The sequence below is a fragment of the Sinohyriopsis cumingii genome, chromosome 3, assembly GCF_028554795.1.
Source record: "Sinohyriopsis cumingii isolate HCF-2022 chromosome 3, ASM2855479v2, whole genome shotgun sequence".
Taxonomy (NCBI): domain Eukaryota; kingdom Metazoa; phylum Mollusca; class Bivalvia; order Unionida; family Unionidae; genus Sinohyriopsis; species Sinohyriopsis cumingii.
In genome coordinates this window covers 54582945-54727123 of record NC_142963.1, presented here as the reverse complement: position 1 = coordinate 54727123, position 144179 = coordinate 54582945, and the positions used below count along the sequence as shown (strand labels likewise).

Sequence of the window (144179 nt, the reverse complement as noted above, 5' to 3'; positions counted from 1 at the left end):
TGGTAATTATTTCTAAGCGAAGTTTATCCTTCAAGTAACCTGTTCAATTTAACTGTATTTATATACCTGATTAAAATGTTATATTCTTCATACGGGGACCCGTGTTGTTCTACGTTATACTTCTGTTAAGATCTCCATTTATTCCATCTATAAATTTTATATTTTATTTTATTATTTGCTCGATCCAAGCAATAACACCAAGGTCGATCATCATCGGAGAGAGAGAGAGAGAGAGAGAGAGAGAGAGAGAGAGAGAACTATAACCAAATCAAACCATCACATAACATGGTGTTTCTTTCTTTCCTTTTGGTCTTTTCTTGGGATATTTGTTTACAGGGACAGTGTTACAATTGCTTGCTTATACATACACACAATTACTATAATTTCGTCCAGATTAATACAGCCCAGACCCCAACTCCAAATCCAAGACACCAGGCCCCAGACTCCACTATAACAATCCACTCTGCATTGTACACTGTGCCATTTCTGGACCAAACTGTAAAAAAAATCAGGACAAACCCTCGCACGTAGATTTTATTCCCGTTAATAAAAAGCAGTACTTATGTAATACTGCAAGTTTTATCACTGGTATGATGACCAAAGAAAGAGTACCAACAACAACCGGCAAGTAGTGAAGTGTAGTGAAGTGGGCCCACTTCACTACTCCGGCAGTACATTTATATGCCGCAAGTTTAAGGATTATGACCAGGTAAACTTCAGTGCCAACCTACATTCTAAACTCTCTTCATTTACTTATATATTGGATGATCTTTACTATATCCACTGGTCCTTTGAACAATGTGATCATAGATCATGTTTCTCTTAAACAGGAAAGACAAAGCTGGTACATCAGAAAAGCAATAACCAGGAAAGCCCAGCTACTTCATAAATACCAGAAATACAGAAGAACCACAAACCAAACAACTAGAAGGAAAAAAACAAAGGAATTTTGTGACCAAATTCAGACGTGAAGCCATACAAATTTACTTTTCAAAAACACCCCAGGCGAAACAAAAAGTACGGATTTCCGAATATCCTTAGTGCCTTTATGGAAAACAAGGGTGTTTTATGATAGAACTCAATTGTCCTACATGAAAATGATGAGATTATCTCAGATCAGGTCTTTGTAGCAGAGGTATTCAATGATTTCTTCATCAATGTTGCTAAAGAGAAGCATCCTGGCCATCATACATGCATTTAATATGCATACAAATTTTGATTTCTCTTATGTCACCGAAGACTTTACACATACAATCATATGAAATATCAGCATCAAAAAAGCCAATTGGGATAGTTATTTCAACGAAACTATTAAAACTTAGAACTCAGTCACTCATTGGTTATATAACTAAACTCACAAACTACTGACTTGACCAAAGCATTTTCTCCGCAAGACCCGAGGAAGCACAGGTTGTCCAGATATATAAGAAAAACGAGCCACTTGATAAACAAAACTGCCGTCCTGTCAACATTAATCCAACTATATCGAATTTCTTCAAACGAGCTATCACTAATTACTTCGACAATATCTTATACTCGTACTTTTCTGATTTCAGAAGGGTTACAGCAGTGAAACTACACGAATTCGACTTCTAGAAGACTTGGGCTTAGCCCTAGACCGAAACAAATATACTGCACTATTTTGATGGATTTAATTAAAGGATTTTCTTTTTTACCCCACAAACTCTCCTCCAAAACCTGGTAGAATACAGATTTTCATTTTTGACAGTAAACACCATGGCAGATAATCTCTTAAACAGAAGTCAATGTGTCAGATTAGGAAACTCAACTAGTTCATGGGCAAATAACTGTAATCGAGAACCCCATGGGTTAATTCTTGGACCAATAATATAATCTATACAACTATAACGATGACAACACACTTGCCTACGCTCGCCACGACATTAATGTTATGAAATCAAACCCCGATAAGTTCCAAGCTATTGCACTTGGAAAGAAAACCAACGAACAGCTTGAGGCTTTCTCCTTCAGCGGGGCTAATATATCTTGTGAAGACTCGATAAAACTACTACGAGTCACTTTGGACTTTAATAAGCAAATCACTGAAATTCGTCATAATGCACCTAAACAATTAAATGTGTTCAAATGAATTGGAAAATGCCTTTTCAAAGAAGACTTGCGGTGTACCACTCTTTCGTCATGGCAAACTTTAACTACTGTCCCCTAACCTGACATTTCAACAGTCTCACTAAAATGAACAAACTTGAAAAACTCCACGAAAGAGCTCTAAGATTTGTCTTCACTGGTTTTATGAAACCTTATTCTGAACTCTAGGATTTGGCAAACGTTTCAGCCTTCACATCGGGAAGAATACAGACCATGGCACATGAAGTTTACAAAATTGTAATCAATAATAGTCCAATATACTTAAATGAGCTGACCTCGCCCCAATAATTTACGAACACCTTACAATTTTAGATCTCTCTTATAGACCTGATCTGGTCACTTTATGTTATTTTAACCAGTATATTTAACACCACATGTAGAACATGTTTTTATTCATGTAAATTTACTTCTCTGCATTTAATTTTTAAACAGAAATGAATAAGTGGGGAAGAGGGTGGTATCTTAAGTGTGTAAAGATCAGCCATTAGGTATGTGCATTTTAAACGATATTCTTGAATGGATATATATATATATATATATATATATATATATATATATATATATATATATATATATATATATATATATATATATATATATATATATATATATATATGGGGGGGGAGAGAGAGTTGCGCAGTTTTAGCAGTGAATTAAAATTTTATAACCAGAAGAAAAATGTAATCGTTAGATATATCTGACTGTTGAAGCAAATATTTATATTATTATTTTTACAGTCTGTAAAATAGTTCCAACGAGCAAATCCTATTATGTAATACACTTTCTGCTCGAAATAAAATTATTTATTGACAGTAGTGAAAGGGGCCACATTAGCGACAATGGGAATTAGCATTACAGACCCCCGCTGGGCCACTTTAGCGACAATGGAAATTTAACATGGAGAAAAATCGTGGGCCACTTTAGCGACAAGGGGAATTTAACATGGAACTATAGTGTGGGTCTGTCTAGCGACAAGGGAAATTAACATGGGGGAATAGAGTTTGGGCTTGTCTAGGGACAAGGAGAATTGAACATGGGATTTTTTTTTTTTTAAAAAAAATAAAAAAAAGGGGTAGGCAATTGAAAAGTCATTCTCTTTTCGAGAAATATGGGTGGCCCTGAAAAGGGCCTTTGGGTTTGTGTTAATGTATCCATTAACATAAAGGGCACTGCATTGGTCTTCTTCTTGTCCTTAGGCTGCGTCTCACTGTTGGCCCGTAAATCAGCACTCTTTTGAGGCATCCTTGTCTTTCTACGTAGATCCTACGTATCCACAGACTGGTGTTTGTCCTGTGGACAACGGTCCACTTGGATCGGACATACATGAGCATGTCCGTTCTGAACATCATGGAAGACACAAGGGTGGATGATTCGACTGTGGTCCACATCTTGAAGCGACGAGAACAGGTGAATCAATGCAGTGAACTGCGCTTATTTATAGGTAGAGCTAGGATTGAAACGGATTGAGTTCATTCACCAATCCAACCACGCGTTACAAAATTCAGTCAGCCCACATCCAATCCGAAGAGAGCAGTCTGTGACGGCACGTGGTCTATATAGATTCGCTAGCGCTTGTGTACAGTCAATCTATGCGACAGTGATTCAACATGACGGAAACTCAGAAAACGATCCATTGGGGTGCACCAGCAGGGGAGACTGCCCAAGGGAACCCGGACTTACTTTCAGAAGAGGTGAATTGGGATTTTGTGGATTTTCTCTCCTCGCAAGAATTTGTTCCGGAACCTTCGTTACCTTCTTCATTACCGCAAGTGGAGAATTTTAGACAGAGACAGAAAGAAGAATTGGAGAAATTTATACAACGACAAAAGGAAGCCGAACAAGCTTTTCTCCTACAGCAGCAAGAAGAAGAGGTAAGAAAAAAACAACAGCAACAACAGCAAGAAGAAGTAGCAGCAAAGAAACAAGAGGGTGAAAATGAAACGGTCACGGTACTGTTGGACATTTTAGCGGAGTTAAGAAGTCTGAAACAAATGTATCAGACTTCTTTATTACGACCGAAGAGAATACGACCTTCCCGAGCTAAACACGTCAACCCTGTGACTAAGCCTACCGTACCACCCTTAGTGATTTCAACCCAATCATCATCATCAACATTACGCAGTCCAGAAGTAGGCCTTGGCCGTGGCAAAGGCTTAAGGCAGATAAAGTTGATTGCTTGAACTCACCCCTACACCAAAATAAAAAGGCCCTTTTCAGGGCCACCCACATTTCTCGAAAAGAGATAGCCTTTCAATTTGCCAATAACTAAAAAAAAAAACCCAACCCATTTTACCCCTATAGTACGTGTCTTTGTATGAGTGCGTGAGTGTAGCTTCTTATTTTAAAATCAAAACTCAAAGACACTTACCTTATATCATTAATTTATTCTTTTATCCCTTGTTACAATCCAATTCACAATTCACAACATAACACTTTAATAAAAAGTTCATTGACTTCTTCTTTCTCCTTATTTAGTCTCTCTCTGTGTTTTGAATTTCTTCACCGTCACACTCTTTTCCTCTTCTTCGTCCTCTCTTTCTTCCTTTCTTCTTTTCTTCTCCTGTTTCTTTTTCTTCACCTGTCTGCTTTCTTCCTCTGAAAAATCCCTCTCTTCTTCCGAAGAATCCCTCTCTTCTTCTGAAGAATTTCTCTTTTCTTCTGACTCCTCTTGTTTCTTTTTTGGGCAATCTGGAGACCAATGTCCTTTTTCTTTACAATAATAACAGGTATCTTGACTTTTGTCTTTTTTAGCCCCTGTTTTTGTTCTTTTTTGACGGTCTGGACACTCTGAAGACCAATGCCCTTTCTTCTGACACATATAGCAAGTATCTTGACTTTTATCTCGAAAGGAAGGAGAGTAGTCTGTCGGCTGGTCTGAAGAGAATTTTCTAATGACCCCTCGCAAAGCTCTGACGAAACGTTCGATTTGGTTAGTCTCTTCCATCGTTGTGCTCGGCTTGAGAGTGAAATGAATAGTGAAAGGACAAGACACACACCCTTTTATATACGCTGGTCTGCCATGACTATAAATTAGTCTATGGTGTTTAAACTTGAGTCATTTGACGTTTTGCACTCAAGATGAAACGATCCTATTCATTCGAGAAGAAAGAAGAAGAAGAAAGTAAGAGGCAGAAACGTGATCTATCGCCTCGTACCAGGGCTGAAATCTTGGCACAAATTCATGCCAGTGATTTTGAAGAGGACATGAGTGAACCAGAATTTGAAACCTCTAAACCAAGTTCACCACCCTTAGTCAACCCTGAAAAATACTATTCCATTCGAGAGACGGAAAAGCGCTCCTCTAGAAAATTTAGAACCACGGCTTACAAATACACGGTGAAGTTTAAAGATTTCAAGGCTGAAGTGCCGTTAGAGAAAGCAGAAGTGTTTATCACTGGGGTGTGGGATTCTTTGCTCACTGCACTCAAGCGACAATGTCAACCCAAAGAAGACGATCGCTTGAGACTTTCCATACAACACGACGGTTTGAAATCCCCTGTTTGGATCGAGTTTAGCACCCCTGCAGAATTGACCGCTTCCAGAGTCATGGACAAGATTCAACAAGTACAACAATCTAATGATCAGTTTGACATCACCGATGGTAAAGCTACACTGGACATGACCCACGTCTCTCCTCCTCAAGGGACTGGACGCAAAAAGATGTTATTGGTGGACGACCTTCGCAACACCAAAAAGAGTCTCGTCCGAATTAACAACACTCATGACCAGATGTGTTTAGCCCGTGCCATCGTGGTGGGACGAACCTATGCCAATAAGAACGACACGGTAGAATGGAAAAGAACCTGGAAAACTATTCAACGTTCCGATCGAGCCAAACAACGAAATGAAGCAGAACACCTGTTGCAACAAGCTGGCCTGTCCAAAGACACACCCTGTGGCATTCCTGAGATGCAAAAATTGCAAGATGTCCTAGCTCCACGATACACCTTGAAAGTGCACCCTCAAGAAATGCGCGGGCCTCTGTTGTTTCGAGGCCAAGATTTTAAGGACGGAAATTACATTCATGTTTATTATCACGATGACCATTTCGATACCATTACCACCATCACCGGATTCCTGGGATACAGATATTAATGTGAGAAATGTGATTATGGTTATAACAATCGAGAGCAACACAAGCATTGTGGAATGAAATGCCCAGGATGTTTGGCCTCTCCACCCTGTCTGAGCGAAGAACCAGTGCCTTGTTCAACTTGTCTGCGCACGTTTGTCAGCCCTGCCTGTTACCAACAACATTTGAAGACGCAAGGTTCACAGAAGAAATGTGCTTGTCAACTGCTGAGAATGTGCCCTACCTGTGGACAAGGCCTACGTACCAATAATGCCAAGGTACACGTATGTCGAGGAAAGAAAAAATGTCACATTTGTCACCACATTGTGGACTTGGAACACCAATGCTACGTGCAAAAATACCAACCCCCACCAGAGAAAGAGGACGGTCCCAAGAAGAAAGGCATTTTCATCTTTTTCGATTTCGAATGCATGCAAGAGACCGGCATTCACATTCCTAATTTCTGCGTGGCTCATCGAGCGTGCGAGAAGTGCATTCAAGAACCTATTTTCAGTCATTGCCCTCACTGCAACAAGATTCCTGGAGGGCGTGAAAAAATCTTTCGGGGACCGAACACGTTAGCCGATTTTGCCCAATGGGTTTTAGACCCCATCGACAAGACGTGGAGCCAAGAGGACATCGAACGTTACGGAGATTGTCATCGTCATGCCACGGTGATGGCTCACAATTTCTCCGGATACGATGGACAGTTTCTTTTGAAATACTATACGGAACAAGGCACCGAACGTCCTAAAGTGACTTTGAACGGAGCCAAAATCATTTTTATGCAAGTGGGACAAGTACAGTTTAAAGATTCGATGAGCTATTTGGCCATACCTTTGAGTCGAATGCCTAAAACGTTTGGAATGACAGAAATGGCTAAAGGGTACATTCCACACTTTTTCAATACGGAAGCCAATCAACACGCCGTTCTACCCCATTTACCTGAGGCTCACTATTACGACCCCGACAACATGCGTACCGAACAACGAGAAGCTTTCTACGCTTGGTACCAGGCTCACGCCTCGGACCCTTTCGACTTTCAGGAAGAAATGCTAAAGTATTGTCGTTCCGACGTGGACATTTTACGGCGTTGCTGTGGAAAATTTCGAGAACTGTTCATGGAACACGGAGGGGTCGATCCTTTGAAAGAAGCTTGCACCATTGCCAAAGCGTGTTCCTTAGTGTATCGACAACGATTCATGCCTGAAAACACCGTGGCTGTCATCAGCCCTCAAACGACCAACTTTGTCAAACGTCAATACTCGGTCAAAGCCCTGCGTTGGTTACATTACTTGTGCGACAAGGAAGACAAGTGGATTCAGCATGCTCGCAACGGAGGGGGTGAAAAGACCATCGGAACGTATTCGGTCGATGGTTGGGACTTAGAAAACCCAAAGATCGTGTACGAGTTTAACGGTTGCTTATTTCACGGATGTCCCGTCTGTTACCCTGATCGTAGCACTAAAAATCAATTTTTGCAACGAACCATGGAAGACTTGTACCAGGACACTTGTCAGCGACGCCTAAAATTAGAACAGCAAGGATACCAAGTGGTGGAAATGTGGGAACACGAGTACGATCACCGTATGAAAACCGATCCCGAGTTTAAACGTCTCGTGGAAAGTTACCAGTTCATGGACCCGCTGAACCCGAGGGATAGTTTGTACGGAGGAAGGACCAATGCCACCTGTTTGCTGTACCAAGCCGACGAAGAGAAAGGAGAAGAAATCAAATACTTGGACGTGTGTTCGCTGTATCCCTACGTGTGCAAATATTGTCGCTTTCCTGTAGGGCACCCGCAGATGTTCACGGAACACATCGACCTGAAAAACATTCGACAATACGAAGGCTTGATCAAGTGTAAAGTTTTGCCTCCCACGGACTTGTACCATCCCGTGTTACCTCACCATTGTCAAGGCAAACTGATGTTTCCCTTGTGCCGTACTTGTGCCGAAACGTGCAACCAAGACCAACCTTGTCAGCACACCCAGGAAGAACGTGCCTTGACGGGAACCTGGGTCAGCGTAGAATTGTTCAAAGCTCTGGACATGGGATACCAACTGTTAGAAGTGTACGAAATTTGCCACTTTCCCAAGACACAACAATACCACAAGGGTGATCCCAGTCAGAAAGGCATTTTCGCTGACTACGTGGATGCCTTTTTGAAACTGAAGCAAGAAGCCAGCGGCTATCCTTCCTGGTGTCACACTCCCGAAGACCAAATACACTTCAAAGAGAAATGCTATGAACAAGAAGGCATCTCTTTAGACCACATCGAGAAAAACGAAGGCAGGCGATCGTTTGCCAAAGTGATGTTAAATTGCTTGTGGGGTAAAATGGCACAACGACCGTGTTTACCCAAGACGGAATATTTGACAGAACCTTCCCGCTACTTCCAGATGATTCACGACAAAACCAAATACATGAAACACGTGGACGTCGTTCGAGAGGATTTGATCTTGGTCAATTACGAAGAAGATCTGGACTTTGTACAAGACGACCCTTTTGGAAATGTCATCATTGCGGCTTACGTGACAGCTCATGCTCGCTCAAAATTGTACGAAGCTTTAGAACTGTTAGGAGAACGCGTCCTGTACTTTGACACGGACAGTTGCATTTACATCCATCACCCGAGTCAACAGCACCCTAACATCGAAGGAGACCGTTTAGGAGCCTGGACAGACGAGCATCCCGACGACAAGATTCTAAGTTTCGTCAGTGGTGGTCCCAAAAATTACGGCTACTAATACCGGGACAAACAAGGAGAAGTGCACACGACGTGCAAAGTGAAAGGACTGACTCTGAATTATCGTACCAGTCGAGTGGTCAACTTTGGGGTATTGAAAGAAGCCTTGCAATCGGGAGAGGATGGAAACTTTAAAGTGACCACCTATCAACCGAACAAGATTGTACGTTTACCCACTCACCACATCGTCAGTCGACCCTTGGAAAAAGTCTATCAAATCGTGTACCAGAAGCGAGTGCGACTTCCCAATCATTTCACCTTACCGTATGGATACGTTGGTATAAAACATTGGTTGTAAGAGGATAGTCACACGCTAGAAGGATGACTTCGCCACAGCAAGAATCGAGTGAGAAACCCGATGAGAACTCCAAGTTCAAACCCTACCATTTTCCAGTCTTCTTACCTGACTATTGTGATTGTGCCCGTCGATTGGACACGTTTCAGAAATGGCCTACGGATAGGGAAGGATTACCTTCTTCGCATGTTTTAGCTAGAACAGGATTTGTCTACTTGGGACCTGAGTCAGGATTGGGATACGAGGTACAGTGTTTCGCTTGCGGACTGAAGTTACGAATGGATCTATGTATCTATAAAGATTCAGCTATTCTGGAACATACTCGATGGTCTCCGCACTGCCCTTACCTTTCTATGGCCTTTCCGCCCATCACACTACGGTACAATGTTGACGGTACCTTAGAGACGGTACCTTCCAGAACAAGACATAAAAAACATAAAAAAGGAAAGATGTACAAGCTGGAGACTGCATTGCGACTAGTATAAAATGGGGGCTATGGTCAAGATCGATAGTTCATTGTGACTACCAAGACCGAGCGAACAAGATGAATACTTTCAGAGAAACACAGAACAAGTTGTTTAGAAAGGCACAATTCAAGTGTGAGGCTTCTGAAGTGGAATGCGATTGTGAGCCTTCCGATGGGTACGATGCTGTACGTTGTGACCTTAGCGATGCCGTAAAGCATCATGGGAACTTTGTTCTCACTGCCCCTATCATGGAAAGTGATGCTGTGCGTGTCAAACCTGAGGGATGCGAAAGTGATGCCGCTCGTCCTCTTGGACATTTTACTGGGTTCCGTTTTAAAGGGGAATGTTCACCTTCACGTCTACCCCCCTACGGATGTCATCCAGCCCTGAGCAAACTCCTGCCCATGTCACTCAACCCTCATCGAAACGAACCTGTGAAAGACGAATATTCGTTTCCTGTGCGTTTGTCGGAATACTGCGACTTTGAAAATCGTCTTCAATCGTTCAAAGGAAAATGGCCTAAGTATCTGGGAGGACCGACCCCCGAAGAATTAGCCAGAGCCGGATTTTTCTACTTGGGCGAAGGAGATAAAGTTAAGTGCTTCAGTTGCGGTGTGTCACTTCATTACTGGGAACCGCAAGATTCGGCCTACGTAGAACATGCTCGATGGTCACCGAATTGTCATTGCTTACCCTTAGTGGGACCGAGACATTCAAGTAACTTACCATAATCTGTTCATGGATACTTTACAAGAGAACATTCGTGCTTTGCCTGTGGAGTTGAGAGAACGCATTTACCGAGAGCTGGTCAAAATACAAGTGAAACGTAAAGAACAATTGCATCCGTTACGTCACCGGTGTTTGAACCACTGGTACCTGAAGGCTATACAAGGACTGATTCAATTGAAAGTGTTCCATTGGACAGACATTGATCAACGATCCCCTGGTTTTAAAAAGGATTGGTTTGTTATGGACGATTCTATCTACTACATCATTGTAAACTTACTGCATCGAATTCCAGAGGAAGAGTTAACGAATTACCAACATCTTGAACACAATGTCAACTTAGTGAAAGAGGAAACTTCTGAACGAATTGTAATGTGTAGATTAGTGACTAAACGATTTAAATTCGACACTGAAGTAAAACCATGTTTGTGCAAAGAGTACATTTCTTGTGTCAGACCAAAGAGGATTTAGTATGACCTATTCATGGATACTTTGCTAGAGAACATTCGTGCTTTGCCTGTGGAGTTGAGAGAACGCATTTACCGAGAACTGATCAAAATACAAGTGAAACGCAAACTCAAAGTTATTCAACCGTTTTTAAATTATGCTCTGTTCCAAAGTACAAGAAGACTGATTATGAGTGGATATTACATCAGGCACAAAGTTAAACGAGGCTATTGGCCACCACCCAAGGATTCCAAAAACAGTGTATATACTTATGGATACTTTACAAGAGAACATTTTGGGCTTGCCTGAGGAGTTGAGAGAAAGGATTTACCGAGAACTGGTCAAAATACAAGTGAAACGTAAAGAACAATTGCATCCGTTACGTCACCAGATCTTTAACCACTGGTACCTGAATGGTATAAGAGGACTGATTCGTCAGAAATTTTTTCAGTGGTCAGACCTTATTGAACACTTTCAGTTTGTGAATGATGATGAACTAGACGTTCGTAATTTTGGTTACTTCGAGATTCACTTACTGCAACGTATTGAGGAAGACGAGTTAAAGGATTACCAACATTTGTTACATGGAATCTGCTTAGAGAAAGACGAAACATCTAGACAAACTCTGACGTTTCAGTTACAGTATGTAACATTTAAATTCCCTACTGGAGAACGAACATATTTAGTTAGAAATTACCTTTATTGCTTCCGAAACAAAGACACTATAAAATCAAATTGCCATGCCACGGATTATGTCACATATTATTGAACAGATTCCGTGGAATAAACTCAATGACCATATTCAAACCGTGGATCATTACCATCGATTATTACAAGAACTGTATCCATTCAATTTGGGTCGACAAGTGGTGTGTGTCTTAGTGACTTGTTTTCTGGGATTTCGTTTACCAGCCGATTCTTTGTGGACTCTTTACGATCAGTACTTACCACCTCAATGGCCTTAAATGGTCACGAAAAACTCCTTTTGCTCAAAGCCTTGCGTTTTCATCTGGATACTTCTCGACCTCAACAGGAAAAAAAGATTCGTCAACTTTTAGCTACTCAAGACGTGTATGACGATGTGTGTGTAGCTTGTGACTTACATCCCCATTGGACAGATGTCCGTGCCTGGAAAGAATGGGGTTTTGAGGCTTGGACCCAAGAAGTGGCCCAGTATGCACGAGAGTTGTTCAAGGAAAAAAGTTACTTTTCAACCCGTGTTTGTGACGCTGCCAGAAGAACCCGTCACCCAGATCTTTAACGGGACTGTCGTGGACAGGCCTGAAAGACCCTTTCGGGAGGACACTTGTGTGACCTTACCCCCTACTATAGAACTGGTTAGAACATTACCCAAAACATGTTGTTGTACAGACACTTGTGTTTATTCCACGTTAATGGTTATCATGTGCCTTTTATCCTTGTACTTAAGCCTTTGGCTTTTATGTATTTTTGTCTTTCGTATTCATGTTTGAAACATTCAATAAACGTGTTCTGAAAAAGTATATAAACTCTTGTCTTGTTTGTTTTCGTGTCACAAGTGACATTTCTCACACCATGGCTACCTCTGCTGTCTCTGCTCCCTCTTCCTCCACTGTCAAAGTCATCGACGAACACTTAGATCGTGCCAGTTGGGAGGCTTTGTATCTTCGCCATCCCTTTAACATGCTCATTGCTGGACCTAGCGGTTCTGGCAAAACCGAATTCGTCAAACGTTTGATCGAACATAAACATCATTTGATCGATCGACCCCCTCAGCGGATCGTGTGGTGTTACAAAGAGTGGCAATCGGCGTACAGCCTCTTGCGAGAAAGTCAAGGCGATTCCATCGTGTTTGTGGAAGGCATTCCTAAAGAAGACGACGGCATCGTCTCTGACTCCCGTCAAACCCATTTGGTTATTTTCGACGACATGTTAGGAAAAGACGAAGAAGAAATTAAACTGTGGTTCACGCGCAAAGGGCATCACCGTAATGCCAGTGTCGTTTGCATCACCCAAAATTTGTTTCAACAAAGTAAAGCCCATCGCACCATCAGTCTCAATGCGCATTACGTGGTCTTGTTTAAAAGCCCTCGAGACAAATCGCAAGTGCAAGTCTTAGCCAAACCGTTAGGAACGCCTTGGCTGACTCAGGCGTACGACGATGCCACTCAAACTCCACACGCCTATTTACTCGTCGATTTGAAACCTACGACCCCCGAGGATTTGCGATTTCGTACCCACTTGTTTCACCACTGGTGCCAAGACGGAGGGCCTGTCCTATATACCTCTCCGTCCTCGATTTAATTTCACTCCACAAAAAAATCTATAAACACCTCAGACCCTTTTCGTCTGTCTCACACATTTTGAACATGACGTCCCTTCAGTCGCATCTTCCCGTCAAATTGATTCGTGCCTTGTATGGCATCAGTCGAGAAAAAAATCCACAAATACAAGCTCGTGTCTTAGAAGCTAGTCTCAAAGAAGTCTTACGATGGTTCACGGTGACGGCACGTCAATTACTCCAAGGAATCATTCAGATTCCTCATCAAACCAAACGCTTTCTCGATCGAAACAAAGTCGCTTTGGTCCAACTGGCCGATCCCCGCATCGACACTCAAACCAAAAAACAAAATCATTTTGAAACCTGGATGGAGCGGTACTCTAGGAGGGGTCATCATTCGCTCACTCTTAAGATGGGATCCTAATGCCCCCAAAGAAAAAAGTCCAACGAAGCTCCAAGAAGAAAAAGAAAAAGACCAGGTCCCCAAGAAGAAAAACTTCTCCAGTGGCGGGACCCTCCTCTGACCAGACACCACCCCGGAGAAAGAAAAGAAGCCCCCAGAAAAAGAAACAGAGAAAAAGTCCCCAGAAAAAGAAAAGTCCACAGAAGAAAACTAGTCGCAAGAGAGGCACTTCTTCTTCGGCCAGGACGCAACCTTACACTCGCAAACCACGACCTGCCACGGCGGTGACTGCGTCTCCGGCAGCCTCACGTTCATCCACTTCTCCGTTGATGACACCAAGAACTGAAGAGTACTTGGAGACGTTGATCACACCAAGAACTTCTCCGTTGATGACCCCAAAAAGAACTTCCCCAGTGTCAGGACCCTCCAATTTAGTAGCAGTGGCTGCTGCTCACAAAGTACCTTCTCCCAAAATCAAAGTTCAAGAAAGATCGGGCATGTTACAAAGTTTACTGGATTTGTCCAAGCAAGAACTGGCTCGATTTAGTCCGTTACGTACCCCTGCACGACGTGTCATGCCTGTCCTCAAACTAATACGACGTAAAGACAATCAGTGGCGACGCGTTCCAGTATAAAAAAGGCCTGTGACCAAGTCGGGGGTATCAGTGTTTTTTGGTGCTCCTGAAGACTCAAAGATGTCACCCTCCAGAAAACCCCAAGGAAAGAAAAGGAAAGGACTACCACCACGTTTAGTCAAACATGGGGACATGTTATCTGTCCTGTCCAAAGCTTCTCCACCTCTACGAAAAAAACTCATTCAATCGGCCTCCAAAGAGGTCATCGATACCGTGTGCGAATGTTGTTTGAACGTTTTGAAAGGCACGATCCCTTTGTCCAAACACCAGAAACAATGCTTAAGCAAGCATCGTCACGTTCTTCGCCAAATGGTTCAAAAGAAAATTCCCATTCGTCAAAAAAAGAAGATGTTGGTCCAACGTGGAGGCATTTTACCCCTCTTGTTAGGCCCCATACTGAAAGGAGTCTTGGGAACCATGTTGGGAGGACTGGTGGGAGCAAGATAAAAAGGCCCTCGGAAGTCCCAAGATCTCAGAATCGACCCCTGACAACCCCAAGGAAGGACGAAAACTAGCTTTAGTGCCTTACAAACGATGGATGGAATACCATCGGTGGCAAGAACAACGCACCCCGCATTTACCTCCCAATCCCAATTTGAGCGATATGTCCCAGTTACAACACGAATTGCAGTCCTTGATGGATCGCCAAGATTTGTCCGAAACAGAAAAATCGCAAAAGTACGGTCAACTCTTGCAACGACTGCAACTCTTTCACCAGAAAGCTTTAGACGAAACAGCTCTACTCACTCTGAAAGATTTTAAGACCTTGATGAAAAGTCCAGCACCATCATCACTACCACCACCACCACCACCACCACCACCACTACTACCATCCCCAGGGGTCACCAGAGATGCTACCCCATGAAGACCTGAGGAAGAAGAGATGCGAGAAGTGTTTCAAACACCGTCAGCAGCTCCCATTTCGAGTAAGATTGCAGCATCCTTGTTGACCCCGTCCCCCACACCCCAACGAGAAGAAATGAAAGCTTGGGTTAAAAAGATGATGTCCACTCCTCCTTCGACAGAAGTGAAAAAGAAAGAAGGGAAACCAGAAGTGAAAAAAGAAAAGAAGACCAAAGCCATTCCATTGCCACCTCCACCACTACCTTCGACTTCTACTCCCGTAGCCCATCGGACACGTAAATCCGTTTCCAAACCACCCTTTCGACCCACCCAAAGTAGCATCACCGAAGAGTGGGTGACTTATTAACACACAAAAATGGAAAAAGTCTTAGCCAGCATTTACTACGATCCCTCCCATCCTGCAGGTTACGCAGGAGTTCAAAAATTGTATCGTGCTGCCAAAACGCGACTGAAAAGTCTCCGTTTACCTCAAGTGCAACGATGGTTACAAGAACAAGCTACCTACACTTTACACAAACCCATTCGACGCAAGTTTGCCAGAAGTCGCACCCGAGTGGAAGGCATCGATCATCAATGGCAAGCCGATTTAGCCGATGTCTCTCATTTGGCCAGCTACAATCGTGGTTACAAATATTTGTTTTGTGTCATCGACGTCTTTTCCAAATTTGCCTGGGTCGTGCCCTTGACTTCCAAATCGAGCAGCGAGTTAGTGCGAGCCCTGCAACGGGTGTTGAAACAAAGCGTTCGTCACCCTCTTCGATGGCAAACGGACAAAGGCACCGAATTTCTGAACCAAGCTTTCCAAAAAGAAAAAGAAACGTGACATTCATTTTCTTACCACCGAGAATCCCGAAACCAAAGCCAGCATCGTGGAACGTTTTCAACGCACTTTGAAAGAACGCATGTGGAAATATTTTACGCATCACCACACTCTGAAGTACATCGACATCTTACCGCACCTGGTGCAAGCGTACAACCAATCTTACCACCGAAGCATCGGACGTGCCCCGCAAGACGTGACTCCCGACAACGAAGTGTTCGTGTTTGAGGGCCTGTTTGGTACGTCCTCGACGAGGGCTGTCCCCAAGAAAAGTGGAGAGTTGGCCGTAGGAGATTGGGTGCGCATTGGCAAAACCAAACGCACTTTCGACAAAGGTTACTTACCTAACTGGACGACCGAATTGTTTCGTGTCACTGGACGAGTGCATGGCCGTCATCCTGCCATCTATAAATTGGAAGACATGAACGGAGAAGTGCTCAAAGGAACGTTTTATTTGCCCGAGTTACAACGTGTCACCAAAAAAGAAGACGACGTGTACGACATCGAAAGCATTCTCGAACGCAGAACCCGTAAAGTGGGCAAACGACGTGTCAAAGAAGTCAAAGTACGTTGGAAAGGATATCCACCCAGTTTTGATTCTTGGATCGACGCTTCGCAAGTCATCGACTATAAAAAGAAGTGACCATCATGCCCTTTCACACAGACGCAGCTACGTCGACCACTCCTCCTTCACCCAGTTCTTCTGTGCAAGATTTACAAAAACAACCCTTGTGGGTGTGGTGCGGAGAACGTGTGCCTAAAACGCAAATCGTCTTTTTCTGCCAAATCTTCGTGGTGTATCGTGTCATCAGGGCAGCCATTGCCAATTTGAGTTTGCAACAAGGAGACAAACAATTGTGGACCATTTTATTGAGCAGTTGCATCGGTTACCTGCTTCCCAATCCCTCCCTGAAATTCTCCTCGAACGGGAACCACGGGAACCTTGTGTTCAGTGCCAGTGTCAGTCACCACTCCAACAACAACCACAACCCCATTTTGGGCGGAGACACGCCTCTGACGTCCAGTAACCCCTCGGAGAGCCACAGAACTCTGGAATTATGAGTCACGAAAACCAAATTTACTTAACCTTACCCAGTGACAGTTCCATGGAAGTGTTTCCTAAGAACACGTTGTGCTGTTACACGGCCAAATTACCTCAAGCCATCCCCTTAGATCACGAAGCCCATTGGGAAGTGGCTTTAGTGGAAATCATTCACCCTACACAAATCCAAAACATCACCGAAAAGCAAAACTTTTTTGAGGTTGAAATCCTGAACCAACAATTACAAGACAACATAAATAGCATCGGGTTTTCAGGCGACATAAGACCAGCCAGCAATTCAGCCTTCAGTATCTACACCTTGAAAATTCCGGCAGGGTTTTATTTTAGTGGCCAACATTTGGTGGACACTATTGCGGACAGGTTCGAGTTAGCCTTTGGCAAAGCTCTGAACAAACAAAGTAAACGTGTCACCCTGGAGTACCATAAAGTGGCTCGTCGCTTACTGATGAAATTTCCGGATACCCAAACGTTGTCCTTCAAGTTCAATGGTAGTTTGTTTGAAATTTTGGGTGGACATCCAACAATGGTCGCAAACAATTGGAGCCCCAAGATCAACAGTAATATGGATTTTTACAGAGCTTTTGGAAAACCGGTAGAACTGAACCAAGGACTGAATTTGATGTTTGTGTTCTCCGATGTGGTGGAGTACAACGTGGTGGGACACACCTCTGTTCCGTTACTGCGTGTCATTCCTTTCAAAGTGGATAGTACCACAACCAGTGACCAGGAAGGTGGAAACACCTATCACGTCCACCGGGAATTTGTCCATCCTCATTATTTGCCGGTCAGCAAATCGTATTTGGACACGGTCAACATTGCTATAAAAGGAGATTTGGGACAAAATATTCCATTCACCAAAGGAAAAGTCACGGTGAAACTCCATTTTCGAAAACGGTTCTCTCACGATTCGTAAGTCATGTATCCAGTGTACCGAGGGGTTGCTCGACAGCGAGGACACGGTTTAAGAGACATGTTAAAATCAGCCTTTCGTTCGGTGGCCCCGGTGTTGAAACCGATGGTGACACGCGGATTGCACGCCTTGAAAGATGCGGCACTGACGCAAGGCAAAGAATTTCTCCAAAATGTCATCATCGACAAACAAAACCCTAAAGAAGCCTTCATGAGGGCAGGCAAAAATGTCTTGCTGCAAACGGGCAAAGACATTTTGGGTCGCCGAGAAACACCTATAAATGCCCTGCACGCTACCGAGTCAGGCATTCAGCAAGGACAAGGCAGAAAGAGACGACGCAGAAAACACCCTTTCACCAGACTTCAAGCTAGAAAGGCCAAGAAAAGAAGAACCGTTCGAGACTTAGACGTTTTCGATTATTGAGAAAGAACAAAAAAATGATGCACCGAGAGTCTTGCGCTTGTTCCAAGTCCGAACTGGATCTGTTTGCCATGCTCCCCACCATGATGACCATGCAATAATCCCAGTGGGTGGAATTTCACCCCGTCTCCTCTTTGACGGATTCCGCTCCCATCGAGTTTGAAATCAAAGGACAGCCCGAAGATTACATCGATCTGAATAGCAGTTACTTGTACCTGAAAGTCAAAGTTCTAGATAAGACTGGAACTGATATAGACAATGAGCCAGTAGCTCCCGTCAACAATTTCATGCATTCCTTGTTCAGTGGAGTGGACTTGTACTTGAATAACAAACTAGTCAGTAGCAGCATGGATACTTACCCTTATCGTGCCTACCTGGAAAATCTCTTGACGTACGGAATAGATGCCAAGAACACTCATCTTAATGCCTGTGTGGTATGGGAAGCTGACGAACCTACCAAGTTTGAAATATTGGAAACTGATGAAAAGAAAGACAACAATGATGGATTTCTAGAACGAAGAAAGAGAATCACGGGAGTCGACACAAGTTTAGAACTGATGGATCTTTTGCATTTGGACATGTGGTTGCAAGAAAAGTATTTGCTGAACGGGGTGGATGTCCGCCCGAGACTGAATCGTAGCAGTACCGCTTTCCATTTAATGGCTGATAGTGACGGTTACAAAACCAAAATCCAAGAAGCCAGACTCTACGTGCGCCGTGTGGAAGTGTTACCTAAAGTGGGAAACGACATCAGTCAGACGTTGAGCAGAACAACCGCCAAGTATCCCATACGACGCGTGGAAGTGAAAACCTTCACCATTCCCAAGGGACAGCGATCCATGATCGAAGATCATCTGTTCCAAGGACAGTTACCCAAACGTTTGATCGTTGGTATCGTCGAGAATACAACCTTCAACGGAGCTGCCGAAAAAAATCCTTTCTACTTTCAACACTTTGGCGTGTCCAAGATCGAAGTCAGTCGCGATGGCAAGACCTTGTGTACCCGACCTTTCGAACCTGACTTTAAAAAGAAGAATTACTTGAGATCGTACTTGTCCCTGTACGAAGCCACCGGACAGTTAGGAACCAATACAAGTCACGGTATTACGTACGAGGATTATGCAGGAGGCTACGCTTTGTGGGCTTTTGATTTCACTCCAGACCAAGGCAGCGACGAGGGACATTTCCACCCTATAAAATCCGGCCAGATTCGTGTGGAAATTCAGTTTAAAGACCGAGACCCTGATGAAACGGTGAACGTCATTCTGTATGCAGAATTTGACAATACCATAGAAATCAACAGTTTGAGAGAAGTCATTCTAGATTACTAGAAACCATGGAAGACTGTTATCCCTCTTTACCTAGTGGAGAAACTTTAGACATGAAATGTGAGGAGACTGTGGAAGAAGAAGTGATCATGATGAAGTCAAGATGGCCAGAACAAGAAGCCCATTTAGTCTGCTGTTTTGCCAAAGACTTGGTCGAAAAAATGACGGAATTTATCAAGAAAAATTGCTATGGATGTCAAAACGATCATCCCAGTCAAATTCAACACGATAAATGCCTGATGTTGAGTCAAGAAGAAAAATTGGACGAGTATCTGGACGAAGCTTGGAGTCTCATCTCGGACGAAGACGTGTTGCACCAGTGGTATAAAGACTTGCGTGAACATTCTTGTCCACCATTAACCACTCAAGAAATCCATCGTATCGAAGCTCTCCTGAATCAAAGTGAGGAGACGAAACGAAGAAACGGTTATTTGTCAGACATTTTCAAGTAAAAAGTCAGGATCGAATTGACGACTTATTATTACCTGTGAAGAAGAAAAAAACATGGATACCTGGGAACTTTATTACCTTTTGAACCACAGTTCGTATACGTCTTCTTGGAATCCTGTCGTCTGTGCTAAAGATGAACTCCCTCATCGCAAACCTAAAGACCATCTAGCTTACGTGATCAACACGGACGACAGTCATCTCCCAGGAACCCACTGGGTAGCCGTCTACTTTCCTCAAGAAGGATGTGTGGAATATTTCGATTCGTATGGATTGCCTCCTTTGGAAGACGATATCATTGACTTTATGAGAAGAAATGCTCAAACCACCCGATTCAATAATGTGAAATTACAAGGCACAGATTCCTTGGTGTGTGGACAATATTGCGTGTATTTTCTGCATCATCGCAGCCTGGGCTATTCCTTAGAACATTTAGTGACTCATTTTGATCCTCGTTCTTCTTCAAGAAACGATGTGAAAGTAGATCGATGGTTTTTGTGACCATTATGCTTATCTTTTGTCTCAAGCTAGGAAACGTAGTGTCCATCAATGGCCTAATGACTTCCAACAGTGGAAATCACAATTTCATTCACAACGTTGTCAGCCCTGTTTAAGGTAGACTGTCAATTGAGAAAAAAATGTTTGTCAATTCGAAAAATATGTTTGATGTTATCATGTTGGATTATTGTTAAAAATGTTAGAGATGTTTAGTGTTAAGTGATTTTTGAATAAAAATGTTGTGTTTTGAAAAAGTGCCTTTGTCTTTTGTTTGGCTATAAGAATGTTTGATTCATGCTCTTTGACTTCTCTCTATCCCTCTCATGACACTCACTGAACGTTGCGGCTCGAAAACCGTGTGGGGGATGTTTTCCTTCACGTCCGCGCTTTGACTTTAAGAACCGGGGTTGTTTCCAGTCTAACCATTCATTGTCGACCCATCCTCCTACGAAGATGTGCTCCAAACTAGTTAAGCTAAACGAAGCCTACGTGAATTTGCATAGGGTCAGACACAGTCTGATACCGAAGCCAGAAGAAATAGAGAATGTGAGAATGTTAAAAGTCACTGAAGACCTGATAGAAGAGCTCTTCAGAGAAGAAGTGAACAGGGAGAAAGAAGAATGGACAGAGAAGTACAGACTTCAGAGACAGCAGCAACAGCAGCAACAACAACAACAGCAGCAGCAACCTGAAGCTGACAGAGGCTTTGTCGATTGTCGTATCGACACCAAAGAGTTCTTCTTCTCTTTCTGAAGAAGCAGACCTATCGCCAGAAAGTCTATCCTCAGAGGACATCGCATTCTTAGAAACTAAAAAAGATTGCCATAGCAAACAAAAAACAAAAAACAGCCCTTTTCAGGGCTACCCCAATACTCTAGAAAAGAAATAACCATCAATTTGCCAATGTGTGTAGGTAGAGTAGTGTGAAAATAAACACTAACTCTTTTTTCAAAAAATGTGAGGGTATGTGTTTGTGTGTTTGTGTTTGTAAGTGCTAAAGTAAGTTGGTGAGGATAGTAGATTAAAATAATGTTTTTTGGTGTTTGGGGTTAGATTGGATTGCTTTGCGTATGTAAATAGTCTATTGAAGCGATTTATAAAAAAATTTTAAAATAGTGATGGGTAGCATAAAAAAGTGAGTGAGTGTTTCTTTTAGGTCCGCGCGTTGTTGTTTTTGGTCATGATCTAGGTAAGATCAATTTTATGTTTTTTAGGGGGATGTTTTCCTTCACGTCCGCGCTTTCACTATAAATTGAAACTCGTTCGGCAGTCCAGCTACCCTTGTTGATTGCTTAACACCAAAAATGAACACGAGATTGGCGAAACTGTTGGAACTTCATGTGCATCTGGAATATGCCAGGCGCATACTAAATGAACTGGCCGCGGAAGCCATTGTGGAAGAGGGAAGGATAAGAGAGGAGGAGGAAAGAAGAAACAAAGAAGAAGTGGAGAGAAGATACAAAGAAGAGGCGGAGAGAAGATACAAAGAAGAGGAGGAGGAGAGAAGAAACAAAGAAGAGGAGGAGGAAAAGGAGAGAAGAAGAAATTTCAGAATCCCAGAAACCGAAAATTGGGATTCTGAAGCCACATATCCTGCCTCTGCTCTCTCCCCCAAAAAAGTAAAAAGTAACTGGGGAACAAGATGTGTATGTGGCGCCAGGCCTGGAAGGTGCCACCATTAACCAGGTGTCCATGAAGTTCCAAAAAAACCCCAGCCCTTTTCAGGGCTACACAATACTCAAGAAAAGAAATAACTATCAATTTGCCAATGTGTGTAGGTAGAGTAGTGTGAATATAAACACTAACTCTTTATTAATAGTGCGAGTGTTTGTGTTTGTGTTTGTAACTGCTCAAGTAAAGTTTGTGTGAATAGTAGTTTCTTTATTGTTTCTTAGCGTATGTGGAGAGTATACTTTGGGTTTTATTATATGAAATGAGAAAAGTGGGGTATGTTTTCCTTCACGTCCGCGCGTTGTTTGGTCATGATCTAGGTAAGATCAAGATGAATTTAATTGCAGTATTTATTGACCTCGAAAAGGCATTCGACCTTTTATGGACCAAAGGCTTATTAGCCAAACTCAACCATTACGCAATCACAGGTCGAACACAAACCCCAATATTAATCTAACATTCAAAAATATCATAAGTTTTATACACGAATCCAATCTACTCAAAAAAATCTAAGAAAGTAAATCAAAGACCAGTTAAAAATATAACAAATCACTGTTTGGGAATTATGACGGCCGGCTCGGTCTCGTGGGTTCACAGACTGACACAGCCGTTCATAGCCCGAATAATAAAAACCAGTTAAGGACGAATATTACAAAATCACTGTTTGGGAATTATGACGGCCTGCTAGGTCTCGTAGGTTCACAAACTGACACAGCCGTTCATACCCCGAATAATACAAACCAATTAAGGCCACAAAAAATTAAAATAGGAAAATAGGAATTAATTAAAACAGGACTCCATAATAACATACAAACAACCATAAAACAAGTTTTCATTCCAAACCAATAAGATAGGGAATCAAAATAAATAAGGAATTCATGAATAAAAAAAAAAAGAAAACGAAAAAAAAAAAAAAAAAAAAAAAAAAAAATACTCCTAACCGTCTCCTTGTCTCTTAAACAACATCTGGCTGAACTTTTAAATCAAGCTTCCACAGCTATTTCTACTAACATACTCAGCCAAATCCAGGCAATGTTGGCAGACGACACTGAAGAATTTGAAACTTCCACGCTGGCAGCGGCCCTGGAAGTATCATCATCCAGCGGCGATGAAGCTGATGAACCTGCACCACCTAAACAGAGTGGAAAAAAGGAAGGCTCTGTCTACCGGAATATCGGACTGGGAAAGGCAATTGATGATATCAAAAAAGCGGGCCACTTCGTCAATGCCACAAGACCGGGTGTCCTAATGTGACGTCATCGCTGCCGACCAATCGTGGCGGGAGTCACATACTGCTTGGTTTGACACCTGGGGCATTTCAATCCAACTAAGAAACACGAGTGTGTGGTGTGACTATTCCCACTCATGTCTATTAGCCTTTCAGTCAGGTTGTTAAGGACTAGTTAGTCCTACACCTGAGTGGCTAAATTAAAAAGTACTCTTTGAGTACATAAAAGCCTGGGGGATGAGGCTCCTTTTCCTTCCCCCAGGAGTAATTAAAAATCACGCAGTGCGTGAATAAAAAAGTGGTACATGTTCAAAAGAACGAAAACCACTATAATCCAACTAACTAACTAACTAATTTCATGTTTTAGGGGGATGTTTTCCTTCACGTACGCGCTTTAAGTATAAGAACCCACAGTATTCGTCGTTCAAACCATTCTACAGAGAAGATGGCTTCGAACCACCTAGATAAATTTCAAACATTGCAAGACGTCCTTGACAATTTGGGCATGATAGAACAAATGCTAGTACGACTCAATGAAGACCACTATTCTTATAGTCCGCATAGAGTAAAAATGGAAATTAACAATTTAAGAAAAGCAAAGGATATGATAAGTGGTGTGATGAAGGAAATAAAGGAGGAGAAGGAGGATGAAGAGGAAAGGATAAGAATAAGAAAATGGAATGAAAAAAATGAAAAAGAAGAAGAAAATGAGAAGAGGAAGAAAGAAGAGGAGGAAGAGAAGAAAGAAGAGGAGGAGAAAAAAAAAAGAAGAGAAAGAGTGTAGGTGAGAAAATAAGAAGTTGGTGGAGAAAAAGAAGAAATTAGAAGCAGAAGAAGAAAAACAAAAGGCCCTTTTCAGGGCCACGCATATTTCCCGAAAAGAGAATGACTTTTCAATTGCCTACCCCTTTTTTTAATTATTTTTTTTAAAAAAAAATCCCATGTTCAATTCCCCTTGTCCCTACACAAGCCCAAACTCTATTCCCCCATGTTAATTTCCCTTGTCGCTAGACAGACCCACACTATAGTTTCATGTTAAATTCCCCTTGTCGCTAAAGTGGCCCACGATTTTTCTCCATGTTATATTTCCATTGTCGCTAATGTGGCCCAGGGGGGGTCTGTAATGCTAATTTCCATTGTCGCTAATGTGGCCCCTTTCACTAGTATTGACTATTGTCTGTTATCTAAGGAGTACTTTGTTTTGTGAAACGGTGCCCAGGAGAGTGCGCGATGAAGGTCAGTCGTGTTAACCTCTACATACGGTGATGGTGCCACGAGGACTGAGTGATACTTCTGGTTTCATGTGCGTTGGTGTTTTATAGCACATCATGCATATGCAGACTATGCAGACAACAAATAAAAAAGATAACATTTCGAACGTGCAATATTCATAGACCTCCATTAAACATTGAAGAGAAAATAATAAGAATCATGATATTCCATTAGCACCATACAGTATTCACGAGTAAACTAAAATTAAAGGTCACAGAGGGACTAAATGACTAGATGCGAATGGAAATTGAAGGTAATACTGCTGACATTAGTAAATGACATAGGTTAAATCCTGACATATATATATATATATATATATATATATATATATATATATATATATATATATATATATATATATATATATATATATATATATATATATATATAATGTAGATCTGAGAACCTTCGGATTTGTTAGCACAAAATATATGTAAAAAGTAGGAATACTTTCAAAAGAACATATATGTACGGAAGAAAGGGCTGAATTACGAGAAATGCGAAACCGGATATTGCATAAATATGTGATCATTGCGAATAATTTACATATTTAGTTGTATGGATAAATAGTATGCATGATTTATGATCCAACAGTATACATGATTTATGGTCCTATGGTATAAATGATTTTTTTATCTTAAAAAACGCGTGTACATTTTTATACTTATTGTAATAATTTATTTCCCCTTTGCTAAACATTATATAAAATGCACGTGTTCACTGTACGAAGGGTAATATGAATATCAATTTGAAGTGTAAAAATAAAGAAGAAAATCAGCACAGGTTATTTCAAAATAAATTTCCTCAAAAATCCATTTATCCAGGATTTTTAATCACATCTTTAGAGTAAACAGAAACGGCGAATCGAACGTGGGATACAGAAGCATAAAACTGGCATATTGCTCCAGGTGTTATATCACTGAGTAAATACCAAGTTAAGATCTGTGTGGTGAACCAAAACCTTAACAGACCAATAGTTTGCTAATGATGAGGACGGTCCACGCTATTCTGCATCGAGCACAGGTGCGCGCTATGCTGCATTTGACTGATTCCTTAAACGTGACTTGGTCGAATGCAAAAATTCTAAAATTGCAAGAATTTATTTTTAGCCCCTGAGTGTTACATCGTGAAGCTCCACGGTGACCGCTGAGTATTGATCAAAAAGTGTTTCATGGCAAGAAAAATAAGAAATTATTGTTTTGGAAAAGGTATGACTGTATTTGACTCGTGTAAAGTTTTCAAAGGTTGACGTAGGAATTATGAGATGGAAGCTATATCAAGAAAACTGTCTGATGGTGAGAGATAACACATTAAAGCATGGCATTTAATACAATAAGACTAAGGAAGTACGGATGATGACAGCCAACAGCATTGGCTGACCGGCAAGACCCGCCAGCTCGGCCTCTCTTTAGAATATTTGTTTGGGGCTCGTACATACTGTATGGTATTGTGCATGCATTGTATATGCTTGAGATTAACGACAGAGCATGTCATTTGTAAGCATGCAAAAAAAAAAAAAAAAAAAAAAATACGCACATTGTTTTATCTATTTATAATGTGGCCAGTCGGGGTCTTAATGAATATGTCTTACTGAAAGGTCCAACAGTAGTGATCATTCTGTTTGAGCTCGACCATATCTTGAAGATAAACCCTATTACAACATAAATTTTTATTCAAATAATTATATCACTGTCTTATCTAAACGAGTAGTGTTTCATTGTTTGTTATCTTGCTTTGTCTTGTCAGTGTTAATTACAGGAGAGAAAAACTCGATAGATCCACCTCCTCTCGCGTGTGTTGAATGCTCTGCTCAAAAATGTATGTGATTTAGAAATACTAGAATCATAAAACACTCTGGAATTTGCCCCTCTGAACAGTGGCGTAAAAATCATTTTGGTTTTAAGTGGTACCGGATGGACTTTGGTATTTAGAACTTTGGCAGTCGTTTTCGCATGCATTTGGCCCAGTTGTGCTTGTCAGGATTTGTGTGAAAGTAGACAGTTAGAATAGGTATGGGGGATATAGCAGAAGCACTTGTAGAATTACTCCGAAATGAGTGCCTTGCCCGGGGTTTCAATGGCATTAAAGGTTTGAGCGTGGTATTTCGGGCCATGGACATAGACTATTCCAAGAGAATAACTTTTGATGAACTTAAGGAGGGAATTAAAAAATTCGGACTTAGAATACCGGACAATTACGTACATCAACTGTTTGTAGCTTTTGACATAAACAAAAGTGGTGAGATTGACTTCTGCGAATTCATGTACAAACTACGACCTCCCCTCAATAAATGTAGGAAGGACGTTATTAATGAAGCATTTGATCGTTTGGATGCAAACAGTGACGGATCTATTAGCATTGAGGATCTAAAGGGTAAGTATCCTCACTTCCAGACAGATAATTCTGCTTACAATTAGAACTTTATGCAGACATAATATTCAAACCAGTCATTGGAAATAATACCATTTGTTAACACGTACATGTTATATATTAATTATACAAGTTCTTGTATAAAATAATCATGCAGTAACAATTAGCCATCAGTTGATCTTTGATACACTGGAATCGTAAACAGCTCAGGGGAAACCTCTAACCTTGTATTGATAGTCACTAAGCCTTGCCTGTGCCGGCTCCAAGATTAATTTCAGGACCTTATGGAAAGCGAACGTGTTACCTCTGCGCTATTTAGTACTTGATTTTGTATCCTATCTATGGCAGTTTAAAAGCAACTGAAATTGAAAATTTACTGTAACTGAGTGTAAATGTTAACAGGTTTACGGATGATGTGCGTAGTGTCTGTCTTCCGTATTATCTGCGTTGGAGTTGACTTTGAAATAACATTAGTCAGCTATACAATGCATACAACAATCTGGTAACTATAGAAACATGCTTCCAGTCATTCAAATTGGGATCACAAAGCAACTTCTCCAAGTTTAAATTTGACAACGTAAAATGGCTATACTGTTAAAGTATTTTGAAGATATCAAAGTTATGTGATATTGGGAATCAAAGGGATACTGCACACATACAGCACAATGATTTTTCTTTTTTTAAGGGGAGGGTCATGTATGCGATTTGTTACAATCAACAACATTCCTAGCATACCCTCCAAATGTTATTTCTATCTGACAATAACGTGAAAGAAATAGCTGACACATTTACTAATATCCAAGTCATGAAAGAAAAATATTTGAAAAATATTCAGTCACCATGTTGTACATTTCCTCCAAGTTATTTCAATCCATTCATTGTTTATGACTTATCTTCGATACAAGATGCGTCCTTTTTCAGACTGATAGCTGACATTTATTATAAAAGAGAATACATACACCTGACTGGAATCTAATGATATTGATGATCAATGGTAAATATTTGTCGCACATATGCAAATGTCATAGTAACTACAACAAGCTCCGATAGTAAAGTATCCACTGATTGTAATATGGAAGATAATATGTCTGCTTGAAGTCAGAGTACTTTTGAAACAAATTAATTTTATATGACCTTCTTGCTCATTACACCATATAGTTTGGCTTTATCACTTCTTGGTCATTACAGTGTATATTACACTATATATTTTGGCCATACGACTTCTTGGTCACTGCAACATATATTTTGACCATATGACTTCATGGTCATTACAACATATATTCTTGGCCATATGAGTTCTTGGTCATTGCACCATATATTTTAGTAATTACACCTTATAGTTTGGCCATAGGACTTCTTGGTCATTACACCATATATTTTTGCCATATGACTTCTTGGTCATTACACCATATATTTTGTCAGTTACACATTATATTTTGGCCATATGACTTCTTGGTTATTACACCATATATTTTGTCAGTTACACCTTATAGTTTGTCCGTATGACTTTTTGGTCATTACACCATATATTTTGTCAGGTACACATTATATTTTGGCCATATGACTTCTTGGTTATTACACCATATATTTTGTCAGTTACGCCTTATAGTTTGTCCGTATGACTTTTTGGTCATTACACCATATATTTTGTCAGTTACACATTATATTTTGGCCATATGACTTCTTGGTTATTACACCATATATTTTGTCAGTTACGCCTTATAGTTTGTCCGTATGACTTTTTGGTCATTACACCATATATTTTGTCAGTTACACATTATATTTTGGCCATATGACTTCTTGGTTATTACACCATATATTTTGTCAGTTACACCTTATAGTTTGTCCGTATGACTTTTTGGTCATTACACCATATATTTTGTCAATTATACCTTATAGTCTGGCCATATGACTTCTTAGTCATTACACCATATATTTTGACCATATGACTTCCAATGAGATTAGCAGGAACTATACATTGCAATTAATTTTAAGTGATTACAGTATTGTAAATACAAAATAAGTAAACAAAAAAATTTATCAGCTGCCACTTAAACATCCAATTTAACTTGTTGTAGTTTCGAAAACTTTACCAGAAAATGACAATGTAAAAAAAAAAACAAAAAAAAAAAAACACAACCCCATAAATATATATGAGATCACAGGCACAGGTGTCTTTACATCATAAAGAGAGGCCCCGAGTGGCCCAGTGGTCTAAAGCGCTCACCGTTCCAGATCACTGCCATCTCACCTCTGTCTGGTTCGAGTCCAAGGCTGGGCTAGGGTGGGTATGTGGGAAAGCCTGCCAGTAGCTTCTCGTGGGTCGGTGGTAGAACCCTGGGTTTTCCAGGGTTCTTTCTCCACCAGTTATACTGGCTGCCATGTATAGCCTATCTTGTGCTGAAAATGGCGTTAAACCCTAGAACAACAACAACAACAACATCATAATGATCGTGTATTACACATGTTAGCGGGGCCCCGAGTGGCCGAGTGGTCTAAAGCGTTCTTCGTTACGGATCACTGCCATCTCACCGCTGTCTGCGTGGGTTCGAGTCTCGGATTCGGCTAATGTGGGTATGTGAGAAAGCTTGCCAGTAGCTTCTCGTGGGTCGGTGGTTCTTTCCCGGGTTTTCCCGGGTTCTTCCTCCACCATTAATACTGGCCGCCATGTATAGCCAATCGCGTGCTGAAAAATGGCGTTAAACCCAACAACAACAACAACAACACATGTTAGCACCAGTCCAACCGTCATACATATAACACATACCATATTGCTATTTTATGCTGAATCTTCATATTCTTAACAAAACATAAACTGCTGTAGTATACCTGAGTTTGTGGGTATGTACGGACGGATGTATTAATTAACTGATGATGAGACAGTTGATTCAATCATATGCACACACCAGTCCATATCCCATCATGACTAAGCACACATCACCAAAAAACGATGCAACTAAGTCAGTGTTATATGCATTCGTGTGTAGCGAGTACGAAGAGCAGATTAGAATTCCGGAGTAAGGACCGGATGGTTCCTTTCCTGTATAACAAGACAGAGTGACCTACTCCGTTATTCAAGATTAATATATATATATATATATATATATATATATATATATATATATATATATATATATATATATATATATATATATATATATATATATATATGCAAAACTAGTATCTAACTTGCCTGAGCGCTTTCGACTCTTAATGAGTCTTTTTCAAAGAAAAATACAAAACAGTTGAAGTTGAAATAAACTATTCGAAATATAATACAATTAAAGGTTTAATTCCTGTAGAAATAGTCATGTAAAGTTTTCAAACACAATGGTTTTGTCTGTTTTATTTGTTTGTCTTGTCTATGTTTTGTATTTGCCTTTGAAAAGATACTAGTTTTGCACTGTTCGTTGTCAGTTTATTGCATTTATCTTAATCAATCCCTGACACACACGTAATCCCTTGCTGGATCCAGTGCACTGAAAAGGGCTGTTATTCGCCATACAATATATATATATATATATATATATATATATATATATATATATATATATATATATATATATATATATATATATATATATATATATATATATATGTGTGTGTGTGTGTGTGTGTGTGTGTGTGTGTGTGTGTGTGTGTACTATACTGCGTTTCTAAGTTTATAGTTAGGTAAATATTCATACTTATCTATCTGAAAATATATGTACTGAAGGGATTTAACTTTTGTGAGTCATATTTACACAAAGCCAATGTGTGTTAATAAAAGGCTAACTATAACGATTTAAGTGGACCCAAAAATGGGAGGGGAGGGATGCTATTTCCACTGACGTTCTAGATGTGCTAAATTGCGATCAGACGCAAGGCCAAGGCTGGTGACACCATGACTGGCGTTCTAAATATGGCGGCAAAAAGAAGAACGGTGTTGGCCTCCCCTTCAACGAGCCTCCAGACGCTGCGTAAACAATATGTAGATGCTGCAGTTAACATCTTAGACGAATACGTTGCCCCCAAAATGAGAGAAAGCTCTACAAGGCTGCCAAGAGCATCAATGGTCCCTAGAATATGGGTAAGAATATAATCATGTCCATAGCAGACCTGGCGGCCCCTCAAGATGCTGCGTCAAAATCATATTAAGACCATTACACCAACAATTAAGTTGGTGTGGATCCAACTATTCAGGGATCTCGAAATAATAATGCGAATAAAATAGTGGAGTCAGCTAATCATACTGAGGTTAAAGACATCGTAACCAAAAACTATGTTGATGTTTAAGATCGCGAGCTGGCTCTTTCTAGTGTGGTCAAAGTTGACAATACAATGTGGGGTCCACTAAGCATGAACAAGAACAGAATCGTGAATATGGGAGGAACTTGTTGGTCTAAAAGACGCAAACACCAATGCATAGGTTGATAGGCTTTATTTGAGCCCCCCCCCCCCCCCGGCACAATATGCACCACACTATTTAAAAAAGCTAATATTATAGTGGACGTAAGAAAGCACGCCGCTTCTCTTTTTAACGGATTTGGCTAGTTTCTCTGGTTGGCTTGAAAAGGCGTTTGGCCTGATCTTGCTTGTTCCAGAGGCAGTCACAGAATAACCACTATATATGGCCCTTACATTTCCATGTGCACGGAATGTGATGGGACCCAGCCTTCACCATACCGTTTTACGGTTTCACCGAGTGTCGTGTGGACACCTGATGGTAGTTTGATGTTTTACTTTTCAGCGCGCAGATAAGACCTCATCTCAGACTCACATATACTAACTTCAGCTTCTGCTAAGGTAAGGTCTGTTGGTGATCGATATTTTTATGTACTAGCTCTCGATATTCCATGCTCCGATGGTGCTCATGGGGTTCTCGAATATGTTTCATTGCTTAATGATGACGATATAAAGATGTCTGTCTTCGTATCAAAATGTATCCCTCGCTCCACAGCGTGACTCCCGAGGACAGCCTCCAAAACTTTACGCTTGAAAAAGATTGGCAATGTCAATGCTCATCACAAAGAGGAGATTGAGGAACGACGTTTCCTTTGCAAAACAATATGGACGAATGGTCAACATTGTTGATGGTATAACGGTGGCGTCAAGCACTGTAGTCATATACATCTGTTTGTGGGTATGGGGGTGTTTGCTAAAATGACAGCTGCTACTCTCTCATTTCCTCTGAACGATGTATCACTCGTGTTGAGGCTATCTTGCTGGTTGGGAATTTATCGTCTGACGTCTCCGTGCGAAGGTCCCCAAAGAATGATCAGGTTCAGAGTGTAATCTGAATTCCATCGCAAACTTAGTCTCACAGACCCTACTGGATGCCTCCCTATCCATGGATGAGTTCGCGCTCATTTTGGACGAGATAACAGCTATACGACCCTTAAGAATGACATCAGAGTTTTTGCCGCAAAGCGCATGTAACTGTGGCTATCAGCGATGCCGAAAAATGCGCTCCTGATCCTGCGTCGTTTTGATGGCCACGCGTATCTCACCAAAATGGTATGCGTGTCTATCCCATAGGATGCATCATCTATTCTTACTCTAGCCTGCCCAACCTCCCGGATGTAATTCCGATCGCTCCTCCTGCCTATGAACTTTAGCTGGTAAGGTCGATGCATTTCTTATCTGGCCCATTTCGCACGAATCCTCAAGACTATCAACACGCTCAATAAATTCTTCTTCAGAGACGCTAAAGAAACGTTCACGCAGAGTAACAATGGAAGGAGGGGGGATGGAATATCGCCATCGTAAATGATAAGTGTTGAGTAGTTCTATATAGTCCTCAGGTTTGTCACAATTAAACTTAATGCTTTCATCGCTAGACGACTTCTTCCATACGCTGTCTTTCCGCTGACGCTTTAGACTGGACATAAAGGTAACACACATACCCCTCACATCTCTAATAGGTGTATTGGTGATAGTTGCCCACCAGATGCTATGCGACCATGACCGTCAGAGGCCTGTCGAGACCCACCTTCCAACCAAGGGCTCACGGGATGTAGAAAAATATTGCTGCTCCGTGACTTAGGGGGCGCTTGCCAGTTATTATGTACTTTTGAGAGAGTGGTGTATGAAAGTTGAAGTTGTTTGCATTTGAAACATGCACAGTGGAGAGAATGTTAGCATACCTCTATGCTGCTTTGATGTAATGTGGCTGACATTTCTTTGGACATTGTACTTATGGAAAGTGTACATGATCTAAGCACACCGGTAACTAAAATGACTGCTCCCTTATGCTAAAAAATCAGCCTGAATTAGTCTAAAGTACATTATCTTTGGCGCCTATTAAAATAGGGAAAATTAATTTTGCCCAACTAGACAATTCCAGCTTCTGAAAGTGCAATGGATGAATTACTACATATATAAAATGCAAAAAAAGTTATCGGTTCTTTTTTTTAATTCAATTTACCTCTTAAGTCCAGGAAGTGAAAATGACCAAGAGGAACTAGCAGTTTTTGAAAAGATGCTTATTTGGAGTAAGGCCAAGTTGTATACTCTATAACCCATATTACACCCATCAATCATACACCAAAATAAAGGGAGTTAAAGGTTCTTTGAACATTACCTAAGATATATAATGTCTTTTTTTTAAATAGCCAGTATAACCAGTGAGGAAACCCGTGGAAATTCTTTCTCTTTAAAATTCTACCCCTATGCAAAATACGAAACTGTAGAGCGCCACCTTAGCAAATTGCTATTTTGTTCGTCTTAAATCCCCACATAACTACTACTGAAACATAAGGAGTTCTGTTTTTTCTTATCTTTTCCATAGTAACAAGGTGGGATGTTTTTATTTCGTCTCGAAATTGTCCCTCTCTTTCCAATACTCATGAACTAAATCAGGATTTTGCTCAGTGGGCTAAATTGATGAACTCGACCTAACCCGTAATCACTTCCTCTTCCCCCGCCCTACCGCTCTTATCAATGTCTTCCTTTAGTTTAATGCGGTAAAATTGAGCCACAAAACCGAACAACTTTTTAACTTCTCATATCAGTAATACTTACTTTGAACGTCGTCATCTACTTTGCATAGTAGCCATGTATTATGATAATATAATACGTGAACGTCTGCACTAAACTACACGTTATATTAAAATTTCGTACCAAGTCAAGTATTGACAGATTGGTTGTATGTATGTATGTATGTAGGTAGATAGGTAGGTAGGTAGGTATATAGGTATGTAGGTATGTATGTAGCCCCGAGTGGCCGAGTGGTCTAAAACGCTCACCGTTACGGATCACTGCCATCTCACCTCTGTCTGCGTGGATTCGAGTCTCTGGTTCGGCTAGTGTGGGTATGTGAGAAAGCTTGCAAGTAGTTTCTCGTGGGTCATTCGTTCTTTCCGGTGTTTTCCTGTTGTTGTTGTTGTTTTTTTTTTTTTTTTTGTTCTTCCTCTACCATTTATATTGGCCGCCATGTATAACCTATCTTGTGCTGAAAAATGGCGTTAAACCCTGTAACAACAACATGCATGTATATATATAATTTTCGACTGGAGGCCTACCTACCTACCAATATGTATGTATGTATGTATGTATATATATATATATATATATATATATATATATATATATATATATATATATATATATATATATATATATATATATCATGGCCTCCAGTCGAAATTTAAGTCAATTAATTTTAAAATCTGAATTTGTGAGATTTTAAAGTTGCATCACTGCACTTAGATATTTTTCATTGATTCCATTATGTTAAGATATTTCGTTCTAATATCATACAAAATTTGTTATTGTTCATTTTTTGTTTGTGTGCAATGTTGGCAAAATGACTCAATTATAAAGTGTGGTGCAACGACCCAGCTCGACCGAGTGTGGTAGAATAGGATCGCCACCATCTGTCAAATTACGTGAGGCAACGGGTTTTACAGATGTATCGCATTTCTTTTTTCAACGATATGCTCAATATCAACTGCTAAGAGAGAGAGAGAGAGAGAGAGAGAGAGAGAGAGAGAGAATAAAAAAGTGGTGTAAACGAGACAACATAGCCGAATAAGTAAATTTTACAGTGCGTTTGAAGGACCCAATATTCGGCTGGAAGTGGTACAATCGGATTGCATCGTGTCAGCATCTGTCAGATTATCTTAAGAAACGTTTAATTTTGTATTGCACATCTTTAACAATGACGTGATCAATATAATAAATGATAACAGGGAGAAAAACACTTTGTTTAGGGTGTCCATTGCTTGACAACTATCTCGTTTCTGTTTTTCACCCAATGTTAACTACTAATATTGAAGTCGGAGGCCTTTGAGATAGTGGACGTTGGAACATTTTTGTCACGAAGTTAAACTGGTGTGACTACCGTCAGCTGTACATTACAATTTTGATTTAGTAAGAAAAACAAAGAAACCGTAAGAAGCAAACTTCATTTGTTTATCTCGTCATGCCATAATTAAGTTTGTCTCAAGCTCAAGTGGTCCCCCCCAAAAAAAAATAAACCAAAAAAAAAAAAAAACAACAAAAACAACTGTTATAATATATGAATAAAATACAGAAGTCTTATTTTTTTTACAAATTATATTTTTTTATATTATAAACTGATAAATTATCTTATCAATGTGATAAATTTGGTTCAGGTATCTCTATAAATAAAAAGTATCTTGGTATGGTACCACTTTTAATCTAAAAATACGTAATTGTAATAACAGTGTTATGTAAACGTCGTGCGAAAAAATTATAATAAAATAACATTTTTGACATATTTTAAAAAAAGAAACATTTGTATGTTTTTATGCAATAACAATACATCTGTTCAAATTTTGCTTTAGCTAACTTTTCAATACAAATATCATTGGTTCGTGCAATTAATAAGCTCCTGTGAATAAGAACTGAGGATGTAAGTAATACGCCTCAGCAATCATTGAGTCTGTCTGTAATGCACCTCATTAATTATGGAGGATGTAAGAAACGCACCTCAGTAATAACTGTATTGAAATAATCAGATTCTTGAGGCCTTCTTGAATTTCACTGATAAATACAAGGCCAAGTGAATAAATGTTCCGCATAAATAACGAGAATACCTCAGTCCATAAATATGAGCTGAAAGCAAAGATACCATCTGATTATTGTTTGATTTCTGACTCGAAGATGTGAACATGATAGGCACCAATACCTTAGTAAGTATTTAAAACAAATATAATTTATGCATTTATAACTGTCAATTAACAGGCATGCGCAGAGTGCCAGTTTGTTCGGCATATCTGCATCCATAGAAAATCTGTGTTTTGAGAACATCTCTCATCAGAGAACCTTATTAATGTGAATGAACAGTGCTTACCCAAATGACGAACGGCAAGTCTCTGAGATACAAATACGTAAGGTGCTCTTAAATTTGCACGTGAATGGTTGAAAAATATAATAAAAGAGATCAACTACGATCCATACGCCTATTTTGTATTTAACTCTCCTGTCCAAAATGATGACATCCACCTCTACCCCACCCTACCCCACACCCTCCACTTAAATATTGCTCTTACTTTCCCAAAAATCCTCATTGGACTGTTTGGATAAATATCAGGTACATCGTTTGACGCTAGCACTCGCCCGTTGCTACATCCCTTGATGCAAGCATTGACCTGGTCGTTTTCATACTTTTTTTTCTGGTTTACAAACTTCTGTTAACCTTTACAAGAAATTTTGGACTCTCGTTAAGTTAAATTAGTGTCAACTAATGTCAGCACTTGAATCATTGAAACATACTGCATTTTCTTGAATTGTGGATAACTCCTATGTACAATGATCGCCACTTGTATAGTATTCAAAAATAATAATACATCATGCGGCAACTGCTTCTTTCAAGTGACTGTTATGTTCCCTCGGTGCTAATCAATAGACAGAAAATTCTTTCTTCTCTGAGTAATTCATTTCTAACTCTGAAATACGCATATATATAATAATCCATGGTTTAAGAACACTTAGAAATCACCACAAAAAGGTTATGTAAAGATTTGCAAACGCCTTTAAAATTGTAAAGTAGTACCCATCTCCTTTGATGAGAACTGTATGATAATTATAACCCTCTCTCGTAACTGTATTGGAGGCTATATTTGGATGGGCGCACAGCCTGACACTGATGAACATACATACAAGGAGCAATCTGCTTTTAACTGCACGTGACTCGTCACATTCTTACCATGAGAAATGTGTATTTGAAACTAGACAATAGTTTCAAAGGCATCGCACAATGGACAGTTTTTGGAATACGATATTTATCAAAACATAATTTTAAAAAATCTTATGTTCATTAAAACTAATAGGACCGTGGAAGGTTTGGATTAATTTATTGTGACACTGTTTTTTTCTGATTACAGTTGTACTTACTGCTCGAGTACTGCACAAGGGAAAACAACTTGGACATTGTCAGTTGCAAGGATTTTACTCCAGTAATGACAAGAAAGTGTTTCTTATGTCTGTCAAAATGTTCCCAGTAAAGAGCAGAATAGTGTACCAGTCAATAATGATAAAAAACAGAGTGTGTGTCCGACATTATTGGACTTTCGCACATTGATGCAACATGAAGTTATGGTATGATAGCAGACTATTGTACCCGACTCTCCCGAAGCAAAGAAAAAAAGCAGTGTATAAGATAAGGATATATTTTTTTTAATCGATAATATATAATGTCCTCTTTCCGCTTTCTGTGCATACATAGTATGTAGAACTGGTGTGACTACGGGAGATGTTGAAAGCAGAAGTTTTAGATCAAAATTAATGCTCTCAAACGAAACTAACAAAATAATTTGCTTAAAATAGATTAACTTATTTACTCAATGGACATCTTCACTCAGACATTGATTTTACATTGTCTCTACAAATACATCGGACACATTATTGGGTCGGCGGCTCGATATAATTATAGCAGCTAAAATTATGGGCGACACTTTGTTTTAGAAAGTTTCATAAATTTTACTTTAAGTTTATTCTTTTTTGTCCGATTCAAAATGTCGAAAAATTGTGAAGTCAAGATTGTGTTCAAGAACGAAATTTGTGTTAAAAGAAGGACAGTTTAGACGTTCTTAGGAGTTTCTACATTTAGAAACAGAGCAAGATTGTAAGTAGTAAGGTCACATGTATAGTCTGAGACACAGAGAGCATGTAGACCTGAAAATGATTTCACGTAAATTTTTGTGGTAATAGAAAACTGTTTAAAGCTGTCGCCCATTGAATGACATCGTTTTAATATACTGTAATGTGTTTCGTGAGGAGTAAAGACGTTTTCATCCACAATATTTAGAGCTATAGATAAAGCAAGACGTATGTTTTGTACTGGTATCATGCGGGTGATTGAGTGTTACCAAGTGAGCGTTTACACGAGTCCTCTCTCTGTCTCTGTCTCTCTCTCTCTCTCTCTCTCTCTCTCTCTGTGCAATGTATGTCAGCCACTCTGTCTCTTGTAGGTCAGTTTCCTAGATACTGTTGTGTGTATGGCCATGCGATTTCATGCATGCATTCATATTATCACTTTTGTTAACACAACAAAAAGTAAATTCAGTTTATAATAACCTACATTTCTTTTTACACTGCCTATGCCAAGTTTGTCGATTATGTGCTGACCTTCTAATTTGTATTTAGTCATGAACGCAAAAGATAACAATGTGTCATTTGATCTGAATGTATGTTTCATGCAATATTCAGGTCGTGTCTTCTGTGATACTTTTCTCAGCATGTTTTTTATTATTTTTATTAATGTTTTCCTAATTTCATGGTGTTTGTTTTTGTAATAATATTATTATGTTTTTTTTTTTATCTTATAGGTGTTGTATAATGTTGTAAAGCGCTTAGAGCTTGTAAAGATTAGGCGCTATGCAAAGTCCTCATTATTATTATTATTATTTACAGAAATACCAATTTTGTTCTTGTACATGTAATCTTTGACGTTGCCGTAATATCCGTGTTTAATGCGCACCCAGCTGTGAGAAGCGTCGACAAACATCTGCTGTCACATATCGTACTAGCAGATTATGATCCACGCTGATTGCTTAAAATTATAGATCAATTAGTGAAGATTATTTATCCATAATGGTTACTGAACGACGTTAGCTATCAGCTAGAAAACACGATATCCGAGTGAAGTCCGATCACCTAAATTACAGTAACACTATCTTGAAATAAGCATTGTACTCCACAATTTTTTTAATAAAAAAGTTAAATAAGTGCCATGATATATAAAATACACATAGTATTATCATACAGGTTTGATAATTTGTAATCCGTACTTAGCGGGTAAACGACACCCATCGCCTTGCCTGCACACACCAATCCATATACCATCATGACTAACGCACATTATCAAAGCACAATGATGCTACAGAATCGGTGTCGACATGGTAATTAATTTTCATCTATTTACTTAGTCATTCCGGATTCCTGCGATAGAAATCAAGGTATATAGAATTAATTATTGAGAATTACAATTATACGCCAAACAGACCGGAAAGTGCTATCCATGGATTCGATAGGAGAATGGTAGAATTAACGTAATATTTGATACAAGTAATACATTAACACAGGTTAGAGGTTTTTAATTCGTATTCTACGGTTCCGTTTAGTGCGTGTCGACAGTAGAGTTGGAGCGGCAAGGGTGGTCAAACAGGCAATATGGCAAATTTATCGATCGGTCTCCATTTTCTCCCCCAAGCAGGTACGTATGTGGCTTCAGTTTCACTGTTGGGCCTCTGAAACAAACAGGAGATCTCAGAATCTTTTTCTTGTTCGACGACAAGTGATTGTCGTTTGTCACCCTGAATAGAATAAAGAGAACGAGTAGTTAAATTGGATCATTATGATCAAAACACTTTCATTGATCCAAACGAGGAGTAAAAGTGACTTCATTAAAAGCCTGATCAATACATGTGTCCGTTTAATGAGTGATTTCCTGATCAACACCATTCTCAAGAGCTTTCTTTGACATAGCTTTAGTCGTTGCTCAAGCTGGGTATAAACCAGGGCTTTCATTTTTAATAGGACTGACTTTCTGATCAAAACAAGGCCTGTCAGTTGCACGTGAATTAATCAAAACCTTACCTCCAGCTAGGCCATTGACTATTAATCAACGAATACCCTCGCTTGATTAAAGACTACACTGTTCCGACTGTCACGGGACCTGAGACTACGTTTGATGATAACTGTACACAACAGAGACGAACATTAACAAAGCCCTACTCTACTCACTGAATAAGCACACTCTCATTAAATGAACACTTCTCAGAAAAAGGCAAAGTACCTGATATTAAAAGACTCTGAGAAACTTCCGTGTCTCATAAAATTTTAATAGAGATAGGATTGGCTGAATCATACAGGAGTGATATAGAACCGTTCGACATGATTGGTTCATAATTCTCCATAATAAAATCAGACTGTTGTTTGTTTGACCCAATAAATGTATTGCTTTCAATACATGACCGTAAACTTGGCCTCTCAGGAATCAGAAATAGCATGTTCTTTCTTCTTGCAATAGGTATACTTAGGAGACCATAAGAACTTCTAATCAGTCTTGTCAGAAACTTGATTTCTAAAAGTTGTGCCAGTTTGAGGTTTGGGAGTGCTCGTATTAGACTGAAATAGTTTCTTTACCAGAAGACTGCTTAGTGGAAAAATTATTGACGAAAGAAACGTTATGAGCTAAGGAATACTCGTCAGCTGTACGAGCAGCATTTTCTAAAGTTTCGACCTCATGCTCATAAAGTAAATCTTAACGTCACTATGGACGCAGTTCTTGAACTCTTCAACTGATATGAGTTGTCTGAGATTTTCGAAGTCTTGACCAGCTATCTTGGCTAAGAACCATCCCTCAAATGTCTGCCCTTTTTCTCTTGCAAATTCGACATGGGTTTGTCCACTTTTTCATAGCTACTAAACTTTTGTAGATAAGTCTCAGGTATGCATAACCCTTCAAGATGCATTTCTGAAACCAGATCATAATCAGTACTTTACTGTACTGACAGGGAGGTGTAGATGTCAGGAGCTTTGCTCTCCAATAGTGCACTTTGTAACGACAGAGTCCAATGCTCTCTTCGCCATTTAAAAATTTCAGCAATTTTTGTCAAAATGAGGAAAATATTTATCTACTTCTTTTTCCTTAAAAGGGGTACTAATCTAATATTTTTAGTTACATCAAAACTTGAATTTGTGTGTAAAGTGGATGATTGTTTTTCACTTGATAGCTCCAATCTAATTTGAAATTCCCTTTCTTTCTTTTCTCTTTCTCTTTTCATCTGCAATTGCATTTGCACTTGTTGCTCTCTCTCCTCTTTCTCCATTTGCATGTTTTTCTTTTTTCTGTAACTGCATTTGTTTCCCTCTCCTCTTTCTGCAACTGCATTTTCCTTTCTCTTTTCTCTTTATCTAACTACATTTGTCTTTCTTGAAGCTGAAGCTTTCTGAACTAAATTTCTTTCTTGTATTTTAATTTCTTAACTTGAAAGTTGGAGCCAAATGGAAACTGACTAAACAAAATCAAAATGCTTTTATCCAGAAATTCATTTCCAGCAATATTGGACCAAAATAGTTATTCTTATTTCTTGCTTCGTTAAAGAAGCATTTCCCTAAGACGATCCTATTTTCCGGCAAGCTGGTGCAATTCACCCTTTAAATGAAGTCAAACTGTTCATGGGTAGAACTTTAAATTAAGTTCTCCATTATAGATTGCATTGTAAAAGCTTGTTGGTTTCACTTAAAATTCTAAAATGTGCAATAAAACCTGGGACTAAGAAATTCCAAAACAAATTGAATTTACATTTCAAAAACAAAGTTTTCTGAAATATTTTAGAGAAATTCGTATCCCAAGGACGAGCCCCTAATTTTCTGTTACGAGCCTATGCTCTTAAGATAAGCAACAGAAAAGAGGGAAAATCAACAAGCTTTGTAAAAGTCAACAAATAATTTATTCCCTAGAATACAAAGTGTAAATAAAAAGAACTCTTGGTATTGCGAATTAGATCCCAAAATAATCTTGGAATTATAGACCCAAGTCATACAAATAAAAAAGTTCTGAATAAACTTTAGTGGAAATCCAAACTAAGTCCAACTCTGAAAGTATTGATATGCATGTGAAGGCTCGTAAAGTGTTGATGTGCCAACATATTTTTTGTTGGATCATAATAACACAGTCCAATAATTAAATCCGTATTTGAAATTTAACTGTAAATTCAAGTCTTTATTTCCGAGAATGTCTTCAGAGCACTTTTGTATTTCCAGAGAAGAAATAATTTGAATAATGCCAAGTCAGATACTATACACGACAATGATAACTTACTCAGAGGATAAAGCACGAATAACAAACTTTCGGCGAAAAAAACATGATATGACAAACGAACACAAAAACAAAACCCAAGATGAGGATCAAAAGTTCATTGTTCTAGAAAGAGCTTAGTTAGAATAATAAGGTCGCTCATCAAAATCACAATAAAACATACAACACTCATCATGTAATCTAGCTATTGTAATTCGGTTGAATTAAGCTTTTTCATTGACGTTTCTTTTTTTTTTGGTGGGGGGGGGGAGGGAGATATAAGCCCGCTGGTTGCAAAAGAATTTTTTTTAACAAGCTTAGTGGTTTATTTTATTATCGGTCATTTTTAAAACACTATGACTTTTTACTGGCGCCATTTGATTTCATTACTTTTCCTTCGCATGAATGCAACGCTTGAGACCATTCTAGTGTTACATGTTGTATTGTGACGTGTCATATTCTTGTGTTACACGTTGCATTGTGACATGGCAGTCTTGTGTTACGCGTTGCATTGTGTCATGTCTCAGTATTGTGTTACACGTTGTGATGTGATGTGATGTGATTTTGGATTTTTAACGTAGCTTTAACAATTTTTCAGTCATATCGCTACGATGTCTGCATTGTGGAAGTTTATAGTGATGTCTAGCACTGGGGCATCATGCCGCAGACATGTAGCATGATGTCCCATCCAGTCACATTATCCTGACACATTATCCTAACACTAACCTCTTAATGCTGAGCGGCAAGCGAGGCAGCTGTTAGTACCATTTTTGTAAGTCTTTGGTATGACTCGGCCGAGGATCGAACCCACGACCTCCCGCATCCGAGGCAGACGCTCTAACCACTAGGCCACCGGAGCGGTGTTGCGCGTGATATTGTGACATGTCTTATAAAGACATGTATATAAACATGCTTTTTATCAGAGGCAACTAAACCTCTACAGAACAAATTTAGTAGGGAATGAATAAAACTTTGTATTCCGGTTTGTTTTTTTTCCTCTCCGTTAACTAGGTTTCTCACTTTTCAGCTATGAATGAGATGTGCTTAGGTGTCATCTTATAAAAGAGTCTGCGTTGATGTGGCTTGACAAAACATCAGTAGTCAGTCAAAATGTCTTCATATCTATTACAATTACCACAACAACAACAACAACAACTGTATATATTTGTGTTCATTGTTGGCTTATTTTACTCTTTATCTGCAGGTCACATGCTCTGATTAATTTAATTGTACGAGACTCACTTTCATGTAAATTTCACATAAGAGTTCGATAATTTCTTTCGGTTTTCAGAGTAGAGGAGCTTTGGTGTATTATATTAAGGTTATTCTAATTAAACAAGGAAAACATGAGAAGGAATTATTCGGTTTCAAGAATATTTCGGCATACTGACCTATCTTGAGAGGTTTCATTGTACAAGAATAAATATAAAAAAGTACTTTAAAGGTGTACGTAAAGAAGCTACATTATTTAAAAAGCAAAACAAAACATCCCTATATTAATTAAATATGCGGAGATTATCAATTAATATTCAATACGATATCGACTCATACATTTTTTTAAGACAAAAATATCATTACGTTAATTAAATACTCGCACGATGCTTGCAAGGTCTGAAATAACGGTCATGCGGCGACTGTCAATTAATATCCAATACGTTATCGACCCATGTTTTTTTTTGAAAACTAGGTTTCTGATTGCAGCATTAAGTAAATATGAAAAATCAGGAAATGGTATTATATTGATTAAAGTGTTACTGACTGTATTACCTGTGTAATTCCTCTTTGTTTTGTTGTCATGGACACCCCGAAGCTTTCATGCTACTAAAGAACTTATAATCAATCACATGAATAAACTTTCGTGTTTACGTACTATATCCTTTGCTGGACCAATATATATAAAGTTACAGAGGAGGCAACTCACTTAAAGTGGAAACATGTATGGACTCATGTAATCAATAACAAACACAGACCAACAGAGCGTAACCCAAAGCCATCGTGTGTAAAGCTCATTTGCTGAGGAAACTCGTTCTATCTCCTCTTTTCGAAATTGAAGAAGATGGAGGATCGTGTCAATAGAATTATTACTATTATGAGAAAGAAGTGCCTTGCTGATAATTGTGGCGGTATTAAGAAACTCTCTGTCATTTTTCGACACATGGACACGGATTATTCAAGGACACTTGCATATGATGAATTTAAGACGGGTATTTGTTCATCGGGGTTGACGATTTCAAAGGAAGAGTTTCATCACTTATTCCGAAGATTTGATAAAGATCGGAGCAACGAGATAGACTTTTACGAGTTTCTTCACGAATTACGTCCACCGATGTGTCAAGAAAGATGCGAAGTCATAAACGAAGCTTTTGATAAGTTAGACGTCAACAAAGATGGTGTGATTGAATTGTCCGATCTTCAAGGTAAATATATTTCCCAATACAAGATAATCAAGTTTCGGTACGTCTTTCGTCAAATCTGATTTCTGATTGGTAGGGTTCTATTTACGATATCACGATATTTTAAATGTTTTCTTCCATCCTAGGGTCCGGTGACCTAGAGGTTAGAGCGTCCGCCTTGGAAGCGGGAGGTCGTGGGTTCGATCCCCGGCCGTGTCACACCAAAGACTTACAAAATTGGTAGTAACAGCTGCCTCGCTTGGCGCTCAGCATTAAGAGGTTAGTGTTAGGAATAGTCGGCCTGGTGTCAGGATAATGTAACTGGGTGGGGCATCATGCCGCAGACAGTGTTAGACATCACTATAAACTGCCACATTGCAGACATCGTATCGATATGACTGAAAAATTGTTAAAGCTACGTTAAAAATACACACACACACACACACACCTTCCTAGGGGGGCCCCGAGTGGCCGAGTGGTCTAAAGCGCTCACCGTTACGGATCACTGCCGTCTCACCTCTGTCTGCAGGCGTTCGAGTTTCGGGCTGGGTCAATGTGGGTATGTGGGAACGGTGGTTCTTTCTGGGGCTTTTCCCGGGTTCATCCTCCACCATTTATACTGGACGTCATGCATAGCCTATCTTGTGCTGAAAAATGGCGTTAAACCCTACAACAACAACAACAACAATAATAAATTCCTCCCATTCGATGCGGCGAATAGATAGGTCTTTACAACGTACATAATATATACCCGCCACTACTTCTACAGAAGTTTAAAACCAGTTTTACTTAATTAACCATCATACGCGTGTTGAATTGTTTTACCAAAGACCTTAATAATATTTGGAAAGTTATTTAAATGTATAATAGAATAAGTCCCGCAGAGTAAGGTCCCAAACCTGATTGCATGAAGGATAAAGACGGACTTTTCACCTCAGTCAAGTCACAAATGTTACAACTATTTGGTCTTAAACTAAGTAATAAAAAAGAACGAAAACCAAGTTTAGTAAAATGTAAAAAGAACCCACAGTATGGTAAATTAAATTTCAAATAATCCTAAAAGTTCTGTCACAAGTCTAAAAGTACAGAGTACTGCGAATGAATTTCAGTGGTGTTCACAATGAATTCTAATATAAAATGTGCTGATGCATCAATAGCTTGGAGTACTGTTCTTCTTCTCAAAGTAATCACGTCAATACTCATTTTTATGAAGATAGGTCTTTCAATCGTAATTTTACAGTGTTTTATATACAATAAGGATACCCGTACCCATGGACTATGAGGAGAAAATAATGTTTAAAGGGAGAAACAAAGGTATATATATATATATATATATATATATATATATATATATATATATATATATATATATATATATATATATGCGTTAAGCTGATAACGAACAGCACGAAACTAGTATCTAGCTAGCCTGAGCGCTTTCGACTCTTTAATGAGTTTTTTTCAAAGGCAAATACAAAACACAGACATGACAAACAAATAAAACACAAAAACGGTTATGTTTGCGAAACGTTAAGTAGCTGTTTCTACAGGAATTCAACCTTTTAACTCTATTATGTGTCAACTAGTTTATTTCAGTTTGTTGCTGATACTGGAAAATATTTGTATTGACTTAGAAATTTATGAGCCATAACAACGTCTGTTATTTTATGTAAATTTATGTAAGCGCAAATTATATACCCGAAATTTCATTGTCATAGTAGTCACAGGCTATTAAGCAAATTTAGAGAATTATTTAAAAGAAAATGAGTCGGCTGCAAAGATAATTTTATATGTGCATGGTTGTCTATTTCTAGTCTTCTTGGTTTAAACCGCTTGGTTTCAATACTCTAAGACGGCGTATAAAGTAAGATTCCTTTTCTTTCCTGGTTTTGGGACTCCATTTGGGGTTGTGAGCAATTGCAATAAGTGTTATATTACTAAAAGTGTGGCCAGGGGAGGAGAAGTGTTCTGCGACAGGGCTTCTGTACAGCTTCTTTGTCATCTAATCAGATCTCTGAAGGTTGATCCTTTTGTGTAGCTTTTCAGTTTCTCCGACATACTGAAGGTTACACTTTCTGTGATATAACACTCATTGCAATTGCTCACAAGTAATTTTCATATCGATTTAATGCATGTATCACTCGATCTAACAACGTTTAAAGTTTGCTAGGCCATCCGGTAAGCGGCTACGCTTTGCCACCACCATGTTGGCCTCTTGTGATGCTAGATAGGTTTTCATTTCATTCCTTCCATGTAAGGAAATATATGGATATCGAGCTGACTTTGAAAATAAAAGTCTACTAGACGAATCTAATCCACTGGACATTTGGATTGACTGGCATATATGTTTATTCCAAGCAATATTCTGGTTAGAACTCGATAAATTTACCTCACGATCAGTTTAGTTACGACTCAATTATGTAACACTGGACAACAAATTTTTACAAAAGTCATGTTACTGAAATAAAATTAGTCAATTCTTATCAATTTTTATGTGCTGAACACGAATATGACAGTCAAATTGCAAAATTGGCTCTAGTTTTTTTGTAATCTGCAAGAAATTAATGTTTACATAACGAAATGCATTCCAATAGTAAAAGGTCAACTGTAATAGCCTACCTATAAAAAATCAAGTCATTGACTACATCTTAGATTTCTTCGCCTGTCTCTTGTACAGCTGTTCGGGAGCATCTCTGAGGAGTGTCCAGTAGTAGTCAGCCAGCATTGTAGTGGACCATTTTCCCTGGTATCTTTGTTCCATTGTTGCGATATCTTGATGAAAACGTTCGCCGTGTTCATCACTAACAATACCACAGTTGCTAGGAAAGAAATCCAAATGGGAATGAAGGAAGTGAATCTTTAGAGACATATTGCAGCCAAGTTTCTTATACTTCATCAACATGTCTTCTGCTAGTTCCTTATAGTTTTCTGCCCTAACATTTCCGAGGAAGTTTGTAGAAACTAGGCGAAAAGCATTCCATGCTTGTTTCGCGTCACCTTCCAGCAAGTTGTTGAACCGGTCATCTTTGAAAAGCTCTCGAATCTGAGGACCCACAAAAACTCCCTCTTTAATCTTTGCTTCGCTGAGTCGAGGGAATTTTTCATGCAGGTATCGGAATGCTGGCAAAGTCCGGTCAATGGCTTTCACGAAGTTCTTCATCAAACCTAGTTTGATGTGAAGGGGTGGTAGCAAGATTTTCTGAGCCTCAACCAGAGCTGGGTGTTGGATATTCTTCTCTCCAATGGCTACATTCTGCCTGTGAGTCCATTCCTTCCTCATGTAGTGCATTTCCCTTGCTCGGCTATCCCACTCGCATAAGAAACACATGTATTTTGTATATCCTTGCTGCAGTCCCATTAAAAGGGCAACTACCTTCAAATCACCACAGAGGTGCCAGCTGTACTTGTTATACTCAATGGAATTCAGTAGCTGCCTTAAGTTATCGTATGTCTCTTTCATGTGGACAGCATACGCTACTGGAATAGATGGAAGAATGTTTCCATTGTGCAAAAGCACAGCCTTGAGACTCAGTTTCGAAGAGTCCACAAATAGTCTCCATTCTTGTGGGTCATGAGTGATTTTTAAAGCATTCATGAGGCCCTCAATATCGGAACAGAATATCAGATTACTTTCCTTTCTGAAGAAAGGCTCCAATTGCTGGTGGCGCTTTCGATATGCAGTAATTGTGACATCTTCTTCTAGAAGATTCCATTGTTGGAGTCTTGATCCTAGCAATTCTGCCTTGTTCTTTGATAAGTCCAAATCACGAATCAGGTCATTTAGTTCTTCCTGTGTTATTCTGTGTGGGGTTGATGATGCACCACAGTGAAAATCTGGATCACTGCATGCTGATGGACCAGGAGAAGAACAGGTCGACTCACCTTTGTCTTCGTCAGATGAATCAAGAGAATATTCTGCTGGAGGTTCTGGAATAGGAAGTCCCTCACCATGTGGAACTGGTCTCAATGCAGACGGAATGTTTGGGTAGACTATTCTCGACTTCTTTCGCTTCGTTATTCCGCCGGAAAGAGGAGGAACCAAGCAGAAGTAACAGTCATTTAGGTGGTTGCTTGGCTCTCTCCACACCATTGGGACTGCAAACGGCATTGATGACCTTTTGCAATTCAACCACTGTGAAAGCTGTGTTGTACATGTAGCACAGCATATATGCGGAGCCCAAGGCTTGTCTTGGTCACCAACCTTGCAGCCGAAGTAAAGATGATATGCCTTCTTCACTTGAGAATTGATACTTTTCTTCTGGTTGGCAAATGTCACTTCCCCACAAATATAGCAAAAATTGTCTGCGGTATTAACACACTTTCGAGGCATTACTGTTCTTTATTGTACGTAAATGGATAAAATAATAAGTTTTATGTAACAGTAGCTTGAACTGTCTCGCACAACGTCTAAAATATTTTAAATGCTGAACCTATCTGATTGGGCTTTATATAGTACACTGCTTACGTCAGCTTCAGCAGCCGCCTGGCATTAGTATAATAGGCCTACACATGTATAGTACACTGCTGACGTCAACTTACTTCAGCAGCCGCATGGCATTAGTATTGCATTGCATCAGAAAATGATGCAATCAACTGTGGATGATGTGAGCATGATGGTATTATGCAATGTTACATCATTATTCCGGATGTTGCTGCAGTCCTACTGGAGAAATTTACACAGTGAAACATAGAAAATGAGGTATATGAATATCTTCAAAACGAGAGCCAATACAAATTTTTCACGGTTATATTCGTGTTCGGCACACCAAAATACTACAGATTAGGGCCTTTTCAAGTCAGTAATGATTTCACTGTTGACCAGTGTAATTGTTTCGGGCGTCAAGTGGTGACAGAAAATTCTCGGGTTTTTCCCGACTTTTATCAATATTTGCGAAATTCAAGGACATTTCACAGTCGGGAAAATTTTTTTTAATCATTTCTCCCGACTTTTTCCCGATTTCCCGGTAGCGTGGGAACCCTGTATATAGGATTATAATGGTTAGGTTTGCTCGATGGCTCCAACCTTCGGAAAGCGAGGTTGATCCCAAAATAGTATAATGATAGTATGTTCGCTTTCTCTTCATGAAGGTCTATAGAAAACTGACAAATGCACCCTTCAGTTTCTATAGAAAATTGCCTCTTGCAGGCCCGTGGTTTCTATAGGAAATTGCTTTGCAAACGATTACATTCACAGGAAGCTGCTGTAATTTAAAATGTAAAGGGAAAGATATTGATCTCATTCTCTCTCTCTCTCTCTCTCTCTCTCTCTCTCTCTCTCTCTCTCTCTTTATATATTTGGAATAGAAAGCTTCACTTTGCCTGATTGACCCGACTTTCGGAAGAGATCCGATAACATTGTCATTGTCATTGCTACCGGCAGTCAGTTCAGAATGCATCCCAGTGTGTGTTTGAGAGAGAGAGAGAGAGAGAGAGAGAGCGTTTTCACAGCGGTTCTGTCCTTTTCTGCTCCATGCAGGCCTGTCGTTTCCATAGAATATTGCATTCATTTAAAATTAATGTGGGAAATATATTAATCTCTCTCTCTCTCTCTCAAAATCTGAGACCTTGTAAATGATACGATATGACCTGGAATATATATGAAAATAATGAGACTTGTTATTTATAAAAAACTACGATCCGCGTAATCCACTATAACTATTTTACTTGTAATATTGTCCATAAAATATATCCGCTCGTTTTCTATTCAGGTTTTAATTTACCGACTTCCACCACAGTCCACTATCATCTGTACTTATAAATAAACCAATCTCTGAATAACACAAGATTTCCATACTGCTATAAATCGTCGTCGTTTTAACCGTCTGTGCAGGCGTGTTGCACATTTGGGTCACTACTGTGCAGGTTATACGTCTGAATCACTACTTTACAGGCTTGTTGTACGTTTGATCACTACTGCATATGTTTGTTGTAGTCTGGAGCACTACTGTATAGGCTTGTACATTTGGATCACCTTTGTCCAGTGTTATTTAATTGTCAGTGTTATTCAATACTAAGGAAGCCATCAATAAAAAAGACAGCTAGATGAAGAAATGTACCTCGAACCACTCATTTATAGTTGATTGGCTTATCTATAAATGGTTGGCTCATTTGATGACATTATCAAAATAGGTCATTGATCTAAATAAATTTTACTGTTAGCTATTTGTCACAAAAGATCCTAGGATCTCCAACATAACAAAAAAAAAAACAAAACCCGACCTCATGCAGTCACGTTTTGATTCAGAGTCAAGTATTTAGTGAGGGGTCAATTGACATCAACATTGATGTCAGAGGTGGGGGAGGGGAATAAACTCTTAACGGTGAACTGCATTCGTGGTTTCTGTACCCTGTTAAAATGCAACACGCGAAGCGACTAAAATGCAAACTCCGACAGCTCACGTTCATAGCAAGGCGAGAGTACTTGCATGTTGTACTGCCTACACTTAACGTAGACAGCCAACTATAAGGCATGCTATTCTATTTATATTTGTATGTATGTCTAAACAACTTGAATATTTAAAAAAAAAGTAAAATGTTAATCCGTGCAAGCAGACTGCGTGTAAAATGCAATGAATGTTACCTGTGCAGCAGCGAGACTTCGCATCATTTGTGTAAAATTAGCGATTGTTAAACATACCAATGGTGAAGACATTTAAACCTGTCATATTCCCTGTTTTATTTCGGTGAGATAACTTTTGTTCTATGATATTATAGGTTTAATTCGTATATGATCAAAATTATACGATATTAATGACGGTAGAGCATCCATCTAGAGTTGGGCTTTCCCAGATTGGAGTCCGCGACCGGACCCATATTTATCTCCCTTATAAAATCAAGGTTGCCAGCATCCCTCTGCCTAGAAGGCATCCTGCATCCTGATTTCACCACAGCCCTGTCATGAATATTTGATTAAAGTTGACTGAGTGTAATTTTCGACCTTAGGTAGATGCAGTTTAATTTTTTCTACAATGTTTTATAAAAGTGGGTGTATGTTTTTTTTAAACAGGTCGAGTACGGTGGTAAAGAAATATTTACTGACCTCGAACATGTCCGACATCTTCGCTAGGAATGGATAGGTTAACATAGATAGGTTAACGTATCGGAACCATGGTTAGCAAAGCAACTAAATTCGAAGACAATGATAAGCGGCTTTCCTAAATTTTCGATTTCTTGTTTCAGTTGTTTATGCTTCCAACATCAAACAACACCCCAAGATCTTGTCAGGAGAATGGACGGAGAAGAAAGCTTTGAAACAATTCTTGGACACGATTGACTCCCCTGATTGCCCGGATGGAAAGGTCACGCGGGAAGAGTTTATGAACTATTACTCCGGGGTCAGCTCCATGGTAGACGATGACGCCTACTTTGATCTTACAATGCGCAGTTGTTTTGCGCTTCCACCCAAGGGTACAACCTATTAGCAATGAAAGTTTTTGAAAGCTAGATCAATATAATATTTAAAAGGACTACATGTATTTAAACTAGCAATTTTTGTTGTCATGATCATTTTTGTATCCATGTACTGAATTATGGTTCTTTTATGTGCTGTATAATTTATTTCGCCTTTACTTGTTCAAAACTACAAGGAATGATTGCTGTTCCAGTATTCCCCATTCCCATGAGGCCGAACTAAGAAAATCAGAATTTAATCTCCATTAAAATGTACAATAATTCCACTTTTGAAACTGAAGAGACATCATAGATAAAAATGGTGTAATCAAATGTGGACCTGCAGTTTGTCGGATCTTTTTTGAAAGCAGCTCCTATATATATGTGCCTTTACTGACAAACATTCGCAATCGTAGCGTAAGTTTCTACCAAATTATATGGTGACATTTTCGAAACAAAACCATTAACTTTAATAAGTGCTAATGCGTAGCCGTGATTGCTCTGGCGATTGGTCAAGTCAAAAGGTCAAGCACTGAATGGATCAAAGATACACAGCTTAGTCATTTATTGCGATGATTATGTCCTTGTGCACCCGATATCTAAAGTTTACTTTCTAAAAATATCTTCGATATTTTCAGGTTGGCAATATTGAATGTTGAAGATTTAGCATTAAATATAACTAAATATAGACAAACATGTTATAGTTTTCCACAAAGAGTTTTGTATTCTCTTCGACACCTTTTCCAAGAATAACAGATTCTCAGAGTACAGTTTTAAAACTAATGAATTATTTTTGTAAAATACATTTTACTATTGTTACTTTTTTTTTTTTATAAAGGTCCAATAATTTTCTAAAGTATCATAAAATTTAAGTTTGAAGAGAAAGTTTTATAAATTTAGTGAAACCATATCCAGCCCCATGCAGATATTCAAATACTGTGGAAAAATTATTCATTAATAATTAATATTGATTCTGCAGTGTTTTCCTCTGTAGGACACCCACGTGGCCGCTAACCAAATGGATCCAGAACGGCCAACACATAGTCTGAGTAAAAAATGTTCGTTCTGTGTATTCTCAAAACATTTCACGCCAAAAGTCCACGAACTTTGATCCGTTGACCTTGACAGTCTATAATTTTCTCCAACTTGGGTCCTTCGAATAGACTTACCAAATTTCCGTGACCTTCGTTCACTGAAAACTGATTTGGAGTTTTGAGTTTGCGCTTGAGATTTTTGCTAAAATATTTCGAGAGTACGGCAACGATTTCAAGCCAATAGTATTGAGTTTGATCTACTTGCTTATTTAATAACACCAGACCTGGGTCTATGGCGTTTTCATATGGGTGCGTTTATATTACCGTACAGCCGTACTAATGCCCACTTACTTATGTGGGCCCTTACAATGTATATGTGCAACCATGCAAATTCACATTTGCTAACGTGGACCCGTTTAATGTACATGTGCAGGCATACTGATTCACACTTACTTATGTGGGCCCTTACAATGTATATGTGCAACCATACAAATCCACACTTACTTATGAGGGCCTTTACAGTGTACATGTACAACCAAACCAATCCACACTAATTTATGTGGGCCCTTACAGTTTACATGTGCAGCCATACAAATCCACACTTACTTATCGGGGGGGGGGGGGGTACAATGTACATGTGCAGGCATACTGATTCACACTTACTGTTTGCGGACCACTACAATACAGCTGTACAGCTTTAGCAATCCACACTTACTGTATGTGTGCCACTGCATGTATAGTGAATACTTGTTTTCTTTCTTTCTTGACATTTTTTATTTTATTACCAAAAGAAAGTGCCTTACGGTTTTTACCTTAACAAAATCAATTACTGTAAGACTTCTTAAATCGATTTCTTTAAATAAAATCAAACAAAAAAAAAAATATACATAAAGCCATTATCTATGTTGTATGTCGAAAAATGTAATTTGCACTTAATAAATATTCCACGCTGGCTACAAGGAATTTGTTTGTTTTTTTATTTCAAAAATTAGAAACCCCAAAATCAAGACTGCTCAAACACAAATTATTGGTGGTGGGGGAGGAGGGTTTATTTTCATTTTTCAGCACCTGATAGGCTGTACATGGTGGCCAGTATATTTTGGTGGAGGAATAACCCGGGAAGAACCACTGACAAACGGGAAACTACTGGCAAGCTTTTTTACATGCCCACGTTGGTCAATTCGAGACTCAAACTCAAGGACAAAGGTAATATATGTCGGTGATCTGTAAAGGCGAACATCTCAGACCAATCGTCCACCCGAAACCCCTCACTAAATATTTGACTCTAAATCAAAATACATGCATAAAACTCAAGGAAATGCATAAAAAGGCACAGAGTATCGACACGCTTTCGCTAAATGTATCTAATATTTCGATTTTACTCACGCAGTTGTCCGATACTTTTCATCAGTTTAGTTTAGCTTTTCCTAATGAATCTTATATTTGCTTGAAAAGTTGGTAGGTTGGTTGGTTGATTGTGGATTTTATGGCGCACCCCCACTGTAATGCTATACAGCGCTATCGAAAGGTTATATGATAAAAGAGTAATATCAAAAGGGTTTATTACCACCGAGCAATAAGGGCACACAAACACAACGATGATACGATAAAAGAGTAATATCAAAAGGGTTTATTACCACCGAGCAATAAGGGCACACAAACACAACGATGATACGATAAAAGAGTAATATCAAAAGGGTTTATTACCACCGAGCAATAAGGGCACACAAACACAACGATGATACGATAAAAGAGTAATATCAAAAGGGTTTATTACCACCGAGCAATAAGGGTACACAAACACAACGATGATACGATAAAAGAGCGACCTTAAGATGAAGGGTAGAGTATACTCCAGATTAATTCTGAATTGCATATAGAGTCGAACAGGAAACATGGTAAATATTTTATTTTGGACACATATGGAACTGATAGGTTATTTATTAACAACATTTATTGTAATAACAGCAACTTTTATTGTAACAACACTTATATATTCTTTACAGATAGCAGATAAGAAAAGAAAGAAAAAACAAAAACAACAACAAGAAAAAGCAAACAAAAAAACAATAAAGCTAAAGTACAATGAATACAGCCATTTTTGCTTTAAAATCAGACATTAAGCGGACGAAGATTAATCCAAAAGGAAGAGTTTTTAAAATACAAAAGAGTTCTCTCAGAACATCTAAAGCGAAATATTATAAGCAAGTGATGTGTCTCGCCTACCCTAATGTTTACCATTGAAACTGAAACACAACGTTCATTTGTTTGCATCCAAAGTGGCAATTACATTTCATCATTTAAACTGAAACACAACGTTCCTTTGTTTGCGTCCAAAGTGGCAATTACATTTCATCATTTAAACTGAAACACAACGTTCCTTTGTTTGCGTCCAAAGTGGCAATTACGTTTCATCATTTAAACTGAAACACAACGTTCCTTTGTTTGCGTCCAAAGTGGCAATTACATTTCATCATTCAGACTGAAACACAACGTTCCTTTGTTTGCGTCCAAAGTGGCAATTACATTTAATCATTTAAACTGAAACACAACGTTCCTTTGTTTGCGTCCAAAGTGGCAATTACGTTTCATCATTTAAACTGAAACACAACGTTCCTTTGTTTGCGTCCAAAGTGGCAATTACATTTCATCATTTAAACTGAAACACAACGTTCCTTTGTTTGCGTCCAAAGTGGCAATTACATTTCATCATTCAAACTGAAACACAACGTTCCTTTGTTTGCGTCCAAAGTGGCAATTACATTTCATCATTCAAACTGAAACACAACGTTCCTTTGTTTGCGTCCAAAGTGGCAATTACATTTCATCATTCAAACTGAAACACAACGTTCCTTTGTTTGCGTCCAAAGTGGCAATTACATTTCATCATTGAAACTGAAACACAACGTTCCTTTGTTTGCGTCCAAAGTGGCAATTACATTTCATCATTCAAACTGAAACACAACGTTCCTTTGTTTGCGTCCAAAATGGCAATTACATTTCATCATTTAAACTGAAACACAACGTTCCTTTGTTTGCGTCCAAAGTGGCAATTACATTTCATCATTTAAACTGAAACACAACGTGCCGTTGTTTGCGTCCAAAGTGGCAATTACATTTCATCATTCAAACTGAAACACAACGTTCCTTTGTTTGCGTCCAAAGTGGCATTACATTTCATCATTCAAACTGAAACACAACGTGCCGTTGTTTGTGTCCAAAGTATCAATTACATTTTACCATTTAAACGGAAATACGATGTTCCAATATTTCCGTCCAAAAGTGGCAATTGCAATGTACTCATGAAAGTTGTAAGCATTGAACAAAAAATGAACAATATGGACACTATCAACGCTAACGAATAAAAAACTTAATGTTAACACCATCAACGCCGCCACAGAAGTGTCATATACATGCCTCTTACTTGCAAAACAAGAGAGAAAGCAAAACAACAAACTGGGCCTCAGGAGAGTCAGGAGGGAATACTTATAATGATTGCGAAGTATTCATCAATGTGAATTCAAAGCGTACATTGTGTCAGAGAGGTTAGATGCATAACGAACTAGCTACCTTTGAAACTCAGTTCCAATGTTTCTTTATCACAAGCTATATGTTCATGTCGATAAATCAAGACAAAAAGCTTTCAAGATAATACCATATATAAGATAGTGTTTCTGAATACTTTGGGACAAGACACCTGTATATAATAATAATAATAATAATAATAAACTTTCCTTAACGAGGATAATACATTTGATCATGACTGACCCATCTGCCATTTAAAAATACAAGACCATGCACATTATTAGGTATCGTCGTACACTCATTCGTATATATTTAACATGAAAAACTATGTGTGACTATTCTGGGAAACATACAAATATTAACAATATTTTATACACATGTACATACATTTCGTTTATATCATATATATCGAATACAATCTCGACATATTATTTTTTGATATAATGATAACGTTTTCTATTCGGAGCCTTTAATATGTCATTTCATCTGGTCAATAAAGGAGTTATGTAATGATATTTTAAAAGAAGCAAGGGAATTTGAATTACGTATCCTCAGTGGTAAGGAATTCTATACAGTAGGTGCTGATAACAATAAATAAACTTTGTAATGATTGGTTTTCGACCACGGAATCTGGAGATCGTTGTTAGTAGTCGAACGGAGATTACACTCAGTATTTGATGATCTTAGTTCAATTAGGTTAGAGATATAATCTGGAGAAAGACCGTTGAAAAAACTCATATGTCATTATTCCTTTGAAATAAAGAATAAGTTTTTGTAACGGTAGCCATTGCAGACATGAAAACAAAACATTCAAGGTAGTCATAACAGGAAGTTTCAGTATTATTCGGGCTGCTTTTTTCGGGAGCTTATCGATTCTGGACTAACTATACCTGGTTATACTTGGATGTGTTTCCCCAAATTGTACAGCCGTATTCTATCAGTGGTAGTATATAACCCGAAAAATAAAGTTCAAGTGATCGGGGAGGTAGAAATTTGGAAAGCAATTTTAACAGAGTTATTCTTTTGATTACCATTGCACATAAGTGATCGATATGCGCATTCCAGCTGAGGTGTTGATCAATGTAGATACCAAGAAGTTTTTGATTGTTTACAATAAATACGTCTAAGTCATTTTGAGTTAGAAGTAAACACATTTTAGTAGATAACGCTGCCTTGTTCCGATTGTAATACATTTCGTTTTGGATATAATAATATGCATTTTGTTTTGATGACACCAAATTGAAATATTGTTGAGATCGATTTGATGTTAATTTTGAATGGAGTCTAAAGATTTGGCAGATAAATGCAATGTAGAGTCGTCAGTGAAAAGATCTGTCTTAGAGTGCGATGGATACAAGACTAAATAATTGATGAATAGTAGAAAAAGAAAACGCCCTAATATAGATCCCCGAGGAACACCACTTACGATATGACTTGGTTCGGAAGTATATTTACCCGTGCAAACAAACTGGTGTCTGTTAGTGAGCTAATAGGTGAACCAGGCAACTGAGCTTGGAGAAAACTTGTCGGCTGAAACTTTTTAATGAGCACCGAATGGTCAACCAAATCGAATGCTTTTTTTAAAATCAATGAAAATTGCGCAAGTAAGTTCGCCTGATTCTACTGCTGGTAGCCATTGGTCTATAAGTTTTATCATTGCACGAATGATTCTGTCGAAAACCTGATTGTGATTTATGGAGGAGATGGTACTTGTCAATATATCTGAAAATATGCTTGCTGATATGTTTCTCGATCACTTTGGAAAGTACAGCTAGAACAGACATGGGTCGATAGTTGGATGGGTAATTTTTTCATTTCCCTTATAAATTGCAAATACTTTTGCTAACTTCAATAACTCCAGGAATTTTCAGGAAGTGGTACTATAGTTAATCATTTCTTTCAACGAGTCTGATATTGATAAAGCCGACATTTTCAGAGTTTTGGGGTGAATTCCATCTAGACCACCTGATTTGTTTGTGTCAAGTTTATTCAGAATATCAAAAGTGTCATTTATTGTTACTAAGGGAGTGTTGAAACTAACATGATCGGGTACTCTTTCATTTCACGAATTTAGTAAGTTTGTCTAAATTAGGCTCTGTAAGATTAAAACTGTCAAGGGTTTGGGATATATTAGTAAAATAATAGATGAGTTGGTTTGCAATATCGAGCTCATCAGTATAACTAGTGCCATCAACTATAATTTCACATGGAGCTAGAGGTGCAGGTTTCGTTGAAGTTAGATCTCGCAAGTGATTCCAGATGGATCTGTTATCGATATTTGAGGCGATGGCTTCTTTGAAAAAGGAGTGCTTTCGTTTTACAATTAGTGATTTGACGTTGTTCAACCAAAAACGATAGTTTGCAAAGTCTTTATATCTATAATCATAGTAGTTTCGTTTGCGTTGTGCCTCTGCGATTTCATTGGTATACCATTCTAGTAGTTTTCATCGTTTAACACCTTTGCAAGTACTATGTCACTAAAATGAATCGAATACATCAGAAGTTTTGAAAAAGTAATTAAGGAAATGTAATAAATTCTAATTGTGAACACCGCTAGCAATCTTTGCCTCTCTGTAAATGGATTGCAGACAGGAAAACAAAATGACCCAGCATTCCCTGTGATCAATGCTGATAAAGCACTTCAACATATTTTTCATTCAGCTTTAAAATTAAATATTGTGTCGACAAATATAATACATCTAAAATATAAGAGAAAGACATAAAGTCGCATAGTATCCAACGTTTTCCGCAAAAGTATCTAATTAAGTTATTTTACGCCGTTTGATGTTTTGCATTCGGTTTGATATTCGTAATAAATATTATTCATCTAGGTGCTTGAAAAAGACACATTGGGATCATAAATAAAGTATTCTCACGTCACATGTTTGGGACCAACAATGATGCCTATTAAAGGTTACGTTTTTGTCTCACTATCACAAAATCCGAAGAGAAAAGAAAACAGGTTGACTGAACATCAGGGAGAAATTATTAGAACGATTAATATTACGTACTCATGAATGTGCTTTAAAGGAACATATTATGTCAAGAAGAAATATGATGTGACCCAACAACCGATGAAAATCTATATCAAGGTTTCTTGGTATAAGCTAAACCTCCTGACTGATAAATCACCCAAGACTAAAAAACACAAATTTTAAGATAATATCGTAGACGAAATAATGTTTCTGAATTATATGCAACAAAAAATAATACCTAAAGTTCTAAGAATTTTGAATAAGTGATCGATTATTTAACCGTAGCCGTCACCACCAGTAAATATCCTTCACCTCTTCTTAAAGCTATTTAAAACTAGAAAATACAATGACCATACGCCTTGGGGTTAACTTAAATGACTAATGACGCCTTGGGGTTAACTCAGATGACCAATGACGCCTTTTGGTTAACTCAAGAAGGTATTTTAATTGTGAATGAAAAGTGGACAATGAGTCAAAAAAGAAAAACAAATATATAAAATACCAGCAAAAATATAAATGAGAAATAGCAGGTTCTGTACCTAAATATTATATTTTACTTACACAATTGTCCTGGGGTTATTATGCATTCGTCTGGACATTTCCAAAAGAATCTTCTTTCTCTGTTTGCTTTAAAATAACACCTTAAGACGAATGACATAATATGTCCTCGAATAATTCTGATTTACATTTGCAACCCAAAACGACATGTAGCAAATTTGTACCATACTTGAAAGCATATAAAACTATTGAGTCAATCACAGCAAGTTCTATTGTATCAACGAACATTATTCTCTGTACAAATAGCAGAAAATTCGCTGTAGGAAACTGAATCGAAAAGGAAAGCAATAAGTAAAACTTGACATTACGTCGACAAATCACGTCATAGGATAGTCCACTAAATATGGGATGTAATTTTTTCTTAGAAATAGTATGGTGACAAATTTAGCAACAGTTAATGATGCACTATGTCACGCCAGCCATATTTTGCACTAGTTACATCATTTTCATGTTGTTCAGACGTATGTAGTGATATTTACAAAATGTAGCGCATAAAAAAATGTATTTAAGATGCAGAATGTATGAGTTTAAAAATATGTAGCAGAAAAAATGAACAAAACTGCAGCGGATAAGAAACCGTGGTGTTTTAAAATATTGTGGACCGATCAGTGCAGTGAAAAAGAAAAATGTTGAAAGTGTTGTGAGATTAAAAAATAGTGCAGACCAATAAATGTAGTGAAAAAGCCATATGAAAAAAGTTGTAGCGGATAAGAAAATGCAGTAGAAAAGAAAATTTAATGGTTCAGTAAAGTGGTGAGAAAATGAAGCAGCTTAGAAAATTGAAATTATTATTTTTTAAAAAAATGGAATGAATGAGAAATAAAGCAACGGAAAATTATTTCATGGAACTGTCTAAAGGTGTCCGCCGTTTGGCTGTGAATTTTTTTTCACTACAATACACAGGCATGAGGCAACTGTTCCACATATCGTCTTATGTATCATCTAGTGTCTACTTTGAATGACGAAACACCGCTTTTAATTTGGAAACTTCGGCTTTAATCAACTGTAAAGATAAATAATAGACTGGTTATATGCTTGGATAACTATTAAACAAAGCAAACCCACATTTGTGGGTGAAAGCCGAGTGATATGTATATTTAATTATACACTTAAATTTTGCCCATGATTGTAAGTTATACTTTAGACAGTGTCAACAGAATTATTACATAGTTAACTCTTGTCCATGATTGTAAGTTGTGTATAGAATGTTTTCTTAGCACTTGAGTTGGGAACATTATAGACCCAGTTTTGTTGGCAATTAGATTGGAATTTTCATTTGGAAATGATTTACATCTCGGTTAATGGAAAAATGTATAAAGAAGGATTTGATAAACAAATAATTCAATCCTGTTTTAGAACAGTCTTTGGGAATCCAATTTTTTTATCAAAGTTTACATTTGTGTTCAGATATAATTCGAGATGAATTATTTATTTAAAATATTCATTGGAATTACTAAAGTGTTACTTCACTTTTCGATTGATGCACGCTTCTTTGGGTTATTGTGAACTCTTTCAAATTTTTTTATATTTATTGCATCATTGTGCTATATCAGGACATTAAAAAAATATTGGAAATCATTCTTTATTTTTGGACTTGTGATGAGACATTTAAAATCATTTTTAATTCACACGAATTTAAATTTTTCTTGAATTTTCACTTTGCATTGTAGAGAAATAACCTTTTGTTGATTTTAGTTCAATTGTCAGTTTCACTTTCATTCTGTCACATAATTCAAGACCTCGAATTATAGCACGAGGTATCAAAATTTTGCATGGCAAATGTAGGCAAACGGAATGTTGTAGTCCCTTTCATTGCAATCTAACAAAACCCGGATTTAAATAATGGCCATTTTAAACTCCCAAAAAGTACGTATTTGTTATTACCTTTCAATAACGTAATCACAATGACTAGACGACGTATCGTCAACAATTGCAACGTGAGCAATATTCTAAGGCTATCGAAACCATATGATTTCTTCAAGCTCTGTCACTACAAGGATGCAGGAATAATTTGAAAAATTACAGGAGCAGAATTTTAATAATCTTATGGGCATTTTTAAAAATATATGTCAAAACACATTTTATTGTCATTTTTAAACAAATGGGGATTGGACTCAAGTTGTCCAACTCATCTAGGTCCTTTCCTAAAACAAACAAAATTGATTAAAAGATGACATTAATTTGACACAATTAAAAGAGAGCAAACATATAATTATGTCTTTAAGTAAATAAGTAACACTGGACAACAAATTTTTACAAAAGTCATGTTACTGAAATAAAATTAGTCAATTCTTATCAATTTTTATGTGCTGAACACGAATATGACAGTCAAATTGCAAAATTGGCTCTAGTTTTTTTGTAATCTGCAAGAAATTAATGTTTACATAACGAAATGCATTCCAATAGTAAAAGGTCAACTGTAATAGCCTACCTATAAAAAATCAAGTCATTGACTACATCTTAGATTTCTTCGCCTGTCTCTTGTACAGCTGTTCGGGAGCATCTCTGAGGAGTGTCCAGCAGTAGTCAGCCAGCATTGTAGTGGACCATTTTCCCTGGTATCTTTGTTCCATTGTTGCGATATCTTGATGAAAACGTTCGCCGTGTTCATCACTAACAATACCACAGTTGCTAGGAAAGAAATCCAAATGGGAATGAAGGAAGTGAATCTTTAGAGACATATTGCAGCCAAGTTTCTTATACTTCATCAACATGTCTTCTACTAGTTCCTTATAGTTTTCTGCCCTAACATTTCCGAGGAAGTTTGTAGAAACTAGGCGAAAAGCATTCCATGCTTGTTTCGCGTCACCTTCCAGCAAGTTGTTGAACCGGTCATCTTTGAAAAGCTCTCGAATCTGAGGACCCACAAAAACTCCCTCTTTAATCTTTGCTTCGCTGAGTCGAGGGAATTTTTCATGCAGGTATCGGAATGCTGGCAAAGTCCGGTCAATGGCTTTCACGAAGTTCTTCATCAAACCTAGTTTGATGTGAAGGGGTGGTAGCAAGATTTTCTGAGCCTCAACCAGAGCTGGGTGTTGGATATTCTTCTCTCCAATGGCTACATTCTGCCTGTGAGTCCATTCCTTCCTCATGTAGTGCATTTCCCTTGCTCGGCTATCCCACTCGCATAAGAAACACATGTATTTTGTATATCCTTGCTGCAGTCCCATTAAAAGGGCAACTACCTTCAAATCACCACAGAGGTGCCAGCTCTACTTGTTATACTCAATGGAATTCAGTAGCTGCCTTAAGTTATCGTATGTCTCTTTCATGTGGACAGCATACGCTACTGGAATAGATGGAAGAATGTTTCCATTGTGCAAAAGCACAGCCTTGAGACTCAGTTTCGAAGAGTCCACAAATAGTCTCCATTCTTGTGGGTCATGAGTGATTTTTAAAGCATTCATGAGGCCCTCAATATCGGAACAGAATATCAGATTACTTTCCTTTCTGAAGAAAGGCTCCAATTGCTGGTGGCGCTTTCGATATGCAGTAATTGTGACATCTTCTTCTAGAAGATTCCATTGTTGGAGTCTTGATCCTAGCAATTCTGCCTTGTTCTTTGATAAGTCCAAATCACGAATCAGGTCATTTAGTTCTTCCTGTGTTATTCTGTGTGGGGTTGATGATGCACCACAGTGAAAATCTGGATCACTGCATGCTGATGGACCAGGAGAAGAACAGGTCGACTCACCTTTGTCTTCGTCAGATGAATCAAGAGAATATTCTGCTGGAGGTTCTGGAATAGGAAGTCCCTCACCATGTGGAACTGGTCTCAATGCAGACGGAATGTTTGGGTAGACTATTCTCGACTTCTTTCGCTTCGTTATTCCGCCGGAAAGAGGAGGAACCAAGCAGAAGTAACAGTCATTTAGGTGGTTGCTTGGCTCTCTCCACACCATTGGGACTGCAAACGGCATTGATGACCTTTTGCAATTCAACCACTGTGAAAGCTGTGTTGTACATGTAGCACAGCATATATGCGGAGCCCAAGGCTTGTCTTGGTCACCAACCTTGCATCCGAAGTAAAGATGATATGCCTTCTTCACTTGAGAATTGATACTTTTCTTCTGGTTGGCAAATGTCACTTCCCCACAAATATAGCAAAAATTGTCCGCGGTATTAACACACTTTCGAGGCATTACTGTTCTTTATTGTACGTAAATGGATAAAATAATAAGTTTTATGTAACAGTAGCTTGAACTGTCTCGCACAATGTCTAAAATATTTTAAATGCTGAACCTATCTGATTGGGCTTTATATAGTACACTGCTTACGTCAGCTTCAGCAGCCGCCTGGCATTAGTATAATAGGCCTACACATGTATAGTACACTGCTGACGTCAACTTACTTCAGCAGCCGCATGGCATTAGTATTGCATTGCATCAGAAAATGATGCAATCAACTGTGGATGATGTGAGCATGATGGTATTATGCAATGTTACATCATTATTCCGGATGTTTCTGCAGTCCTACTGGAGAAATTTACACAGTGAAACATAGAAAATGAGGTATATGAATATCTTCAAAACGAGAGCCAATACAAATTTTTCACGGTTATATTCGTGTTCGGCACACCAAAATACTACAGATTAGGGCCTTTTCAAGTCAGTAATGATTTCACTGTTGACCAGTGTAATCAGTGGGAGACAAAGTAAGGAAGACCACAGTTTATAGTAAATTTTGTCCATTTCGTTTACTTTATAAATATGTTACTTAGAATAAAATTGTAAAATTATTAAAAACGTCGAATTTCGTTGATATATTTTTGAACATTTAGGAGTGTGTCAATTTTTTCTTACTTAGTTCGACTTCACCTTTCACTAATAAATCCCGATTTACACAAAGAGTGTTTTGAAAGATGGAACAACAAAGCTGGGATCTTTGGGGATTTAATAGCGTGTTATTTTCAGCATCAATCATTCTGTAAGAACTTAGTTGTTATTCTGCCCAAAATTCACCAATTTGGGCGGTATCTTTACAGGTACCACCGAGTCTCTGCGTTTCCGCTTGTGTTTTGAGGCACCGCTGGAAATCGGGAAAGCACCGGACAATGTTGTGTGCTCTACGACAGTCACATAAAAATGATATTAACATACTTTCACTTGCCTGTCTTTCACCTATAATGACACTTAGTCTGGTCACTATTTGGAAAACCAAAAGCTGTTTTCCCCATCAATTTCTTACACAAGTTTGCTTCTAGAGCATTCGAAGGCTATATTTTGAACTGAAAGGAAATCACCCATTTATAACTTACAAACAAGACAAAAAAAAAAAAAAAAAGAAAAACAAAAAAAAAGAAAAAAAAAAAACACAAACAAAACCAAAAACAGGTGCACCTTCTTGAACCTTCTTTGGCCAAAAAGCCATGTCAAGATGTTTACATTGTCTTAAAGTACAATCTACAATCATGAAAAAAAGTTAGCTATTTAATATGTTGTCTACAAATGACCCTTAGAATATACAATTATGGAGAAAAGTTAAACACAAAATAATGATATACGTAGCAGTACACTAACTTTGCTTGTTGTTCTTTAAATACTGAAAGAAATTTTCGCAATGCAGTCAGCACTATTTTCTGAAAGTCCACTTATGAAATTTTAAAATAGGCACAAGAACTATACTGCGTCTAAGAGCTGAATTCTTGAAAGGTCAGCACCCAAGCTCTCTGCAATGTAGCCTGTCAGAGTTATGCAGACATATACAATAACCACATTGCACAACTCAACGAGATCTTCAAAGATCCTTTGCTGAAAGGTAGACTAAGCAAGCACAGCAGTTATAATGCTTCCAGACGGCCATTAGTGGTTTATCGTTATATAATGCTTCCAGACGGCTATTAGTGGTTTATAGTTATAGGTCATGAACGGATTTCCTGCAACATGGTACAAGATGCTTTCAAAATTTAATGGATTTCTTTTACATCTGGTCCTAATTAAGCAAGCTGAATCCAATTGGGTAAGCTTGGATGCTTAATACTCTTACCAGTATTGTCATGCAAATTGCCAAGAAAACTTATATAAAACCCACGCAACTTTCAAATGTGTACATACTTATCACAAGTATGCAAATAATGTTTTCTAGTTGTTTGATGTGTTCTTGGTGAATATTTGACCACAACTCAAAATGTACAAATGCAGCCTTTTCATTGGTCAGAATATTGTCAAGGAAGATTTTCAATCGAGTAGAGCATTATAATAATGGGGCCAGGGACTTTATTGTTCATCAACAGTGTGAACCTTGATATGCTGGCGTAATTTGCAGTGGTAGATATGGCTCTTTGCTGGTCACAATTGCTTGTGTCCTATGCACTGGTCAATACAATAAACTGGTGTTATGCAAGTTGACCAATAAAATACATAATTGTTTTCAAGAACAGTATTGTTCTGGAATAGACTGCAAGTACGAGTCATGAAGTTCCATTGTTATAAAATTTAGATTCATGTGATTCATTTATTCCGAATAAAGGTTTACATGATTCTGTAAAATATACAAGATGCCCACGTAGGACCGAGATCACTCACCTTGCTGATATCTGCGAAACAGGCAAAGGAAAGATCATTTGGACCAGAAATTTGTGAACTAGCACGAATACATTCTATCTCCTGTGCTGTTAACTGCACGTGTAATGAAAACAAATGTATCGACGTTTCTTTACTTTTGCATCTTCATCCTTATTTTGATTAGACACCACATCATGTCTCCAATATTGAAGAGCCCCCACTCCCAAGCCAGGGCAATTTGTTACAAAGTTCTCTGTTCAGCATTATTTTGGAACGGCGGCCAAATGTTAGTGTGGAATGGCATAAATCGCATAGATTGAAAGGCCTTTTATTTCCAGAATGGTTTCTGAACACTTTGGTCAATTCTGTTTGGTGGTTTTGACGAATGTGTTTACAGGATGTTTTATTTTTAGTAATGGTAGTCATATTTTAGGGCACTTTTTGTATATCTTTGGAAGACCTTGATGCACTAATACATTCTGTCCAAACTCTGTTATTTACAAATTTGTTATTAAACCCTTATCTATTTTTGTAACAGCAGCCATATTTTATGACCATTGGCATACGCTGAATTTTTTTTTAAAGCCCTGCATGCTACAATGCTTTCTGTAAAGTTTAATAAAATCTGTGGAATGGGTTTCAAGAAGTTGTTTATAAGATTTTTTTCTCCATCTTAAGTAATAATAGCTATAATTAAGCACAGATCAGCAGCACGTGTACAACTCTGACCGGCTTCCTTGCTAGTCTGTAAAATCTGTATACAAATCTGACCGGCTTCCTTGCTAGTCTGTAAAATCTGTGTACAACTCTGACCGGCTTCCTTGCTAGTCTGTCAAATCTGTGTACAAGTCTGACCGGCTTCCTTGCTAATATATATTCTGTCAAATATGATCAAATTGTGTTGTTCAGTTTTTGTGACGAGGTCTATTAATTTTTTTTTTAAAAGAATATATTCCTTGCTAGTCTGTAAAATCTGTATACAAATCTGACCGGCTTCCTTGCTAGTCTGTAAAATCTGTGTACAACTCTGACCGGCTTCCTTGCTAGTCTGTCAAATCTGTGTACAAGTCTGACCGGCTTCCTTGCTAATATATATTCTGTCAAATATGATCAAATCGTGTTGTTCAGTTTTTGTGACGAGGTCTATTAATTTTTTTTTTAAAAGAATATATTTTTTGTAATGGTGGCATATTTCAAGGTGGATGAACATCATTTGTAAAGACTTGAAAGGTCTTCGTGCAAGCAATCTTTCTGACAGATTTGGTATTATTCTATTCAGCTTTTTGGTAAAAGTCGGTCAAAGACTTGTCTGTGTTTGGTAACAATGGCTATATTTGATGATGGTTCGGCATCATTAGTTGTTTATTTGTTCTTTGTTAAAGGTTTGCATAGTAGGATGCTATGTCAAATTTATAAAATTGTGTTCTGCAGTTATTTTTATTTTGGAAGATAATCTTGAAAGGTTAATCTATTTTTAGTAACGGTGTTCATATTTGATGGCGAATCAGCATTAGTTGCACACACTTGAAAGGCTTTTATTTCCGAATGCTCTGTACTAAGTTTGGTTTAAAGTGGTCTTGTGGTTTCTGAGAAGATTAAGTCTGCAAATGTTGACAGATGAAGGACAGGTTTATGACTTGTGGCAAGATGTGGCCATTTTGGATGGCATATCAGAATCATTTTACAGACTTAAAGGGTCTTCATGCTAGGATGGTTTCTACCTTTTGGTAAAAGTCTGTTTTGCGTTTTTGCAGAGTAACTTAAAGGTTTTTCTAAGTTTAGTATTAGTGGCCATATTTAATTGTGGATCGACATTATTTATAAACATTTGAACGGCCTTTATTCCAGCATGCACCGTACTCCGTGCTAAGCTTGGCTAAAATTGATAGAGCAGTTTTTGAGCAGTTGAGAATGGAACCAGACGCCAAATAGATGCTGGACGACACACGACAAAGAGCTATACTAAGAACTCGCTTTGTGTTATGGCCAGGTGAGCTGAAAATAACAAGTAAAAACAGCTGTAAATCTTTTAACATGTTACAACGTTTCTATAATATAATGGAAGGGTTGGCACGATTAATGGAATAATCAGTTGATTAACCGATATACGGTATAACAACTATTCATATTTCAACATTACATTTTATAAATTGCACAATTTACTGTGTTTAGCAATTAACTGTGCTTTTCTTAATTAAATTTTGTTAACAGAAAGCCTCTCAAGATGCAAACTAGATCGTCTTTATCATCAAGGCGTTAACCATGCCATTTTAAATGCGCCAATTGGCATAATGACCAAGACTACTTCCGGTTGCGTTCGATTACATGGTGATGATATCTATGTAATCAAGTACATTGATTCAAACGTGCATGGGTTATCAGAAACTCGAATCAACACTATAGCTTATATTGATCTAACAATTTGTTGTGTTTTAGTCGATTGGTCTGAGCAAAATATGCGAACATGCTGCTTAACGTGAGCTATGATGATTAACCATACATAAGTTAGGTAATCGATGATTTAGAAATTTTATCACCATCAAAATAACCCGTTAATGTCGATTTCAGAAATACTGTTCAATTAATATCAACAATGGAAACTTAATCTGACAAAAGTAACCGATAGCTCTGAATGCTCTCATACCATCATGTAAAATTTCATTCGGTCTTTCAGGGATGATACATCATAGAAATGGTGAATAACTGTAGTAAAATTTGACAAATTATCTGATTCACATAAATTATTAACATACATTGGATCCATTTTAGAAAAACTAAGTGAAACTTTCGTGTGGTTAACTGTACATTTTATTCTGACGAGTATAGATGGCAAATGTATGCTATTATCTTTCGTACCATTTAATAATATTGCATACGAATGGAAACTCATTTTGAAATGTGTGTCTGTTAAGTCGTCAACAATTTCAGGATATAATGTCACCTTCTGGGTGAACACGAACCCGACACAGAAAGGTAAGGAAATTAAATTCCGTGAACACGAAATCCTGAGTAAGAATGAGATCTGATTTCTCTAGACTGGGAAAAAAGTCCGGAGTCACTAGAAACAAACAGCGAGGCATATGAAGGAATAGAAACAGTTTGCTGATATTGTGCAACATCCAGTAGTCTAAGTACTAGATTAAGCGGAATCCCCAGTTGGACTCGGGTTACAATTATTACTTCCGGTTTAGTACCCACGAATATAGTCTCAGTCCATTTTTAGAGGATTCATTTCTTTCGCATTCTGGTGCTGATACACGAGTTAGATTTAGGCATTCTTGGTATTTATTTAAAGACAATACTTTATTCTTTAGAGTGAACTTTACGGTGTTGTTGTCTGTGTATATTTCGGCGACAGTACACACTGAATAATGAGGTACAACTGACTGAAAATAAGGCATACATTGTTACATTTTTACTTCTTTCCTCCTTCAACAGATAGTTTGGCTCTAGGATGAGAAAGCAGAAAAGACGGGTCAAACTCAAGTTATTCATGCACAGCAAAGCCGAGGGTGGTGTGGTGGGGTGGTGGTGTTGTTGTTCTTGCTGTTATTGTTCGGAAAACGGAAGATCACACACAGCAATTCAAAAACAGAACTACCCATACACAAAGCTAAGATATCTGACACACACAAGCACAACAAAAGCTAAGATTTTATATAATCTATGAAATTTACCTATTAAAGATAATAAGGGGTGAAAATATATAGAAATTGGAAAAATGACAAAACTAAAGCAACATTTTACGTAGTAAAGTCTTGAGACACCTGCTAAATTTTAATCTTAACGAGAACAGATACCATTATGATCTCAATCTAAACCATTTTATGAGAAACTTCAGTGTGTGTGTGTGTGTGTGTGTGTGGTTTTATGTGGAGAGAGAGAGAGAGAGAGAGAATTGACATTACGGCGGAGAGAGGGAAATCTTAATCATACTTTAAAAACGTTTATGATAGATTTTCCTTATGAAAATTCAAGAAAACATATCATTTAAAAAATCGCATCGCCAAGAAAAAAAATCCACATTTCTTTTTGCAAAATATCACAAGATTAGCTATCTACTAAAATCCTTTTTTTCTTCAAAAACGTACATGCAACTTTCTTACGTAATATTACATTCAAACATTCTGTGATGTATTTGACATAATGCTGACTCAGTTTCTATTGATCTCAAAAACCAAGAAATTGTTCCGGTACCAGTACCTTCGCCACCTTCTCCTTCTTTACCACACGTCGAGGATTTTAAACAGAAACAGAAAGAAGAATTTGAGAAATTTTTACAAGAGCAGAAAGAAACAGAACAAGCTTTTCTCTTTCAAAAGCAACAGCGAGAAGAAGAAGCAGCAGAGAAGAAAATAGGTCTAGGAGAGAAGGAAGACAGTGAAAGTCAAACAGTGACGGTGCTCTGAGACATTTTAGCAGAGATAAGGAGTCGGAAACAAGTGTATCAGACTTCTTTAATACGACCAAAGAGAAAAAGATCTTCCCGAGCCAAACAACCCAGCCCAGTTATTACGCCTGCGATACCACCCCTAGTGATTTCTACCACATCATCATCGACAGGAGCAAGTCCAGAAGTAGGCCTTGACCGTGGCAAAGGCTTAAGGCAGTTAAAACGGATTACGTCCCGTTCCTGAGTTTGTATTTTAAACAAACACCAACTTTTCAGGGCCACCCACTTTTATCGAAAAGAGATAACATTCATTTTGCCAAAACCCCAAATCTCTTTTTTTGCCTATGAAGTACGTGTGTGAATGCGTGAGTATAGGTCGATATTCTAAAAAATAAAAAAAACAAGAGACACATTTTCTGTCTGGTCTATTACAGCAGAAGTTTTACAATCCAATTCACAACACAACACTTTAAAAAGTTCATAGACTTTTTCTGTGTCTTTCTTCGCCATTTCAGTTTTGTAATATCTTCACTTTCACATGTTTTTCCTCAGTTTCTTTCTAACTTTCTTCTCGTCTTCTTTTCTTCTCCTTTTTCTCTTTCTGGACATGTCCGAGTTCTTCCTTTGGGGAGGGTACCTCTTCTTCTTCATGTTCTGATCTCCTCTCTTCCTCTTGCTCCAGTTGTTTTCTAGAGCCAATGCTCTTTTCTTGACAATGATAACAAGTATCTTGACTTTTGTCTCTTCTGGCACCTGTCTTGCTTTTTTTTACGGTCTGGACACTCTGTAGCCCAATTTCCTTTCCTCTTACAGATATGGCAGTATCTTGACTTTATCTTGAAAGGAGGGGGAGTAGTCCGTTGGCTTGTCTGAAGAAAACTTTCGTACGGCACATCGCAAAGCTCTGATCAGAAGTTCGATCTGTGTGGGCTCATGCATCGTTCAGGTCGGTGTGAAAGTGAAATGAATACTGGATGGGGAGCCACTAACCCTTTATGTAGGGAGTAGTTAAGTGGGATATCCCACTTAACTACTGTAGGGAATACACTGGTCTGACATGAATATAGGGAGCCATGGCGTTTAAAATATTGTCATTTGACGTTTTGCAGTCAAGATGAAACGATCGCATCATTTCGTGGAGAAAGGAGAAGAAAGTAAGAGGCAGAAATGTGATTTAAGTCTTGGCTTAAATTTAAGCAAGCGATTTTGAAGATGACATGAGTTAGCCAGAATCCAGACCCAAAGAGTCAACACCCAACCAAAGTTCACCACCATTAACCCCTGAAAAGTACAACCACATTCGAGACGGAAAAGCGGTCCTCGAGAAAATTTAAAACCATGGCCTACACGTACACGGCGAAGTTTCAAGATTTCAAGTCCAATATATCGCTAGAGAATGTAAAAGAGTTCATCACCGAGGTGTTAGGTTCTTTGTTAACCACACTGAAACGACAATGTGAAGCCAAAGAAGACGATCGCTTGAGACATTCCATTCATCACGACAGTTTGAAGTCCCCCGTTTGGATCGAGTTTAGCAGCCCAGCAGAATGGACACCTTCCAAAGTCATCGACAAGATTCAACACGTGCAACAATCCAAGAAGTTTCACATCACCGATGGAAAAGCGACACTGTTCATGAGCCACGTAATCTTCCCCAAGGGACAGGACATAAAAAGTGTTATTGGTGGACGACCTTCTCAGCACCATGAAGAGCCTCGTCCTAATTAACAACCCTCAAGATAAGATGTGTTTAGCCCGTGCCATCGCGGTGGGACAAAAGTATGCTGACAAGAACGACACGGTAGAATGGAAAAGAGCATGGGAGAACATTTGAAAATCGAACCGAGCCAAACAACAAATAGAAGCAGAACTCATGTTACAGTAAGCGGGGATATCCAATGACACCCTGTGGCATCCCTGAAATGCAAAACTTGCCAGACGTCTTGGCTCCAAGCTACACTTTGAAAGTGCACCCTCAAGAAGTGCGCGGACCTCTGTTGTTTCGAGAAAAATATTTCAATGACGGAAAATACGTTCACGTCTATCATCACGATGAACATTTTGATGACATCACCAGTATTGCCCCATTCCTGTGATAAAGTTATTACTGTAAGAAACATGGCCATAACAATCGAGAGCAACACAAGCATTGTGGATCGAAATGCTCAGGATGTTTGTCCCCTCAACCATGTCTGGACTAAGGACAAGAACGAATACATTGCAATGCTTGTCAACGCACTTTTGTCAGTCCAACCTGTTGCCAACAACACCTGAAGACGCAAGGTTTACAGCAGAAAAGTGCTTGCCAACTCCTGAGATTGTGTCCTACTATGTTCAGGAAAGAAACGCTGTCACATTTGTCACCAAATCGTGGACTTGGAACACGAATGCTACAGTCAAAAATACCATTCGAGGCAGGAGAAGGAAGATGACCATAAGAAAAGGAATTTCATCTTTTTCGATTTCGAATGCATGCAAGAGACCGGCATTCACATTCCTAATTTCTGCGTGACTCATCGAGCGTGCGAGAAGTGCATCAAGACTATCTTTAGTCATTTCCCTCACTGCAGCAAGATTCCTGGAGGACATGAAAAAATCTTTCGGGAACCAAACACGCTGGCTGATTTCTCCCAATGAATCTTAGACCCCATCGACGAGACGTGGAGCCAAGAGGACATCGGACTTTACGGAAATTGTCATCGCCATGCTTTGTTGTTGATGGCTCACAATTTCTCGGGATACGATGGGCAATTTCTTCTCAGATACTATACGGAACAAAGTACCGAACGTCTAAAAGTGACTTTGAACGGAGCCAAAATCATTTCCATGCAAGTGGGTCAAGTACAGTTTAAAGATTTAATAAACTACTTGGCCATGCCATTGAGTCGAATGCCTAAAACGTTTGACAAAAATGACCAAAGGTTATTTTCCGCACTTTTTCAATGCCGAAGCCAATGAACATGCCGTTCTACCCTATTTACCTGAGTCTCACGACTTCGACCCCGACAACATGCGTACCGACCAACGAGAAGCTTTCAACGCTTGGTACCAGACTCACGCCTCAGACCCCTTTGACTTTCAGGAAGAAATGCTAAGGTATTGTCGTTCCGACGTGGACATTTTACGGCGCTGCTGTAGAAAATTTTGAGAACTGTTCATGGAACACGGAGGGATCGATCCTTTGAAACAAACCTGCATCCTTGCCAAAGCGTGTTCTTTAGTGTACCGCCAACGATTCATGCCCGTAAACACCCTATCTGTCATCCGCCCTCAAACGACGAACTTTGTTAAACGTCAATACTCGGTCAAGGCCCTACGTTGGCTACATTACTTGTGCGACAAGGAAGACAAATGGGTCCAAAATGCCCGGAAACGGGGAGGCAAAAAGACCATCGGAACGTATTCGGTGGATAGTTGGGACTTAGAAAACCCCAAGATTCTGTACGAGATTAACGGGTACTTATTTCACGGATGTCCCCTCTGTTACCCTGAACTTGACGCTAAAAATCAGTTTTTGCAACGTACCATGGAAGACTTGTACCAGGCCACGTGTCAGCGGTGACTGAAGTTAGAACAACAAGGATACCATGTGGTGGAAATGTGGGAACACGAGTACCATCACCGTTTGAAAACCGATCCCGAGTTTAAACGCATCGTGGAAAGTTACAAGTTGGTGGACCCACTGAACCCACGGAACAGTTTGTACGGAGGAAGGACGAATGCCACCTGTTTGCTGTACCAAGCCGACGAGGAGAAAGGAGAAGAAAAAATCAAATACATGGACGTGTGTTCGCTGTATCCTTACGTGTAAAAATATTGTCACTTTCAGCAGGGCACCAGCAATTGATGACGGAACACATCAACCTGGACAACATTCGACAATACGAAGGCTTGATAAAGTGCAGTCTTGCCTCCATTCTGTTTTACCTTTTTACCTCACCATTGCCAAAGAAAACTGATGTTTCCCTTGTGCCGTACTTGTGCCGAAACATGCAATCAGATCAGCCTTGTCAGCACACCCAGGAAGAACGCGCCTTGACGGGAACGTGGGTCAGCGTAGAATTGTTTAAAGCTCTGGACCTGGGGTACCGCTTGTTAGAAGTATACGAAATTTACCACTTTCCCTAGACACAAAAATGACACAAGGGCGACGAGACTCAGAAATACTGGGACAAACAAGAAGACGTGCGTACGGAGTGTAAAGTGAAAGGATTGACTCAATTATCGCAACACTCGAGTGGTGAACTTTGGCGTATCGAAAGAAGCCTTGCAGTCTGGACCGGGTGGAAACTTTAAAGTGACCACCTACGAGCCGCACAAGATTGTACGTTTACACATACACCAAATCGTCTTTCGAAACTTGGAAAAAGTGTATTAAATTGTGTACCAGAATCGAGTGCGGGTTCACAACCACTTCACTTTGCCGTACGGACACGTCAATATTGGTCAGCAAATAAAAAGGGATAACGTCCAGGACCGATAGTTCATTGTAACTACCAAGTCCAAGGGAGAAAGATGAATACTTTTACACAGACATCATTTAAGTTCGGTGATTCTCAAGTGGAGGGCGATGTTGTGCCTTGCGATGAGAGCGATGTCGTACGCTGAGACCTCAGCGATTCAGTACCACATCATGGGAACTTTGCTATGACTACTACTACTACCACTACACCTACCATGGAAAGTGACGCTGTGCGTGTCAAACCTGACGGATGCGAAAGCGACGCAACTCGTTATCGTGGACTCTTTACTGGTTTTCATGGTGGATGTCATCCTCCACGCGAGACCATGCAGCTACCACCCTATGGATGTCATCCAAAACTGAGCAAACTCCTCCGGATTTCACCGTACCCTCATCGAAATGAACCTGTAAAAGACGAATATTCGTTCCCAGTGCGTTTGTCTGAATACTGCAACTTTAAAAGTTGATTCCAAACGTTCCAAGGAAAATGGCATAAATATCTGGGAGGACCTATCCCCGAGGAATTAACAAGAGCCGGATTTATCTACTTGGGCGAAGGGAATAAAGTCACGTGCTTCAGTTGCGGTGTGTGACTACACCGGTGGGAGCAGAAAGATTCGGCTTATCTGGAACATGATCGATGGTCTCCACATTGTCACTACCTACCTTTAGTGGGACTCTAGTCATTGACGTGGCATACGATGTCGTTTAAGAAACCAACTTGGCTAGGAGTCAAATGTTGGACAACACCGAGACAAGTATTTAAACCCCGTTTGAAAAATAATATTCAAGGTTTACCAAACAAACTGCAAGAGAAGATCTACAATGATGTTTGGCAGGGACTTACCAGAGCAAAATCTCAATTGGTGACTGTAGAACTTTTGTATCGAGAAATTCACTAGAGGGAAGTGACAAAAGTCAACAATTTCGTCAGATTTCTCTGGATCAAGTCTGCGTTCTTCCGATTATTCCGCTTTATACCGTTTACATTAGAAGATTTTATTGACGTTCTTGACCATTACCCTGAATGGCAGTGGTCAGAATTTAATCACTATGTTCATTACTTTTGCTCTAGGAGGAGATTTTAAATAAAATAAGGACAACAAGAAGTACGATCATTTCTGTGCACAAGGTACACTTATTGACTCAGACAAAAAGAGGTATAAAAACAGGCTACGATGAACGACCTTTATCACTGGAGATACAACAAATTCCGTGGGAGGAAATCAATGAGTATTCAAACGGAGGAGGATTACCAACACTTATTACATGAATTACCAACACTTATTACATGAACTGTGTCCATTGAATTGGAGTCGACGTTTGGTGTTTCTTAGTTACATGCTTTCTGGGATTTCGTTTACCAGTCGAATCCTTGTGGACTCTTTACGAACAGTACCTACCACCAAATAAAACAATAAAGTAGTCCCTTTAAATGTCCAAGAGAGACTCGTTCTTTTAAAAGCCTTGCGTTTTCATCTGGATACTTTTCGACCTCTACGGCAAAAAAAAAAAAAAGATTCGTCAACTTTTAGTTACTGAAGATGTGTTTGACGATGTGTGTGCAACTTGTGACTTTACACCCTCACTGGACAGATGTTACGTGACTGGACAGAAGTACGTTTCGAGGCTTGGACAAAAGAAGTAGAAAATTATGCCCACGAGTTGTGATCTTCAATTCAATCGTCCAGTGAAAAAGTAACTTTTAAACCTGTGTTAGTGACATTGTCGGAAGAAACAGAACCAGACACCGAGGACAACCACTCCCTTCAGGACAGGATTGTCATGACCATTCCCGAAAGAACATTCCGGGAGGACACCTGTGTGACTGTACCCAATGTAGAGATTGTAAGAGCATTACACACTGTCCCTAGGACACATTGGTTACAAAAGCATGTACAGAGACTTGTTTATATTCCACTTTGATCGTTGTGGTGTGTATTTTATCGTTGTACTTAATCCTTTAGCTTTTATGCATTTTTGCCTTTCGTGTTGTTCCCTTTAAAAAATCAATAAACGTGTACTGAAAAAAGTATTAAAACTCGTGTCTTGTCTGTCTTCGTGTCAAAAGTAACATTCCCTACACTATGGCTACCTCTACTGGCTCCGCTCCCTTTTCCTCTACTTTCAAAGTCATTGATGAACACTTAGATCGTGCAAGCTGGGAGGCCTTGTATCTTCGTCATCCCTTTAACATGTTAATTGCCGGACCCAGTGGTTCAGGCAAAACCGAATTTGTTAAACGTTTGATCGAACATAAACTTAATTTGATCGATCGTCCACCTCAACGGATCGTGTGATGTTACAAAGAGTGGCAATCGGCGTACAGCCTCTTGCGAGAAAGTCAAGGCGATTCCATCGCTTTTGGCATTCCTGGCGAAGTTGGCGGAATCGTGTCCGACCCTAGTCAAATCCATTTGGTCATTTTTGACGACATGTTAGGAGAAGACGAAGAAGAAATTAAACTGTTGTTTACGCGCAATGGGTATCATCGTAATGCCAATGTCATTTACATCAAAATTTGTTCAACAGAGTAAAGCTCATCGCACCATTAGTATCAATGCTCATTACGTGGTCTTGTTTAAAGCCTTAGATATAAATCACAAGTGCAAGTCTTAGCCAAACAGTTAGGAACGCCTTAGCTGACTCATGCATACGACGATGCCACTCAAACACCACACGCCTATTTACTCGTAGATTTAAAATCCACTACACCCCGATTATTTGCGATTTCGTACCTATCTGTTACACCACAGGTGCCAAGACCGAGGGCCAGTCGTGTACACGTCCCCATCGTCGACTTAACAAAAAATCTATAAAAACCTCGGCCACTTTGGGTCTGTCTCACACAGCGTCAACATGACGTGCCTTCACTCTCATCTTTCCGTCAATTGATTCGTACCTTGTACTACATCGGCCGCGAAAAAAAATCCACAAATACGTGCTCGTGTCTTAGAAGCCAGTCTCAAAGAACTCTTACGATGGTTTACGGTGACAGCACGTCAATTACTGAAAGTCATCATTCACATTCCTCATCAAACCAAACGCTTTTTTGACAGAAACAAAGTAGCCTTGAATCAACTGGCCGACATCCGCATCGACACTCAAACCCAAAAGCAAATCATTTTGAAATCTGGAGGTAGTGGTTCTCTAGGAGGTGTCATCATTCGCTCCCTCTTAAAATGGGATCCCAATGCCCCCACAGTTCTCCCCAATAAATAAACCACTCCCAAAAAATCAAACGGACCGCAAAGAAGAAAAAGAGCAACGGTGTCAAGACCAGGTCACAGCCCCAGAAAAAGAAAAGCCCACAGAAAAAGATAAAGAAAAGTCCCCAAAAAAGACCACATAAAAGAGCTTCTATCCACAAGAGAGTCACTTCGGCCAGGACGCATCCTTACATTCTCAAACCACGACCTGCAGAGACGGTGACCGCGTCTCCAGTAGCCTCAGGTTCTTCCACTTCTCCTTTGCAGGTGATGCCAGTCAAACCCAATTTGTCAGCCGTTATTCATCATCTAATGAAAAAATGGAAATCCGCGTCTCCAAAAACTTCTCCTCCAGCGGTGACACTCTTCTCCTCTTAAGCTGTAGTGGCAGCTGCTTACAAAGTACGTGCTTCCAAAATCAAAGTCCAAGACAGATCGGATTTGTTGCAGAGGTTACTGGATTTGTCCAAGCAAGAACTGTCCCCATTTAGTCCGTTGCGAACCCCTCCACGATGTGTGATGCCTGTCATCAAGATGATACGACGTAAAGACAATCAGTGGCGACGCATTCCAGTATAAAAAAGACTTGTGACAAAAGGATGGGGATCAGTGTTTTTGTGCTCCTGAACACCCAAAGACGTCCCCTCAAAGAAGCGCACACCGTCACCATCGTCGTTCTCCTGTCCAAAAAGTAAAACGAAAAAGAAAAGAACAGTCTCGTCATCCAAAAAAAAAACAAAAAAAAAAACGCTTAGCCAAGCGTCGACGTCACCCGCAGGAAAGACCATATCGCCAAATAAAAGGCATAGAACATATGGTCACTACAATTTAAATAAAACCTTGAACAAAAACTTTTATCAAAAAAAAAAAAAAGATAAAAGGACGCGTGTCAAACCAAAGACTTCGGTGTATTTTTATGTGCTCCTGTACGCCCAAAGACGTCCACTCAAAGAAGTGTACACGGTTACCATCGTCGTTATCCTGTCCAAAAAGGAAAAGGAAAAAGAAAAGGACAGCCTCCTAATCCTAACAAACGCTTAGCCAAGCATCGACGTCATCCTATAAAAACACAGGCATCCAAAGAAAAGGAGAAGCAACCAAAGAAGGGGAGGATTCTCTGGCGATTTTTGGAAAACACATCGTCACCTTTTCGATAAACCATAGTCAAAAAAGTAAAAATAAAAGGGCGTGTGCTAAGTGATCGACGTCAGTGTACTTTTGGTGTGTGCACCGGAACCAACGAACAAAGATGTCACTCCCCAAAAAACATTCCTCTTCTAGCCCTAATAGAAAGAAAAGGAAAGGACATTCCCCTCGTTTAGCCAAACGTTGGTACGTGTTGTCCGTCCTGTCCAAAGCCTCTCCACCCATGCGAAAACAAATCATTCAAACTGCCGATAAGATGTCATCGATACCGTGTGCGAATGTTGTTTGAATGTCTTGAAAGGCATGACACCTTTGTCTAAACATCAGAACAAATGCTTAGCCAAGCATCGACACGTTCTTCGCCAAATGGTGCAAAAGAAAAAAACATTAGTCAATAGAAAAAGATGTTAATGCAACGCGGATGATTTTTACCTCTATAAGGACTTCTTACTGAAGCAATAGTAGGACCTACATTGGGACTCCTGGGAAATGTTTTACCCGACACAGCTCCAAGATAAAAGGGACAAGAAGATAAAAGGGACCTCTGAAGTTAAAATATTTCAAACGAGACCCTTGGAAACTGATGGAAGAACGAAAACTGAATTGAGTGCCTTACAAACGATGGATAGAATTCCATCTTTGGCAAGAACAACGGACCTCACACTTGCCTCACAATCCTCATTTGACCGAGATTTCCTAGTTACAACACGAATTGCAATCGTTGATGGATCGCAATGATTTGTACCAAACAGAAAAATCGCAAAGGTACGGTCAACTGTTGCAATGACTGCAACCCTTTCACCACAAAACTGTAGACGAAACATCTCAGCCGGCTCTAAAAGATTTTAAGACCCTGATGAAAAGTCCACCACCACCACTACTACCCCCAGTGACCAAGACATAAAAAGGAGAAGAAGAAGAGTTTCAAACTCCACCAGAAAAAGTACGCAAGTTAACAACACCAACAGAGAAAGTATGCAAGTTAATAATACCACGAACATCCTGAATCAGATGGATTAAAAAGATGATGGCTACCCCTTCATCCACAGAAGAGAAAAGAAAGGTGAAGACAGAAGTGAAACAAGAACCGATTACCCCTGTTCAGTCATCCTCCTCCTCAACACCTATCGCTCGCCGGACACGCATAGCATTACAAGCCAAGAAAATACCACACGAAAAAAAGAGTAGCATCGGTGAAGAGTGGGTGACTTATAAACAAAATGGATAAGGTGTTAAGGTGGCGCTCACCAGATAATATGTACTTTTGAGAGAGTGACGTATGCAAGGTGAAGTAGTTTGCATTTAAAACATGCACAGTGGAAAGAATGTTTGCATACCTCTATGCTACATTAATGTAATGTGGATGATATTTCTTTTGGATATTGTACTTTTGGAAATTTTACATGATTTAAGCACACTGCTAACTAAAATGACTGCTCCCTTGTGTTAAAAAATCAGTCTGAATTAGTCTAAAGTACACTATACATAGCAGCTATTAAAATAGGGAAAATGAATTTTGCCAGACTAGACAATACCAGCTTCTGAAAGTGCAATGAATGAATTACCAAATATATAAAATGTAAAAAAAGTTATCGGCTCTTTTTTATACAATTGACCTCTGAAGTTCAGGAAGTGAAAATGACCAAGTAGAGCTAGCACTTTTTTGAAAGGTGCACATTTGAAGTAAGGCCAAGCTGTATACTCTATAACCCATAGTACACCCATCAATCATACACCAAAATAAAGGGAATTAAAGGTTCTTTGCATTATACCTAAGATATACAAGGTCTTTTTTAAATAGCCAGTATAACCAGTGAGGAAAGCCGGGGACATTCTTTTTCTTTAAAATCCTAACCCTATGCAAAATGCGAAACTGTATAGCGCCACCTAAGCAGCATTTACTACGACCCATCCCATCCGGCGGGATATGGAGTTCATATATTGTACCGTACTGCCAAAACCCGTATGAAAAGTCTCCGTTTACGTCAAGTGCAACAATGGTAGCAAGAACAAGCCACGTACACTTTACACAAACCCATTCGACGAAAATTTTCCAGAAGTCGCACCCGAGTGAAGGACATCGAACATCAATGGCAAGCCGATTTAGCCGATGTCTCTCATTTGACCACCTACAATCGTGGCTACAAATATTTGTTTTGTGTCATCGACTTTTTTTCCAAATTTGCCTGGGTCGTGCCATTGACTTACAAATCAAGCAGTGAGTTAGTGCGAGCCCTCAAACTGGTATTGAAACAAAGCGGTCGTCACCTTCTTCGATTGAAAACCGACAAAGGCACCGAATTTCTGAACCAAGCTTTCCAAAAAGATTAAAGAAACGTGACATTCGTTTTTTCACCACCGAGAATCCCGAAACAAAAGCTCCATTGTGGAACGTTTTCAACGCACCTTGAAAGAACGCATGTGGAAATATTTTACGCACCAAGACTCTCAAGTACATCGACGTCTTACCGCACTTAGTTCAAGTGTACAACCAATCTTACCCATCGAAGCATCGGACGTGCCCCCCAAGAAGTGACACCCGACAACGAAGTGACCGTTTTTGAGCGCCTGTTTGGTACGTCACCCGATGGTGGCTGTCCCCAAGAAAGGTGGAGTGTTGGTAGCAGGAGATTGGGCAGGCATTGGCAAAACCAAACGCACTTTTGACAAAGGTTACTTACCCAACTGGACCACCGAATTGTTTCGTGTCACTGGACGAGTGCGTGGCCGTCATTCTGTCGTCTATAAATTAGACAACATGAAAGGGAAAGTGTAACAAGAAATTTTTAACTTGCTCGGGTTACAAAAAAGAAGACGAAGTCTACGACATCGAAAGCATTCTCGATCTAAGAACCAGAAAAGTGGGAAAATGACGTGTCAAAGAAGTCACAGTGCATTGGAAAAGATATCCTCCCAGTTTTGATTCTTGGATCAATGCTTCGCAAGTCATTGACTATAAAAAGAAGTGACCATCATGCTCTTCCACACAGCCTCAGCTACCGCTACCAATGTGTCCACTCCTTCACCCAGTTCTTCTCAGCAAGATCTACAAAAGCAACCCTTGTAGGTGTGGTGTGGAGAACGTGTGCCTAAAGCGCAAATCGTCTTTTTCTGCCAAATCTTTGTGGTGTATTGTGTCATCGGTGCGGCCATTGCCAATTCGAGTTTGCAACAAGGAGTCAATCAATTGTGGACTATTTTACTGAACAGTTGCATCGGTTACCTTCTTTTCAATCCTTGCCTGAAATACTCTTCAAATGGAAACAACGGGAGCCTTGTGCCCAACTCCAGTCACCACCCCAACAACATAAATCATCAAAATAATCCTCTTTTAGACACTCCTCTGACTTCATGTGACCCCTCGGACAGCAGCAGAACTCTGGAATTATGGACAACAACAACCAATGTTACCTAACCTTACCCAGTGACAATTCCATGGAGGTGTTTCCCAACAATACTTTGTGCTGTTACACGGCCAAATTACCTCAGGCTATCCAACTGGATCATGATGCCCATTGGGAAGTGGCTTTGGTGGAAATGATTCACCCTACACAAATTCAAAACATCACTGAAACTCAAAACACTTTACACGTTGAAATCCAGAACGAACAATTGCAACAAGAGATGAATAAAATCAAGTTTTTAGGTATCATAAATCCAGTAAACAATTCATCATTCACTATCTATACGATGAAAATTCCATCAGGCTATTATTATAGCAGTCAACATTTGGTGGACACAATTGCTGACAGGTTCGAGGAAGCGTTTGGCAAAACCCTGTTGAGAGGAAAGAAAAGTGTTAAGATGGAGTACCATAAAGTGGCTCGTTGCCTAATGATGAAATTTTCGGATATCTAAATATTGGGCATTACTTTTAATCGTAATTTGTTTGAAATTTTGGGTGGACATCGAGAGATGGTAGCAAAGAATTTGAGCCCGAAGATCAACACCAATATGGATTTTTACAGAGCGTTTGGATCCCCAGTTGAACTGAACCAAAGACAATTTGATCTTTGTGTAATCTGATGTGGTGGAGTACAACATGGTGGGACACACCTCCGTACAGTTAATGCATGTCATTCCTTTCAAATTGGATTCTGCCATGGACACTGATGAGGAAGGTGGAAACACCTATCACGTTCACTGCAAATCTGTACATCCTCATTATTTGCATGTCAGTAAGTCGTGATTTGATACTGTCAACATTGCTATAAAAGGAGATCTGGGACAAAATATTCATCTCCAAAGGAAAAGTCATGGTGAAACTCCATTTTCAAAAACGATTCTTAACGACTGATAAGTCATGTATCCAGTTTACCGAGGCATCACTCATCAGCGAGGACATGGTTTAGGAGATATATTGAAATAGGCCTTTTGTTCAGTGGCGCTGTATTGAAACCGATGGTGACATGAGGATTGCATGCCTTGAAAGGTGCCGCATTGACGCATGGCAAAGAATATCTCCAAAATGTGATCATCCACAAACAAACCCCCCCTCCCAAAAGCTTTCTTGAAAGCAGGCAAAAATGTCTTGCTGCAAACAGGCAAAGACATTTTGGGTCATCGAGAAACGTCTATAAATGCAGAGTCAGGCATTTCTACTTTCCTGATGCCACAGCAAGGACAAGGCAGAAAGAGACGATGAAAACGCCTCTTTAGAAGCCTTCATACTCACAAAGCTAGAAAGACTAAGAAAAGAAGAACTTTTGGAGACTTAGAAGGTTTTGATTATTAAAAGACAGACAGAAAATGATGCACCACTATGGGCGTCACATTCTACTTTGGTTGAAACCTGGCTCAGTTGGTGGCAGAATGAAATAACATTTTTTAACATGCGTGCGTGTTGGGTCGTTTCCCATTCATGAAAGCCCTTCATTCAGGTCATTAGGGACATTTAGTTCCACGACCTGAAGGCTAAATTAAATGGTGCTCTGTGAGCACATAAATGCCTGGGGAATGTGGCATCAATTCCTTCTCCCAGGAGTTATTAAATAACCTGCAGTGCAGGTATTAAACAGATGTACATGTAGATACAAACAAAAACCTCTTTAATTCAAAGTCAGTAAGTCATTCACGCCATTCCACACAGAACAGTCAAAGAAAGATGGCTTCAAACCAAATAGACACCATGAAAATATTGCAAGAAGCAATCAATGACCTGGGAGTAGTAGAGAATTTTATAGTGAAGTTGGAGTATGGTAGAGGACAAGGACGATGAAGACAGAGTAAGAATGAGAGCATGGAATGAGAAAACAGACAAAGAAGAAAAGTAAAAAAGGAAAAAAGAGGAGGAGAAAACCAAAGGCCCTTTTCAGGGTCACTCATATGCCTTGAAAAGATTTGCTTTCTTGCCTAATTTTGTTTCTCAGTCAGTTGTATAGTTGTTTGTGTGATAGATTGATGTTCATCAATCTCTGTCTGTTGTATGTGTTATATATGTCTGTGTCCTGCCAAGCATTCTAAGTTTTTTCCGCTGTATGGTCCAATTGAGGTCAGCCCCTTGCTACATTGTTACCAATCTCCAGTAATGTAATGTCACCCACCTGTTCATTTCCTATTGTCCCTATACATGCCCTATATAGATAGAGTTTGTCCATGTTAAATTCCCATTGTCCCAAATCGTGCCCATGACCTTTTTGACTGGGTTTTCCATTGTCCACAAACAGTCCCACTATACAACTATTGTTTTAGATATATGCATATTTCTTTGTGAAATTTGTACTTCTGGGTCGGCATTTGTATTCACACTGAAGTATTTGACTTGGAACTTTCCCTTTTTTCATATTGAAGCCCAGGGTATGGTCCAGTCTTGTGGTCTTAAGTCGTACTTGTTGTTGTTAGAAAATTTGATAGATCTGATCGATAGTTTGAGTGTCTGTTTGGTCATCTTGTAAATGTACAATTTTGTGTGGATTCAATATTTTCTTGCAAGGAATGTGAAACTTCTTTTAATATATCAAAGTTCACTTCTTGACTATCGATAGCTGCATGTCAGTTATTTGACTTTGCATTTTGTATGCAGCTGTTCCTGTTGTTCTCTGTATTGGTATTCGTAAATGTTGGGCCCATCACCTAGCAAAACCTACAATAATGTCTTCTGGGCACTTGTCTTTCCCATTTGATGTTAAGGTGATGGCTATGGGGGCAATGGATGTACAAACAATGGTCAAAGCAGAGGACTTGACTGCCTAAAAGTTCCAAGGCGTCACATTCGCTGCAATGATGACATTTTCTAACATGTTGGTGGTTGAGAACTTCAGCAAGGCAGTCCAAAAATTTTGTACCCTGGTATTTCTGAACAAACTGTAGTACATACCACAATTATATTAGTGACCAACATTTTAATGACATGGGGAAAACTCTGGGAAGAACCACTGCCCCACAAGAAGCTACTGGCAAGCTTTCTCACATACCCACATTGGCCGAATCCTGACTCGAACCCATGCAGACAGAGGTGAGATGGCAGTGATCCGTAACAGAGAGCGCTTTAGACAACTCGGCCACTCGGGGCCGATGGTTACTCAGTAATAAGTTGAATAATAGATGCTTTCTGATGAAGTCACTAGCAGATGAAATTCCGCCCAATTTACCTGGACAATGGGCATCCTGGCAGATTCTCCATTATGTGACCACCAAAACTGACCATTTTAAACAAGGCACACTGAAGTGAAATCAACTAACAAATTACAATAGATACTAACAGAAAGTCTGACTTACATTCTGTTTATGTATTTTTTTAAGAAGTATCTTGAGATTCAATGAATTTATTTCAACTTTCAAGCACTATATAAACTCAACAGTAAATCTAACAGCATGCCACACATATGGCTGCTGATAGAACTATCTGTTGGTTAACTGTCTACATGTAAATCAATTCAGGAATTCAAGACCTTCTCAAAATCATAAACAAATATATAATACTGTCAACAGGATTTGTTTTCTTTATTTTTCAACTTCAAGTCATAACAGATTATACATTTTCATAGCAAGATATTTAGAGTTTTTTTTTCTCCTTTTAAATAAAATATAAACAACTTCAATGACAGAACATAATGTGCATGTTGACAACTTTTTGTATCCATCTGGAGATGTCTGGGTCAGAACATGTATACTGACAGCCTCTTGTATCCATACAGAGATGTCTGGGTCAGAACATTTATGCTGACAACCATTTGTATCCATATGGATACGTCTGGGCAAGATCATGTACATTAATAGCCTTTGTATCCCAGGGTTTGATATTAACACCTATCTGTAATCTCAGCATCAGTGATCATACAGAAGGTTCTCTAATGCCCAGCTGTCACTAATCCATTGGAGCAGTGAAAATTACCATTGGTGGCTGTCATAACAATTAAGAAGCATTCATGAGTTGTTATTTTGCTTAACAGTCAAATGATCTGTTTATTGTGTACAGTAATACCTTGTGCATTCGCGTTTCTGGATTCGCGAATTCACGGATTCGTGAAATTTTCATTGGTACCCTCTACGTACATGTTTTCTTTATTTTATTGAATTGTACCTTCATTATATGACTTCTGTGACATATGAAGTTTACCTAGTTTACCTTCCTGACAATGACAAAGAAAATGTCAGTCATTAAGTTTACAGTCCCATTCGTTACTTGGTTTTACCTTACTGTGAGTGCAAAAGAAAACGGCAGCCAATGAATTAGTATAGGGGTAATATTAGTATGCATGTACCGTACTGTAAATGCGCTAGTGTGGCAAATACCCATTAGGCGATACTGTACTCTATTTTTATGTCAACCATTTATTTCTCTTTTTAAGGGTAATGTATTAAGCTAACTTTTAAATGAAACTAAAGTGCTTTGGGAGCATGATTTGGGTCATATTTAGGGTTTAAACCCTAGAAATAAGCATTTATTAGCATTTTTAGTGACTCGTACCAAACATTCGTGATTCCTCCTGATCCGCGACTGGTTCTGGAACCTAACCTCGCGAATGTTCGAGGTATTACTGTACCTACATATGTCCTGCATTTGATGAGGTACAAGAAGTGCTCACAGTGCAAATGGTTGTTGTTGTTGTTAGGTTTAATGCCATTTTTCAGCACAAGATAGGCTATACATGGTGGCCAGTATTAATGGTGGAGGAAGAACCCGGGAATACCCTGGAAAAAACCACCGACCCACGAGAAGCTACTGGCAAGCTTTCTCACATACCAACACAGGCCGAACCCACGACTCGAACCTACGCAGACAGAGGTGAGATGGCAGTGATCTGTAACGGTGAGCGCTTTAGACCACTCGGGGCCACCCACAGTGCAAATGGATAGGAGTTAAACCACTCATCCAGTCAATTACTGTCATCATTATCAAAACAGTCATTGTGCTTGTGGAACTACTCTAGTGTACTGCCCCCAAGCACTGATTTTATTACTGATAACAGCAAAAGGTATAGTGTCTCAGGCTAGTATTGACCAATCAGAAACTGGTCATACTTGTGGACTAGACAAATAATCCAGAATTATACTAAACAATGTGTTTAAATAATTTTAATTTGTATTTGCTAACAATTACTAAGTTTTGCGGTGACCATTCAAACATATCAAATTATTTGCAAGGTGTGCAGCCACCACCAAAAGGCAATAATTAGATGATGACATGAGAGAGTGCAATGACAAATATGATCAAGAGAAAAGGCTAAGTAAAAATGCTTGGAAAAAGAACACAAATGGCTTAAGCATGACATGGGGGAGGCTCTGATATTGTGCACTTTTCAGTATGGAGTATTCTGAGAAAAGCCATACGAAAGTGAGTTTGGTACTCATTTGTGAGTCTTAATAGGGAAACAAAGTTATTGCTCCGAGTTTATGTCAATGAATAATAAATGTTGAATTAGAAACTGATCTGTCTTCTGTTTGATTTTAATAGGCTCTAAAATTTAGTATCAGTAAAAGTATTATCTTTGTGATCCCACATGTTAGTGAAAATGATATAATATTTTGAGCTCTGGTATCCATATGACAGCCTTTAGTATCCATATGACAGTTTTTGTGTGTGTTCATATGACAGCCTTTAGTATCCATATGACAGCCTTTAGTGTCCATATGAAGATGCCTGGCAAAGATCATAAGACAGGAGAAACAAAAAGAATAAGAGATTTTTTGTTTTTGTAAATTTAATGAATACTGCACAGCCAGAACTGATGTGATCATTACCTTATGACATCAACAACATGACACCACTTTTAATCTCACCGTATCATAGTGCTAATAATTCTGGTAGAAATCATACCTAGAATGATGTGGTTGTGTTTTCTATTCTTAAATAACAAAAACAAAAAATACTTGTACAATTTAATAACTGTAATAATAGCCCTGTGAAAGACTCCGATAAAGTCAATGAAAAGTATCAACGAAAACTTTAGCTTATTTATAACCATTTACATCCTGCCATTAATTGACGGCACAGTCTTTCTATTGCGGAAAAACAATGTGATCTCAGGAATCTGTCATACGCTCATCAAGATGCCCTTCTCTTTGTTTCTTTCATAGTGGAATACATGATCTTCAACCAAAAGCAAATTAGCAAATTTAACGCAGTTTTTAAATATTCATTCAGCTATTATTTTATGAACAATAAGTGACAACGACATGTAATTTTTATTATTTTATGAATAATTAGTGACAGCAACAATGTAATTTTTATTATTTTATGAATAATTAGTGACAGCAACAATGTAATTTTTATTATATATGAATAATTAGTGACAGCAACAATGTAATTTTTATTATTTATGAATAATTAGTGACAGCAACAATGTAATTTTTATTATTTATGAATAATTAGTGACAGCAACAGTGCAATTTTAATCATTTTATGAATTATTAGTGACAGCAACAACGTAATTTTTATTACTTTATGAACAATCAATGACAGTGACTGAGTACTCCCATACTTTTCAATGTAATTACCCTTACATCAGGCTCGATATCCAACCAAGAACAGTGCAAGAATATGAACACCATCCAATAAATTTTTACACAATTTGCAATTGCCTAGACCCTTGATATTTAAAAAAATTAAATATTCCATCATTCACAAACACTGAGTAAGAAAAGAATTATTTCGTCCAGTTTCATCATGCAGGCGTGGTAGTTGGTTAACACCGGTTATAAACAACAAGAGAGCTGTACATGAAACATTCGTTACTGCAGAGTATGTAATAGTAATGACCACTGTGATTAGATTTGGTTGGGTGGAGTAAGGAATGGATTTGAGTGACACAGATATCAGTTAATTCCAACTTCATTTAATTTAAAGCATCATACTCCTGTTCATGATCTCCAAGAAGGACTACATGGTCTCCTCCTCTGTCGTTATCTGAATAAAAAAACAACAACACATAAATCTATAAATTGGTAATATATATTGATATGCATTTTTAATTTAATTATTTGTTAGTTTTGAAGAAGACAATTATATTTCATTACATGTTACTGTAATGTAACATTATATGCTGGACTTGACCTTGTCCAAAATTGAGTTCATTCTGCTTGACCTGATTGACTTTGTAAAAACTTTTTATTTTTTTATTTTATGTAAACAACTAATACATAGCTAAATAATTTTCTAAGTTCATGGGCTTAATATCAGGATCTTTATTAACAGAACAAGTAAATATGTTTATTTTGGTCAGGGTTTTGGACTTTCGTAAGTGAATTTTACAGGTTATGGTTTTGATTTTGTAAACATCAGGAACATTCTAGACCGTTATTTTCCATTTGGTAATGTTTTTTTAAAGAAAATGCTAATTGTGACCTGCCGTCAAGTAGAGAACTATATGATTCTGTGACTGTGAGGACTTGGTCATTCATGCTTTAACATCTAGCACTTTTAAGTTTTATTATATGTTGTGACCAAGAGTTTTGGGCTGGAATCTTTTTTGTTCAAATTATTGATTTTAAGTGATTTTCCCTGGAAATACAAAAGTACTCCAATAATTTTTTTTTTTTAGCTAGAGACATTCAATGGAATTATATTTCTGTGATTCAACAACTGACTGCTGACACATCAACACTTCAATAGCTACAACAGACATGTCATTGACTTCAGTTTTGGGATATTTTCTGGACATTTACTAAATTTTATTTAGGACTTTAAATTACTAAGACTTGTGTCTGTAATTCTTGGATTATTTTGGGAGTTAATTCACAATACCGTAAGTTCTTTTTTCTCATTTTCACTTTGTATTCTAGGGAAATAAATTATTTATGAAATTTTACAAAGCTTGCTGTCTTTCACTCTTTTCTGTTACTTATTTTAAGAGCACAGACTCGTAATATATATATATTAATTTGGATTGTTATCGTAGCTTTAACAATTTTTCAGTCACTGTTTGATATGACTGAAATTTTTTTAAAGCTACAATAAAAATCCAAATCACACACACACATAAAATTATTTTTTAATCCATAAACTCTTTAAAAATTAACTGAGCAAGAATGTAAGTCGTAATATAATGGATAGATGTACAGATGGATGCAGGTGACACTGCACACCCTCTTCAATGAATGTGTCGGGGCATCAAAAAAAGCTCATGGCTAACAATGAAGCATATGTCAGACACTTCTGTACAAGTTCTTACCATTATTTACAGTATCCTTGTTTAAAGCCAACAATGTTCGAAGACCTTCCACTTCATCCTTCAGTTTTTTGTATTCCTGAAACATAAGATTTAACTGAAATACAGCCCTTTTCGGTATAGAGTTATAGTCTAAACTTTTGAATCTGGCATAGCCAATGATTATCAAAATATTAGTTTAATCCCCCCATTAGATGGATAAATTTCAACAGAATATAATAATTAGTTAATTAATTAACTGTACATTTAACTGCAGAATATTACAGCAATATTTTGATAAACAGAAGTAACATAAATCAGACTAACGTGTTCAAAATTTCTCCAAAATTTTCTTATATTCAAATCTATAAACTATACATAAAATAATGGTAGCACAGTTTCAAACACGTGTCAGATCTTAACAAGTAATGACTCTCAAGAAAGATTTCAACAACCATGCTGTAACGTCTTCTCTTTACAACTTTCATGGGCCTAGTAATGTTAATGTACCATATTTGCTGGCCTATAAGATGGTACTTTTTTTACCAGAAAATCTTAGCTTCGTCTTATACTCTGAATCGACTTGTACATGGATAATGTCATCCAAATCGCTTTATCATATTTCTTGTATGGAAAATAATTCTCCAAGAGTACGAAAAATAATGTGCAAAAAATATTTCATTTTGTTAAGAGATCATGTACAAATATAGGATCCCACAGTAAGTATTTTAAACAATTACATGATCGTCAGTATTAAAAATTAACACAGATCAGATGTAATTGTGCCAAAGCAGCATGCATTTGGAATGTACATTGTGTGTAATATGTTTTTTAATTTAATTACATGTATGTGCATTAGAATTGACAAGTCATAAGATGAATAACCATGACAAAGACATATTCCATCACAATTTTCTTCTTGCACCTACTGATCAAAATAATCAGTATGCCCCATTGAGAGAGACAGACAGACAGACAGAGATGTCTTCATGATTGTAAATCTGTATTATTCACTTACCTGATGACTGATTTTACTTGTGTACAAGTGCAATACCATATTCTGTTATCAATTAATACCACTAGTTAAGCGATTCCTTATAATTTTTGTTTCCACTTCCATTATTAAATAAATCACATGATTTTGTTGTGGTACAGTATGACCCCACTATGACATGGTAGCTGGCAACCATAGAACCTGACCGTGTTATAGGCTGAACCATGTTATAAGCAACCAGGTCAGTTAGCTGAAGAAAATGATACATACACCCCAAAAGATTGCAGGAGGGGTAGGTAATAAATGAGGGTGGTAAAATATGTGTTTCATCGGCACTGTTACTATCTTAAATCGATGCATATTAAATGATAAATACACCTGTAGTGAAAACAGAGAAGGCATATTTAATAGTTTAATTTATTTAGAAAACCATGAATTGGTACATATAAGTGTATACTGTTTATATATACATATCTAATGTATAGCATGAACAGAGTATCAACACTGTGTACTCACCCTCAAATCTCATCATATACAATGAATCCACAATACAAGTGATTCCATCGAAAACATGCACACACAGAGATTTTAAATATTCAATAACTTTGTCACAGGTCATATTGGTCTGAATTCATTGGAAAAACATAGCACAATCATGTAACAAATAATGAAGCACATTCACTTTTCAGTATGTCCCAAGTCGTAAAAGTTAGTTTGTGTTTTAAGCTGAACTTTGGTTGCATTCGTAAGCATAAACTTTTTCCCTGCAAAAAGGAAACTTTCATGGCACAGTTAACGTGTTCCAGCCACAATGGAAAATGCAAAAATCTATCAGATTCCATTATTTTTATTTAAGTTTGGTACTGACTTCCTTTGAAAAAAAGTTCTTTGTTTTTATTGAAGATTGTAGTTGGCTCTCTTTGATGAAGGGTGCATGCGTTATTGAAGTCACCGCTAAAGGCCAGCTTTGGAGAACCAAACAAATGCCCATTTCTTATTGTGGCGGCAACATCAAATAATTGTATTGCATGATTTAGACTGATTTTTTTTCTATTTGTCGAGCACGTTTCCATAACAATCAGTGCTTCAAAGGTAATCTGTTTCCTTTGAAATTTCAGCTAACTATTTTATCTGGGTACAGTTTTAAAAAGGAATTGGCCATTGTCTGGACTAGTCTAGTTACTGTTCCTCCCTGCCTATTGAATAAACAAAAAAGCAAGATGATCTCCATTATCAGAAATATCAACAAAAAAGCAGATATTTCACAACATACAGAACTCATGCTAGATGTCAAGATAAGCAGATTATGATATAATAATGCACTGTTTAGATGGTTTGTCAATATGGAAAAAGAATTAGTTTATGTAACAATGGATAAATTTTAGTGCATTTTATATCCAGTTTGCAGCTACCTTTCATGGGGCCTCTGAATTTCTCCACTCCAAACCAATGGTTGTATATACAAGTTTAAACAGTCAACAGCCAACAATTTTGCCAATAAAAAAAAAAATCGCCAGATGGTTTATTTTGCTGCCAATAAGGGAGAAAAAAAATCCAAGTTTGTGACATTGGCGAAGCCCTACGCAATCCCAGAATAAACATTTTATATGTTCTTTTTTGTACTTTTAAGAGGAAAAAACCACTTTATCGTGTACGAGAAAAATACATATAAAATTTCAGAAGCCAGGCCAAGATCATCTTGTAATATTCATATGCGATCTCTTCCCCAAAATGATAATAAACTTTTTATGTTTTTTGGTACTTTTAACACATTAACCCCATAGTGACGACTTAACGGGGCAGGAGGTACTAGCCTACTGCCAAGCTCTGTAGCATCATGGTCATCCACATGATACACTATAGTGATTGGTATTACAGAAAGGTAGACAGATGTAGCTCTACAATGATACCAAATAATGTGGAATATCTAGTTGCACTACAAAATACAGATAGAAAAATGTCATTTTTTGTACCCAACTTTTTTTAACCCAAAATTCGCCTGTGGTCGGAATCCGATTTTATGTCTGGATTTTAGACTTTTTGGTCTCAGATCTAAGGCAAACCGGTATGAACTAAACTAATGGCTCCGTTTAGCAAAAGATTTTTTTTTTACCATTCTGCTCATGCACGAGTCAAATAGCCACTGAAAAATGATGTTACTAACACAACTAGGCAGTATGTTATTGAAAGATGACCAGGGGTTTGGTGTTTTCGAGTCTATTCAGAAATAGCTTTCAAAATGTGTTTCCTACTCGATTTTCAGGCGAAAATGACAAAAAGCTCCAAGGGATAATGTGTTAAGAAATAATTTTTTTCATGCACGAGAAAAATAAATGTATAGGAAATTTTGGGACCACACCACAACTCCGAATTTGTGCTATAAATGAAGCGTGCTATAGCGGGGTCACACTGTATTTACATGCTAATTAAATAAGCTAGGGCTATATTCAGTCATTCCAAGATAACACCTGTCTGAGGTCAAGATTCTGCAGACCAGATCAGACTAGCACGGGAACCAATAGGGAAATTAGGCTACATATGGGTATAATGAATACCGTACCATATACAGTAGTTAAAGGAAATGTCAGGTGGTTACTATTGTAAATTTCTCAGCCGGTGACATTTCTGAACTTGTCCATGGAACCAACAGCAATTTAAAGTAGGTCTAGCATGAGCAAAGATCACAAACAATTGCTGTCTAAGTATAGGAAGAGTACATGCACTTTAGACAAAATCTTAATTCTTGGGAATGGAGAGGTCATTATACTGGCAAAGAAAATTAGACAGCATGCAAAATGGTCATTCTTGGGATTTAACCTAATGGAGATGATATGGATATAACTATTGTGAACATTTAAACCCTGAAGGAGTATGGTGCAATGGAACCCGGCTATAATGCGATAATTGGGGTCCACAAAATTGGATCGTGTTAATATCAGGGTCACGCTAATGCGGTGTTTAACAGTATTTTACTTTTTTGAGAGAACAACTCACTGGTACATATACATGTATTTATGTCTAATATATATGATGAATAGGGTATCAACACCGTTTACTATCGTGCCATCGAAGCATTCAGTTCATCTATAATGCATGTAATTCCATTTAAAAATTGCACACAGATTTACAACATTCAATATTTTTTTCCCTTATCATTGTATCTGCATTCAGTGTCTAATATATAGCATGAACAGAGTATCAACACCATTTGCTGGCTGATATCATACCGTTGGGCTTGAAATTAATTAAAAAAATATGTAATTCCATCACAAAAATTAAACTACTCGATAATTTTGTCACACATCATTATGTGTCAGAATTCAATGGGAAAAATTAACAGCAAAATTAGGTTAAGAAAGACAAAGCATGTGTACGGTTCATTACATTCCAGGGTCTATGAATGGTGTCTGTACAAATTTCATACTGCAAAAATTTTCACTGTTTACTATCGTGCCGTCATAGCATTCAGTTCATCTATAATGCATGCAATTCCATTTAAAAACTGCACACAGATTTACAATATTCATTATTTTTTTCCCTTATCATCGTATCTGAATTCAATGTCTAATATATAGCATGAACAGAGTATCAACACCGTTTACCTGCCAGCTGATATCATACCGTTGGTCTTGAAATTAATCAAAAAAATGTAATTCCATTGCAAAAATTAAACTATTCAATAATTGTGTCACACATCATTATGTGTCTGAATTCAATAGGGAAAATTAACAGCAAAATTAGGTTAAGAAAGACAAAGCATGTGTACGGTTCATTATGTTCCAGGGTCTATGAATAGTGTCTGTAAAAATTTCATACTGCTAAAATTTTCTCATAAGCGTTTCCATGTACACTTATCCATTGCAAATTTCCAATAATTAACGCTTGTACGCCTATTCATTTGAACAACTACAACAAGAATAACTACCAATCAACACATGCTTTCAGCGTGCATATAACTTTTGCTTTAGATTTTGTAAATATAGAAAGAAACGTGTGAAAACTACATGTACTATACTAATCATGGCACAAAGTGCAAAGAATGGTTTGCGTTTGTGAACTTGCTTTTCCATAACGGTAAACATTTTTATAAAAAATAGGATACTAACAACGAGTTCATAAACAAACACCATACCCATGTAAAACCCAAGAACTAAGTGCAGTAGGCCTGCAATGGTCACGAGTCACTTAAAAAAAAAATGTAAAGATGAACGCATGTACATACCCTTTCTATTTCCAGCTAATAAAGCAGACATTATTTACTGGTCAACTGATTGCGTCTAATAACACTGCCAAGCCCAGCAAACATGTAGGCGGCTTTTGTTTTATAAATTGTGAGAATCTTTTATCAACTACTGCATTGTCTGCTGCTCGTTTGTGTATGCACTTAAAGAAACACATGTCGGCTATTGTTTGAGCAACGATGGTATACAGAATTAATTGAAGACAATCACTAAGACGACTGACTGGCTTTACTCATGGACCAGTAACAAGTAACATTTCCGATAATATTTATTTTGGCATAACACTTCAAGGATCTGGTGAAATTGTTAAATTTCAGAAGCCAAGCCACGATCATATTATAATTGAATTCATACTTGAACTCTTCCCTACAATGATAATAAACATTTTACAAACTATTTCTTGTACCTTTAAAAAGTATTTTTCTGGGTACAAGAAAAATTCACGTACATGTATTTAAAATTTCAGGAAAAATGCCACGATCATATTATATATCGTATTATACTTGAATTCATACATGATCTCTTCCCCAAAACGATAATATTTTCTTTTTTGCGCAAAGTGCGGAGAACGAATTGCATTTGTGAACTTGCGTTACCAGAACGGTAAAATATTTTTATAAAAAAATAGGAAATGAATACAGAGTTCATAAGTAAACCCCATACACATGTAAAACCCGAGAACTAAGTGCAGCAGGCTTGCAATGGTCACGAGTCACTTTAAAAAATTTTTTTTAAAGCTGAACCCATGTACGATTTCATACCATTTCAATTTCCAGCTAATAAAGCGGACATTATTTACTGGTAACATGCCTGATAATGTTTATTTTGGCATAACACTTCAAGAACCTGGTGATAATGTTCAATTTTAGAAGCTACGCCACTATCGTATTATATTAAAATTCATACGCGAACTCTTCCCTAAAATGATAACAAACGTTTTACACACTATTTCTCATACTTAAAAAATATAAATTTTCCTGGTACAAACCACGCCACGATCATATTAAATTCGAATTCATACGCAATCTCTTCCCCATAATGATACTAAATTTTTTATTCACTATTTCATGTACTCTGAATAAAAAATATTTTTTCATATGCGAATGAATATACGAAATTTCGGGAGCCATGCCATGACTGCGTTATATCCGAATTTGTGTTATAGCGATGTTGCACTGTATGTATTTTCATAGTTTCCATTTACTGTTTTGTTTATTAATGTTTATTAATGTTTTCTCTCTTTGACAAAAGCTTCAGCAAAGATTTTGATCACGAGGTGCAAAAAGAGAAATGAGATGGAATACATATGCATTCTTCACTCTGTATCTCTCTTCCCATCCCCCCAACCCCCCACTACCGGAAAATGCATTTTAGTATTAATGATGCAATTTCCCTATTGTTGGTAATCTGAAATAGCATACAGTGATACTTTTAATATTTATGAAACCGAAAGTTATTAAAATTTAATTCCACACAGCATCACAGGTTTTATCCATCTATAACTTAATAATTTTTCAGGTCAGCATCATTAAATGTAGCTAAAAGTACATAACACATTTAAAATACTTCTTGTGAAACATATTAAGTATTTTTAGTTACATTTAATGATCCTGAATGGAAAGGTTACTGACTTATAGGTAGGATAAAATTCAAGATGCTGTGTGGAACGAAGCAAAAAACATAATCCGAGGTATTGATCTGGCCTTGTCTTATACTCAGCATCGACTTATATAAGGATGAAGGATGGAAAATTTGCTAAATTTGCTGATTCAACTTGTATTCCACACTGACTTATAGGCCAGCAAATATGGTAATCAGTTTGTGTCTCTGCAGTCCTGAGTTGCATATGTATGGGCTTGTACATCTAGGGTCAGTGGTTTCAACTTCAAAGACCACCTCATGCAAACACCTGAGCTATCAAGGGATTCTTAATGTGTACAGAAAACTTTTGACTCTTGGCACATTTTGGCTTTTCGATGGATAGAAAAATGTCAAGAAGAAAGGATTTCCCAGATTCTGCTGACGGTAATTCTCCAAGGTATTTTACTTGCATTTTGTGATAAAAATCTCCATATCTTCAATGATAAATTTGATAGTTTTTTCCTATGCCAAAAATGCCCAAATTTTACAGTTGATACAGTTGAAATGTTTTTTTTTGTGCCTAAAACTCGCACATAGATATTAAGTATTTTGAATTGTTGCAAACTTAATTTTAAAAAATGAAGAAAAGAAAACAAACATCATCGAGACATTGTCTATTATATGTTTATAAGGACACAGAAATGAATAAGCATGAGAAATATTTATACCGCCATGACAGTTGTTAAACTGGTATCACCACTATGGCAATGTCACTTTTGGAACTACTTTCTGTTCCTTTTAGGAAATATCTGTTGTTAAGTAAAACATAATCATATGCAATCTCAATCTCTCTCCCCCCCTAACAAATAGACCATATAATGTGAACACACTATACATGAGGGACTATATCCAGCTGCACTGAGGACATGCCAGTCAATAATGCCTATATAAACCCAGCTCCAAATAACAGGTAAATTTCAAATATTACTATACTTTAAAATTATTTTCCAGCTGACTTATATGTGTGTGATTTGGAATTTTAACGTAGCATTAACAATTTTTCAGTCATATCACTATGATGTCTACAGGGTGTCAGTTTATATTGATGTCTAATACTGGGGCATCATGCCGTAGACATGTTGCATGATGTCCCACCCAGTCACATTTTCCTGACACCAGGCTGACCAGTCCTAACACTAACCTATTAATGCTGAGCGCCAAAGCGAGGCAGCTGTTAGTACCATTTTTGTTCTTTCCATGCGACTTATGGAAATAGTTAATGTCTGAACTTATTGTGACTCACGTCTATCTAATATTCAGTGTCACATAAACTTTTGTCACTGTAACTAATTAACTCAGTTCCAGGCAGTAAAAAGTTTAAGCTAAAAGTTTGAATGTAAATGTAATAGTAACATTTGTTAACTGGCAATTTTAACAATCACATGTTTGTAACAGTGCGCAGATGAATGTTGACTAAAATCCAAAACCAAGTGACTCAAAATTTGGGTTGTACATCTGTGACAGTAGTTGACTGCCTGCTTCTCAAGGCTATGAAAGTCACATTCACATACCACAAGATATGTGCAAACCATAACAGACAAACTTGCATCACTGAAATCTTTAGCTCTGTGATCATGCTACACCCACCCAAACAATTTTCATGATATCAACATGTGCAAAAGAGATGTTAGCAAAAAATATTCACTTCCTTTCTCAAATACAAATTTTAAATTACTAAACAAAAGACCCAATTTTTTAATGTTTATGTTTAATATATTATTAGAAGATACTGGAGTTGACTTTTAGCAATGAAGTTATATGACTTGCTTCTCCACAGTGTTCAACACACTGGCAGTGAGAGAATGGTGTACATTCAGGTAACTTAATGTGCCTTTCAATTCATATCATAAAAGAAAATCTCCTCATATTATTCAACACATAGGTATTTCTGGAGTGAAGTAGAAAAATATGTACTGCTATCTATGGCCTTGCCATTCATGACAATGTTTTGACTTTAGTCATAAAATATTTCCTAAATCTACTACTTGTTATTCCCTATATATTTCTGTGCTTATCTTAGTTATATTACATGGAATCTGAAATACAGTCTGAGAATCCGCAGAAAAACTATCGTATCTACTTGTGTCTTTGCAAAGTCAACAGTAAACAATGTATAATCAGATATGTATTGCCATGATGTGCCTGCTGACTAGGGTCTATAGTATTGACTTACCCTTCTATTGTTTCTACACTTCTACCAGTTTTAAAAATGAAAAGGATCAAGGACGTAAAAAATGCATAAAGCTTCGTCATTTCATTCATCAGTTTATAATTTCTAACCTGACTTTTGTCAGGAAACCCCCAACACTGTCATATTGCTTGCATTTCCAAAAAATTGGATGCTGTCATTGTAAACAACCAGACACATTGTTCACTGTCTTTTGTCGGTTTTTAAAACGGTTCTTTTTCAGGAAAAACCATTATCTGCATCCAATATTTGCGAAGAAAATTTTATTTAATAAAAACCAACTGAAATCAAAAAGCATAATTCTTATATTCATGTGTTCTAGCCCAAAAGTTATAAAGTTTTAACTAATTCTTCAAAGTTTATCAAAGATAGTAAATCGGCACCTATTTAAATATGGCTAAAGCAATGTGAGCACCAGTTCCTGTACCAAAATGAGATCACTCTATCTAACTGCCACTGAGGTCAGCATATAACATTTACGTTTTTATTTAAAAAGTTTTAGCCCGGGAGAGCTGGATTTGCAAGGTAGTAGTATTTCTCCTAAGGTATTATGATCAGGTAATGTATTTGAAGAAATGACATCTACAACCACTGCTCCTGTCAATATCATTGCCACCAATGATGCTACCTGAAACAAACATCTATGTTTTGATGCAAGCAAGACAAACCCACTTCAGAGCATTTTGCTAGGGTGGCAAATTCCCCGGCTTCTTCTTTCAGCACCTTTTCCTCAGTCTGTGTAGCATCATGGGATATTCTTTCCTTCTGTTCTGAAGAAAAGCAGTAACCAGCTCTCTCAAAAATTTTATGTAATCTTTTCTTGTAGCCCTGAAAAAAAATGTACTAAATTAAACATAGGTAAGTGATCCATACCCACTCACCCCAACACCATTTTGTTGGAACAGTATAAAATCTTTAATCATGTTACTGTTTATGAAAGAGCTAAAGAATAATGCTTTTAGTATCAACATATATTGCAACAGGGGCATTGTGCATGTATTCATTTATTGCTAACAGGATCCCTTTTGTTAGGCCTGTGCTACATCTCTCAAAAAACAACATGTTTATAAGTACTAGTAAAAGTACAGCTTTTCTACCATGACAAAAGCAGGAGACCAACATAAAAAATCAACTAAAGCTGTCAAAAAGTGCAGGATGAGTTTATCGTCAGACAAAGATACTGTTGTAAAATATCTGCCTAATTTTGTAAAACCTGGATGGAGGTTGAGGAGGGGTCTGTGACAGGCATATCATCAGACATGGACTTATTACTGGATAAATATTGTAAAGAATGATGTAATTCTACTTTCTGTATACAGTAATTCTCCTATGATAAGACCAGGAGGTCAGTCTAATAAATCCATTAAAACAATCCAGGGATGAGCTTGTTATCAAAGGTACCTTACTAAATGTTGCCAAAATTTTGTCAAGTGGGGTTATCGCTGGATAAATGCAGTAAATACGATAAGCATAATAATGTGTAACATCTCAAATAAGATGAAGAGATTTTAATGATTCACTATTTTATCTTTGCAACAGGGTGGTTGAAGAATCCATTCAAACTGAATGTCTAAAAATGAATTTATAAAAGTATTTATTTTGGTGAACATTTTTTTTGATCATGATAAACTTGTAACAATTTATCAATGAAGCAACTTTTGGTCCAGACTATATTTTGCATGCCTACCTCAAATGTGGAATTTTTCAATTATTTTCATGCCTGGTCTCTAATGTGGAAGGAGGTGGCCCTGGTCTGTCCGGTCATACAGTCTATTTAGGCCACAATAGCAGGGGTCTTGTGTTCACATGAACATATTTTTCTGTTTTTGCCAACAGCATCACACACACATACAGAGAGTGAAAAACTTTAAAACCAAACCTCAAAATCAATGGGGAGACATTAAATCGTTCTTCTCTAATAACAATCATTTTTCCCCAGTAAACCAAAACCCTTCAACCTTGCAACCAAAATAAATTTTTTATTAGAAAATTTAAATTTTATGTTAAAAGTATCCCCATAACACCAAAACTCACTTAAAACTTTGAAATGTATTTTAACTGTTAAAACTGATACACATGCTGGGCCAGATTTTTCACAGTCATTTACAGTCATTTACCTTCACTTGTATGTCGAGATGTCAGAATAACCTGCTGAGCATTGTGGAACTGAATTATCTTTATGCAAAATTAGTCTGTCAAAAAGTATGATGTTGTTATTGTTGTGGGGTTTAATGCCATTTTTCAGCACACGATAGCCTATACATGGCGGCCAGTATTAATGGTGGAGGATGAACCCGGGCAAACCTCGGAAAGAACCACTGACCCACAAGAAGCTACTGGCAAGCTTTCTCACATTCCCACACTGGCTGAATCTGAGACTCGAACATGGGGGGAGAAAGGTGCAAAGATTATGAATCTGCGCCAAAACCAGACATGAATTTAGGAAGTAATATACATTGTATGGTTAATTTTTCATTAAATGTTAAAATACCAACAACTTTCTTAATTGTTTGCAATTTTACCTACAGAAACATGTTTTCTTTCTTCTTTACATCTCCAAAACCCTAAGTAAACTGCAAATATTTCCAACAACCAAAAAGCTAAATTTGGTCCCAAGGTTTTCAGTTTGGAGATGTTTAAAATTCCCCAATAAACATGCAACAAAATTTATAAAACTAAGTTTCTTCAAATAAGCAGTTCTGACTGCCACTTGACATAAAATTTATGTGAATCAGTTTAGGGCAGCCAGAAGCACAATTTATTTGTCGGATCCTTTTATATTTCTTTTTACAAAGGGGCATTTTTTGTGATTGCTGTTTGACAAATTAATATTCAGCCTCACACTGTGTACTTAACAAATCTTAAATTTCATGAGGTGAAAGCACATCATAACAAGTACACACTGATGATGTTACAAACAATGTCTCCATGGAGGGTGCATACAAGAATAGTTTGTTCCCTTTGTCTATATTGAGAGTGCTCCCCTTTGGAGGTACATTTTCTCTCCCATTATGGCTTTACTGTATAAACATAAGATCCATTTGGGGTGACTTAATTATGCCACAAAGTTAAGTAGAAGTGAGACACCAAGCATACTTAATGGGATGCTCCAAGAAGTCCATGACAGATTTTAGCAGCTGCATTCCTTCCTTGAGGTATGCTGTAATGCTGTACAGAGGAACCTCATTAATCCACATTCTGCTTATCCAGAAACCTAGCTATTTGGATATAGTTTATTGGGAACAGAATACCTAAACAATAATTTGCTCTGTTAATCAATAAATCTGCATTTCAGATCCAGAAATCAAAATATGGGACCAAAGTGTAAAATGACTATATAACATGCCTCGATAATCCAGAAATAATGTCCAAAAAATAAGAAAATGTTGAAGAATTGTACATGAAAAAAAAACAACAGTCAAATAACAGATTCACCTACACAAATTTGGAGGCATGTCAATTTATCAATCTCTGATCAAATTCTTGTGATAAATTTATCACGTGACCATGTGTGTGGAAAAAATTCAAGTAGCATGACCATATTGTAAGTAGTGAATGTATAAACAATGTCTGTTTTTGGTACTCACTAACTGGGGTGTTAATCATTAAATAAACACAATGGGATCAAATCATCCACTCTTTTGACATAACATATGGTTATTAAATTAAGCGTGTCATAAAATTAAGTCTCTTTGTTGTTAACAAACTGTATAAAATAATCACAGTTTGCTGATGGCTGTACAAATCAAGTTGACTGATTTCAGCTTTGGACCATACAAGGCTTCTTTTTGGAAGAAAAAGTGATGTCGATTATCAGCTCATAACAGTTGTAAAATAAGACTTATATAAATGACTGCATTTTATTAGCTTATCATAATATATTTAACTGCAATATCATTGTACTTTTGACGTTATTAAGATGATACCATCAAGCAAGCAGAGATCCCGCCATCAAAGGAAAAGAATATTTGCCAGCACAAAAGCAACCATTAAAGATTTCCACTGGCACATTATATCTGACTCATCCTTAGATATTGGTAAGTCAACAAGTGTTGACATCATAAAATAACAAGGCCAAATGGTTGTCCCATACCTGTTAACTTATATTTACATTCAAGTGCATGTCATAATAAAGTGAAATAAAAACAATTCAATAGAAGTATTCATTAATTTATTTCAACCATTATTGAATAAACATGTAAAGCTAGCAAACGCATGTAGATGTACAGTACAAGTATACGGTATGATAACATCATAATATTAAAATGTGCATGATTCTGTTATCTGGAAAACTGATTAATCTGGACATATTCAATGGGGATGAAGGTGTCCAATATAATTAGTACCAGATTTTTACAATAAGTTTTGACTAAAAAGAGATGTATGAACTTATTAAGGTATATGCTGGTAATTATATTGAATTCAGTAATTGCCTACTGCAAAAAAGTAGAAAGAGAGTAGAAATAGTAATTATGTTGAATTCGGTAATTACCTACTGCAAAAAAGTAGAAAGACAGCAGAAATGGTAATTATATAGAATTTAATAATTGCCTAATGCAAAAATGTAGACAGTTGAAATGGTATTTTTGTTGAATTCAGTAACTGCCTACTGCAATAAAGAAGAAAGACAGTCAAAATGGTAATTATATTGAATTCAGCAATTGCCTACTGCAATGAAGTAGAAAGTAGATATAAGGCATACCTTATCTGTAATTAAATTTTGCTGCAGCTGGCCTTCGAGTAGATTCCATTCTGTCTGAAGTTCTCCAGGTAGTGTGGGATATACAAGCATTGCATGTTTGTGACACACAAATGGCGTTAAAAATACCAATAGATAATTACATGTCTTGGGTTCAGTGATGTTCTTAATTTCATGCTTTGATCCACATTCGAATATTACCTGGAAGAAAGTGATAAAATAAGTGAATGACAAGTTACCTGCTGCTATATTCAAAATACATAAAAAAACTCAGAGCCTGCATGTGAAGCCCTTGAACAAAGCATAACTATAAAATGTGTGACCTTGAACTCAAGGTTAAAAGGTTCAGTGAGCATGTCACTGAATGAATTTTCTCACCCATGCATCAGAAAAATCTAGCTGTTTTGCTAACCTTACTATTCTTATCTCAGATTGTCTCAGTCAGGTCATATCAGTCATGGTGTCCATGCACAAAGAACTACTTAAAAAACCCTTGTTGTTTTCTTCTGCACCTGATGGAGTTGTTATAAGATCAAACAACAACAACAACAGATATACTGCAGTATCATTTGCTTTCATTGGGCTAAATTTTTGTGGTTTTGTAAAAAAAAGGGCATTTTTGTGGGTACTTAAATTTGTGGTTTTGTAAAAAAAAAGGGCATTTTTGTGGGTACTTAAATTTGTGGTTTTGTAAAAACAAAGGGCATTTTTGTGGGTACTTAAATTTGTGGTTTTGTAAAAAAAAGGGCATTTTTGTGGGTACTTAAATTTGTGGTTTTGTAAAAAAAAGGGCATTTTTGTTGGTTGTTGTTGTTGTGGTGGGGTTTAACGCCATTTTTCAGCACACGATAGGCTATACATGGCGGCCAGTATTAATGGTGGAGGAAGAACCCGGAAAAGCCCGGAAAGAACCACCGACCCACGAGAAGTTACTGGCAAGCTTTCTCACATGCCCACATTGGCTGAATCTTAGACTCGAACCGCCGCAGACAGAGGTGAGATGGCAGTGATCCGTAACGAAGAGCGCTTTAGACCACTCGGCATTTTTGTTGGTACTTAAATTCGTGGTTTTGTAAAAAAAAGGGCATTTTTGTGGGTACTTAAATTTGTGGTTTTGTAAAAAAAGGGCATTTTTGTGGGTACTTAAATTTGTGGTTTTGTAAAAAAAGGGCATTTTTGTGGGTACTTAAATTCGTGGTTTTGTAAAAAAAAGGGCATTTTTGTGGGTACTTAAATTCGTGGTTTTGTAAAAAAGGGGCATTTTTGTGGGTACTTAAATTTGTGGTTTTGCCTGTCAAAAGTTTGCATTGTAGTTGGTATTTAATTTCATGGTTTAACCTCTACAAATACCCAAAATAAAGAATACAAAAGAATAAAACTATGTCAACGTAAACAGCGGTAACTTTAATGTTTAAAACAATAATACCACCTGCATGGGCGCAAATCAAAGACCTGGCAAGTTCAATACTTACACTGTGTTATGACCAAGTGAATAACATTAGTTGAAGCCGACACAGCCAACAACACTAAAACAATACTTCCATCTCTATGAGTACAAATAAAAACACATGTCAAGATTAATCACTTTCGCCATGTTTTCAATTGAGTGCTCAACATCAAAGGAAGCCGACGCAGCCAACAACACTTGGTCAGTTGGTTATTAAAGTACATATGAACGATCTCTTACTTAAACCACTGTCCATCAAGTTGCAACATCAGTACTTTCTGATGATCATGGCATTAACACAGTAGCTTAAGAGTGGTAAAATTCAACTTAAGACTCCCCTCGGTTCCTAGACTTCCTAACCTATCAGAAGCTGTGAACACGACGCAGACGCTTGCTTACCATGCAGCTAATTTTTATGCCTGCCTCTTGTATAGACCAACTTCAACCACTAGACTTGACAGTAAAAAAAGAGTACACAGAAGAATTAAAGTCACACTTCCATGAGTGGTATACTAAACAGGTCATGGATGCCATTACGGAAAAAGATGTTACTGGTGATGATCAGTGTACAGTATTATTAAACCTTGCAACCTCATTAATCAAGCCAGTTCATGCTGAATGGATAATTGCAGCTCACGCGACAATGATTGAAAGATCGGACCAAATTATCTGTGTTTTTGAGATAGCTGGACTTGTTTAATTCAGACATTTTGGGGATTATTTACCTGAGAAGAATTTGTGAGTAACATGAGACTTGATTGACATGATGTTGATACAGTGGCTTTGTCCAAAAATATGTGAAGTGTGAGCTTAATTCCTCTGCTGTAATTAGTGTATATACATAGTGTTTCATTAATAATAGTGTTTCAAGAAACAGTTATAGTATTTTACAGGATTGTTGTTCTTTTGGATTAAAAATGCATGGATAAAATCAAATGTGCTTTCAGAAGGATTTTAATGTTTCAACAACAGTTGTACTTTGATGAAGGATCAATCTGAATAAGTATTAAATTTAATTTTCATACACTGTTATTTTGTATTATTTTTTCTTTCAGTATTACTATTGCTTGAATACCTTATGCTTTTTCTCTATTTTCTCCCTATCCTTACCTCACATATTGATTTAAAGCAGTGAGTGTCAAATTACAGCTATCAGATACCTTATCGAACATGTGCATTGAAACAATATAAAATGATCGATAATTCTTGTTTCAAAAGGTTAAAATAAAAATTAAAACACATGTAAAAGCTAATATTTAATTACCAGATTACAGTATTAACCTTGACTTATTAAATACTAGTATCTGTGTTAATCTCTAGGAAGGAAAATGGGGGGTCATCCTCCTACGAGGCTCATTTATTGTTGGGGATTCATGGTACGGGTCAACAACGAAAACCACAAAAATTGCCCCCCCACCCCCTGAAAATTGATGATACTACAGTATAACAAAAAAACCATATAGCAACTTAAGGTCTGCCCAACTTTGAAAATGCACTGTATTTTGAGAGACACACACATGCACACTATATCAAACTATTTGGTAGAAACAATAGTTCATTCCACACAGCATGGAGAATTTTATCCTATCTGCAAATATTCAGATCAGCATCACTGAATGTTGCTAAAAGTACCCAATTAGTTTTAAATATTTCGTATGAAACAAATTAGATACTGTTAGCTAAATTTAATGAAGCTGATCTGAAAATTTACTGAGGTACAGATAGGATAAAATTCATGATGCTGTGTGGAATGATTGCAGAAAACACTGTTCCTGGCACTGAGACTATACACATCACCGACTACAAAAAATGAAAAAATCCAAACTTTCCTAAGATCATTCACAAAGACCACAACAACTAGAAATGTGTTATATCAAACCTGAACTCTTCAAACTTTGTCAAACACTCCCAAACAGTACCAGCCGAACAAAAATATTGTAAACAAATGAAAATTCCTGCACTGTTCATTCATCATTCCACACGCTATTCCACAAGATTTCCATGTAGCATATCATTCATTGCACTAGTAATATCAACACATGCCAAATTTCCATGAAAGAAAATATTAATTTCCAAGAATATCATGAATTAGAAATCTGATCTGTCACTACTGACTTAGTTAAAACTACATGGAAGTCTGTAACCAGTATTGTAATGTATCGTACCATCATCTACCATAGAAATTTTTCCAAATTAGAACTGCTGAAAGATGTTATCCATATAAAAGATATTAATAATTGTGATTTTAATATGACGCTCATTGATTAAATGTGATAATACAGTAATATCAAGTGGTTTTATGTTTCTATTTTGACGACAGGTCACCCCACATCCTCACTAATACATTTGTACAAATGTGCAGTACTGTATTTTGAACAACAACAGCACATGGCCCAAGACACTCACTGTGCAATACTTTCAACACCCAACAATGACAACTTTTATTTTTGATTTTCTAAGAATGTCATATACGGCTAGATTCTACTTTGATAATTACACAGATCTGTCATAAAATAAGTATGAGACCTGATGAACTTTATATGGAGTGAGAAGCAATAATACCTGATGAATAATACTGTGTTTTGATTCTGTTAACTAAATTGTAGAAGTGCAGGGATATTTTAATTTAACTGGAAAACAATATGTGAGAAAAATAATCTATGTCTGTGTTTGTACCAAGACAAGGAAATCCAAGTCGCAGGGTTACATTATTGTATTCCCCTTGACAGAGCCTTGTTGGGAGAAACCCCTTGACTGGGATTTCCTTGTCTTGGTGTACATAGATTCTTGTAGTCCTAGCTATGATGATTCATCCAATGTATGAGCAATATCCACTATAGGCGTAGAACATATATGGAAATGAAATACTTCAAGTAATACCTTAGTACAAATTTTCTATGACTGTGACCTTGACCCCAAAAATAAAAGAGTGAACATGTATCATGGAATGAATTGTCTTAATAACAACTTATCCCAAATGTGAAGAAAATCTTTCAAAGAGTTAAGGAAAGTAATCAAAAAAAGAAAAAGAAAAACACCTTCATGCCTATTTTCTATGCCTCTGACCTTGACTCTTAAAGTCAAAAGGGCAAGCATGTCCGTTCTGAATGAATTATCTTAGCCTCATAAGGATTCATCCTAAGTATGATCAAAATCTATCAAGGGGTTTAGGAAATATTAGCAAATGAAAGATTTATAACCAAAACCTGAAGACAGATTTTCTACAATTGGTACCTGGAGCCAAATGTACGACATGTGGCTGATCAGATCTTACAATGAAAATTGTCTTATCTTCGTATTGATTCATGCCAAGTACGATGAGGTAAATAAATCCAAATGAAAACCTTTAACAAAACCCTTAACAAGCTATTATGAAGAAAACAGCAAAAAAAAAAAAAGACTGTTACCATATCTATCTTCCAACTAATGTGGGCTCAACATTAAAATGTAGAAATTTATTTTATTTGGCCCAGTCTCAGAATACATTCATAATTATGAATAATGTTCATTCATATCACAATGGATAGTCACTCTAATTAGATCTACCAAAGAGATCTGTTTAAAAAAATGTTCCATGAGAGAAGTGTAAAGTTGAAATGAAGAATAAATGTCAGCAAAGAAACTTTGTGCAAGGAAACTCATACAAACTGATATCTTGGGCCTATATACACAATGTATTAAAACTATGGAAAATAGACATTTGGACCCTATGCAAGAAAAAAGATAACATAAAATTAGTAATTTATTCAGACAAGTTCCTTCATCTGAAACAAATGCATACATGAGAAATATGTTGTAGTAAACTAGATAAGGTAAATTATTAATGTATATACATGCTTATAACTGAGTCCAACTGCAAAAAACACTGATCCTGACCTGCTGTTACATAATGTGCCATCAGTCCCATGTCTGTGTTATTTGTTCTACTGATTACTCCTAACAAACTCCACAGACACAGATCTGCTGACACATTATGCCATGACAGATCTGGGTCTGTACAGTTTGCAGTTAGGCTGGACTAGTATTCCAGTACAGTATATATAGAGTTCAAAATACAAAATCTTATCAATTATGGAAAATAAATGTAAAGATTACAATGACTTTTACCACCCCAAAAATTAAAAAAAAAACCTACTCCCACCTACCCAACCCTCCTCTCTGCCTTAACTGGGACCCAGAAAATGGAACTGTTCTAGCACTTCATTAATGTGGTCAACTATTCTATTATAATGCATTTATGGCAAAATGGGATGTAAGGAGAAAATGATGGATGGATGGTCAGACAAAAGAGACAGAGGATAGCACAAATTTCTTTAAAGTTTTAAATGAGAGTGGGAGAATTTTCATTTCTTAAATAATCAGTTTCTTGTTTCAACATATGTTACTGAACACAGTTAGTTCCCTTACCCTAACAGATCTTTGAATCTTGCCACAGTTATCTCCCTCTCCCATCACCATGGCAACAAATGTGTTGTTGACAATCTCCCATTCTTGCCAAACACTAGGAAATGATAAAAAAAATGGTTTACAGTGTGTAATCATCTTACTATTACATGGTGTATCTATCACATAATATAATGTTGGCAGAACCAAAGGCAGTGAGAACAGCTACTAAAAATATAGACAGAAGGGATATTCTAGAAGCCAGAGCAAATTAGTCATACATGAAGTTTTTATTGCTGTATTGTTTTGTGGATGAGAGTAAACCAACTTTAATAATGTAATACTTAACTGTTACTATTGCACAGATGTTTTTCTGGGTCAAAAATACCTCAATTTTATAATGAGAATTTGTCCTTCCATTAGGTTGAACCAGAAGATTCCAAAACAAAGGACTGTTCCTGGGAAATACCATATTTTTGATGTTCATTCATACCCTCTTCATTCTTTTCTAGGGAGCAGCCTAATTTAGTGGGGCATTAGTGTGGGTTGGCAGGAGGGAATCTGGTAATAGCAACAGGTCAGTGTTAATCACTAAAATCAGTTTACCCCACCCCCAGCTACATTTTTATAGCAGTAATACCATATATGTTGCTGCTGTAAAGCTGCATTTGTCAGACTGGTGGAGGTTGATGAATAAAAAACAAGTAGTAGGAATACTCCCCCACCCAGTCCAGTGAAGAGGAGACTATTGTTGAAAAGAAACTGTGCCTGGGCCACTTTTTCTGGACAATGATTTGTGGGCCTAGAATGAACATGCCTTCGCTTCAGTGGGCTAACAAGCAATGGTAAAAGGAGGAGAAAGCAGTGTGAGAGTGCCAGATTGTGGCTTTCATCACATCCTCAAAAGATCAATGAGTGAGATAGGTCATTGAGATAAGATGTCTCAGACCTCATGGGATTTAATTTCTTGATAAATTGGGTCTTAACTGGTATGCTCTCTTGACATTTAATGCAATCCACCCAGAAACAGTGGAAGCTGAAATATCAGTTGAACCTTTAATGGGAAGTAAAAGATGGTTCCTATTTTTCTTTCTGCCAAATAAAAGTGTAAAGTTCTAACTGGATATAATAGTCTATCTTGATTGTCCCAAGATATGGTTGAGACAAGGGATTTCTATCAGGAATGAAGAAATTGATGGAAGCTAGTTTTTTGTGATGAAAGACATGACTGACAAAAGAAAAACCAACTCCATAATTCCAATTTAACTTGATATAGCTCTGTTCTATAGATATGGCATGAAATTTGTTCCTTCATCTCGCAGAACCGCTCCAATGGCTTAGTGTCCACCTCAGATACAGGTCACAGGTTCGAACCCTGGCTGAGTCATTCCAAAGACATTAAAAAATGATACTAACAGATGCCTTGCTAGGCACTCAGCATTATGAGGTTAGTGCCAGGACTGGTCGGCCTAGTGTCAGGTAAATGTGACTGGGTGGGACATGAGGCTACATGTCTATGGCATGATGCCCCAGTGCTAGACATCACTAAAAACTGCCACACTGCAGATATCGTAGCGATATGACTGAAAAATTGTTAAAGCTACATTAAAAATCCAAATCACACACAAGTGCACACTCATCTTGAAGATACTAAGGCAAGCAAGAAGTCCATTTTGAAGGTAAGGTTACTAAAGGAAGCTTCACCCAGGGGCTCATAGGGTAGTTTATTAAGAGACCAATGGTATAAGAAAGATTCCATTGAGGCATTAAAGAGTAAGACAATGGTTTTTGTAATTCAAAATATCTGATCAGTTCTGCTATGTGGGAATCTGTCCCAATCACAGGGCCTTTAAAAATCAAAGTGTTGGAAAGGACTGCTCAATAGCCCTTAATAGTAAAACAGAGCACTGTTTTTCTATTAAAAGGAAAATTGCACACACAGAGGGACAGCTAGGATTGACAGATTTTCTACTACACCAGTGGCAACAAAATTTCCATTTTGGCATCATACAACCCAGATGTGGATCATCTCCTGGACTGAATGATGCACTTGGCAACTTGAATGAAAACTTTTCATGGAGGAGAGATCATTTGAGATGAACCTGCCATGAAGGTGAAGAATATATTGACTGCTCTGAATGAGAGAGCCCTTGTGCTGTGATAGGAGGACCCTTCTCTGAGGTAGGGTCCTGGAACAGGTAGGTAAATTATTTAATTCATCAAGGCAGGTGAGAAACATTTTTAGACCATTGCATTGTTTGGTGCTTGGTTCTGTATGCCAGGTAAGTGAGCAAGCATCTCTTGGCTATTGTCTATCCTGGATTCAGCAAAGACCGTTTAAAAACAAAAATTGTAAATTCAATTACATGCTATTGTAATGTAACTTTATTTACTGGATCTGACATTGTCCAGAAAATCAGTTCAGTTCTGTTTGACCTGACTGTTTTTATAAACAATAATAGAAACTCTGTATCTAATTCTGACCGACTTAATTCCTGACTTTGATTCAGAACCAGTAAGAGTTGAAGTAAAAACTTGTTAAATTTTTTAATAAATTATTTCTCAGAGTAAGATTCATTACGTGAAATTGAGGCCATACTTGAAGTACATGACAAATAACATGTATCAATTAGGTTTTTCCAGAGGATTGACCCACACTGAAGCATATGTTTTGCCATGTGGCTAGATTTATTCCTGATGTTTTGAGAAAGAATAATCATTACTTGCCTTAACACTGGTGATGTCCAGGTGTTTTAATTTGTGACCAGTTTTTTTTGCTAATTAGTTTATTTTTCTTGAAAGTATTTGGATTCCAAGAAATTATTTTTCCTGGAAATACTTGTGCTCTAAATTAACTCTTGGACAAGGACAGTTATCAAAATTTACACAGAATTCAAACACCTGAATATTACTTTCTGTGATTCAACAAAGAACTGTTGACACATCAGTACGTTGCTGACCACAGCATACGTCAACAACTTCCATTTTGGATTTCCTCAAGATTCTAACTCAGTTTTCTTAAGACTTTTTATTACTATGACTTCTATTATTTTAATTCTTGGATTATTCTCGGATTATTTTAGGATTTGATTCATAAAACATCAAAGGTCTTTTTCTCATTTTTACATTGTTTTTCTAGGGAAATAAATGATTTGTTAAATTTTACAACGCTTGTTGTCTTCACTTTTTTATTGTTATGTTTTGTAAGAGCCTAAAAACGTTGTTGTTTTTGTTGTAGGGTTTAACGTCATTTTTCAGCACATGATAGGCTATACATGGCAGCCAGTATTAATGGTGGAGGAAGAACCCAGGAAATCCCCAGAAAGAACCACCGACCCTCGAGAAGCTACTGGCAAGCTTTCTCACATACCCATATTAGCGCCTAAAAAATAACACTATACACAGGATGCATTTCAGACAAACACAATGAAGACTTCATGATTTTTTTCATGATTCAATAATAATTAGGTTAACATTTATCAGCTTTTTAATGAGATAACATCTTTCAAAAATAAGCAAGAAGCAATAATATTTTTATCCTTCAAGAAAAGAACATATTTTGCCAAATTCATCAATCAAGCTTTATAGTACTTCAAGTAATTGGTGAAATCATTTTATTTTTTTGAAGCCACAACCATTCTATATCCAAATCTGTGCTGTAATGAAACTTGTTATAATGGGGTTTCAACGTACCTGAGGCCAAATGAGTAGTTTGCTACTTCAAGTATTCATGTCCTATATTTGGTATTCATTGCAACCCGATCGGCAGTACATACATTTTATTATGCTTCTAAAGATTCAAGTTAATTCTCCTATCTCAGCCATATAAAATCCGGTATATTCCACACCATTATTGGTATAAACATTGAATTCAGTCTTCAACTCTTCACTATGAATAAATTCTTCAAGTACACCAATGTCATGAAAAAAAATTGAATGAATTTTAAGAACAGCAGATTATTTACAAAGTTCTTTGATTCGAACTTATCATAAATTAAGTTACATAATGTGCAAACTTTTGAACTTCTTATCCTGGATTTTTGTTCTGCACCCATAATCTGTCAAGCTAAGCCATACTATGTCTCCTTTTATAAGGACCCCGTCCCCCAACAATGTCGCGTTAGTTACCCAAGAATTCCACTGTATGGGTTCCATCTTAAGGACTGCTCATGCTGTGTGACATTGGAGAATGGGCATAACTCATACCTGTAACTGAAACAAAACAAAAAGAGAATGTAAACAAATTAAGGCATGTATAGAAGATGTATATATGTATAACAAATGATTTTTTTCTCAAATAACATTAATACTTCATAATATGGACAACCATATTACTCTAACAAGAAATAATCCATGAGTTATTTGGCCTTAAAAGTACACTGGAATAAAAAATCTGAACCTAAGATGGACATGGACAGAATTGTCTGTCTCTGTACTTTAAGTAAAAAGAGTACACTTAGTGGCAAAATAAAATTTATATTTACCTTTTGAAAACAGGTATATACAAGTATACATACTGATATTAGACTTTTGAAGACAGTTTATACAAGTATACATACTGATATTAGATTTTTGAAGACAGTTTATACAAGTATACATACCGATATTAGACTTTTTAAGACAGTTTATACAAGTATACATACCGATATTAGACTTTTGAAAACAGGTATATACAAGTATACATACTGATATTAGACTTTTGAAGACAGTTTATACAAGTATACATACTGATATTAGATTTTTGAAGACAGTTTATACAAGTATACATACTGATATTAGACTTTTGAAGACAGGTTATACAAGTATACATACTGATATTAGATTTTTGAAGACAGTTTATACAAGTATACATACTGATATTAGATTTTTGAAGACAGTTTATACAAGTATACATACTGATATTAGACTTTTGAAGACAGTTTATACAAGTATACATACTGATATTAGATTTTTGAAGACAGTTTATACAAGTATACATACTGATATTAGATTTTTGAAGACAGTTTATACAAGTATACATACTGATATTAGATTTTTGAAGACAGTTTATACAAGTATACATACTGATATTAGATTTTTGAAGACAGTTTATACAAGTATACATACTGATATTAGATTTTTGAAGACAGTTTATACAAGTATACATACTGATATTAGATTTTTGAAGACAGTTTATACAAGTATACATACTGATATTAGATTTTTGAAGACAGTTTATACAAGTATACATACTGATATTAGATTTTTGAAGACAGTTTATACAAGTATACATACTGATATTAGATTTTTGAAGACAGTTTATACAAGTATACATACTGATATTAGATTTTTGAAGACAGTTTATACAAGTATACATACTGATATTAGATTTTTGAAGACAGTTTATACAAGTATACATACTGATATTAGATTTTTGAAGACAGTTTATACAAGTATACATACTGATATTAGATTTTTGAAGACAGTTTATACAAGTATACATACTGATATTAGATTTTTGAAGACAGTTTATACAAGTATACATACTGATATTAGATTTTTGAAGACAGTTTATACAAGTATACATACTGATATTAGATTTTTGAAGACAGTTTATACAAGTATACATACTGATATTAGATTTTTGAAGACAGTTTATACAAGTATATATACTGATATTAGACTTTTGAAGACAGTTTATACAAGTATACATACTGATATTAGATTTTTGAAGACAGTTTATACAAGTATACATACTGATATTAGATTTTTGAAGACAGTTTATACAAGTATACATACTGATATTAGACTTTTGAAGACAGTTTATACAAGTATACATACTGATATTTTATTTTTTTGAAGACAGTTTATACAAGTATACATACTGATATTAGATTTTTGAAGACAGTTTATACAAGTATACATACTGATATTAGATTTTTGAAGACAGTTTATACAAGTATACATACTGATATTAGATTTTTGAAGACAGTTTATACAAGTATACATACTGATATTAGATTTTTGAAGACAGTTTATACAAGTATACATACTGATATTAGATTTTTGAAGACAGTTTATACAAGTATACATACTGATATTAGATTTTTGAAGACAGTTTATACAAGTATACATACTGATATTAGATTTTTGAAGACAGTTTATACAAGTATATATACTGATATTAGACTTTTGAAGACAGTTTATACAAGTATACATACTGATATTAGATTTTTGAAGACAGTTTATACAAGTATACATACTGATATTAGATTTTTGAAGACAGTTTATACAAGTATACATACTGATATTAGACTTTTGAAGACAGTTTATACAAGTATACATACTGATATTTTATTTTTTTGAAGACAGTTTATACAAGTATACATACTGATATTAGATTTTTGAAGACAGTTTATACAAGTATACATACTGATATTAGACTTTTGAAGACAGGTATATATTTGTATACATACTGATATTAGACTTAAAAACGAAAATGAATCTGCCAAGATATGGAGGATTAACCTTTCCAAACAAACTTGAAAATTCAAATTTGCATAATTGTTTTTAAAATTTAAAAATTGTTGGGAACATTTGAATTAATATTTAGCACATCTTCAAAGTTAGATAACACCAAAATATAACTTAGTGAATGCACTTCAGGGACATTGTATGTATAGCTTAAATCTGAAATGACAAGAATCTGAAAATTAATGTCTGTCAATTTTCAAGGCATTAAACTCCATCTACATACTTAATTGCTACAGCATAAAAACAAAATATTTCAGGTAAAATCAAATATGTACCAATCTACATAATCACAATATTCCATGGGAATAGGTCTTGAGACATCAAAAATATTGTTGTTTAAAAATACATTGTAGTTATAAGAATTTAATGTGTGAAAAAAAAAACATTTGAAAAATTTCTTTTTCTTTCCAGAAAACTGTAATTAACTTTTCTTTCCATTTTAGAACCTATTAGGAATGTATACTTACATGTACCTATCACATGACAAAGATATGTTATAAAAAAAATACCTCAAATCTTCCATCAACTACCCCATGTTTTCTTTCCAGAAAACTGTAATTAACTTTTCTTTCCATTTTAGAACCTATTAGGAATGTATACTTACATGTACCTATCACATGACAAAGATATGTTATAAAAAAAATACCTCAAATCTTCCATCAACCACCCCATGTTGCCTTAATGACTATCTCAGTCTGTCTTGTAAGTTTTTCTTAATCTCTCCCCCTCTCTGCAATCCTTATCAGAAGTAGGTAATACTAAAGTACAAACCAGAATGTAATCATCTATTACTATCCCACTTCATGGGACAAAATATGTGGTCATGCACTAATAACAAAATCCTGAACCCATCTCAGTAATGCTAACGTGTAGGTCACAGTGACCTTCCTTACCTGAAAGGGTACAGTCCTAACAGAAAGGCAGCCAATTATCAAATGTCATGATCTGAACATAAACAGCACCCAAAAAATAAACTTTAAATTCAAAATTTCTACAAAGTCACTGAAGCATGAAATATAGCGTCGATACCTCACTGTGCAATAAGTGGATGTTAGACTGGCACCATTTGTATTTAGGACCAGCACCATAATCCACTATGCTGTTATCACCCATGATCACCTTTGCAGAAATTCCCATATTTTTCATAAGCTTGCAGAAATAATAAATAAATCAACAAAACAATTCAACAATCTCCAATGCATTCATGAAAGTGCATATTTTATTCATCATGTCTGAAAGATAAACTTTGATTGGCGCATTCAAACAGCATAAAAAGTCCTGCTGGGTTACAATGGTGAGAAGCTTTAAGTCACAGGTTTATGCATATTCATGAGGAACGAGGAAATATCAGATTGTCTCCCCTGGCCTGCAATGATGAACATATACACAAAAGTCTCCTAAAGTGAGGACGTGGTCTCTATCAAAAATGTATTCCTCTAAAAGTCAATTACCACATTTAAGTCACCACTTCACAATGTCCAAAGCGTACTGATAAACTAGCCAGTATTTGTGTGTGTGTGATCTATGAATACTCAGTATAGTTGTGGGGTGGATTACAAGTTCTTGTGCCAAATTAAACCCTTATACGTGAAATGGGGATAAATTGTCCCAGTCCTAGGTATGAAATATATTGATTTGTTGGATCCCTAGTCATGACCTGGAATATCATACAACTACTTACTTGCTCTCCGTCTTGTTAAAACAGTGTCCAACTAGCCGATGAAAGTGAACTGGACCCGAAAAATTGGAGGGTTTAATTCTCATTTTTAATCTTTTTTCTGACTCCTGGTATGAGTTGTGAGCATTATAATTATTCAACATCCTGGAATTAAAATAAAAAACAATTTTCTACAATGAAGTGAAAATCATAAAATATAAGGTAAAGCAACTTTTTTTGCAAGCTACCAAAGGGATTAAAAAATGCTGGCTGTTCATAGGATATACCTGTCTGAGTGAGTGAATATATAGGAAAATACCATATATACCGTATTTTCGCATATATTAGATGCACCCAATTATAAGACGCACCCATATATAAGATGCGGGTTTTGACGATTTGTGTAAAAAATATTTTAAATAAGATGCCCACAAATATAAGACGCACTCGGCCACGCCATCTGCCGAACTGAGCAAACCCTATTTTGACTGCAGATGATATAGCGTTGATTTTTTAAAAAACTTATAAGTTACTTACGGTATTGATCTGTATCTAATGTTATTTTGTTAAGTACTATTACATTATTGTTCCAATAAAGTTTAATAAAATCTTTTGAATAATTCTGTGTGTTGTTTTGTTCAAATATGTACCGGTAAACATCTGTTTTCAAACCACGTGCATCAAAGTGGCTGCCGGTACATGTACTTTCCATTGTCATAAACGCAAATATCTCCAATGTTTCGATCATTCATCTAATGTAAAAAAGGCTCCATTGATCGTTTTGGCTGAAGCTCAAAGAATTGTTTGAGGCAGGGCCGCAACGGTTATCGTTTAGGCTTCAGCAGCTGGGGTTAGTAAACACCGGTATATACCGGTATATAGGGTATACGTGGGATCAATCTCTTGTTATAAATAAATGAGTGATCAATCTCTTGAGCATTTATAAAATTTTCACAATAACGAAGTGAAAATCATATATGGCTGATTTTAAATTAGACGTCATCAAGTTTGCCAAGGAGCATGGCAACAGAGCTGCTGGAAGAGAATTTAGTTGCACGTGAACTAATTTTTAGTTGCACGTGAATTTACGTGACTGGAAGTTGGAGGAAGAGGAGCTTAAGAAGATGAATCCAAGGAAACGAGCTCGTAGAGGTAGAAAGGCAAGATGGCCGAACTTGGAAGAAAATCTTGCCAACTGGGTACGTTCGAAATGTGACAGTAACCATGCGGTTTCAACGATATCGATCAAACTCAAGGCTCAAATTATTGCTACAGAAATGAAGATCATGGACTTTCGTGGCAGTGGGAACTGGGTGTACAAGTTCATGAAACAGAACAACCTTGCAGTCCGGGCACGTACAACTGTTGGACAGAAGCTTTCAGACGTTTGGGAGAATAAATTGGATGTTTTCAACACCTTTGTTCAGAAGGAAATAACTGAACTGAAGTTGGCAGATGATGACATCATCAACATGGATGAGGTTTCAATGTCATTCGATATTCCAGCTAGCAGATCAGTGGCAGAGAAAGGAGTAAAGACAGTAGCGGTTGATACCACGGGACACGAACGAACGAACTTAACTGTTGTGTTGGCCTGCACAGCTGCAGGAGGAAAAGAAACCCATTGTTATCTTTAAAAGGATAACCATGCCCAGAGAAACTTTGCCAGCTGGAGTTGTTGTTGTCTGCAATAAAAAGGCTGGATGAATACAGAGGTGATGCAGACCTGGACGGATAAGTGCTTCATAACAAGAAGAGGCGGATTTTTCAAGAAGCAATATCTTCTGATTTTCGATGCGATGGCTGCCCATAAGGAGACAACTGTGCAGAAACACATCCACAATGCTGGAGCCCACATAGCCATTATACCAGGTGGTCTGACTTGCAAGCTCCAGCCCTTGGATGTTGCCGTCAATCATCCATTTAGGACTTTTGTTCGTGAGGAATGGAATCGTGTGATGACTCACACCTTCATGCCAGCTGTTCGACAACATCGTGCAACGTACGTAGAGGTGTGTAATTGGGTTGAAAACAACAACAATCATCAATGGTTTCAGAAAGTGTGGGATAATTTCAGAACCGGCCGCCGATATCAGTTCTTCGGACATCCGATACCACTGACTCCAATGAGGATCGATTATCAACGGCTATGGAGGTATTCGGCGACAAGAGTGAATTCGATGAAAATTTTGATGGATTTGAAGCAGAAACTGATGACGATGAAGATGAATAGATTGATTTTAAATCAAGACAAACAGTATTTTTAGTAAACATTTATTACAATAATTGTTGACTGAGTTGTCGTTTGTGTAAAAAAATAATTAGATAAGACGCCCACGAATATAAGACGCACTTAGGGTGCTGGGTAAGTAAAATTTTATATAAGACGCGTCTTATATACGCGAAAATACGGTACTCACTTTTTAGTCCAACTGCAAACAAAACAGACAATGAACTGTCACTGCATAATGCACCAGCAGATCTGGGTCTATGTCATTAGTTATAATGATTACTCCTTACAAATTACATGGACCCAGATTTGTCAGTACATTACACCACTCCCTTGATAACTCGCACCCTGATAACTTATAACACAGGGTCAGGCGTGGATCCCATTTTTTAAACCAGAAAATATGCAAAAAATTGATCCCTACATATTGAACTTGAAGAAAATCGCAATCAAAACTGGTAAATGAAACGTTGATTTATCGCTCATTTTATGGTCAAAAAACAGTAGATAGGACCTGGAAATTTTAATCAACATTATGATATCAAATAAATGGTTACATTTATTCCCAAACGACATTCTTAGTACTTCATAATTAAAGAAATTCAATTAAATTTTTATCAATGATAATGTCACTTATGTCTAGTTGCAGGCAGTACATTAATATTTAAATGCCAATTAAATAATTTTTATTAAGTGAAATTTATGTTTTAATTCTATCATTTCATTCCTCGTAAGTGTAATCATCAAAGATGCAATTGGTATTTAAACGTGAAATGTGGCAACCTACCATAACAGCTATGTCTGCAAGCATTTCTCTAAGAACCTAATTAAGTGCTGACCGTGTTTTGATAACTGATCTGCAGAAGTATTTGTATTGTTGTACTGAATTAAAGGTTGGCCTCCTTTGTATTATCATGTTAATTATGTCTTTTGAATCAAATAAAGGAGGTGGAATAAAAGAAAAGTTAAAATGCATGCAAATCCTACATACTTAAAATCTAGTGGCCCAGGTCATATATCGGGTGAACTCACTTCATGGATCAATCGATCACTGTTATAAATGTTATTGTGTATGTAATCTAAACAAACTACCTTAAATTAACTGACTTGTTCATAACTGATCAAAGATAGCAAGGCAACCAAGTGAAACTAATACTTCGTAAAATAAAGAGCTTGGTTTCACAGATATGGACCATTGTGGGCAAGCGAGTTTTAGAGAATTCCTAAACTGGCACTTACAGATATCCTCAAAGATGATAAGAAGTTTCACTATTACTTAAAATAAAATCACAACATCAATACTATACTAAGTGAACCATATAAAAATTGAGTTTCGACATAGATGATTGTCTCACAAAACAAATGTAACTAGTTTTTAAAAAAAAGAAATTTTGTTTGGTGGTGTATCGACAGTTAGTCTAGTTTCCATCTACATTGACCCCCGACCTGGCAGTATATTATTAAAAACCACTCTGGGAACCAAACTAATCAACAAAACAAAAAGCAGTGACATAATACACAGATGTTTTCGTGTACATGTGATGGTTCTTGAATCCAGTTTAAATGATCTTACACATGTTGGACATTTTGAAAATAAATGTTATTTATACAGAATAACAAACAACTTAGAATCATTAGAAAAAGCACATTATTAACAACTATTTTTGACGTGATTGCAAAACGAGGATCCAGACATTAAACAGCCCAGTTTCCTAAACCCCAACCCAGTTTTTCTCTATGTCTAAGCGGATATTTTAAAAAATATGGAGGTCCCTTGGTAACCTGCACCCTCGTTTATAGTGCAGTTTATGTTTGTGGACCCCACTGTGTGCGAGTTATCGAGGGAGATGTGTATGTGCTTGCGGATATAGGTCTGTATTATATGTAGTTGGTTCTGATCTGCATGTGAGTATATACTATAAATGGATGATACATTGGCAAAATAGGAAAAGCGGTTTTTAAGTGCTGATTGGAGACGAATACTGTTATTGAATTTCACTGTATTCATGTAACATCTATTTATATTTCATTCCCTTCTAGAATAATTATAGCACGTGTTTTGTTTTTTTAGGGTTAAACTGTTCTGCAAGCATTCCCTAAGTCATTCATTCATATATTTGTATAAGCTTCACTGTTTAATTCTAAAGAAACTCATCCCACCTAAAGTTGTAGGAATGTAAGTTTTATAAAAGATATCACAAGTACAATGGAACCAGCATGATCTAGGCATGAAGGGAACCAAAAGTTAAGCTACTGAATATTAGGTATCAGATTCATCCTAAAGAGATTTAAAAGGACACAATTTTTTGGCTGCCGATTCTGAATGATCACTATCCACTGCAATTCTGAAAATGATTTGATATTAAAATAAAACCTGTCTTGAAAGACCATTATAATTAACACTCACCTATCTTGAAAGACCGCTGTGATGAAAAATCACCCGTCTTGAAGAACTGTTACAATGAAAAATCACCTGTCTTGAAAGACTACATATTCAGTGCATAAACTAATCTGTTAAACAGTGAAATAGCATCCAGTGAAAGACTATTTGTTGTGAAAAACCATATTTTGTTGGAAGAAAGGGGTGTGTCTCTCAAGACAGGTTCTAGCATACTTCCATCATCATCATTACTTATGGTATATAATAACAGTATACACCAAAAAGCTATAATTTTTCAAAGTTGATATTTTGACTAATTAGTTCTTAAATCTTTGATTAAATGATCATTTTAGGGCATAATGTTTTGCAAGTTAAACTGACCTGTACCTACAAAGTTAGGGCATAATGTTATGCGAGTTCAACTTACCCATAGCTAGATGGTTCTTCCACAATCTTTATATTGACTTTATCAGATCCTGAAAAGGTAATTTTTCATTATCATTGTGTGAAACAACAAAGAAAAAATGTTTATAAGTTAGCTTCATGCTATTTAGAAGTATTTAAAGAGTACACAAGATGTGGCTACTGCAAAGAAGAGGTCCTTTTAATGGACTGATACTCAGTTGGCCAAACAGAATTTCTAAGAAATCTAAGACAAGACTGTTTCTTCTTTTTAACTAGAAGTTCTTTTAGTGAAAAGCCCATGCTGATATGACTTCCTGTTTAGAAGAATTTCAAGACATCTGCTGTTTTGGCCATACTGGATGGTTCACTGGCACCATTTTCATTTAAGATCAACTAGACATCATAAGAAATCTTTCAGAATGATCCCACCATATTGGATGGTTCACTGGCACCATTTTCATTTAAGATCAACTAGACATCATAAGAAATCTTTCAGAATGATCACACCATATTGGATGGTTCACTGGAACCATTTTCATTTAAGATCAACTAGACATTATAAGAAATCTTTCAGAATGATCACACCATATTGGATGGTTCACTGGCACCATTTTCATTTAAGATCAACTAGACATTGTAAGAAATCTTTCAGAATGATCACACCATATTGGATGGTTCACTGGCATAATTTTTATTTAAGATCAACTAGACATCATAAGAAATCTTTCAGAATGATCCCACCATACTGGATGGTTCACTGGCACCATTTTCATTTAAGATCAACTAGACATCTTAGGTGGCGCTATACAGTTTCGCATTTTGCATAGGGTTAGGAATTTAAAGAAAAAGAATGTCCCCGGCTTTCCTCACTGGTTATACTGGCTATTTAAAAAAGACCTTGTATATCTTAGGTATAATGCAAAGAACCTTTAATTCCCTTTATTTTGGTGTATGATTGATGGGTGTACTATGGGTTATAGAGTATACAGCTTGGCCTTACTTCAAATGTGCACCTTTCAAAAAAGTGCTAGCTCTACTTGGTCATTTTCACTTCCTGAACTTCAGAGGTCAATTGTATAAAAAAGAGCCGATAACTTTTTTTACATTTTATATATTTGGTAATTCATTCATTGCACTTTCAGAAGCTGGTATTGTCTAGTCTGGCAAAATTCATTTTCCCTATTTTAATAGCTGCTATGTATAGTGTACTTTAGACTAATTCAGACTGATTTTTTAACACAAGGGAGCAGTCATTTTAGTTAGCAGTGTGCTTAAATCATGTAAAATTTCCAAAAGTACAATATCCAAAAGAAATATCATCCACATTACATTAATGTAGCATAGAGGTATGCAAACGTTCTCTCCACTGTGCATGTTTTAAATGCGAACTACTTCACCTTACATACGTCACTCTCTCAAAAGTACATATTATCTGGTGAGCGCCACCTTAAGAAATCTTTCAGAATGATCCCACCATATTGGATGGTTCACTGGCACAATTTCATTTAAGATCAACTAGACATCATAAGATATCTTTCAGAATGATCCCAAGTTGACATAACCATCCATTCAGAAGAAACAATATAACAAGATTTTCAACACAGTCACTGAAGTGGACATAATGGAAGTCCAAGTGGCACTATTTTCATTTAGGATCAACTGAGATGAATGTGTTTGTAAAGTTTCATGGCAATCTTCCATGTAGTTTGGAAGGAGTAATGATAACAAATGGACTAAAGGATGGGAGACTACAATCCATTCAATAAGGTCTTATAAATCCTTGACCAGGAGTGTACAAAATAACAGAAATGCAAAGGTTTACAAAATTCTAAGTGCACCTTATCACTGGAAATTTGACCCCTTGACCCCTAGTGGCATCTACTTAATGACAGCAATTTGCTAATGTTTGATCCAGTATTTCCTAGTATATCAACAAACACAGTAAGACTGTTTATACTGCTTCTCTCCATGCTTTTCAATAACTGAGAGAAAAAAAAAATCATTACATTATTGAATACTGCCTCTTCAAGCACAAGTAAGGAAGGTCACTGTGACCTACACGTTAGCGTTACTGAGATTGTGTATGTCTGTATGAATCTGTTATGCCATACCTCTCTTCCATTTGAGTCAAAGATTTCAAACCTATGAATACATTTTGTCATAAACAAAACAACATTTTCACAGCAATCCATAAAAAGACTGCAACACAACTTGCAGACTGTGTCATATAAATGCATTAAGCTTCAAGAAAATAAAGTCAATAACTGTAATAAATTTTTTGGCAGCAAAAGTGATTTGTTAATGTGCATCTTCAGGTGACGACCATAATATTTAACAATCTTCAAAAACTACACGACTAGTTGTAATAACGAGGTTGTGTCACATGATGCATTAAAGCTACAAGACAAAAATCTCCAAACAAAATGGTGGAGCAAAGTGATTTGTTGATATATGCATATTCTGGTGATGTCCACAATATTTACCAAATTTCATGGTAACTTTAACACAACTGGTAGGGGCTAAGTTATTTGTCAACAGGCACAATTTCAGATGATGCCAATAAAATTTAACAACTTTAACTGCAATCCTTCAAGAACTGCAGGATTAGGAGTGTTCAAAAGATTGTCAGAAAGGCAGACTGATAAATGGACGTACACAATTATTTCTATATACTATATCCTGCTCATGAGAATGTATCATAGAAATTGAATCCAGGGAAAAGCAACATAGTAAATTTATATCTCTTTAAGTCATATCTCGTACAATTGCATCTTTCTTATGCATAGAAATTGAATCCAGGGAAAAGCAACATAGTAAATTTATATCTCTTTAAGTCATATCTCGTACAATTGCATCTTTCTTATGCATAGCAGCACTGGACAGTACCTCTTATTTGTAGCCATATAAAGACACACACATTTTGATTGTATTGCTTTTCATGCATTTTCGCTATTACAGTAGAAACTGTCTTGAAAGACCAACCCTTCTGCCAACAAAAAAAATGGTCTCTCATGACAGGTCATAACCCCATATAACCAATAAATCTGTGCAAGAACATGGTTTCTCAAGACAGGTGGTCTTTCATAGCAGTGGTCTCACAAGACAGGTTTTACTGTATCTCCAACTTCACTATATTTGACACATACATCTGTACCCAATTCTGAATTAATTTCTAATTCTTTTTCTGCAACCATACTTCATCCATGTACCCAGTGTTTATTACTGTAAATATGTGCAGTAAGGATTTTGTGACAATTGAGTTTTTTTTTTACAATTTGTTACGCAAATAAATGTACACTCCTTGTCAGATGCTACTCAATTAAAGAAATTTTAACAAATATAACTTCTGCTTCTGCAAACGTAAGGTTGAAAAAACTTTATTATAATGATCCATTCACTTTCTTCCTTTACAGTGTTCATAGTGCAATAATATGTGTTTGGAACACTTTCGATGTTTGATATTGCCAGTCCACTTTCAAAGGTGATTTAGAAACAGGATTTTTTTTGAATATTAATGATCATATTGATAATATCAAAGTTATATTCTTCCAATCTCTTGACCTTCTAATCGGTGAATGGATTTGGGATTTTCTAAAGAAAATTACTGTCTATTAATTATAATCTGTGGTGATGAGCAATTATGCAAATGGCTGATACCAGATTTCAACATTTGCATGCAGTTGTTTATGCTGGTTGGTTTTACATGCCATCTGCCCTCTCATTGGGTGATAACCAATTCTAATTGAGATTGCTTTCATAAGTGGTAAAATAAAAGATTTACCCAAGTAAAGGGGTTGCCAACATATGGCTCAGACATTGGAGTGGTATGAAGGTATGGTAGCAAGAGGCTTTTCAGGTCCAAGTTTAGCATACACACACACCATATTGGCCTGAAAAGCCATTCTGCTAGATTAAGAAAATTCTATCTCCTGTTAGTGAATCATGTGATAAAGGTGTTTAGTCTGATAGCTAATATCATACAACTCAACTTAAAAACATTGGTTTATTTTTTATTGGTTTTAATGGCATATTTTTTTAATATTCACTACGTGATAGCAAGCAATTTGGAGTTAAGTGCCTTTTGCATGGACACAATGAGGCAGCTGATCCAGGCAGGCATAGGCAGGTATCAAACCTGCACCCCTGGATTATTAGTATGATTTTCTACAACTGAGCTACTGCAGCTCATAGTCCTATAATGTAAGCCATCCACCCTGATATTTATAATGGATTGTGTGTGTGTGTGTGTCTGTGCATGTCATCTTACTTCCAGCACAAACAGTGTTGGTTTATATGTTGATAAGTTTCTTTGACAAAACAAAGAAAAACACACTAATGTTGCCAAAAGCAATTTGATAGCTTGTTTCATTAAATACATGTAAGCTTACTTAAACCGACACTGGCATTCCTAAGCACCATTGCATTTCAACCAGCTGAAATGTATATCAATGGAACTTGAAAACATGTCCACTTGCTTGTGTCAGAATTTTACTGCATCTGGAGAAAGATACAAGAGTAATCATGGTTTGACTAAAGCAATCAGACTTTAATCTGTGAAATAGTGTCAATAAGGTCTGCCAAGTGTGTGAGATATTCTTGAAAATCTGACCTCTAGTTTCCTGACAAAGCGATGGGAACACACTACACCTGTCACACCCCACCCCATATCATAGTTATTTTGTAGTCCTGCAATGTAAGATGCCTCCCCTGTGTTTTTCAGGTCGCTGTCTTGCTGTTTAGATAATGGTGCTGTGGAGCTTATGTGAGGTTGACTAACAGCAGAACAAGAACTAAAATTTTTAGGAATATCTCACACACTTTGCAGCCCATATCAACTTTCCTTCCTCTGATGTATTGTTCTAATAAATTCAAATTCTCACACAAGTAAATGGAGGCCATTATTGAGGGAGGGAGACAGGCGCTGTAAAACACAAATATCAGGGAAGGTGTCTTACATTGTAGGACTAAATTATCTGGGTGGGCGTTGTAGGTGTAGGCCTGATGCAGCTCCCAAAATCACTAGTTTTGGCCTGTGGTACTTTGATGTGATTGAAGTGCATTTTCCTTCTCCAGCAGGGTGATTTTTCCAGATTTTAAGTCAATTAGCTTTCCCTCATTTCATTCCTGAGTGTTGTCAAGCATTCAAATTGAGTTCAGAGTATATTCAAGGATTCAACTCTAGTCCTAAAATATAAGATGTATCACATGTTATTTATGTTTTGGTGCTATGTCTTACTTCCCAAATAACGACCTTGTGTAGCGTGTTTCGATGTTGACTGACATCAGGATGAGCATCCAATTTTTCAAGAATATCTCACACTTGGCAGCACATATTGAAGCTTTTCCACAAATTAAAGTCATGTTGATTTAGGTGGACTTTATGTGCTCAGTTTAACATATCTCTATAAAGTAGTCGAGGGGTTAGTGCTGACTCTCTCACCAAATATATTATTAAAACCATTAAGACAAAAATGCCAGATAAAAGCCAAATCTTGTCCAAAATTTTTTATGTCCTTAAATACCTGAAATAAGGAAAGAACAAAAAAAGAAAATATCCTTAAATTCAACAGCAAATTTTATAATTATTTCATTATTCAACCTCAAAAGGGAAAATGTGAAGTGGATGGAGGTAAGGAGTCACCTGATTTTATTCTTTAAACATTCAACAACAAACAAGTTGCAACAAGGGTTTCAATTCATATCAATGACATTATCGAAAAAGAAAGGTATTGTGAATGGGTATAAAAATATATTAGGTGTGATGGGTGGAAATTTAATGTGTAATTTACCTGAAGTAGTTTTTTAATATATGATGTGGCTAATTTTGGACTTATTTACACTGAAACTTAGAGTTACCCCCCTTTCTTTTCTACATAAAGTGTTTACTTGAGCTCTGTTTATGTCGGACCATTTTTACCGATCAGCACAAGCGTCCATTTTCTACGCATGTCGGATCATCCAGTCGCAGCATGTGTATACATTTTATATATGCTTTTCAGCCGGTCCAGCGTCAGGTCGGGTAGAATCGCTGTTTTGCGGTTGTTGAAGCATAGTACAGTCACCATTGTTTGGCATTAGACCAGACTTGTGTGTTTACAGAGTTACTATATTAAGACGATACAATCGTCTGGTTTGTTTTGACATATAAGTTTGTAAGAAATTCAGCTTGGCTCCATTAATTACATCATTTTTCAGATTATTTTATACTTTCCTAATTTCCTTCCTAAGTTCAGTCTCCATCTATCTAAAACATCCTTCATTTGTAACTGCTTATTTAACTAATTATTTAATTTAACTAAACCTTATTATCTTCGCTGGAATTTCATCTTTGCTTCTTGATTTCAGTAAGTGATAATTTCATTTACTGAAATTAAGAAGCACATTAATGAAATGAGCTAAATTTCTTCTCTCTGTTGTTCTACATTTAGAACTTTCCATCTTACTTTCTCTCTCTCTCCAATAACTAAATTATATCACCAAATACCCTTTTATTAGAAATGAACCTGGGTTAGAATAAATGAAATACATGGGGATTATTTCAAGGCATCACACCGTCCGTTTGTCCACTAACTTCGCTGGTGTGCATCAGCTCCCCCCTTTTCCCATCAAGCAGAGAATGCCCTGTTTAGGTTTTGTAAAGAACTACCCCCATTTCATAGGCAATTTTAATGCTTTTTGGTCATTGTTATGCATAATGTGGATTGTTATGCATAATGTGGATATTTACGGGATTTAGACAAACTGGAAGCATTTTCTTTACTTGAAGCAAAGGATGACATAACTGTAGAGAAAACTTCTGAAAATTTCTTCACCAGTTATATGTTATCACATCAACAAAATAAAGTGGCGGCACAGAAACACATGACGCTCAGAAACTGATGTCGCAATGATACTATACTGGTTAGAGACCAATTCTGGACGCATACCAATTGTTGCCACAGTAATAATAACTCGTGACCACATGCAATGTTTTGGTTCCTGTTTAGAAAATAAGAAGATTGATTTAAGCCGACAAGTCCGAGCAAAAATAAGCATTAGGTAAGTCCATTAAGTAAAGAAAATAATCAAATTCCCCACTTTAGCCCCTTACGCCTCCATTTACTGAGGTGGGGAGTCACGTGGTACAATTAGCATACATAGGTCAACAAGAACTACGTCATAAAACAATACCTTGATGTAGGTTTCCACTTTTATAGCAGACGCTGTAAAGGAGAATTACATTTCCACAATAAAGCATCCTCAATTAAGAAGTAGACATTAATGTAACCTTTACATGTCACACAATGTTTAAAAAAATCCCGTTTTTTTTAAACCGGTGATTAAGTAAAATTACATGCATTCCTATCATATATCACAACCGGTAAAGAATATTAATTTGAATTACAAATTAAATATTAATTAATCAGAAATAACGATATTTTCTTTTAATGAAAGAGAAAATATAATCTAATAACCATGTGTGAGCAGATCAATAATTTTCAACACGTGGCGACAATTGGTACTGACTCTCCCGTAAAGTTCAACACCAACACCGTTTTAATTAACGGTCCCCTCGTAACCGTTCATGTTGCTGATTTCACATTTAACACGATGAAAAAAATTGTTAAAGGCCTTGCTTTTATGTATTCTACTGCCAAGGAGCAAGTTCATGTCGGTAGTAAATGATTAAAAAAAAAAAAACAACAGGAAAAAGTGGCGAGATATGGTCTCCAACCAGTACGAACTTTCTAGTTGGTTCTCTCTTCCAGTGCAAATGTATGCTGTAACTGACCCATCACTGTATGCATTCAGATTCAGAAATTGTTTTATTTTTACCTGTGAGAACTAGAAAACAAACTTGGGCAAAGATAAACAATACAAAATGTCTAAATGATAATTGGATGCGCATTGAGACGATGTCCGTTGCACAGGAGGCAGCCATACTTGTTGTTCTGATTCTGAGCGGTATCCTTCCACTTATTAGATGAACCACTTGGTTGTTCGATAAGTTTAGTTCGAGTATGTTTTAATTTTACATAATAATTAACATTAGCTTAGATGAGCTATTTTACTGACTACAAAAACCAAAAGAACATTAAACTTTAACATACATACATGAATGAAATCTCTTCTGAAGAGGAAATAAAGAAAGTCATCCATCCATCCATCCATACTTACACACACACACACACACACACACACACACACATACATACAATACAGGTTCAATCAGAGATGGAGGGTAGCCCTACAGCGTAAGACGTATCACAATATCTATTTGTTTTGGTGGGTATGCAGAGAACTCGCCCCATGGAGAACTCGCCCTTGGAGAACTCTACCCATGGAGAACTCGCCCTGGGAGAACTCGCCCCAACGCATCTGGAGAAGTCGCCCCAGAGTGGTTGGAGAAGTCGCCCACTTTGTCTGGAGAAGTCGCCCCAAAACCCAGATAACTTTTTTTATAACAGAATTAAAACATCTTTTACGTGATTCATATTTAGATTTTTATTTATACGCGTTCACAGAAGAGATATTAACTGGTAATCATAAAAAGCAATATCATAGTAATATTTCTAAGACGAAATTCAGTCTTTATGTAATCTAATGAATGACGACAGTATAGTGATTAAAAAGGATGATGTCAAACACTATTATTATTAAGAATCAAGAAGATTATGTTAAAGAAGTTGAACGTCAATTAAATGATGAAAACTACTACAAACATATTGTCGAAGATCCGTCGATAGAAATTTAAATAACAAATTTCAACATGCATTAATGAGATGGCTAAAAAAATTATTCCGTATATGAGGAATTTGATACTTTCCCTCTTAACATGCGTACACCTCAATTCTACATATTACCCAAAACTCATAATTAAATCATACATTAAAGATACAACAAATTTCATTAAAAAGTTGAAGTCTATTCCACAGCTATCTGTTAATTTCAATCCTGGTATTATTAGATGTAACATCACTATATACCAACTTTCAGCATGCAGTTGGTATTAAAGCGTGTAAATATATTTTTGATAACAATCCTAATAATAGCACACTATCTTGTGAAGATATTCGTATAATAATAAACTTATCGTGGAAAATAATTATTTTTAATTTAATAATACGAATTACATACAAATAATGGGTACGGCAATGGGTATTAATATGGCTCCTTCATACTCTTTCCTTTCATGGGTAAATTTGAAAAGGGTTTTCTTCAAAACGAAAAGTTTAATCCATCTCTTTGGTTCAGATTTTTTTGATGATATATTTATATCTGGAAGCAGTCAATTGAAGAACTGAAAAAATTTATTGATCGCCTAAACCATTTTCATTCGACAATTAAATTGACTTATACTGCATCTAGTACACGTGTTTCATTTTTAGATGTAAATGTGATATAAAATATTGATAACACTATCTCTACAAATGTTCATATCAAAGAAACTAATATCCACAAATATGTGGAATAGTATTCATGTCATCCTATGTCATGTAAAAACGGTATACCATATAGCCAGTAGAAAATATACCGACGCATTATTTCAGATGATTGTCAATAACAAAATTCGTTGAATAAATTACAAACATATTTACAAAATAGAAATTATCATACACATATAATTGATTCTGCGCTGAACAAAGCCCGTATTATTACTCAACATCAGGCTTTAAACACAGCAGAATGTAAAATAGAGAGATGTAATTCCTTTCACAATACAATCGAATCCTTCATTATCTAATCTACGTCGTATAATTAATAAATGTTATAGTCTCCTAAATTTTTCAAAATAAAACCAGCGTAAAAGCGCTTAAAAAAAATAATTAAATCATTTTCGTTAAGTACAAAAGCGGAGTTGATCAAATGGAAAACTTGAAAATTTTTCACATTTTGTAGATTTAATAAATTATTAAGTTGAAGAAAAACAACAATAAATAAAGCCTTAACAAAAATGTGGCGACATCTCAGAAATAATATATATTATACTTGGGGCGACTTCTCCAGGCGAAGTGGGGCGACTTCTCTAGACGAAGTGGGGCGAATTCTCCGACCACCATGGGGCGACGTCTCCTGATACCTGGGGCGAGTTCTCCAAGGGCGAGTTCTCCATGGGGCGAGTTCTCTGCTATTCGTTTTGGTGTAGCTCCAAAAACATAAATAACATGTGATACGTCTTACACTGTAGAACTGGTGGAGCTTGCGGGGTATGGACATATGGCCCGGATCTCAACCTCAAAGGGCCGTATATTGTAAATTATATGGGTTTGTTATATCATTCGAATAATTTACAAGTTTTTAGCAACGCTTCAGTGGCTTAAATGGTTAGAGAGTAAGCCTTGGAGGCGGGAAGTTCGAACCCCGGCCTGGTCATACCTAAGACTCATAAAGATGGTACTAGCAAATGCATCGCTTGGCGCTCAGCATTAATAGGTTAGTGTTAAGACTGGTCGGTCTGGTGTCAGGATAATGTGACCGAGTGGAACATGATGCTACATGTCTGCGGTATGACGTCCCAGTGTTAAACATAACTATAAACTGCCTCACTGCAGACATCGTAGTGATATGACTAAACTTGTTAAAACTTCGTTAAAAATCTAAATCACACACACACACACACACACACTCTCTCTCTCTCTCTCTCCAAATTGCTATATAATAATAATGACAATAATAATAATAATAATAATAATAATATTGAGAGCTTTGTAATAGCGCATAATCTTTAGAAGCTCTAAGCGCTTTACAACATTAGACAACACCTATAACATAAAAACACATATAATGATATTATTACATAAAACAAATACCATGAAATTATATATATATATATATATATATATATATATATATATATATATATATATATATATAAACAACATAAAAACATGCTGTAAATATTTAAGGTATGGAACATTATTAGGTCTTTAAGTTTGTTCTTGCAATCGAGATAAGTTTTAAGAGCACTCTTTACGAGTTTTAAGAGCAAAAACGCAGATAACCAAGAGCCAGATTGGGTATGAGAGAAAGTATCCTGTAGTAGCTACCTGTGGGTCGGTTGCTCTTACCTGGATTCCTGGATTCTCCTCCGCCAGTAATTGTGACCGCCATGTATAGCCTATCTTGTGCTAAGAAATAAGTGGCCGGACCTCTCTCAACCTCGGATGAGGCATACATACATACATATGAACGATGGCGGCCAAGGTGTACGTCATCTGTACAATCTGTTGTGAATTTTGGAGACCTTAAGAGTAAAGAGAAGTGTTTTTCATTCCAGTGTTGAAATTCCACTGTGTGAATACTTTGAGAGCAGAATGGTACGTGTACTATAGTTTTATATAAATTACTATTCAAGGAAATTCAGCTTTCCTTTCATGCTTTGTTTCCGCTATTTTGATGTATCAGGCTATGAAGGTGTCTGTAGTTATCATGCATTCTATAGGTTTCTGTTGAATCTAATGTGCTGTTGAAGACATGTTGAGAGGCTACATAAATTACATTTGGTGCAACTGTGTTTGTGGATGTTGATACTTGATGGGTTTTTGTTTTCTATAATGCTATAATGAACACATAACACTTTATGTAATGAGTACATATCATGTCCAGCATTGTATATATTTACTCGAATTTTATATAAATTTAGGGGCCATTAATTGTTATACGATTATAATGACAAGAATGGATACCCAGGATATCCAAAATACCAAGGATTCAGATAGTGATATACCGTGCGCTTCTCAATTAGAACGCTGTATTCTTGCAGAAATAAGAGAATAATATGGCAAACTAAACAAACAGTAATTCAAGCAAGAGATATCGAGTAGTCTTGACGTAGCGTCCCTTCGTTATATTCGTAGTTCTTTACATGATATTGGTAGGCTCCGTTATCCAAGTTATCCCTCTGGTCGACTGGTGGAGAGGAAAAGGTCTTGGTATTGTTTAGGGTCTATGGAAAATTTAACATGGGGCAAAACCTTGGGGTTGTATAGGGTCAATGGAAGTTCCAGTCAAATAGTTGTCCCGGCACTATGGGGTCTATGTGAATTTAACATGGGTGGGCATGTATAGGGACAATGGAAATTTAACATGGGAATGGCACCTGGGGAATTGAACATGGGTGAGACGTCATGGTGTTTATAGGGTCAAAACTATTTATAGTGTGAAATACATTTATAGGGACAAACATATACATACAGAAACAAACAAATACACATTCAAACAAAGAAGATGGAAACACACAGAAAAAAGGATAGAAATGTTCTAAAGAAACACTCACAGATAGAATAGAGACTCGAAAAAGAAAAGTCTATTGTATAGGTACAAAACATTTATTCAAGTACATACTTGGGCTCTCTGGCCTGTGCTTTGGTCAAAGCAGTATCCGTTTAATGCATAAACATTTGGAGACGAGACAAACCTATTTGCGAGTTACTTAGTTCTTGATTCTAGTAAACTACTTTTTAAAATAAAAGCTCACGCCTTTCTAAAATAAACTCACTTCATACATAACGTATTTACATTAAATGTTCATTTATAAGAAAATGCTAAAACAAAACAAGTAACAAACAATCAAATAGGACAAAGTTCATGTTTCTCTCTATATCATTCACACACGTTGTTTAAAATCTGATCAGCAACGACTTGTGTCCCAACACAGATGTTTCCCATCACGTACTCTCTTTCATTTGTAAATCTACTGTTATGTCAATATTGCTATGTACACTTACCGGTAAGCAGACCAAGCGCAGTCATCGTCTTCTTCGCATGGAGATACAACGTATACCATATGAATGGTCACTTTTCCATCAAATTTTCTCTCATCATCTACAATTTTTCAACAGCCCTCAAAAGTTTGGAATAAGTTAACTCTGCAGGTCTGCTAAACCCGAGACATCCAGGCGAGTTAAAACTGTCGTGATACATTGATACGTTCAAACGACCTCGATCTTTGACTTGGCTCTGACGTTTGAGTTCCTCTAACAGTGAGTCAAGTAGGTCCGTAATGAAACCTGCTACTTCGTCAGGTGGAACGTCGGAAGCGAAGTCTTTAAATTTCACCATGTAGGTGTAAGTTGTCGTCCTAAATTTTCTGTCTAAAGTCGCTGTCTGAGTCATTTGGATGCTAAAATACTCCTTTAGTCTACTGAATCCTTTCCCTTCTTGGACGCACTTTGTTGTGACGGTATGGTGATTAAAGAGGTCAATGATGCTTGTTTCTTCTCTTTTTTTTTCATCTGCGTAGAGTGATTCAACATTTTCGTCGTTTGACTTCGCAATGAAGTGACGCTCTTGGAAATCGTCCCTTTTTTATGCTGTGCCATATCAGCATATACATAAGGTAAAGTTTTGTGGTTTGGAAGTTGCACGTAGATTGTCATGGCGTTAGTACATAAACAACTAATATGCGGTACTGCATTCGTGATGTGATCGTGAGGCATAGCATCACACCTGAGTTTCTCGTTGGACTTGAGTCTTACACTCAATACTTTTTGTATGAAAGGATTCAACTTTCTCGATTGACGTTGGTGGTTGCAATGAACTATTGGTCTTGGACGTTGCCCCATTTTATATGCTGACCAATATCGACGTGACCGTGGGGTAAAGTGAAGTTGTTGGGAAGCCAAACTCTCTTCTGGTACACGATTTGATACACTTTTTCCAAGGGTCTACATACAGTCTTGTGTGGTCACTTTAAAGTTTCCATCCTGTCCAGACTGCAAGGCTTATTTCAGCACACCAAAGCTCATCACTCGACTGGTGCGATAATTGAGAGTCAATCCTTTCACTTTACACTCTGTATGCACTTCTCCTTGTTTGTCCCGGTATTCGTAGCCGTAATTTTTGGGACCGCCACTAGCAAAACTTAGAATCTTGTCGTCGGGATGTTCGTCTGTCCAGGCTTCTAAACGGTCTCTTTCGATGTCAGGGTGACGTTGACCCAGGCGATCGATGTAGATGCAACTGTCTGTGTCAAAGTACAGGACTGCGATCTCCTAACAGTACTAAAGCTTCGTACAATTTTAAGCGAGCATGGGCTGTCACGTAAGCCGCCACGATGAAATTTCCAAAGTCGTCAGCTTCTACTTTGTTTACTTTTTGAATGACTACTCAAAACATACTGACTTGGAATGCGAAGGGCATTATGACAGGAACGCCCTATCTGTGTTGTTTACTTCATAAGGTAGATATTGTGTGCATACAAGAACACTGGCTACATCTAGTGCAACTGCAATTTTTTCAAACATTGACAGAGAATTTACTGCATTTTCGGGACCGGATAACAGAATTCATACATGTCCATGGGAAAGAAAACGTCCTTCCAGATTTGGAGGAATTGCAATTCTCTATCGGAAGCCGCTACCGGTGACCCAGCGTCAAAGTGGAACCAGCTCAAGGACATGTTGAGTGAGTCTGTGAAGATAATCCTAGGACCCAAAAGGAAAGTCCACCAAGACTGGATTGACGAAAATAATGAAGTGATAAGCATTATCTTTTAACAAAAGCGAAAGGCCTATATAGTCTCAAAACGTGATCGCTTCAAATGTAGAGCAAAGCTCAAAGAAAACTCCGCATTATGCAAAATAGCTGATAAGGCTGCAAAGCAGATTAAGTCCAGCATTACGCGGACACGAACAATTCGAAAGAGTTTTTGAGGTCCGTGAAAGATGTCTAAGGACCGTCGAAAGCCTGCAGAACGCCGCTAATCTCTTCTGACGTGACCAATCTGCTCAGTGACAAATAGAGGATCACCGAGAGGTGGAAGGAACACTTGTCCAACGTATTGAACATGCCTTCCACCGTAGACTCTGCAGCGTTAGATGCAATTGTCTCGAAGCCAACTATCTCGGACCTAGACTTGCCCCCTACCACGGAAGAAGTCGAGTGAGCCAACAAAATGATCAGCTCTGGCAAGGCACCAGGCGCGGATGCAATTCACGTTGAACACTTCAAAGCAGCTGGCCCTAAGGTACTTTAGGCACTGCATATCGTCCTGATCAGCATTTGGGAGGAGGAGTCCATTCCACAGGAGTTCAAGGACGCAATGATTGTCACTTTACACAAAAACAAAGAGAACAAAGCCGACTGCGGAAACTAGTGAGGCATATCACTACTGTCGGTTGCAGGCAAGATTATGGCGAGCGTCCTTCTCAACCATCTGGTCGGTAATGTCTCAGAAGCCATACTGCCGGAGGCCCAATGTGGCTTCAGACCAGATCGGAGCACGATCAACATGATCTTCAAAGTGAGACAAATACAGGAAGAGTGCATTAAACAAATCATGAACTTATACTGTGTCTTCATAGACCTGACGAAGGCATTCGATACGGTCAACAGAGATGCACTATGGGTCATCTTAGCACTACTAGGTTGCCCTAGGAAGTTCATTACAATGATCCGACATTCCCCCTACGGCATGACAGGACTCGTTCTATACAACGGGGATGTCTCCAAGCCATTCAACGTTTCTAACGGTGTGAAGCAGGGTTGCGTTATCGCCCCAGTATTATTCAATATGTTCTTCACACGTGTCCTGAACCATGATACACGTGATCTCCAGAATGAAGTGTACATAAATTATAGTCTGGATGGCTCTTTCTTCGACCTTCGCCGACTGAATGCCCGGTCCAAAACAATGGAGAAACTTATTCTTGAAGGACTTTTCGCAGATGTACGAAGGCAGATCTCCAGATCATCGTTACTCGCTTTGAAGAAGTATCGAGACCATTCGGACTCACCATCAGTCTGAAGAAGACAGAGGTAATTCACCAACCTGTCCCAGGCACCATAGCTCTCCCCCCCCCCCCCCCGATTGTGACTATCAAAGACACCCAACAGAAAGCTGTCGGTTACCTCAAGTACCTTGGAAGAATCTTATCTTCAGATGGATCGACGGACAGAAGGATAACACCACACATCAGCAGCGCAAGTCAATCATTAGGACGTTTCCGCTCTCGCGTGTTGAATCTTAGGCATATCAAACTGTCCACCAAGATAAAAGTATATAAAGCAGTTGTGCTAACAAGCATCCTATATGGATGTGAGACCTGGACAACATACAAGAAGAACACCAAGCAGCTTGAGCGCTTCCACACGATTATGGCGTCAGATAACAAGACAGAGTGACGAACCTAGAAGTGCTGGATAGAGTAGGCTTAATCACTATCGAAGCGATGGTCATGAGAGCCCAAATGCAATGGATGGGTCATGTCATCCGTATGGAGGAGTGTCGAATGCCACGTCAGATTTTGTATGGAGTTCTATATAGTGGATAAAGAAAAACTGTAGAAACAGCTCTGTATAGGATAGAGCATACGCCATTGCCTTCTATCTTGGATTCTTCGTCGGGACTCGAACTTGAATTCATTCGAACATTTCGTATTATTAAAATTGTATTCGCATATTATTCTTGGATTATTTTTGGATTTGAATATTGAAACCATAAATTCTTATGTTTTCATTATTGCAGTATTTTTTGTCAGGGAAATAAATTATTTGTTAAATTTTTAATGCTTGCTGCTTTCACTCTTTCTTTTGTTACTGTTTATTCGAGCCTAAACACGAAACAAGAATTGGGCTGTTCGTCCGAGAAATTTGAATTTCCCTAGTTTTTGAAACCTTTAGTGAAATCGGAAAGCTTTTTCTAAATTGTCATCAAAAGTGGGAACCATTCTTTCAAGTCCAACCCAGGACCAATTAGACCATTTTTTTTTAAAAAAAGATGAATTAATTCAACTTGCCAGAAAACATGATTTTCTGAGGTAAAGGCTTCCTTAACGAAGCAAGAAATAAAAAATATTGTGGTTCAGTACTTGGTAGAAAAGAATGTTTTGGATAAAAGTGCTTTGGTTTCGACCAGTAAATCTGTATCAGACACTGACATACAAGTAAAGTAATTAGAATTAAAATACAAAATTGAAATGGAGTTGAGGAAGCTGAAACTTCAGAAAGACAAAGAAGAAAAACAAATGCGAATGCAGTTGCAATTGGAAAAAGAAAAAGAACAAATGAAATTAGAAAAAGAGAAAGAGCAAATGCATTTACAATCGGAAGAGAGAAAGAAAGACGAATACAGTTACAAAAAGAAAGAATACAGTTACAGAAAGAGCAAATGTATTTGCAGTTGGAGAAGAAGAAAGAACAAATACAAAAGGAAGAACGTGCGAAAGAGAAGGAATATCAGCTTAGAATAATAGAAATGGAGGTGGCAAGTGAAAAGCATATTCACACTTCAAAAACAAATTTAAGTTTTGATGTTGCAAAGACTATTAGGTTAGTGCCCTCTTTTAGAGAAAAAGAAGTAGACAAATAGTTTCCTTATTTTGAAAAAGTTGCTGAAAGTTTAAAATGGCCAAGGAAGCATTGGAATCAATTACTACAGCGTCTATTATTGGTAAAGCTAGTGATATTTTCCGTTCACTGTCAGTTCAACAAAGTGGTGACTATGATACGGTTAAGGAATGCATCTTAAGGGGTTTTGAGTTAGTCCCTGAAGCTTATCGGCAGAAATTCAAAAACTATAAACAACAAGTTGGACAAATTCATGTCGACTTTGCTAGAGAAAAAGAACTTTTTTGATAAGTGGTGCTTAGCCAAGAAAGTTGAACAAGATTATGAAAATCTCAAACAACTTGTATTACTTGAAGAGTTCAAGAACAGTATCCATAGTGACATTAAGATTTATCTTGACGAGCATCAGCTAGAAACCTTGAAAAATGCTGCTCGTGCTGCTGGTGAGTATTCTTTAACTCATAAAGATCCTTGTGCAAATACGACATCTACTCAACAGTCTTATGGCAGAAAAGTATTTCAACCTAATACAAGCCCTTCTAAATCTCAAACTGGCACAACTTCTCAAAATCAAGCTTCAGATAAGCTTGATTCAAGATCTTTGTCTCTTCCTACGTGTACATATTGCACTAAAAAAGGACACGTTATAGGCATCAGAATCAAGACAGACATATTCCAAATGCTATTATTTCTAAGAAGTCAAGGTGACGGTCATGTATTGAAAGCAATACATTTGTTGGGTCTAATAAACCCCAGTCTGCTTTAATTATGGAGAATTATGAAACATTCATATAGAAGGGTTCTGTATCACTCTTGGGTAAATCGGCCAATCCTATCCATATTATAATTTTAAGGGACACATGAGCTTCTCAGAGTCTTTTATTATCAGGTACTTTGCTTTTTTATGAGGAGCCTTCTTCTAATGAGATTGTTCTTATTCAGAGAGTAGAGTGCAGCTTTGTTAATGTTCCTCTCCATTGTTTAAATTTGTCATCGGACTTAGTCGCAGGACCCGTGACAGTCGGCACAGTGTTTTACCCGTTGATGGCATACATTTATTACTAGGCAACTACCTAGCTAGAGACAAGGTTGTGTTTAATCCACTTGTAACTGATGAGCCTTGTTTGGATCAAAAAGTCGATCCAGTTGAAAAAGAATTCCCTGATTTATTCCCAGTGTGTGCAGTCACCAGAGCTGTGGCAAGCAAAACTCTTGAGAATGATGTTGATAAGGAAAGTTTTCCTTTTAGCTGAGACATGGATAGGTCAGGCTTTTGATGCGGTCATTTTCACTTCTTGTTTGGATTAATCAGAAGATATTGATCACAGTGATCCTCTTTTAACTACTCATTCTCTTTGTTCTAATCAGGGTGACAAACGACAATCACGTGTCGTTGAACAGGAAAAAGATTCTGAGATCTCCTGTTTGTTTCAAAGAGCCATTAGTGAAACTGAAGCTACTGAAGTTCTTGTCTGTTGTTTCATTAAAAATGGAATTCTTATGAGAAAATGGAGACCTCCGGAGGTACCTGCTGGTAATGAGTGGTCAGTGAACTATCCCACTGTAGCTCCAAAACCTTACAGACAGGAAATACTTAGTCTGGCCCGTGAAAATCCTTTGGCTGGTCATTTAAGGATTGAAAAGACTTATCACAAGATCTCGACTCACTTCTATTGGTCAAAAATCAAAAGTGATGTTGGTAAATACTGTAGATCTTGTCATACTTGTCAAATGGTAGGAAAACCCAATCGGAAGATACATAAGGTTCATCTACAAACTATGCGTGCCTTTGACGAACCATTTAGTAGAATTAAGGTAGATTGTGTTGGTCACTTACCTGATACCAAGTCAGGTAACCAATACCTGTTCGCCATTATGTGTGCGTCGACAAGGTTTCCAGGGGCAATTACTTTGAGGAATATTAAATCTAAAACAATAGTAAAAGCTTTGATAAAGTCTTTTTACTCATTTTGGCTTTCCCAAATCTGTCCAATCGGGTCAATGATCAAATTTCAGTCTGGAACTTTCCAGCCTATTATGTTTGAATTTGGCATTGAGAAATTCAAGTCAAAAGTGAAATTACGGTTTGACATAACTACAATGGAGAGAACTTTTAAGTTTGGTAATAATGGAGTTGTGTCGCTCTTGCTCATTCTTTAAAAATTTCTTTAGCTTAGATATTAAAGCTAAGAAGAAAATGAATAAGATAAAGTATAATATTAGTGCTCCTGGCATCTAAATAAATTATAGGAGAACCAGTATATTGAAAAGAGATAGCCAGGTTCAACATGCAATTAATTTAGTTGTACCTGTCTCACTCATTGAAGATTTAAGTGAAGGAATCCCATCCGATTCTACTGATATTGGAGTGACAAATATTTGGAATTCAGAAATTATGAAAGATCTAGACCAGAAACTTTCACATTTGCAAGAGCAAGAAAAAAATGAATTTAAAGTTATTATTTAAATATGGGCAGTTATTTCCAGATGTTCCTACAAGAACAAACAAAATTTTCCATGACGTTGAAATTGTAAATTACAACCTGTGAAACAACATCCGTATAGGATGAACCCTCTCAAACAGGAATATTTGACAAATGCAATTCAGTATTTCCTGGAGAATGATATTATAAGCC

The 144179-nt window shown here is 37.3% G+C and overlaps 2 protein-coding genes across 6 annotated transcripts; one reads left to right on the top strand and one right to left on the bottom strand.

Annotated features, from left to right (window-relative positions):
* Positions 1-26493: 26493 nt before the first annotated feature.
* Positions 26494-54097, top strand: LOC149802883 (calcyphosin-like protein). Of its 3 annotated transcripts, XM_089952339.1 has the most exons (3): positions 26494-27075; positions 37404-37475; positions 51895-54097. In XM_089952339.1, exons 1-3 carry the CDS (start codon positions 26715-26717, stop codon positions 52134-52136), a joined length of 675 nt encoding a protein of 224 aa, XP_089808465.1. In that variant the 5' UTR covers positions 26494-26714; the 3' UTR covers positions 52137-54097. The 3 variants fall into 3 exon arrangements, with proteins under 3 accessions (XP_089808465.1, XP_089808466.1, XP_089808467.1); XM_089952340.1 differs by lacking the exon at positions 37404-37475 and having other exon boundaries at positions 26495-27075; XM_089952341.1 differs by lacking the exons at positions 26494-27075; positions 37404-37475 and adding an exon at positions 44206-44739.
* A 32737-nt stretch (positions 54098-86834) lies between these two features.
* Positions 86835-132205, bottom strand: LOC149802882 (N-acetylglucosamine-1-phosphotransferase subunit gamma-like). 3 transcript variants are annotated; one of them, XM_089952338.1, is made up of 10 exons: positions 132091-132192; positions 128664-128772; positions 124298-124346; positions 119285-119425; positions 115219-115302; positions 111115-111208; positions 105264-105461; positions 101234-101389; positions 91522-91597; positions 86835-90257 (listed from the first exon to the last, which is right to left on the bottom strand). In XM_089952338.1, the coding sequence occupies exons 2-10, from the start codon at positions 128692-128694 to the stop codon at positions 90187-90189; spliced, it is 900 nt and encodes a 299-aa protein (XP_089808464.1). In that variant the 5' UTR covers positions 128695-128772; positions 132091-132192; the 3' UTR covers positions 86835-90186. The 3 variants fall into 3 exon arrangements, with proteins under 3 accessions (XP_089808464.1, XP_089808462.1, XP_089808463.1); XM_089952336.1 differs by lacking the exon at positions 128664-128772 and having other exon boundaries at positions 132091-132205; XM_089952337.1 differs by lacking the exons at positions 128664-128772; positions 132091-132192 and adding an exon at positions 131446-131548.
* Positions 132206-144179: the final 11974 nt, after the last annotated feature.

Coding starts and splice junctions, on each gene's coding strand:
- LOC149802883 (XM_089952339.1), top strand. CDS start 26,715: ATGGGGGATATAGCAGAAGCACTTGTAGAATTACTCCGAAATGAGTGC. Junction 27,076..37,403: donor TAGCATTGAGGATCTAAAGG/GTAAGTATCCTC, acceptor TTCTGATTACAG/TTGTACTTACTGCTCGAGTA. Junction 37,476..51,894: donor GTTGCAAGGATTTTACTCCA/GTAATGACAAGA, acceptor TTCTTGTTTCAG/TTGTTTATGCTTCCAACATC.
- LOC149802882 (XM_089952336.1), bottom strand. CDS start 132,196: ATGGCTGCCTCCTGTGCAACGGACATCGTCTCAATGCGCATCCAATTA. Junction 124,347..132,090: donor TTGTTTTCTAGTTCTCACAG/GTAAAAATAAAA, acceptor TTACCTTTTCAG/GATCTGATAAAGTCAATATA. Junction 105,462..111,114: donor AGATTCAAAGATCTGTTAGG/GTAAGGGAACTA, acceptor ACTTTCTTCCAG/GTAATATTCGAATGTGGATC.